This window comes from Camellia sinensis, chromosome 11 (assembly GCF_055761805.1).
Source record: "Camellia sinensis isolate YWXY chromosome 11, ASM5576180v1, whole genome shotgun sequence".
Classification (NCBI taxonomy): Eukaryota; Viridiplantae; Streptophyta; class Magnoliopsida; order Ericales; family Theaceae; genus Camellia; species Camellia sinensis.
The window spans coordinates 34,648,014-34,791,990 of record NC_138971.1 but is presented as its reverse complement, the minus strand read 5'-3'; the positions used below and the strand labels follow the sequence as shown (position 1 = coordinate 34,791,990).

Below are 143,977 nucleotides of genomic sequence, written 5' to 3'. Positions count from 1 at the left end.
TGTTTTCTGCTTCCATAGCCCATTTCGGTGCTCTGCTATCTCTCTCAAGTTTTGTGTTCTGAAGACGGAGTTCAATCAGAAAAGACTATGTGGGCGTTTTGCAGGAAAATACTGGTGAGTGAGCAGAGAATCTTGAAATGGGTTGGTGGTGGTGTCGATCCAAAAAAAAAAAGAAGTGAAGAGAGAGATCTTTCAGAGTGAAGAAGCAGAAGGAGCTAGTGGCTTCTTGATTTTGGTCCAAAAGGAAACATTGAAAGCAGAATTGCAATGCCTGGTAAAGATAAAAGCGAAGACCTTTACACCACCTATTTTATTAAGTTTAATTATTAAAATATATTTTATTTATTAAATTTAAAGTAGATATATAAAAAATATTTAAAATATCTATTTTTATTAAATTTAATAATTAAAATATATTATTTTGATAATTTTATTAAGATTTAAATAAAAAATTAAAAAAGATTTCAAATTTATTTTATTGTAAAGTTCAAACGTTAATTAATTTATTTTTTAAATTTTTCTAAAAGAGAATTTAAAATTTTTTTGAGCTCAGCGAAAGAAAATTTAAACTATTCCTACAAATTTGTTTATGGCACCAACCTCTATCATACGCCTAACTTTGGAGTCAACTGGGCATATGAATGACTTCTTTGTTGCAATCCACTGGGAGTGTTCATACAATTTTTTTTAGAAGCACTATCAATGTCTTGTGAAATGTTTTTATTTGATATCATTTTTGTTTACATCACATCAACATACTAAATTAAGTATTTTGATATTTTTTGTTCCATATATGTAATGAAAAAAATTTATTATAAATTTAAAGAAAAATTAATCTAAGATTCCTTTCCTATTTTTTGTAATAAAAGAGATCCACAATATTATTGTTTGATGTCTAAGTCTTTTAGAGAAATTTGATATATCTCACGCTCTCTATCTCTCTCTCCCGTTGCTATTCTCTCTCTCATCGATCTCAACTACCAATTCAAAACCCTAGATCTTTCTCTCTCTCCTTCCCTAGATCTCTCTTTCATCTTCTTCTCTCTTCTCTATGAAGTCCAGAGAAGAAAAGTGTCTACCAACTCTTCCTTTCTTCTCCAGATCTCTACACTCACTCTGCTCCTCTATCTCTCTCTCTCTCTCTCTCTCTCTCTCTCTCACTCACACACACACAAACAGACTCTGTCTCTAGAACTGACTCTCCTTGTTGGTGATGTCGAGAGAAAGTAGCACAATTAAGAGCAACGATGGCGTAAAGCTGGACACTCGGATCGTCAAACCAAGAAACAGGCAGCCGAAGGAGGAGGAGAGCGAAAAGGGGGGTTGGGGAATTGTGCTAGTCTATCCATACTTTGTACTGGGAGGTAGTCAAGGTCTGATGAGGGGCATAGCTCATGGTCTTGCCGACAGAAGCTTTACAACTGTCACCTTTGACATGAGGGGCGTCAGTTGATCCATCGGCAAGCCTTCTCTTACCGGATCATTTGAAGTCTATGACGTCCTCTCTGTCTACAAATGGGTCTCTCTCAACTTGTCTTCCAATCGTATTCTCTTACTTGGTTCCTCTGTAGGTTCCTTTTTCCTTTTCTATTCTGATGAAAATATAAAGGGCTTGTTTGGTTTGTTTTTGGGAGAGTTGTTTTTGAAAAAAATTTAAAAGAGTTGTTTTAGAAATTTTTTTGGTTTGTTTGGTCGTATATTTTGAAAGTAGTTTTGGAGTTTGGGAGTTTGGGATGATTTGATATTTTGTTGTAATTGAGTAGATGTGTGTGAGAAAAAAAGTGATTGAGAAGGAGAGAGGAGAGAGAAAAAGTGATTGATTGATGTGTAAGAGAGAGAAAGTGATTTTGGAAATTTTTTGAGAAAAATCTCAAACCAAACAATTTTTTGGAAATTTTTTCTAAAACTCAAGCCAAACATACCCAAAGACTTTTGGTCGGTGCCTTTTCTACCCATGGGTTTTGATCAAAGCATCGCGGCGATGTTAGCTACAATCAGTTCCAGAAGGTACTGGATTTATCTGAATGTATGTAACGCCCTTAAAATAATAACATTAAACCCTTCAATATAAACATGCATTTAGATACAAAAGATCTACATTTCCTCACATAATTAGAGTACCTCATTACAAAAGTAGTACTTGTCAACAACAAGAATAAATGCCCTACGGGCTTACAGCTTTCCAAGTTAACACTTGGTTATAAAAGAGAGTATTGACTCGGTTACACATTAAGCCCTTGGCATTGAATTTACATGTAATACATCAAAAAGGAGATAAGAGAACAAGAGTCTGCCCGCCTCTAGCCTCCCAAACTATGTCCTCGGAAGTGGCAAGTACCTGTACCTGAAATGATGTTCCCATATATGGTGAGCCACAGCCCAGCAGAGATATACTAAACCAACTATAAACAATGCTTAAAAGATTAGCAACTGAAAGATGGTCGATACTTACACCTCTACTTACATCTTATTTCAATTCCAAGACAACCAAGTCTATGTTACAATTCACTTTTCATTTCTTATTCAACTATGAGTTTGAAAACAAGGCTCAGTATTCTGGCCAAAACATTTGATGATGTATCAATAATACATGAACTACTTCCATACTTCACAAACGATGATGATATACATTTTGGCGCTATATCAAATCAAACAAACTTTTCAATAGATAAGCATGTGAGCTACATCACTACTACAACAGATAAGCATATGAGCTATATCAACATTTCAACAGACAAGCATGTTACACATCCACAGATAAGCGTATTAGCTGTATCCACACTTCACTAGACAAGGATATTAGTTGTATCTACACTTCACTAGACAAGCATATGAGCTGTGTCTACACTTCACTAGACAAGCATACGAGCTGTATCTACACTTCACTAGACAAGCATATGAGCTGTATCTACGGAGTTCATCCCCCATCTCCTCCCAATCCTATCCGGTTTAGAGGTACATCCCCCATCTTCCCCTAAACCGTGGAGTACATCCCCCATCTCCTCCTCTACACATAATGCATATAAACACATTAGTCATATACGCAATCACTCAATACATACAATTAATGTATTCTACCAACCGTACCAACCGTCTACACATAATGCAATATAAACACATTGGTCATATACGCAATCACTCAATACATACAATTAATGTATTCTACCAACCGTCATACTCTATGACACATCCGATTGATTAGTTTTAATTTGCCTAATCATCATGCATTGTCTACATCAATCAACACTACCCTCCACCGGTAGCCCAAAGCAATTATTTCTAAGCAGGAAATAAATGCACAAATGGATAATATATCAACATTTCAACTAGATGAGCAATAAAAGATTCATCTACACTCTTTAGTCACATACATTCCCAATTTTAACATTCTCAATTCAATTCCTCATTTTCTTCAATTAATCGTATGCATTAATTAATTAATCCAATTGGGGCAAATCACCATAGTTCACAAAACAACCCTAAGGTTCCATTTCCATCAATGTCCCAACATTAATCTCATTTCTCTATGCCTAACATGCATATAGGTTTATATATGTAAAACCCCAACTTTTGTAAAATTACACAAAGGCCCAAACTTTCTCAAAATTACCCAACAACCCCCAACACATCAAAATGCTAAAATTCAAAGACAAAGCTCATAAGATGGAGTAGGCTATCCCTACCTCGAATGATGGGACCCAACGAATAAGATGAAGAAACGGAAATGCTCCAAATCCCAAAATTTTCAGATTAAAAGATAGCCCTCTACGATCAACACAACTTTTGTAAAGGCCCAAGGTGAGAAAACAACTCCTACTAGATCAATTCTAAGAGAGAAGTTAGGGTTTTAGAGTGAGGTGCTCGCCAATGGAGGTTTTGAAAAAGTAAGAGAGAGAAAGGAAATCAAAAAGTGATCAAAAAAGTGATTTCACGGACTAATATAAAAACAAGTCCGCTCGAGCGTACAACACCCCGCTCGAGGGTCAGACACAGGTTCACGCTCGAGCGTCCCAAGATCCGCTCGAGCGCCGGATGCACTCTCCCAGAATTTTCTGCAGATGTCCAAAATACTGAGAGAAGGAAATTCACGCTCGAGCGTCCAAACGTCCGCTCGAGCGGAAAGGCAGCAACAAAATCCCGCTCGAGCGTCAAATATCCGCTCAAGCGGAGAGACCAAAACCTGGGCAAAATTTCTAAGTTTTAAAACACGACCAACTTATTCCCAACTTGCCCAACACAACCCAAAACTCTAATTAAAAGAGTAGGGGATAGAAATGAGGATAAGACAACAACGAATCTACGGAACCGAGTCCGGATTACAGTTAAACAACAACAGGAAATACCGGGATCGCTATAACCTCCCCCCTTAAAGAATTTCGTCCCCGAAATTAAGGGTACGCCAAAACACAAGGCCAACAGATTACAGAGTATTCAACAATCGAGTCCCAAGGAAAGAAATTACTTTCACAACAAACCTCCAACTCACTTTTACCAAGGAAGAGACTAACCAAGGGAACACATTCTAAACGACAATACCTTAGGTACGTAAGCCTCAACAAACCAAACCTCTCCCAAAACAATTCACCAATAACCGACTGGTGCTTCAAGCTAAGTCACTACTCAACAACACGACCAAAGCAAATCTTTAGAGTAGATAATAAGAAAACATTTTCTTGTTCAAGAGGCATTTCTCAAAGATGTTCAAATTCTCAACGTTAACGTTCCGGAATAAATCTTGCATTTTCGTTATAGCGACCCCGGTCTTTTCTCTTTAAATTATTGTATCCGGACTTAGGTTCCGTGGATCCTGTCATTACTTATTGGTTGTTGTTGTCTTTTAATCTCTCTGTATTTGAAGTATAGGTTGGGTTGGGCGGGTCTGTTACAGGTTGGTTGATTTTAGATGCCAATAGGTGATGCCCAGATTTTGGCCTTTACGCTCGAGCGGAAGTTTTAACGCTCGAGCGGTCCCTTCGTTGTTGCTTCTCCGCTCGAGCGGTAATTTTGACGCTCGAGCGTGATTTTCCATCTCCCAGTATTTTGCTCTGCAGTTCTTCCGCTCGAGCGGTAGTTTTTACGCTCGAGCGTGATCCCTTGTTTTTGCTCCTCCGCTCGAGCGGTGAGTTTGACGCTCGAGCGGGTGCCAGCGCCTGCAAAACTTCTGGAAGGGTGCAATCGACGCTCGAGCGGCTTTCTTCACGCTCGAGCATGATTCTGTGTCTTACGCTCGAGCGGAGCTTTCTACGCTCGAGCGTAGAGTCGATTATATCAGTCGGTGATTTCACTTTGTGGATCACTTTTTGACCTACTTTTCCTTCATAACTTTTTAAAAACCGCCCCTGGAGTGTTTTTATCTCTCTCTCCCTCTACACACCTTCTCTCTTTCGATTGATCTACTTAGAGTGAGTTTCTACCTTAGATCCTTTATTAAAAAGTCAGAGTGGGTTGAGGGCTTCGTTTTAATCTGAGAAACTTGGGATTTGGAGCACGTTGGTCTTTGGTCTTCATCTCCATCTTCTCAATACGGGTTATTTTCTTCGAGGTAGGGATTTTCCTACTCCAATTTATATGTTTTGTTCTAAGTTTGGTATTTTGATAGGTTGGGGACACTTTGATAATTTTGGGAACAAAACCTAGTTAAATTGCTAAATTGATTGGAGTAATTAATTTAAGGAAATTGGGGAATTTGGTTAAATCCATGAAATTGGGGAATTTATTGATTAAATGGTGTAGTTGGTTAATATAAATCACTCGCCTATTGAATTGTTGTTATATTTATTTCCAGTCTAGAAATAACTGTTTTGGGCTATCGGTGGAGGATAGTCGTGATTGTTGTAGACATTGCATGTGGATTAGGAATAACTGAAACTAATCACATTGGTTAAGTCATTAATTTTGACTATTGCATTAATACAGAAAATACGTGTATTGATTGAGCATTGCATTTGCATACATTGTTTTGTGTGGGAGGAGATAGGGGATGTACTCCACGGTTTAGGGGAAGATAGGGGATGGACCTCTAAACCGGATTTTTGTTTGGGAGGAGATAGGGGATGGACTCCATTAGCACCATTTTTATGTGTGCTTATTATATTGAAGTGTTTTTACATGATTATTGATACAACACTAAAATGTGTATCAAATGGGAAGTATGAAGTGTTTTGATATGAGCATGAGTCTCATTTGTTTTGTTGATATTGGGAGTAATGTGAATATGATATATAATTCACTGTTGTAAGCTTGGCCAGGTTCTGAGCCATGTTGATAATAATGGAAAGTGAAATGAGTCTTAGACATTAGTGTCATGAGACTGTTTAATGATAAAATTGATTATCTTGGTTAACCATCTATTGATTGCTATAGCTTTATTCAATGCTTATATTTGGTTTAGTATTTTTCTACTGGGCTGTGGCTCACCCTTTATGGGAACATCATTTTCAGGTTCAGGTGATAAGCTACCTCCACGGACTTAGCCTGGAAGGATTTGATGTTTGGGATTTTGAAGACTTGTCTTTAGTTATATGTTTTATTTTGTTATTTTTGAGATTTCATGTAAACATTCAAGCCTAGGGCTTAACTTGTAAATGAGTTAGTACTCATCCTTTTTGTGTCCAAGTGTTAGCTTGGAAAGATGTAAGCCCTTAGGGCATTTATTTTGATGTTGCAGGATGTTACATGTGATGTCTTTCAATAAGAATACTCTGATGAATAACTCAAATGATTCATTTTCTTTTATAAATGCATGTTAATGTTATGGTTATTATGGGTTTATTTTGAGGGCGTGACATTCCATATGAAAACTCAAAAGCTTTGTAAACATTTTTCACAAATATGGTGTTACCCAAAACGCAGAGTTACCCCCGGTTTATTTGCTAAAAAGATTTATCTAGAATTCTTTAAAACCCTTGAATTAAATCAACTATTCAACAACGCATTTAGATGGCTCCAAACACTAGGAATTTTTTTTTTTAAGATAACACTATCAACAACCATCACTCACATAGTGATGCCACAACCAACACGGAACACAACATTTCTATAATGATAGTTAATAGAAATAACAACAGTACTATCAACACATAAGGTATAAGAAATTCATGGTTTTGCAATTTCATCCCGCCTCCCTTTACTTAACCACTTTATAATCATAAACACGGCTTAGAAATACACAAATGATACACATTATAGTGCTGTATCAATATCAAACCAAACATCATACATACATACTGTATAAAAGCCAATCATTCACAATGATCAATCAATACATATATTAGATGTATTATTTCGACCGCCAGATTCAACGACAAATGTTTGATTAGTTTTAGTTTTCCATAATCAACATACCAAGTCTACAACGAACGAGACTAAACTCAAGGTGACCAATGCCAACCCAAAACCCGATACCGGCAAGCTGACTAATCAACTCAATAAACTCTATACTCAGTGATCCACATGCTGATGTGCCACTCAAACCACTCATCCCAACCACGGAAGGCCACTTTGACCAAAGCTATACTCGTTACTTTAGAACATGAACTGCCCTTCCTTCAAAGAATGCTACCAGCATCCACTCACAACCCAAACCCAACAATTGATAACCAATCACAACATGAACACTGCCCCTATGCAACCAATGGGGTTGCCACGGACTCACTACTTAGCAAGGCCCAAAACACGAACCAACATACAGGTACTCTTTCCACTACCCCGAGATACAAATCTCACATTCCCTCGAACATTCTCACATAGTCTTGCCAACACTGCGCAACTCTTGAAACCATCACATCTAACACATTCAACCGTACTAGGCAAAACCTTCTTATCTTTCAAGCCCTCTTACACCGAATCCCCCAGTAACTCATAGGGTCCACTCATTACTCTACATCTTACTTGTCACTCATCTCGAGAGTACCATCTAGAGGCCCGGCCTCCGTGTTAAACTACTAGTCAAAACTACCGCTAGGCAACCATCATGAACCAAACCCCGACACCACTACAAGTCGCCGACAAGGCTTTCAAGGATTCACTCTTCTAACTATCCAGCAAAGTAAAGGTTCTCACCCTCCTCACTATTAATCCACATCTCTATCCGCAAACACCATACCACTGTGACTCCATCCACGGATCACACCCTGACTACGGGCTGTACACCCAATTAACCCTTCTGATAACATCCTCTGACCTGGTCAGTGCTAAGGTATGAACCTACCACATTCGACCCAATTAAAGAAATTTGGAAACTTAGGGAAACACCCATTATACTACTGCCCGACATATAGTACCAGCTACCCACAACACATCGCCCCCGATACAACAATCATGACCTTATATAGGGACTAACATCCCCTCACTTAAAACGACCAATTAGTACACCTGCAATCTCGGCAACGTTACCTACCACGAAGGTACAAGTCTAACCTTAACAAAATTATGCGCTATGCCCCCGTAGGACACCATATCAAATACGTGTTACATCTAGTACTAATCGCACACTTCACATCCTCTCGAGTTCACCCGACAGTAGACCGAAATCTATACCACGCACAAAATTTTAAATGGGTAATACCCATGAAATTCCACACACTCGGCAAGTAAAACAGTTCTCGCCCCAATATTGCCTTGGCTAGAACACGCACCCCTCGGTGGTTCTTTCAAATTTTGAAAACATGGCTCCTCAGCCCTCATCTTTCCCAAATCAAGTCACACGCTTAATACAAAAAAAAAAAAAAAAAAAAAAAAAAAAAAAAAAAATTATGGTTTTACAACAACTTTATACATTAATAAAACTTCAGAGCTACAACATGCTCCAATTCACCCATTCCAAGGAAATTAACAAACAAAGCATATATGTATATATATATATATATATATGGATAAACAAACAGTTTAGATGTTTCAACATTCCCAAAACACATTGGTTACACAACGGAACCCAATGATCACAAAATAATAATCCACTGATTACAAAACGGATTAGTCAAAACAAAACCATCCCATCAGTATTACTACTATTACCGTCCCTTGTTGGACCGCCGAAGTTGGTCATCCCCAAACATAAGATAACCTACGAGCTTACAAGCCACGGACAAGAACTACTGACGTGCCCCTCTGTCCACACCTGGAACAACTACAAACCTCCCCAACTGGGGTCAGGGAACTCGACTCTACTGAGGCCCTCGTAGTCTGGCCTGCTAGTCCCCCAAAACGATACTGTTCTTGCCCGGTCGAATGAAACTAAGCCTGGCTAGGTTGTAAAATCCCCAAAGAAGCCCCCGGCTGTGTAACGCCCTCAAAATTAACCCATTATATATCATTGACATGCATTACTTAAAGAAGACAATTTATTGATTCATTCATCAGAGTATTACTAAATAAAGCATTACATGTAACATCGAATAAAATGCCCTACAGGCTTACATCTTTCTAAGCCAACACTTGGATACAAAAATATGAGTTCTAACTCAATACAAGAAAAGCCCTAGGCTTGAATGTATACATGTACTAATAAATAAAGACAATTAACTAAAGGTAGTCTTCTTCAATCCAGAAGCCAAACCCTCCCAAGCTAAGTCCTTGGAGGTAGTTTATCACCTGAACCTGAAAATGATGTTCCCATAAAGGGTGAGCCACAGCCCAGTAGAAATATACTAAACCACATATAAGCAATGAATAAAGCAATAGCATTCAACAGATGGTTAACCAAGATAATCAATTACTTCATTTTACAGTCTCATGACACTATTGTCTAAGATACGTTTTACTTTCCAATTTTATCAACATGGCTCAAAACCTGGCCAAACTTACAACAGTGAATCACATATATCATATTCACATCCTTCCAATATCAACAAACAAATGAGACTCAAGCTCAAATCAAACACTTCATACTTCCAGATTGATACACATTTCAGTGCTGTATCAATAAAACACTTCTATATAAATAAGCACACATAAAAGTGATGCTAATGGAGTCCATCCCCTATCTCCTCCCAAACAAAATCCGGTTTAGAGGTCCATCCCCTATCTTCCCCTAAACCGTGGAGTACATCCCCTATCTCCTCCCACACACAAAACAATGTATGCAAATGCAATGGTCAATCAATACACGTATTTTCTGTATCAATGCCATAGTCAAAATTAATGACTTAACAAATGTGATTAGTTTCAGTTATTCCTAATCCACATGCAATGTCTACAACAATCACGACTATCCTCCACCGATAGCCCAAAACAGTTATTTCTAAACTGAAAATAACTATGTCAACAATTCAATAGACAAATGATTCCAATTACCCAATTACGCCATTTAATCAATGAATTCCCCAATTCCATGAATTTAACCATCTTTTCCCAATTCCATGAATTACTTATACAAATTAATTCAATAATACAAGTAGGGTTTTTCCCAAAATTTACCAAAGTATCCCCAACATATCAAAATACCAAAACTTAGAACAAAACCTATAAAATGGAGTAGGAAATCCCTACCTCGAAGAAAACAACACAAATGGTGAAGACAAAGATGAGTGCCCAAATACCAAAGTGCTCCAAATCGCCAAATGTTCAGATTAAATGAAAGCCCTCGACTCCCTCTATCTTTCTAATGAAGGATCTAGGGTAGAAACACACCCTAAGTGGATCAAATCTAAGAAAGAAGGTGAGTAGGGAGAGAGAGAAGTCGGACCTAGGGTTTGGAATCAAAAGAAGATGAAAAAGACTGATCAAAACCCGCTGCTGTGTATATAAACTGGACAGGCTCGCTCGAGCGAAGACATGGTCCCTCGAGCGACCAGACACAGAAAAGCAACGCTCGAGCCAAGGAAGCCTTGCTCGAGCCAACAACCCAAAAGCTCGCTCGAGCGAAAGAAAACTCGATCGAGCGAAGAATTCAAACCCTCGGGTCTGTAACCAGACTCACGCTCGAGCGAAGAAACTATCGCTCGAGCGAAGAACGAACTAACTCGCTCGAGCGAAGAAAAGCTCGCTCGAGCCAAGAATGCAAAGCTACAGGTCCATACTGGACGCCACCTCTCGCTCGAGCGAGCAACTCCTCCCTCGAGCGAAGAACCAAAAACCTGGACAGCAACACTTGGTTTCTAAACCCAACCAACCTGAAACAAACCTGCCCAACACATCCTATAATTCCAAATGAGAAAATAAGGGACAACAACAACAATTATACAATGACAGAATCTACGGAACCTAAGTCCGGATACAATAATCAAATAGGAAAAGACCGGGGTCGCTATAGGCTGAGTACAGAAACGTCGAATGTGACCTGGCTGATTACACATCCAACAAGTAGGCGGTGCCTGAGCATGAGACTGGTTCAGAACCTGGGCTGATGAAGACCCCAACAACTGCCTCCCCACCGATCATTTGATCGGCCCAAAACCCGGCTGGTTAGATGATCCTGGTGGTACGACTACTGGTTGAACTGCTAACCTTGCCCCCTTCCTCCGTGGGCAACCCGAAACCTTGTGGCCCAGTAGACCACATCTGAAACAAGTGACACCCCTCTGTTTACGTTCTTCCGAACCCAAATCCGACACTGGAAGGGTAGTTCTAGCCCGGTCTCCCTGTTGCGGGTTTAAACCCCTCTGCCTCTTAAAAGACCTACCAACATCCTGAGTCACCGGAGTTGCCGAGATGGCTCCCTCCTCACTCTGCCTCATTGCTAGCACCGCAACCTCTACATGGGCAGCTGCCTCAATAAGCACACTATACTTCTTATGCCAAGACCCCGCTATCCTTACACGGATGTCATCACGCAGCTTACTCTCAAACTCAAAACAACGTAAGTCCTCCGTCTCCACCAATTCTGGAGCAAACCTTGACAGGTTAGCAAACCACTTTTCGAACCGCACCAAAGGTGTAGTACCTTGGCGTAACTCCACAAACTGTTTCTGCAACTCTTCCCGAGCGGAAGGAGGGAAATCGCAACTTCCTCGCCTAGGCATCCTAGTAAAAGTAACAGAGACACGTTAGCACACTCATACATGTGCCAAAGCTAAACACTCACGTCCTAATACATGGACAACTGTAATTCACTCCACGTAAGCATATAAACACATAAGCATTTACGAATTTCATTTCCGGATAATGATAGTCCCGAGACGTTACTAGAGTTCTGGTTAGAAACAGCATTGATCAAGTGCTTTTCCAACTAGACTCCGAGAAACCCAAGGAACCAATCAACATCCTAGAAACTACGTCCCATACCCACATAGTCACATAAGCATGTTATCAATTTAAACACATAGCATATGACATTACTACTAAGTCTCTATCAAGCGAGACAAACCCATTGTGATCCTAATCACTTCCCACGTACCCAAAGTATTCGAACCCGGTACGCTCTGATACCAAGTTGTAACGCCCTTAAAATAATAACATTAAACCCTTCAATATAAACATGCATTTAGATACAAAAGATCTACATTTCCTCACATAATTAGAGTACCTCATTACAAAAGTAGTACTTGTCAACAACAAGAATAAATGCCCTACGGGCTTACAGCTTTCCAAGTTAACACTTGGTTATAAAAGAGAGTATTGACTCGGTTACACATTAAGCCCTTGGCATTGAATTTACATGTAATATATCAAAAAGGAGATAAGAGAACAAGAGTCTGCCCGCCTCTAGCCTCCCAAACTATGTCCTTGGAAGTGGCAAGTACCTGTACCTGAAATGATGTTCCCATATAGGGTGAGCCACAGCCCAGCAGAGATATACTAAACCAACTATAAACAATGCCTAAAAGATTAGCAACTGAAAGATGGTCGATACTTACACCTCTACTTACATCTTATTTCAATTCCAAGACAACCAAGTCTATGTTACAATTCACTTTTCATTTCTTATTCAACTATGAGTTTGAAAACAAGGCTCAGTATTCTGGCCAAAACATTTGATGATGTATCAATAATACATGAACTACTTCCATACTTCACAAACGATGATGATATACATTTTAGCGCTATATCAAATCAAACAAACTTTTCAATAGATAAGCATGTGAGCTACATCACTACTACAACAGATAAGCATATGAGCTATATCAACATTTCAACAGACAAGCATGTTACACATCCACAGATAAGCGTATTAGCTGTATCCACACTTCACTAGACAAGATATTAGTTGTATCTACACTTCACTAGACAAGCATATGAGCTGTATCTACGGAGTTCATCCCCCATCTCCTCCCAATCCTATCCGGTTTAGAGCTACATCCCCCATCTTCCCCTAAACCGTGGAGTACATCCCCCATCTCCTCCTCTACACATAATGCATATAAACACATTAGTCATATACGCAATCACTCAATACATACAATTAATGTATTCTACCAACCGTACCAACCGTCTACACATAATGCAATATAAACACATTGGTCATATACGCAATCACTCAATACATACAATTAATATATTCTACCAACCGTCATACTCTATGACACATCCGATTGATTAGTTTTAATTTGCCTAATCATCATGCATTGTCTACATCAATCAACACTACCCTCCACCGATAGCCCAAAGCAATTATTTCTAAGCAGGAAATAAATGCACAAATGGATAATATATCAACATTTCAACTAGATGAGCAATAAAAGATTCGTCTACACTCTTTAGTCACATACATTCCCAATTTTAACATTCTCAATTCAATTCCTCATTTTCTTCAATTAATCGTATGCATTAATTAATTAATCCAATTGGGGCAAATCACCATAGTTCACAAAACAACCCTAAGGTTCCATTTCCATCAATGTCCCAACATTAATCTCATTTCTCTATGCCTAACATGCATATAGGTTTATATATTTAAAACCCCAACTTTTGTAAAATTACACAAAGGCCCAAACTTTCTCAAAATTACCCAACAACCCCCAACATATCAAAATGCTAAAATTCAAAGACAGCTCATAAGATGGAGTAGGCTATCCCTACCTCGAATGATGGGACCCAACGAATAAGATGAAGAAACGGAAATGCTCCAAATCCCAAAATTTTCAGATTAAAAGATAGCCCTCTACGATCAACACAACCTTTGTAAAGGCCCAAGGTGAGAAAACAACTCCTACTAGATCAATTCTAAGAGAGAAGTTAGGGTTTTAGAGTGAGGTGCTCTCCAATGGAGGTTTTGAAAAAGTAAGAGAGAGAAAGGAAATCAAAAAGTGATCAAAAAAGTGATTTCACGGACTGATATAAAAACAGGTCCGCTCGAGCGTACAACACCCCGCTCGAGCGTCAGACACAGGTTCACGCTCGAGCGTCCCAAGATCCGCTCAAGCGCCGGATGCACTCTCCGAGAATTTTCTGCAGATGTCCAAAATGCTGAGAGAAGGAAATTCACGCTCGAGCGTCCAAACGTCCGCTCGAGCGGAAAGGCAGCAACAAAATCCCGCTCGAGCGTCAAATATCCGCTCGAGCGGAGAGACCAAAACCTGGGCAAAATTTCTAAGTTTTAAAACACGACTAACTTATTCCCTACTTGCCCAACACAACCCAAAACTCTAATTAAAAGAGTAGGGGATAGAAATGAGGATAAGACAACAATGAATCTACGGAACCGAGTCCGGATTACAGTTAAACAACAACAGGAAATACCGGGATCGCTATAATGTATGTATATATGTATGTATGTGGTTGGGTCTATGTTTATTGTTTGTGAAAATTGGAATTGCAGTAGATCATTCTGTTAAAACATAGATAAATTTGTAAGCAAATCAGATAAATTTGAAAACACAGAGAAAATTGTTGCTGAAGATTCAATAGTGAGTAAAGTCTGACTTTGTGTTCATGAGCTTGATTGGTGTATTTCCATGCCTAAACCAGAGAAATTATCTTATCTGTTTTTTTTGTTTTTTGTTCAATTTTCTTTGGTTTGATCAAAAACATAAATTTCTCTACACAATTTTCTCTGGATAGAGCCACATAAATTTTTCTAACATAATTTTCTCTGGATAGAGCCATACAAAGCCACACAAATTTTCTCTACACAATTTTCTCTAACACAATTTTCTTTGAATAGAGCGAGACAAAGCCATACAAATTTTCTCTACACAATTTTCTCTGGATAAAGCCACACAAAGCCACACAAATTGTCTCTAACACAATTTTCTTTGGATAGAGCCACACAAAGCCACACAAATTTTCTCTACACAATTTTCTCTGGATAAAGCCACACAAATTGTCTCTAACATAATTTTCTCTGGATAGAGCCACACAAAGCCACACAAATTTTCTCTAACACAATTTTCTCTAGATGGAGCGAGACAAAGCCACACAAATTTTCTCTACACAATTTTCTCTAGATAGAGCTACACAAAGCCACGCAAATTGTCTCTAACACAATTTTCTCTACACAATTTTTTTTGGATTTCTTTGGTACTCAGAGAAAATTGGTCAAAATGACGGTTGTTTAATTTTTTCTAGTTTGTTGTTGTCTAAAAGGCTTACAGTCTGGTTTGATAAAAAAACACAGAGAAAATTATGAGCAAACTAGAGAAACTTGGTCTAAAACACAGAGAAATTTTCTGGGAAGTCCAGAGAAATTGGGAATTTCTTTGGAGAGAAAATCTATGGGAGGTCCAAAGAAATTCTCTGGGAAGTGCACAGAAATACCCATTTCTCTGTAGAAAAAATCTCTGGGAGGTCCAAAGAAATTCCAATTTCTCTGGAGAGAATTTCTCTAGGAACTCCAGAGAAATTCTCTGGCTCGAATTTTCTCTGGATCGATATTGAGGGACCTTAGACATTATGAAAAATATTGGGTGTCTTTTATGTAATTAAATCTTAATACTAGGGACCTTAAAAAAAATTTCCCAAAATCTAATGACTATGAAATAAAAATAAAAATTTATAATTATTTTAAATTAAAAAAAAATCTTTTTAATTATTTTTAATTTATATAAAAATATGTTATTTTAAATTTTCATTTCTCATATCGGAGGTAGCAATTCACAACAAATTTTTTTTTTTTGATAGGTGGTGCTAATAGCCCCCACCTTTTTTCTAAGAATTCCGGCTGTTTGATATTTTTTTTAATGACAATTACAATCTCAATTAAAATTACTATAATAGATACAAATTAAAATAAAATACCCATCCTCAAAAAAATAACTCTCAGAATTAAACACCCAACCTTAACAAAACCAAATTGAATGCCTACCTTTGAAAAGTGGGTAATGAAGCCTGATGGAGATAGCGTGGTGGAGGCTTGAAGTGTATCGAAAAGTTTGTTTATCAAAAAGTTCAATTATAATTGACAAAAAAGTAAAACTCAGCAAAAACGTTAGTTAACAGATTTGTATATATTTCCTCATTGGCTTGGAATCCCAAAAACATACTTGAATTTCTCTGAGAAAATTCCATGAAACCAGTTTCTTAGATTCTGTTTGATTGGGAGATTTGAAAAAGAAAAGGGAAAAGGTAGGTGAACACTGGTGGCATGAGCAGGAACAACATTGGTTAGTATCGTTTTAGTATTACAAGTTGAATCTTGTTTTTCTATTTATTTTTTAATCCCAAAACAATTGAGGAATTAATAATCACATGTTATTGTTATGGCCACATGGGCCAAGATCCAGGACAAATCATCTTTGATTGAGGTAAAAAATCTTCAAGAAATGATCAGAGCAAGCTCATTTTGATGTTGAGGGTATCATATGCATTAGCATTAGTAATAATCCAAATATGTTTTTGTTGTATATATTTTTATTTTTGTTTTTGTTTCCAAATATTCACAGCAAGCAGGTTCATGTACATTGCAGTTGCCGGAGTGTTGACAAAAATGAACAATGGCAGCAGCTTAGCAATAAAAAGTACTGTACTCCAATTAACCTCACTGATATCTGGAATGGCTGTCGCACTTTGTATATCCCTTGTTGGATGAATATAAAGCACCTTCTAATATGTGTTTAATAGTTTTAAAGATCAATGTAATCTAAGTTGTGAATCGACTATTATCAGGGTTGATATCAATTTTTTTTTTATTTCCCTAAATTTTATATTGTGTCATGTACTTTTAGTAATAGAAAGATAGAAATTAAAACATTAATTTGTATTCTTCTATAGCCACACAACATGTGTTATTGATAAGAATGAGTACAAAATATAGTTTTACACCTCGTTTGTTCTAGTCAAAATATCTATACCTTATATATATATATTTGATTGCGACTTTGAAACTAATGTATTAGTAGTTGTATTGGTGGTGGTGGTGAGTTAATGGACTAGCGGCAATCTCTTTAAGTGCTAAACTAACTTTACTAACAAACTAACAGATCTAACTACATAGAATGTTGACAAAAAAAAAAAATAAAAAATAAAAAAAAACATTTCACCTGAAGGCATTCCCCCTTTTGACTTTATTTTTCTTTTGTACCAAATGCTCTGTGGTTTTTTATACGCGGTAGAAATTTCACTAACAGAATATTAATGCATTTCATTAACAACTGAAATTTCGTATAATTTTTTTGTATAGCATTATTCATTTTGTTTGCAACCATTTTCTTGTGCAAAAACTATTTTAACTAGTAGAATATCTAAGAGAACATTTCCACATTAATGTCATAATTTTTGCAGGAACTTTGATTGCTCAAATCGCTTTCCATAACCTCAACAAACTGATTTCCTTTGCAGTTCCAACCATAACCTCATAACCTGAACCAACATTATACTCATCTTTTGTTGACGAGTGCCAAGTCCAATATGTTGCATTCATAATTGAGATTGGTATGCTCACAACAATATTAGACAGCTTATAACACGACATTGCAGAAGTGGGTAAAAAGTGTACACAATCGATTCAAGTAACACCTCCTTCCCTACCACAGGTAAAATTTATCTTTCCATTCTGCACACCTCTATTTAACCCTATCTATGACAAATTTAAAGAGCTCCCTCTTTGACCCATCCATATCTAAAAGGTAACTCCAAATATTTACCAAAAGATGCATTGACAGGAATGGATAAAACCGAGCTAATCTTTTGCTATCATTGATTCCTGAAGATTAATAAGCAAACCAGAAAATGGCTTATAGAAGGGCTCCCTCCTCACACCCAAATTTCGAGAATCTCCTTCCTAGTCTCTGCCTTCTTAAACATACTCAACAAACCTTCATCACAAGTTTAAAAATAAATAAATAAATAAATAAAAGAGAGAATGGTGATAACAAATCCCCTCGTCTCAACCCTTGAGATAGAACAATGAGCCCATGTTTGTGCCTGTTAATCAGCAAGGAATGAGATACAATAGAGACAAATTCCATAATCAAACGGATCTACAATGTTCAAGGTTCTGAAAAGCGGTTGCGGTCGCCGTAACGGTGGCGGTGACGCGGTTGCGGTTGCGGGGTGTAAAGGCCGTAGTGTAACGGTTGCGGTAACCGGAACTGTGAATTTTTTTTATTTTTCGCACAATTTGAAAAAAATTTACCGATACGCATATTTTTTTTCCATGATCATATTTATTGGATTAAAAATAAATATTGATCAATTTTTGTAAATTTTTAAGTATGGTCCAATATATTTAATATTTTTAAATCACTATAAACTGAGTTTTTTACATTTTATTTTAATAATTAATGACTTTATATTATATAAAAAATCAATCACTAACTATTATATATAAGATAAACAATGACAAAATTAAGAGAATAAATAAGAGCCTAAATATATATATATACATATTTTAATCAAGCCAAATAGATAATGACTACACTTATTATTATTATTATTTTCAAACAATATATAGATAGACACACACAAACAAAATGGCTTAATAATAGCAGCTGAATAGAATAGCATAGGTCTTACAGTTTCAACAAATCAATAACATGTTCTTCATCTTCCCTCTTCTCTCTCTATCTGTTGCTCCTCCATTTTCTCTCTTTATCTTCCCTCTTCTCTCTATTTCTCTTCCCTCATTTTCAGCTTTTTTTTGTGTGTTTTTTCGAAAGAAATAGTTTGGAACCGTTACGTAATGGTGCGTAACAGGCCGTTACGGCACCGTTACGACCACTACGGCAGCTGCTACGGCAGCTGCTACGGCCGACACACTCGTGAATTTCAATCACACTACAAAAGCGGTCGTAACTGGTGGTGGTAACCGCCAAAATCGTTATGTAACGGCGTTACGTAATGGTTGCGGCCGCTTTTTTGACAATGTTGCATATCCCAACTTGCTCATAATAATCTCGAAAAAACGGCCATTCAACTCTATCATAGGCCTTACTCATGTCGAGTTTCAAAGCCATAGAAATATTTCTACTATACCTCTAATTTATCTGTTTGTATAACATTACTCATTTGTAAATCAAGATCACGGTGATGAAAATTCTATTTTTAAATTGAGATACCACAGTATACCACATCACTATACAAAAAATTTGTACAGTTTTTCTGTCTATATATCACCCCTCAAAACTATTAATGCATGGCAAATAAGTGATGTATCATGTATGCAACCTATATGAAAAATAAAGGATATATTGTTAACTCAAATGCTATGTTCCTCCCAGTTAAAGTGGCTAGCAATACCAAACACCTAAATCTGCTCAAACCATGTAAATTTAGAGTCACAAACTCTACTCTATTTTTATATTTTGACAGTAAACAAGTCATAGAATAATACTCCAACAATTTGCTCACTACAGTAGTTATATATTACATACAAGCACTCATAAACAGTTATTGTCACGCCCTCAAAATTAACCCATTATATATATCATTGACATGCATTATTTAAAGAAGACAATTAATTAATTCATTCATCAGAGTATTATTAAATGAAGCATTACATGCAACATCGAATAAAATGCCCTACAGGCTTACATCCTTCCAAGCCAAAACTTGGATTCAAAAATATGAGTTCTAATCTCAATACAAGAAAAGCCCTAGGCTTGAATGTTTACATGTACTGATAAATAACAACTATTAACTAAAGGTAGTCTTCTTCAATCCAGATGCCAAACCCTCCCAAGCTAAGTCCTTGGAGGTAGTTTATCGCCTGAACCTGAAAATGATGTTCCCATAAAGGGTGAGCCACAGCCCAGTAGAAATATACTAAACCACATATAAGCAATGAATAAAGCCATAGCATTCAACAGATGGTCAACCAAAATAATCAATTACTTCATTTTACAATCTCATGACACTATTGCCAAAGATACGTTTTACTTTCCAATTTTATCAATATGGCTCAGAACCTGGCCAAACTTACAACAGTGAATCACATATATCATATTCACATCCTTCCAATATCAACAACAAATGAGACTCAAGCTCATATCAAACACTTCATACTTCCAGATTGATACACATTTTAGTGCTGTATCAATAAAACACTTCTATATAAATAAGCACACATAAAAGTGATGCTAATGGAGTCCATCCCCTATCTCCTCCCAAACAAAATCCGGTTTAGAGGTCCATCCCCTATCTTCCCCTAAACCGTGGAGTACATCCCCTATCTCCTCCCACACACAAAACAATGTATGCAAATGCAATGCTCAATCAATACACGTATTTTCTGTATCAATGCCATAGTCAAAATTAATGACTTAACCAATGTGATTAGTTTCAGTTATTCCTAATCCACATGCAATGTCTACAACAATCACGACTATCCTCCACCGATAGCCCAAAACAGTTATTTCTAAACTGAAAATAACTATGTCAACAATTCAATAGACAAATGATACCGATTACCCAATTACGCCATTTAATCAATAAATTCCCCAATTCCATGAATTTAACCCTCTTTTCCCAATTCCATGAATTACTTATACAAATTAATTCAATAATACAACTAGGGTTTTTCCCAAAATTTACCAAAGTATCCCCAACATATCAAAATACCAAAACTTAGAACAAAACCTATAAAATGGAGTAGGAAATCCCTACCTCAAAGAAAACAACCCAAATGGAGAAGATAGAGATGAATGCCCAAATTCCAATGTGCTCCAAATCACCAAATGTTCAGATTAGAATGAAGCCCAAGCCGCCCTCTATCTTTCTTACAAAGAACTTAAGATGGATTCACACTAGAAGTAGATGAACACCTAAAGAGAAGATGAGTTTTGAGGGAAAGAAGTCGGACCTAGGGTTTAGAACCAAAAAGAATAAGAAAAGACTGATCAAAACCCGCTGCTGCGTATATGAACTGGACAGGCTCGCTCGAGCGAGGACTTGGTCGCTCGAGCGACCAGACACAGAGAAACTACGCTCGAGCCAAGGAAACCTTGCTCGAGCCAACAACTCAAAAGCTCGCTCGAGCGAAAGAAAGCTCGATCGAGCGAAGAACTCAAACCCTCAGGTCTGCAACAAGACACACGCTCGAGCGAAGGAACTATTGCTCGAGCGAAGGACGAACTAACTCGCTCGAGCGAAGAAAAGCTCGCTCGAGCCAAGAATGCACAGCTACAGGTCCAAAACAGACGCAACCTCTCGCTCGAGCGAACAACTCCTCGCTCGAGCGAAGAACCAAAAACCTGGACAGCAACACATGGTTTCTAAATCCAACCAACCTGAAACAAACCTGCCCAACACATCCTATAATTCCAAATGAGAAAATAAGGGACAACAACAACAATTATACAATGACAGAATCTACGGAACCTAAGTCCGGATACAATAATCAAATGGGAAAAGACCGGGGTCGCTATAGTTATATTACATACAAGCACACTTAACTAACAATTTCTAGCAAAATCAAACACTCAATCTCTAATTGGTAAATTTTCTATAATAGCACCTTCGAAAACACCATTTCTGTTTGATTCAGAACAAGGGAGGGAAGCCATAGCAAGACAATCTTTATCCTGAAACATGTTATCAAACTAGTTTTACATTTTCAACCGAAGGATATACAAGTACTACCGAAAACAATGAAATTCCACTTGAGAAAATTAAAATTCACTGTGAAGTTGCATTCCTCATTAATCTTCCTGTGTGAAATCTTAAAAGAAAAAAAAAAGTTCAAAAAAGAAAAAGAAAAAGAACATGACAAAAAATAGAAACATCACAATAGACATAACATTATAAGATGTTTCAACGCACTAGCTCACAGGTTACTCCAAAGTTTTTCACTAGTTAGATCAAGATCTTTGGCAAATATTTTGAAAACAGGAAACGAAAATTTGTTTGGTGTCTCATTTTTGTTTCCAAAAATGGAAATAATTTTGAACTTTTACTAAATTATACGAGAAAAAAAAGGTATTGTCCTTAATACAAATAGCCAACACAAAATTGATAAATGGGTGCTACTCAATTTTTCAAATATTATATTTTAGCAGATATGTTAGACGAAGAGATTCAGTATGTTGTTTAAACATCAACTTTGCTTGAGCACAGTTACCCCAGCCCTATGCTCACTTGATATACTCAAATCAATATATCTACCAGAGAAGGAAACTTACTGATTACTTCTGCAGATGGTAGGTCATGACCTGAAAATTTGCATTGTATGTACACTTAGGCAAAGCTGGCTCAACTCGTGAAATTGGTGCCCAAGCTCTTCTGTGGCTAAGCTTAGTATTTTTTTTTTCTTGCGGGCCATGCCATGCCAGAGCCAAAAATTTTAGGCTCGAGCCCTAACGAGCTAGCGGAGTGTACTGCCTAACCTACACAATCTTTTTATAAATAAAAAAAAAAACATTTTTCCTATTTTTTGCTTGTGGGTCGAGCCAGTGGGCTAATTGATCACCTTTCAAGGTCCAACTAGTTAGTCTACAACACCAAGACCTAGACCTAGTTATATCATTGTATGAGAATTAAGAGGCAAAGGAGGAGGTAAAATAGGAATAGTAAGACTGATGCTAGGTGGAGAGAAAGAAAGAGGAACAAAGGAAGAAGTAGGAGAGGAGACAAGACATGATCATTAGCAACATAAGGACTAGGATTAGGAGAAATAGAAACAGGACTAGGAGAAGAAACAACAACATTATCTACTCCCTCCTTGAAATTCAAACTTAATAATGTGTGGCATGTTCCACAAATTTTATCTATTTTGCTTTATGTTTAGCAATTCACATCTGATTATGCTTGCACCATTACATTTGATGATAAACCATTTGTTATTTAGGACAATTACAACAAACAAGTCCTATCTAGAGGTCATCATTAGAATGGTCTCTATCAATTTCCTTTCCTCTCATTTTGATCACTGTTCAAAGGCTTTTTCTATTTTTACTAGTTCTCCAGCTACTACTTGGCATAAGAGACTAGGGCGTACTTCTTCAGATGTTTTTCATCATATAGCTAAAACTTGTGGTTTTTCCATTTCTCATAAAGACTGTTCTTCTAATTGCAGTCATTGTTGTATCTCAAAGAGTCACAAACTTCCTTTGGTATTGACTAATACTAATTCCAATGTTCCTCTTGCTTTAATTTACTCTGATGCCATGAAGAAAATAAAGAGAGAGAGAGAACAAAAAGTTTTTTTCTATTATTTCATTATGAACTCAACTACACATTCAAGTCTTTGATCAATGTATACATAGAAACAAAACGAACTATCTCTAGATTAGTTATAGATTCTAACTAACTAAGTTTGTTACTGAGGAGAGTATTGTGTACTGCTATCCTACGTCCTTATGATAGTTTTGTTGGGTGTGTTATAGTTGTCATTGCAGCTCTGTCTTCGGTAGCCTTAGTTGTGGTTATGGTTCCTGAGGTGATAGGTCATAGAATATGTTCGGTATAGATTCTAACAAAGTTTAGTTAGACGTTGATTGTAGGACTGAAAATTGTAAGGGTAATAGGGGGAAGGAAAATAAATAAAAAAATAAAAAGTGTGTCTAGGAAGGGAGCTAAAAAGAGGAGTGAAATGATTTAGAGGTGGAGCTTGATGCGGGTTAGAGATGACTTCATCTTGGATGGCTTGGGAAAAGGGGTCAATGCTACTCTTTCTATAATAAAAAAATAAAAAATAAAAAATAATAATAATAATACATTCTCCAATTTATTTTCGATTTTAACAAATTTTAAATTAATTTTATTATGTAATTGTAAATTAAAAATTTAGTTATGTCATTGGCGAAAATCTGATATAAAGGTATATATATCTTGTATGCCAAATGTAATTTTTATAGTTCACCCTAAAGGCAGAAGGGTTGGCGGACATTTTTATGCATTCAATACCCACTGCTAATCTACCCGCAATATAAATCTCAACGTTTTCAATACCAACAGGATTGCTTCCTCTACTAGGGGCAATTGTGTAAACCACCCTGGTACATTATCAATCCTTTCCACTATGTAATGATCCCCACCATCTACAATAAAAAAACAACCGTAGATCATCCATTCTATTATTGTGCAAAATAAGATATAGTTGAATACCATATTGAACCAATGACACCGTATCGAAATCATCATCACCCAACAACCCATGTAAGTGGAGTGATCTCAACCCCCAATACAGCCGGTGAAATAGTAGCTTAATACAGCTCAAATTCATTGCTCCCACATTCCACTACACTCTGTATGACATCTAACCAGATGACATCTTGTGCTCCATCATTATCGCACCATTATTGGCCAACTCTAAAATATGGTTCTATTACCCTGCACAACCAAAGAATCTCAAAATGTTGATAGGGCACCTTCATCCAAATCCCAAAGCAGATCTGGTAAATAGACATGATCTCTGTACACCACATTCAAATAAAATGTAACCCTAGTGTTCTGAAGGACCCAACCGGCCACGATCGAAAAATCAGTCAATGGAGGACTTCCAAATTCATACACACAATTATTCTCTTGCGTGACTGTGTTGAAAAACTGAATATAAGGAGGCAAAGTATAATTATGAATTGTTTGCATTTAATTAGGCACTTTGTTTCTTGGCTCAAACTCACCCCAAAAAATGAAAAAAAATCATAAATTTATACTCTCTAATATTCCTAAATCATCTTTGGATAATTGTTTACATAATCAATTGCTCAAACTTTTGATATATCTAGTTCATTTGTGTAGGAGCTATGGACACAAATTTTAATTTTTGTGGTTTAACAATGGCGTGTCAGGGACCTTGGTTTTTCCAAGCCAACCGTGCGACCTTAGAAACTTGTCACCCGCCTGGTTTGCACGTGAGTAAGCCTTATTGGAGCTAGGAGAGATTGACAAACTCACAAGGATTTTTAGATAGAGAAACACTTTCTAGAGAGAGAAGCTCTTGCAGAATGTTAGATAGAGAAACACTTTCTAGGGAGAGAAGCTTTTGCAGAATGCTTTGTTTTCTATTCACTTGGATGGTTTGGGAAAATGAGGCCCTCCCTTTTTATAGGCTACAAGGAACATTATAGAGATGTAAGGATGGAGAGGACTCTAGATCCTTCCTATATTTTCTCAAGTGTCCTATTCAGAATATACAAAAAGAGTATACAAGCTTCTAGAATTATGTACAATATTCTGCTATTCTCTCGAGTGTTTAGGGAATTCTAGATTCTTCTATTAGTCTCAAATTTTGTACCATTTCCCTAGGAACTTTTGGTGGGACGTCACAAGCAGCTGAAAAACCCTTAGTTAATCTGAAACGGTTCATTGAAGGGAAGACTCCCGAGCACACAGCTAGAATGTTTTATAGAGGTACCCCTTGTTCCAGGAAAAGAAACTTCGATCCTTTAAAAGACAGGACTTTGCTCTTGTAGTAATTGAACATATTGTTATTAACTCTCACATGACTTTTGATTGTCGTAGTAATTGAACATCTAGTTATTAACTCTCATATGACTTTTGATTGTCGTTTGTGCAGGAGCTGAAGTCTTGTGTTGCAATAGACAAAAAATAAAAAGCTTTGTGAGGCTGCTGGAAGCTTCCAATAGAAGCCCTTCTTGGTTGATTTGAACACCAACAACAATATAGTAGCATGGTTTATTGAACCTATTGATCTGAACACCAACAACGATGTAGTAGCACGGTTTATTGAACCCTATGCAGATTCATGATACAGTGCACTAGTAGCACGGTCCATTTCAACGATACACTCGAGGCAAGAAGCAAGTTCTTCTTGAACACCAGGTTTCCCCATCTGCAATTGGAAATTATGCAAGGACAACGGCATTTTCTATCAGTCTTTCCAATTTTAGGAATAATGCATTCAACACAACCATTACAAATTTTGAGGGTTGAGAAATCGTCAACTGCTTGTTTGACAGTTGAAGGCCAAACCTCTATTCTGTGTTGTTAGACATTGACTTGGAAGTTGAAACAACTTGGTTTCTGAACAAAAGCAGTGGATGAATGCCCAATAGCAAATCTGCAATCACAAAAAGCCAATTCAGATTCACATAATAAATATTTGATGGTCCAGTCCAGTGAGCTAAGTTCAAGAGACAATTGGCTTCAGTGTTTTTCTTTGACAGAAAGTTTTCAATATTATTAGTTTTGATACTTTCCACTTTTTTGGGTCCCAAAAAGTGTTATATGACATTCGTTAATAGTTATAGAATTCACATAACCTACAGCCCAACACAAGAATTTTAACAGATAATTTTTTTTTTTTGGATCGGAAAAAAAAAAGTAGCTTTATTGATGAATAATGAAACTCAGCGTACATCAATAAAAAGGCTGGATGCACAAGCATCAAAGCAAAACAAAATGGTGCCAACTAGGTTGGCACAATAAAGTATGCACGATCATCTACAAGCATCACTTCAAGTTGGTGAGTGACCAACTAAAAACAAAAAGAACAAAACTTAAAAAGGAACAAAACCAATGCAGGCCCCCCAAGCTGCCATTCCTTGTACTAGGTACATTCCATTCATCAGCAAATAAACATAAACACACTCTTTATCAGCAGCCCCTTCAATTCGTTAGTAGCAGCAAATACACACCTCAGCCACGGCAGCAAGAGCCAATAGCAGCCTCTATTTCACCAAAAAATAATCACATACCAGCGGAGCACTCCAAAACTTATCAAACCCTTTTCGCCCAATCCAATCTTTAGCATCATCTAATGCTTCTCCTAACCAAAGTAACGATAAGGACAACATCATCACATCAGCCCCAAACAGAACCACCCTACGCATGCATTCAGAGGCACAATGATAGCTAATCCTGACAATATAACAACTCCGACACTGATGGCATCTTAGCTCTCCCAATTTCAAATTAGCCTAGAAAATTACATGAACTTGATTAGATTGATAAGTTCCTCCCCAATTCGGCTGCGCATTATTGAACAAACATCGGTTCCCCAATTCCCACACTGACCATAACACAGCAAACGGTATTGCCTTCCATACCACTTTCTTTGCTTTCCTAAACTTCCAACTCTGCCACCAAAGCAGAAGACAATTGACTGAACAAGGTACCACCCAGTCCAGACCCCACCAATTCTCAATCACAGACCACACTTTCCAAACAACTCTGCACCAAAGCAGCACATGTTAGGATGACTCTACTTCATCCCCACGGAAACAACACAATCCCTTCTCTTGAGTACTTATAATCCCCTATCTTATCAACCTCTCTGTCGATTTGATTATGCCACACCAAGCCAGCCACCCGAAAAATCTCACTCGATGAGGGGCTACATTTTTCCAGACCAAATTTGTGAGAACCCGAATACAAAAATTAAGTAAATAATTAAATAATAATATTACAATCTCAAATATTTTGGTGATGAATTCTAAGGTGCAAATTAAATATTATTGGAGGATCTTTTAATTAATTTTAAACTTAAAATAAATTTGTGGTGAAAGCATTTAATTTAGAGGCAAGATTTATTATAAAAAAATATATATAGAGAGGAGGGTGTGACTTGAACTCTAGACCACAATGTTAATATATAAGACTCTTACCATTTGAGTTGCATATAACTTATATATATATATTGTATATTTATCTATTTATTTGACCTATGTGTGCTAACCACTAGTATAAAATAAAATAAACACAAACCCTACTCTATTATTTCTTCACCACATAGGGCAACAACACAGTAGCCACGGGAGAGGGTTTGAGAGAAGGAAAAAAAGAAGAAGATGTTGCAATCAAAGAACTTTTGGGTGTGTTGTGTTGTGTGTGATCATCAAAGGTTAGCCCTCCTAGGTTTTCTTCTCTTCTTTCTTTGTTCTATCCTTATTCTATAATTATTTTATTCATTCATGGAGGGGCTGTAGGTTTATGTATTTTGTATAGATATGTATACACTGTGAAGAAATCTGAGGAGCTAAATTTATGTGTAAAGAATGGGTGTAATTCTTAGTTCAAAAATTCTGCACAGAATCGCAAACTTTAAAAATCAAGAAACCATATCAAACGGATGAATTTTAATATGAAATTCTTACAGTAGATCAATTACATATTGAATTGCATATCTGAATTTGTTCATAATTTTTGGGAGTCAAAATCCATATAAATTGAGGTATTCAAATCTGTCCAGGAATCCAGTCCGAAACAGTAAATTCGGGAGTGTTGTTCTCTTTGGGTATAAATTCAAAAATTATCAAATTAGTATCATTAGAACCGGTTACGAGTCTAGTTTCATACGTTTTTGGCCTTGCATTGATTGCTCGTGTATATTAAGAGTACCGTCAATTTCTTTGAAGTGCTGCAGAAAACAACCTGTTTGGATATAATAAATTGTAGATAATTATTTTGATAAGCAAATCAAGTGAAACCAATTGGGTTTGAAACTTAGGATATATTAGTTGATATCTAGAGGGTTTTAGAATTTTTCGAATAGCGTGGAGTGGGTTTTGTAATTTTCAAAGTTAGCGAATAGATTGGGAAAACTTGTTTAAAACACTTTTTTATCTTAAAGTTATTTTTAGTTAAGTTTCGATCGGAACCTATGTCTTGGGTGATTTTAGACCTTTAAGAACATGAACTTAGATAATATTTAAGAGTAACGGTGAGTTGGGTTGAGCCGTGTTAGTGCGCTTTAGTTTGGGGTTACTTAGTTCTTATTCTTTAGTATTTTTAAATTAGTAGTGACGTGTAGTTTTCATATTGGTTCAGGGCACTAGTTGGACTTTCATACTCTATTCGAGGATTATATTATTTCATTTCCAGGTAAGTAGTTTCATGCTACGTATTTTTATAAATGTTCCCCTACCCTGAACTGTTAGAAAATTAAATTGTTGTTTTAAGACTAAACTGTTTTGATAAATTATTATATTATCAATGGAATCAAATTATTTCTGAAACATGTGTGAACTTGGCATAATGTAAACTATTTGTTTTGGTCTCATGTTTATAATGGTGAACTACCATGTTTTGCGAAACTGATGTGTATTGATTATTGGGACCATGTGTGTATTTAGTCCAAGGAAATTATTCCACTGTGTGTGGTGACTCTGGCCACTAGGGAACAGATCCGTGTTGGGCCGTGATGACTCTAGTGCTCAACGATTGTAAGGAAAAGACCTTTAAAAACAACTAGGTGACCTTCAATCGGATCGTCTTTGAGAAAAGGCCCAGGTGCCACCCTGAGGATGACTCTTAGTTCGGCATTGGATCCAACGGGGCTTATAGCCTTGAGAACTGTGTGGCATATTATTTGTTTTTCTTGGTACCCAGAAAATTATCGGTGTTAATGTTATAATCTGTTTTAAGTGGAAAATGTCATTTATCATGTTGTTGCGAGACATGAGTATTTTAAGTGTTGAACTGTGGAACCTTCTTCTTTAAACAGATTCTCTTTACCAAACTGTATGCCAATCTAGTTTCTGTGATATATATCTTATTTTGGAATTGAACCATGTTTTCAAAACTGTATTTACTATCCATGTTGCTACTCACTGAGCTATCAGCTGACTTAGTTGTTTACCATTTCCAGGTGTTAGAAGGACTTAGAGTGGACTCATGGTGTAGCGGGGACTCAATTTCATGGACCTCTAGGGAATTTATTTAATTTGTTTTAGGTTGCTTGTCGAGTTTTGTGCATACATTGTGGTTGAGTTTTATTTAGAATTATTTTATTTTGTGGGCGGTTTGTGTCCCATTTAGTATATATATATTTTCAGGAAGTTGGTTATGACTTGTTTTTCAATTGTGGCATGTCATTGGATTGAGTTTTGATTTATTTATTTCTGGGCTATCATCACATTTACTCTTTATGGTTTTGGATTCATGTTTAGGTTTACGTGTGCCTTGGGCTTAGTCCTTGTGGGCCATGATCGGTCATGCCCGGATTTGGGGTGTGACAAAATTTACTCCCTCCTCCTTTGGTCCCAACGATAACTCGTAGCACTTATACAGTGATGCAACTGAGAACATGCTAACCAGCTGCCCATTTTAAAACATCCAAACACCCTTGCCTAATTAATGGAGCCTCCGGTAATTTCATCTGTAATCTAGACGACTCCTCTTCCCATGAAAATAGGGTTCTCCTAAATGTCATGTTTTGGCCAGCTTCGAAGTTGTTCAAAAAATCTGCTACACACCCTTCCTTGTTCAAACACAGTTGGTACAACCTTGGAAAGCTACATTGAAGTGTATATCCCTTGTTGAATGAATTTAAAGCAGCTTCAAATCTGTGTTTAAATTTGTAGTTTCAAAGATCAATGTAATTTAATTTGTCAATCGACTTTTATCAGGGTCGGTATCAATTTTTGTTATTTTGTGCCGTGTCATGTACTTTTAGTAATAGAAAGATAGAAATTAAAATATTAATTTGCTCATGGCACCAACCTATGCCATGCACCTAACTTTGGAGTAAACTTGGGCCCAAATAAACAATGTACTGTTAGCCACACATCTGTTTTTGACACAAAGGATGGGTACAGAATATAGTTTTATGCCTCTATGGTTTCAGTCAAAATGTCTTTTTAGGTTTTCTTATGTTTGATTGTGACTTTGAAATTAATATGCCAGTAGTTGTATTGGTGGTGGTGATGAGATGGTGGTACTGTGGAAGCATTGGTAAGATTTTATCTACAAAGCTTTTGTTTTTTTATTTCTCAAGTAGAAAGTGTTTTCAGCTTAAATAAGCTCAATGGAAAATATTTTTCATGTTTTAAAACTAAATACTGTTTTCCATCTAAATAAGTTTAACCGAAAACGAAACGTTCACATTACGCTGTTCTATACAGAAAGTTAGTATAATTTTTTCTATTTGTATATTCATTACTCATTTCTTCAATGGCCATTTTCCACATCCGCAAAATCTATCTAAACTAGTTGGATATCAAAGACAACATATCCACAAAAATTTCAGAATATTTACAGGAACTTTGATTGTCGGAATCAGAGCTCAGTGAACGCAGTTAGGCCCGACCGCTTATCTAGGAGTAGATCAGCACCGTTGGCCCCTCCGATCCGGAAGTTCTTGTGAAGAGAATAAGATGCTGCTCCTCCTCCCTCTATCTTTTCCTGATTTGCTAATCTTCTCCTCTAAGGCAGGCAGGTGGTGGCGGAAGCGGAAGCGGAAGGAGGAAACCAATATTATACTCACTTTTCACTGAGAACTGCCAAGTCCAATCGTCTGTTGCATTCATAATTGAGATAGATAGGCTCACAATGATATCAGGTAGTATATTGCACAACATTTTCGTAATTGAGATAGGTATGCCCACAATGATATCAGGTAGTTTATAGCATAACATTGCAAAGTTTGGGTAAAAAGTGTACACAACACTGCTGGAAATCAGGGTTTTAGAGGCGTTTGAAAAACGCCACTATAAGTCCTAAAAACGCCGTCAAATCTTTTTGTGGCGTTTAGCACTAAACGTCGAAGATGCGGCCGTCGCTATAACTCTATGGCGCTTTAGAAACGTCGCTATATTATAAAAACGCCGCTAAAAGTTCTACTAATTGTAACATGACGCCACCATGCTATTTAGCGACGTTTTTAAAACGCCACCATATCTCTTTTTTCCAACTATTTAGCGACGTTTTTAAAAACGCTGTGATAACCCTTTTTTTAAAAAAAAATTGTGCTAATTTTTTTTAAAAATACCTATGATAAAACTAAAATAGTACTAATATAAAATAATAACTCTCATTTATATAGTAAAATCTTATAAAATGATAGTCCACAATCATTGTGCAAAAACAAAACATTCACACAAATCAAACGGTGTATGTTACACAAAAATATTTCATGTTTCTCACACCCTAGAAATCTTCATATGGTCATTGGAGAGTTACTGAGTTAAGAATAAGTCATCAATGCAAATAAACTCTCTATTTCAAATACAAGAACCAACAAAAAAAATTAAAAAATTAAAAAATGTCATAACAACTGATAGTAATATTAGTCCTCGGACTACCAGGTCACCAGCTAAAGTAGCAAACACCAAACTTTCTTGTCCATCAGCATTCTTCTTTAGATCTGCCAATCTGACGGCGCTAACAAAAGCAATCTTGCATACCACCACACATTCTGGATCAGGAGAACCACCAGGGACAAGCTACATTACGCACAAAATGTTAGAATTGTAGAATACAAAATCAATAGGACTCAGCTTCTCAAACAAAATCAATATGTGTCTTACAACTTTGACAATTGCAGGGGTGATGTTTCTAACCGAGATTGGCTGCCGGTTCATGATAGGTCCATTTGATAGGTCCATTTACTGAGATTACAAAGGAAAATGTAAGAATTCCACCCAGAAAATTATTGACAAGTTTTCATCAGTGGCAATGTTGCTAGCTTACCACTAATTTTACCACTGCCTAAATGATATAACTTATAAGCAAAGCCTCTTATTTTTATGGCCTTTCTACAGATGTTCCATGGGGGTAGTATATATATATATATCAAACTTTAAAGAATTTTTCCAGGATACTCTTATTGGAAATAAAGGAAAATTAATTACAATAGAAGAAAAAGAGAGATATCACACACAGCTGTCCAATCTCTACTAATAAAAGAAAATTACATATCACACACAGCTGTCCAAACTCTACTAATAAAAAATAAGGGTATGCCCTTGAAATTAGAAGACACTGACCTAGGAGCAAAGAAGCCCGAAGGGAAGCCAAACAACAAATTCTATCCTACAAAGCCCTGACATTATCTGATTTTCTCTCAAACATTCTAGAATTCCTTTCCAACCAAATCTCCATAGCACCACACAAACTACACATTTTCAAAGAACCCAAGCCATGGTATTAGAACCAGAGTGCCTAAAATCATTACAAAGCAAAAGAACACATGAAGAGGAATTCTATGAATGTTCTACCATTGCCATATGAATGTTCTTTTCCATATTTCAAATAATCCTTTTCTTCTACTACCCATGTATAAAATAATAGTTTTGTGCCAAAAGATTACAAGATCAAGCACTAGAAAAAATCTGAGAGAAAGAAATTCAAAAAGTGGACACCAATAACAGAAAATAAATGTATGTACATACACACACACACAAAGAAAGAGAAAAGTTGATTCACAGTTTTTTGCTATATGCAGTGAAGACCAATAATTGCACCAGTATGAAGGCTTGTCAAGGACAAAGGATGACTAAAAAAGACAGGTGAGGGAATGAGAGAACATCATGTTGTGTTGTGTGATTTAACAATAAGTGTGGGCCCTGATAAGAAACAGGATTTGTGTAGCCAACCTAACTAGCAACATGCATCCCCTGTTAGCATATAATATAAGAAACGGATGATCGATTTAAAAAAAGAAGTGAGGCTAATTAGTAAATGGTTAAAAATTTGTCAATCCATTCATATATATGTATGTATGTATGTATGTATTTTGTGTTCAATTTTAACATCTACAATACACATTATGATCTTCAATCGATCAATAGATCTTCAATCGAAACCTACCATACCTGAATCGAATCAATAGATCTTCAATCTGATCTAAGAATGATAAAGTAAATGAAACCTAGCATACTTGAATCGAATGATTCCGTCAGTAAGAAGATAGAGATGAGACTGATCAACACTTACTATGAAGAAAGAGCTGCGAACGCGAACACGAACTAGAGAAGAGGCTTGAATCGATCTATGAATACTTGAATCGATCTGCAAATACGAAGGGGTTCAGCTATGATTCTACAAATATGAAGGGTTGTCTCTGAAACGAAGGGGTTTGAAGCGAGAGAGAGTGAAATCAAGGGTTTAGAGGGAGAGAGAGCAAGACTGAGAGTGAATAATACTTGAATCGATCTACGAATACATGAATCGATCTGCAAATACATGAATCGATCTGCAAATACAAAGGGGTTCAGCTGCGGTTCTACGAAGGAGTTTGAAGAGAAGAGAGAGAGAGAGAGAGAGTGAAATCAAGGTTTAGTCAGAAAGAGGGAGACTCAGAGAGAGTAAATATGCTACTTTATCTTCTCATATGTTAAAAAAATAAAAAATAAAAAAACACATTCGGAGGCGTTTTTAAAACGACTTCTGATATAAAAACGGTGACGTATTATTAAATAAAAAATACGACGTTTATAAAAACGCCGTTAAATATTAAAAGCAGAGGCATTTTTTTAAATGTCGTTAAATAAACGCCGTTAAATCCCAATATTCTTGTAGTGCAACCGACTCAAGTAACACCTGCCTTGCCAAAGATAAACATTTCTCTGTCTATCCTGCATGTCTCTGTTTAACCCCATCCACGACAAATTAAAGATCCATCTTGGACCCACCCATATGCAAAGGAAACCCCAAGTATCTTTGAACATGGCCGACAAACCTTCAATACAAATCAAAAAGAGAAACGGTGATAACAAATTCCCTTGTCTCAACCCCCTAGATGAACAATGAACCCATGTTTGTGCCCGTTAATCAGCAAGGAATGAAATACAATAGAGACAAATTACATAATCAACTGATCCACAGCGTTGCAAATCCTGACTTGCTCATAATAGCCACCAGATGGCCATTCAACTCTATCATAGGCCCGGCTCATGTCAAGCTTAACAGCCACAGAACAATTTTTACCATAACTCTAACTTTTCAGATAATGCATGATCTCTTGGGATAATAGAACAATTTCAACCATACCTCTCATTTTTCTATTTGTATATCATTACTATTTGCTAATCATGATCACAATGATGAAAATTATGTTTTTAAAGGGACCACACTATGCCACATCATTCTATACAAAAAATTTCTACAATTTTTCTGTCTACATATCAATACTCAACCTATTAATGCATGGTGAATAAGTGATGCATCATGTATGCAAAGTACAAAAAAAATGAATGATATATTGTCAACTCAAATGCCCTGTCCCTCCCAGTTGAAGTGGCTGTCCATACCAAACACCTAAATATGCTTAAACCATGTAAATTTGGAGTAAAAAACACTACTCCTATTTTATATTTTGACGGTAAACAAGTTACGGAATAATACTCCAACAATTTCCTCACAAATAGAAGTTATATATTACAGATAAGCACTCACAAACAGTTATATTACATGCGAGCACACTTAACTAACAATTTCTAGTGCAATCAAACACTCAATCTCTAATTGGTATATTTTCTCTGATAGTACCTTTGAAAACACCATTTTTATTTGATTCAGAACATGAGAGGGAAGCCATAGCAAGACAATCTTCATCCTGAAACATATTATCAAATGGTTTTACATTTTCAGCCAAAGGTAAACAAGCTACTAGCTTAAATTAATAGCTAATTTTTAAAATTTAATATTTTTGCATAATAAAATTACATTGGGGTTTCTCAACATTCTTTAGCTTTTGTGTAACTCATTACTAATAATTTTAAAAATATATATTATTCACAAGCGTATCATAATCGTACACGTATTCTATTTTTTTAGGTTTTCTTGTATTGCCGTATCTATATCGTATCATATCCGTATATCATATCCGTCATATCCATGCTTCCTAGTCTATGAGGAGGGCACCTTTATATAAAAGCAGGCACCCCCATGTGTGAGAGGTTTGTGAATTTATGTGTTAATTTGAGTTAACGTTACTCTGTCGAAATATCTTGAGATATTAGTTTACTGACTTTATCATCGAAGTGTCTGAGCAACCGGGTTAGTTATTCTTCTAATTGTGCAAACATGGATCTAGGCAGTGTGTTCTACGGCTGTGTTTCTAGAATTCCAGGAGAAATATTAGAGTATTGGTTGTGTGATCAAATTTTAGCATACAACCTTAATTTTTTGGGGGAATTACATGCAGATGGGAGAAGAGAATAAAAATTACAAATACATGGAGGGTGCAAGTATGTCTGTGGTGAGGTGAGGTGCAAATGAAAGACTGTGGGGTGCACGTGACACTTGCACACCCCTCCATGTGTTGGTAATTTCTTTCTCCTTCCCCTACCTACATGTAGTGTCTTCTAATTTTTTTTCCATACTTGACCACATGGATATTGTTATCTAATACTTACATATTACATATACCAAAAATGTTTACAAAAATTAAAAAAATAAAATAAAAATGAAAATGAAATATGAAAAAACATAAAATGCTATATGCTGTAAGCTTAATTAAATTAAAAAATAAAAAAATGAAAATGAAGTGAAAGAAACTATTTTTATGTAATTGTAAATTAGAAATTTTAGTTGTTATATTGTTCGAAAAATCTAATATATATTTATCTTGCGTGATAAATGTAATTTTTATAATTCATTCAATTTTTATTTTATTTTATTTTTATCTAAAATGTTACTAATACACGTAATGACACACATATCTATTAGTTAATACTTACAATAAAATATTAATAATAACACAATTCAAACACGACTTTAGTGCAATTCAAATGAAAACAACTCATTCACATAATTTCAACTATTTTTTTCTTTTAAATTTTAAAACTATTATTTTAATTTTTAAGAAAAATTTTTACTATTTATTTAAGGCTGTACAGTTTTATGCTACTTTATATATACACAAGATAGATTTCTTTTATTTGATGTAGGGTTGAATCCAAACTGAGAAATATGACAGAGAAAAGAAAAGATTAAACATCTATCTATCTATCTATCTATACTATTATAAGGTGAACATCCCCTATGGTGTCTTGAAACCTTTGTTTCTTATGCTGCCACGTGTCTACTTTTTTATTTGGAAAAAAAAATTAGATAGATGAGAGGATTTGAACCTTAGACTTATGTCAAATGAATAAGACTCTTACCACTTAACTAGCACACAATATATGATAAATGTTTTATTTTATTTATATTTATATTTATTTGAATTGCACACGCATCGCGTGTGGCAACTGCTAGTAAATATAAAAAAGAACATACTTGGAGAAGTTGTATCATTACACTTTGACTCAAAGGGCTCACGGATGTTTTCTAATCAGCACTTTCAACCAATTATTTCCAATGCTCTCTTGCTCTTCCTTAATTTTCCTGACAGATTCCTCAATAGAGAAATGACAAAAGTTTACCTCAATCAGCTGCAGAGTGAGTATATCCCCCAAACTAGATGGTATTTCCTTGAGATATTGACACCGTTCCAACGATAAGTGTTGAAGGCTTGGAATGTGACTAGAGCAGGTGATCCATTGCTTAACATTGAGGTTCTTCAGTTTCAAGAATTTGAGTCGAGGAAACCCACCATCAGTTGTTGCCCATTGCCATCGCAAGGTAGCATCATCTTCTAATTTGAGAAGCTCAAGGTTGGGTAACAACATCCCAAGGACTGATATCTCCTCCTACTCTATCCCTGTGCGTTTCAAGGTGAGCCTTTTAACATTTGTAGGAAACTTGACCTCTCGGAAATTGGTTGGGTACAATAACTCATTTTGTAGTTTCACAGTCTCAAGGTGTCTCAAACATTCTATATTAGGAAACACAAAATTCCCTAAATCTAACAACTGTCCACAAATTCCCAGCTTTGTAAGAAAAGGAGTTCTTGCCAATAAATCCTGAATAGATCCATAAGGGTTTAATTTTGTGATAGTTCGTAGGTTTTCTAAAATAGAGGGATGGTTGTGATCCATTATTGCTTCTTCAGAACATAAACACAGATCATATTTTGCTCCTCCTTTAGCATAAAGATGCCTCAATTTTGTAATATTCCAAACATCATGTGGCAGAATAACCTCTCCTCGTTGTGTAGAAAAAATAATAAGTGTTTCTAGGTTTGAGAGATTGGATATTGATGGCGGTAATTCATAGATCCATATCCAATTAATTGCCAAATACCTCAAATTAACAAGTTGTGTTAGTTCTCTAGAAAATAAGGCCTTGTTGTACCATAAATCCAACACTCTGAGAAGTTTGAAGGTCCAACAAATAAATGAGCACACATCACCAAACGGATTGTCGTCATAACGAATTATCTTCCCTAACTTACTTCTGAAGCACAAGAATGATTGAACAACTGTTGGGGTACAAGACATAGAGGGAACATAATCACATTTTAGAAATAAGTTAGCACGGATGCACAGGAGGCGTTGGTTATTTGTTTCGTAATTACTTGAAGGAGGAGGAGAAGCGTCTTTATAATTATGAATCCACTGTAGGAAATTAATTTCCTTGGCTTTCTTCAAGCATAAATCAAGCAACAAATCATGCATACGACATGCTTTAATTCGACCATCAAACCTCTTTTGAGCAGCAATTACTAGACTTCTCTGAATTAGATCCATTAAGTAATCCTCTGCTACTTCCTCCAAGCTTTTCTGTCCAAGCTTTTGTATAAACCCCTCAGCTATCCATAACCAAATTAACTTCTGCACCGGGATTTTTCTGGAAATGCTCCTAAATACAGAAAGCATGGTTTCAAGTGACAAGGCAAGTGATTGTAACTCAGTGCTAGTGTGTCCAAGTACTAGTTTGGATCACTAACAATGTATGAGCTCACACTTTGGGCAACTTGTGTCCATGACTCTTGTGTCTTGATGTTCTTTGCAGGAAGTCCTACTATTATAACAATTGCAAGTGGAAGCCCTTCACATTTTTTCATTATATGCTTCCCAATTTTAATCAGTTCTGGTGGGCAACTTTCATTTGGAAACACCTTCTCTTGTAATAACTACCAACTCTTCTTCAGTGAGAAAACACAGACAATGAGGATGGCAATCAGGTGAGGCATACATAGCCAACTCTTTGTGGCGACTAGTGAACATAACTCTACTTCCATTGTTGTCATTGGGGAAATACATTTTAAGATCGACCCAGGCACCAATATCCCATAAATCATCAATGACAATGAGATATCTCTTGCCTTTTAATTGCTTGTACAACTTTTTACCTAGGTTCTCATTGGTCATGTTTTTAATTTCATCAGTAAAGACCACATTAACAGAACATAAAATGTCTAACAACATATCTGTTTGTCTGGATAATTGAGAAGCATAGGTCCATTCACGAATATGAAAGTAGTGTGTGATATAAGGATCATTGTAGAGTTTTGTGGCTAAAGTTGTCTTACCGAGTCCAGGCATCCCAACAATTGATATCATTTGTAGCTGCTTCTTCCCTCCAGCAAATAGCTTTTTTATAGTCAACGCCTCATCATCAAAGCCCACTGTAATTTCTTCATCTCCCATGGTTCTGTTCTCCATTGACATTGACGACGGGACTTCATCATCGAAATCTTGTAGGAGTTGGATCTGATTTATCTGTTCATAAAACTACAACACTTTTTCCTCTATCGTCTTAATCTCTTCCATGATATTTATGCCAATTAAAATATCAAAAACACTATCACCGTTGTTGTTGTTATCCCTCTACCCTGGAACTTCAACATCAGAAGAACGAATGAGTTGTCTTGTCTTGCAGATCACATAATAAATTTGCATCGGCAGGGTTTTAGCTTCATAGTTCAGCTCATGTTGCTTCTGCTGCTTCTCTTCCAAATCTTTGAGAATGGTTGCTAGGAATCTTAGCCGATTGAAAAAGGAGTCGATATGATCTATCTGATCTGCGGTCAAATTGCACACCTTACTGATCATTAGTTTATTCAGTTTCTCCAAGACACAATAATTTTCACACATCTCCCTCCCGAATCCTTCTCTCTGTTTCCATCTCTCTATCTTTCTTTCTCTTTCTCTTTCCCTTTCTTCTCTCGCATACTCAAACATATTTTTGATCAGCAAACAGTCAATTGTTTATGTGGGGATATATTTTCTGAGTACCAACACGTGGCCAAGGTGACGCCGACGTGTTAGCTGAGGTGCCACGTGTCCTGGTTATTATACTGAGGTCATCTCGGATAGGCCGAGGTTGCCTTCGAAGATATCAGAATTCGAGATAAGCGGATGAGGGGCAAGAGTCCTAGAATGAGAGAAGACTTCAGTTTGTATTAAGATAAGACTCTTAGAGAGTTTATCCTAATCTTACTGGGAGTCCAAGATTAGCAGTAATCTTGAGTCCATAGAAGTTAGGCTTCTATTGGGACTAGGTTTATGTTAGCTATAAAAGAGAGGCACCCCCATGGGTCTAAGGTATGCTTTTGATACTCAAGCTTGTGAGTTTAGCACTTGATTTATCTTTGAGAGATATACTGACGTGATCGTCGGAGTGCCCCCGGGTGAACGAACCACCACTGGAATCTTCTCTTTCTATTGCAGGTCAGCTAGGTGCCATCTATTCTGCCGGTGCTTTCCAGCTGGTTACTAAGTGGGCAGTGTGGTCAGAAAATCACTCACACAATTTGGTGCCGTCTGTGGGAAAGAAAGAAGAATAGATGGCCAATGATGGACAGAAGGATCAGATTGGAGACAACGCTCTTGCTGGGAGTGGGAGACCTATCAACCTCGACGTTGAAGGGGACAACCGCAACACAGAAACTCATGACCAGAGTGATGGAGTGAAAGACGCCGGCCAGAAAGGTGACGCACCAAAGACAACAGATCGAAGTAGATACTACAACGAAGATGACCTCCAGGTATGGAAGGATAGATACCTGCGGAGGAACGAAGACCCTTCCAGAAGGGATGCAAAGGCAAGGGGGCATGAGCGCTCCCAAGGAGATAACATTCAAGTGTAGAAGAACTCATCCTAAGTGAGCAGATCCTGGATTCCAGATCCTGGATCCCGGATCCTAGAAGACATGATCTCGGCCTAGATGAGTAGGTCCGAGAAGAGAAGAGCTCAACCTGAATGAGCAGATCCAAGATTCTAGCAGACAAGATCTCGGCACTTATGTCCGAGAAGAGAAGAGCTCAGTGAGCAGATCCCAGATCCCATAAGATAAAAAAAGAAAACACACAAGGTTGAACTGCAGTTAGCCAGGTTGAAGACCTTTATAAGGTTCGCAAAGGAGTATGTGAAAGCCCTGCAGGGGGCAGAGAGAAGAAGAATATGTTTACCACTTGTTAAAATTTGCAGCAATTTACAAGTTGGTTAAACCGATATGATGTTTACCACTTGTTGAAATTTGTGGACAATTTACAAGTTGGTTAAACCGATATACCACTTGTTGAAATTTGTAACAATTTACAAGTTGGTTAAACCGATATGATGTTTACCACTTGTTGAAATTTGTGGACAATTTACAAGTTGGTTAAACCGATATGATGTTTTACCACTTGTTGAAATTTGTAGCAATTTACAAGTTGGTTAAACCGATATGATGTTTACCACTTGTTGAAATTTGTAGCAATTTACAAGTTGGTTAAACCGATATGATGTTTACCACTTGTTGAAATTTGTGGACAATTTACAAGTTGGTTAAACCGATATACCACTTGTTGAAATTTGTAACAATTTACAAGTTGGTTAAACCGATATGATGTTTACCACTTGTTGAAATTCTGTGTGAATTTACAAGTTGAAGTTAAACCGAGGTCATATTTAACACTTGTTGAAATTCTGTGTGAATTTACAAGTTGAAGTTAAACCGAGGTCATATTTAACACTTATTGAAATTTTGTGTGAATTTACAAGTTGAAGTTAAACCGAGATGATATTTAACACTTGTTAAAATTCTGTGTGAATTTACAAGTTAAACCGAGATGATGTTTAACACTTGTTGAAATTCTGTGTGAATTTACAAGTTGAAGTTAAACCAAGGTCATATTTAACACTTGTTGAAATTCTGTGTGAATTTACAAGTTGAAGTTAAACCGATGTGATATTTAACACTTGTTGAAATTCTGTGTGAATTTACAAGTTAAAGTTAAACTAAAATGATATTTAACACTTGTTGAAATTTTGTGTGAATTTACAAGTTGAAGTTAAACCAAGATGATGTTTAACACTTGTTGAATTCTGTGTGAATTTACAAGTTGAAGTTAAACTGATGTGATATTTAACACTTGTTGAAATTGTGTGTGAATTTACAAGTTAAAGTTAAACCGAGATGATGTTTAACACTTGTTGAAATTCTGTGTGAATTTACAAGTTGAAGTTAAACCGATGTGATATTTAACACTTGTTGAAATTCTGTGTGAATTTACAAGTTGAAGTTAAACCGAGGTCGTATCGGAAGAAGATTGGTTTAAACACTTGTTGAAATTTTGTGTGAATTTACAAGTTATAGTTACACCGAGGTCGTATCGAAAGGAAGATGGTTTAACACTTGTTGAAATTTTGAGAAAAATTTACAAGCTGAAGTTAAGCCGAGGTTATGATAAGGGATGATGGTTAAAACACTTGTTGAAATTTTTGAGAAAAATTTACAAGTTAAAGTCAAGCTCAAGCAATATCTGCGTACTTGCCAAGACTACCAGGTTGTCAAAACTTGAAATATGGAAAACTGAAGTCTTGATAGAAGACATTGAGAAAGTGACAAGTCCTAAGCAACACTTGTGAAAATATTTGTTACAATATTTTCAAGTGTTAGGACAAGGCCGAGATGAGCAAAATTAGAAGTTGTGACATAGGTATTTTACCCAAAGAAATTGCACAGTCAAGGTGTACTTTGAAGACATGCAAATTATTCTAAGTGTAGAATCATACAAGAGCAGAAAAAAGAAGACATTCATTCAAAGAAGAAATTAGAGAAATGCATTTAAAGAAGAAAGAAGGCACTTAGGCCTGAATATTGAAAAATAAATTATTCAGACTACAAAAATGGCACGTCGGCCGGATTAAAAGCATACAAAGAAGGACAAAGTACAAGGTACAAGGAATAAAAGAAGGAAACAAAACTACTCGGCATCAATGGAAGGATATAGAAGATAGTTGGAAGGACTTCTCAGTAGCCTTTTCGGCCTCGAGCTCAGCATCGATCTCCCGAAGAGTTTGATCAAAGCTCTTCTCGGCGATTGGCACCTCGGAGCTTGAAGGCAATGATTAAAAGCAAGAATCTGGAAAAAGACACAGAAAACAGAAACAAGAATGTAATTCGTAATCAAGAATGGTGATGAAGCTATCAAGAAATCAAGATTGCACAGGTGTGTCAAGCCAAGAATAGTGGCAGAAATCAATAGATGTGTGAACAGTGTGTATTCAAGAAGATGATTTGGAAACAACGGATAAAATAGCAATGGTGATTAACAATGAAGCAGAGCTTCTTGGAAAGTAACAAGAAATAAAACCAGGAGGAACAGTGGCTTACCAGAAAGAGGGAAGCCGGAATGAGAATTGCCGAAGTCTGACGATAAATGCGAAAATGACAGAATGACGTAAGTTTCACCAGAAGAGAGGAACGAAAACAATTGCAGAGCTTGAAAGCTTGGAACAATGACGGATTTTAGCAAAAGAGCTAGAAAGAGAAAAAACCAGAGGATTGAATGAAAAAAAAGAAAAATCAGAGTCAAGAAGATGACAAAGTTCAAGAATAAAGCCAAGTGTACAGGCACTAAGTAAGTATGTGAAGAACAAGAAAGTAATGACCCAGACACGATGCTAGCAATAGAAAGCGGATATGGCAAGAACAGTGCCAGGCGTTCAAACAATTCAAAACTTGAAAACAGACGAAAATAGAAGACAACAGAGGGAAAGTAAATGGATTCAGAAGAGTTATGAAAGATTGAGCTTAATAAAAGAGTTTATGAACCTACCAAGAGAAATGAACGCCGATATGAAGATCGCCGGAGTCAAATAGATGACTGGAAGTTGGGAACCCACCGAAGAATGTGAGTGGAGCAGTTGCAAAGCTCTTGGAGTTTATGAATTAATGGAACAAGAACCTCGGCTAGGAGGTGTGATCTCGAGCAGCTTGGAAAGCATGAAGCTTGATACTTGAAAGAAGTGGACAGTAAAGTCCAGGGAACTTTAAGGCCAGTGAGTTTGATCTCGGACAGAGGAGCGCAGATGAACGAACAGTGTAGGTTCCAACACCTCAGAATGCCGAGGTAATAGAACCTAGGGGGCAGTTGTGGGGATATATTTTCTAAGTACTAACACGTGGCCAAGGTGACGCCGACGTGTCAGCCGAGGTGCCACGTGTCCTGGTTGTTATGCCGAGGTCATCTCAGATAGGCCGAGGTTACCTTCAAAGATATCAGAATCCGAGATAAGCGGATGAGGGGCAAGAGTCCTAGAATGAGAGAAGACTTCAGTTTGTATTAAGATAAGACTCTTAGAGAGTTTATCCTAATCTTACTGGGAGTCCAAGATTAGCAGTAATCCTGAGTCCATAGAAGTTAGGCTTCTATTGGGACTAGGTTTATGTTGGCTATAAAAGAAAGGCACCCCCATAGGTCTAAGGTATGCTTTTGATACTCAAGCTTGTGAGTTTAGCACTTGATTTATCTTTGAGAGATATACTGACTAGATCGTCGGAGTGCCCCCGGGTGGACAAACCACCGCTGGAATCTTCTCTTTCTGTTGCAGGTCAGCCAGGTGCCATCTATTCTGTCGGTGCTCTCCAGCTGGTTACTAAGTGGGCAGTGTGGTCAGAAAATCACTCACACAGTTTACTGCTTCCATAACCCCATTTCGATGCTCTGCTATCTCTCTCAAGTTTGTGTTCTGAAGACGGAGTTCGATCAGAAAAGACTTTGTAAAATGTTGACTCTGGCTAAAATTTAAAAAAATTACATTTACCTCCTCCAACAATTTGCTTAAATTGCAGCTGGCCTATTAGTTTCACAAAATATAACACCGGCTTCCACCGATGTCCTCAAAAGTTAACTCCGTTAACGAGAGTCATGAAATAACAAAATTACTTTTACTCCCATCACACTTCTACACTTCATCTCCCTATCTTTATGCACCACCACTTTTACAACTATCAGTACTCTTTACCTCATCTCATCTTATCTCACTTCTATTGGTAGCCCTCCTCCTAGTGTCGCCAGAGGTTAAAGTGGAAAAAAACAAACAAAAAAATTAAAAAAAATACCAAGAATCAATAACTTGGTTGTGGTGGTGGAAATTGGTTGCGACAATTCAATAAGGTCTTATTTGATTAGCATAATTAATAGTGAAAAGATTAACAATTCATGTTATTAGTGTAACATTAGTTATTCCGTTAGATTAGTGAGATAAATAATTATCTTTTGTCTATTTTATTTTGCAATAGACATGAAAATATAAAATTGCAATTATATAATTGTTTTGTATATTAGTTGTAGGATTAGGGGTGGCCATTGGTTTAATGGTAAAACCTTGGTCTAATAACCATGAGATTATGAGTTCAAGTCACAGAGCAACTACTTCGTGCACTATGCCAAAGGTTAGTTTTGTACCCAATATTTCTCTCTAAACCACATTTATGAAAATCCTAGTCCTAAACATTAGATTTCATCTATTTTTAGCTAGAATCCATCATTGCTCCTTCATCAAAATTGTTTATCTCACCTAAATCTACATTTTGAACCAATTGGATCTCCTTATTGTGAAGGTTCATCTCTTGGGTTTTTATTTCTCATCTCACAACTCTTGAGGTTGGAATACTTTTAGCCTTGTATATCTATATTTTGGTTTGAATATGTGTTAATTTCATGGTATAGATATGTGATTCGGAGGGGATGATAATATATATATCCGTGGACATAAATGGTGATGGTGGGTTTAGCCTTAAGATTTATGGAAGAATTGATTAATTTTTAATGAAAACTAGTGAACACATCTTGAATTTAGTCAAATGAAAGAAGGAAATGAAAAAGCCTACTTGTCTTGTAAAATCCTAATTAATGTTCATGGGTCTTGATTGGTCATAGAAGGGAAATATCATGGGTAATGTGAAATGTATTGAGATTCTTTGTTTTGGAATAAAATTTGAGTTTTGATGGCTTGTTTATAGTATACTATGGTCTTACTTGCGCGGGAAAAATTGAGGTGCCCACGTGCCCCGATCGTATAAGGACAATAAATGTAGAAAGTTGAGGTGCCCACTGGCTATCTGTGTGAGGATGGAGAAATGTGGAAGTTAGTTAAATAATGTATATTGGATAATTAAATGCTTTTGAGTAAGAGTTGTGATAATGCATATTTAAATCAAATGTTTATATATTTGGTTAAATGTATTCTTAACTAGGCAATTGTTCATTCTTATCTAACAACATTTCAGGACTTGGCGAACCACAACCACATCAATGATGAAGAAGCCAACCAACCCTTTTGTATTAAACTTAAAGATATTTTGAAATTGTAATCTAATAGTCGAACTTTTTCGTTGTTTTCTTTTGGGAAATTATGAGCCCTTTTGTTCTTTGATGCCATATTTGAAACTTGTAAGCCCATGAGGCAATTGTTTTGTTTTCTTTAATTTATTGAATTGTGAACGGTTAATATGTAATTTGTAACTTTGAAATTATAGTTCGATGTGAAAGAGAAAAGTTGAGATTTCTTGTGAATGTGAGTTTATTATTTTTATGTACATCCTTGCTGTGCTAGATAGTTTATCATTTCAAATTTGGGGGCGTTACAGTTCCATGATTGCCGTATAAATCACTATATGATTATTTGGAACAGATAGATTCAGGGACATATTTATCTGAAAAGAGATGTAAATTTTTGGAAAAATATTTGTTGGAACAAGATCTAGTAGAATGGGATGAGATATTTGAAAAATATGATGAAAACTATGATCTTAGTGATATCATGGGTGATGAGGGGGTATGGAATCTAGACAATGCAATAGATTGACAAAACCATGGGCTAAAGATAATCACTTCCATATGACTATACCACCAAGTGTCTCTTATTCATAAATAAATCAGCATGTGACCACACCACCTACTTGTTATTCTTTTGTTTGTATTCTAGTAACAATAAAATATAATATGTAAAATATTTTATGCTTATAGATTAGGTTGAAATTCAGACTTTGAAATCCACAAGGTGCCTATATAAAGGCCTTGAGAGAGAGCAAAAAGAGATAGATTATTTAGAGTATACTTGAGACAAAGAAAGAAGTCTGGTTCTTAGGCCTTCTTAAAGCAAACAATACTCTAACAGTCTACAGAAATCTATTTCTTTGTAAATTTTTGTTCAATAAATACAAAAGTTTTTATTTTTAGAAAAGAGTGTGTTACTACTGTGTGTCAAATTATTAATATTAGGTCTCCTACTTAATCAAAGAAGAAGCTTCTGAAGTTATTGTTTGAGGTAGGAAACGAAATAGATCTGTGTTGAGCCTGATCTGAGGAATGAAATGTTGAGGTTAGCCACCTCCGTAAACTGGAAACTTACCAATGCCAGAGCCCTATGCCAACTACGTTCAGGTAACGGTCAAAATCCTTAGATCCTGTTATTTTGGAAGTATAGTAGGTCTAAAATCAAAACATCTTAAAATTATAATAAGTAATAAGTTGTTTCCTTTTCATGAGAGTTTATCATCATTTCTATATCTAAGATATGTTATTAGATCATAATCAAGTATTAGTACTAATAGCAAACTATCAACAATGATTTATTTTTTTACAAAATCCACTAAATATTGGTGCTACTAAATATATAGAATTTACTATAAAAAGTATTGATAAAATATTTTAATAAATCATATATTATCAATAACAACTAGGTTTAGTATCTTAAAAAAATAAATAAATAAGTAAATAAAAAATTTTAAAAAATAAAAATATAATAATAATAATAATTTAATAATTATTTTTTACATCACCACCACATCATCAAGTCACATCATTTACACCAATTTAAATCATTAAAAAATTAAGCTACCAAGCAACACCCATAAATAAGCACAACAATTAAAAAATAAATCACAATGCAACTCGTAAAACATTGGGATATGCCAAATAGTTATGTAGCAAAAGATTCCAATTACACAAAGTACATTACTTGAACCAATAAGTGCAGTAAATCTTCACAAACATCATCAATATCAATTTCATATAACTCACCAATCAATAATAATAATAAGAAGAAAATTGTAATATACACTTCGTGTTATATATCCTTAATTAAGTCATTTTCCATTTTAATTGTGACATTATTTTAGTCATGACTAATAAGATTTTTAATTATGTCTTATGTTCTTTATGAATTGTTTTAAATTATGACTCAAAAAATATAAAATTAATATATTTTCATAATAATAATAATAAATCAATGTCAATTTATTAAAAGTTTAATTTATTCATGTACGTTCATAACTGAGGAGTGGCATTGGGCGTTTCATAGGTTGATCTTCGTACGGCCGCTCAATCGGATGCTCTATCGGCCAGACGTAAGTGTTGCATTCAACCATTTTGGCACAAATCCATACATCCCCTGTTTCTTGTCTCTCTGCTCTCATCTACTGCCACTGGAATTAGGGTTTCCTTCTTATCCTACTAATTCAGAAACAAAGAATCAAGTTTGAACAAAGTGGTTGTCCTCAAGTTTGAACTGCTGAACCATTTAATGTTGTTCATTTTGCTGAAATCAACTGGACGAATTCCAATTGATCTGTGTATTGTTGAGTAGATCCCATTTCATTTTTGGTGAGCATGGCTTCCCCTATTTGTTTAGCTGTTTACGTTAACGTATTTTTGTGGACTTGAGCAGTTGTTTTTGTTGAATTCATTATTGTCTTGTATTGAAGATGCCTGTCTCTCTCCATATACTAATTATAACTTTTTTGGTTTGTTTCAGTACAAGGAAAACCATCCAAGGCAGTTGTCGACTCATTGGCTTTATTTGGGGTCTGATTCTTCCTGCCTTTTATTTATTTATTTATTTATTTCATGTTCTTTTAAGTTTATGGATTTGAATTGCTACTTTCTTCTATGTTTTTGGCTGTTACATCTGTTAAGTACATGGATTTGTTTTTAAAAATTTTTTATTCAAGAAGCTGTTTGAATTGCTTGATTTTTTTGTCACTTCAATAATTATGATGGTGGATTACTTTCTAATTTATGACTACTACTTGGATTACTGCATGTGCTAAGCTTTGGATATTTAGTATTCAATGTTTTGAGTTGATATCTTTGAGTTGATATGTTGCAATAAAATTTGTCCATTACCTTCTCTCTCTCAGATATCTTTGAGTTGTTGATGTCCTTTACTTTTCGAACTAATGTAATCTTTATTTAGTTACTAGTTGTTGGTTGTTGAGCAAATGGGGGACTAATTCTTTGGGTGAAAATGGCACATCTGTGGGATTTTGTTTCTTCAGTTTCTTTGTTATGAGGCTGCTTACCTTCTAAGAATTTTTGCTATTTGCAGGCGGGAGCTATGCTATGTGATGCTTTTCTTCATCAATTGCCACATGCTTTTGGTATGCAACGGGTCTGATGTCATTCTTTGGTACTTTAATGATGTTTAGCTTGTTTGTTTTTGTTTGTTTTTAATTAAATTTATTTATATTTTTTATTTATGTTTTATATGTACTAGTACTTCTTGAACTTCTATCTATCATTGCCACTAAACAGCTTTGGCTGTTATTATTTCAGAAGAAAATTTTGAAATATGGTTTTAGTTGAAGTGTTAAAGTATGGAAAACTTAGATTAGGGTTAGAGAGAGAGAGAGAAGGAACAAGGAGAGGAAGATTTTTATTTAACGCATGATCTTAGGTTCTTAGAATAAACCTAAAATAAACAGCAAATGTATATATGAAATATAATATGACCATATGATCATAGTACCCTCACTTAACACAAAAAATAACAGATGACTATATATTTTAACACTTCCCCTCCAGCTGGAACATAGAAATCGAACGTGCCCAGCTTGGTAGATAGATGTTGAAACGAAGAGCGAGCAAGGGGTTTGATGAGTATATCACCCAATTGATCATCGGAGTGTACAAACGGTGTTCACAAGTTGCTTGCGCAACAACAAATTTTGAATAAAATGACAATCAACCTCAATATGCTTCGTGCGCTCATGAAACACGGGGTTATTAGCAATGAAATACCAAAATCCTGTAGAAGAGAACAAACCCATAACATCTTAGAGGCGGTATGAGCCATGACACAATACTCAGCCTCAACACTCGAATGAGCAACAACCAATTGTTTCTCGCTACGCCAATTAACAAGATTACCCCCAACAAATGTGCAATATCCAAATGTAGAATGATGGTCAGTCCAACTACCAGCCCAATCAGCATCACTAAAGGCAGTGACAGACAAGGAAGGAGAGGAATGGTAGAGTAGACTGCGATCTGGAGCTCGTTTTAGGTAACGCAAGATATGACAAACAACATCAAAATGGGTTAGCAAGGAGCATGCATAAACTGGCTAACAACGCTCACAGCATAAGTAATATCTAGACAAGTGACAATAAGATAAATTAACTTCCCAACCAAACGACAATACCGACCAATGTCAGGAAACAATGCCCTAGTCTCACCATCGAGTTTAACTAAGGAATCCATAAGAGCATCGCTAGGACGAATGCCCAAGAGACCAGTTTTAGAAAGAAGATCAAGAACATACTTGCGTTGAGAAAGAAATAGACCCCGAGATGAGCGAGCAATCTCAATCCTAAGAAAATACCGACGATGGCCCAAGTCCTTATTCTAAAATTGCTTACCTAAATAAAGCTTCAAAACAGCAATACCGGTAGAGTCATTGCCAAAAATGATGATGTCGTCCACATAGACAATGAGAACAATGACCCCAGTAGATGAGTTGTGAACAAAAACAGAGTGCTCGGAAGTAGAACGGCAAAACCCATATGCAAGCACGACGGTACTGAAGCGATCAAACTAAGCACAAAGAAACTGCTTGAGTCTATACAAAGCCTTCCGTAGTCGACAAACCATATGCTCACTACCAGGAACAATATAGCTAGTGGGTTGATCCATATAGACCTCTTCATGCAAATCGCTATGAAGAAAGGCATTATTTATATTAAGTTGATATAAAGGCCAAGACTAATTAACGACAACAGAAAGTAGAATCCAAATAGAATTAAGCCGAGCCACAAGAGTGAAAGTCTCCAGATAATCAGCACAATAGGTTTGAGTATAACCTTTGGCCACTAGACGGGCTTTGAGCTGCTCAACAGTACCATTAGGATGATACTTGAAAGTATAAATCCAAAGACAACAAATAGTAGGTTTCCCAGAAGGAAGAGGTATATGTTCCCAAGTTTGATTTTGACGAAGAGCACTCATTTCCTCATCCATAGCATGTTTCCAACCCGACATGGACAAAGCCTATTGATAAGAAGACGAAATAGAAGGGCAAGACAAACAATAAACAAAGGAGTGAAAATTAGGAGAAAGACGAGCATAAGAAACAAAATGAGCAATAGGATGCTGAGTGCAAGTACGTTTACCGTGGCATAATGCAATAGGCAAATCATTAGATTTCATTGGTAGAGGAGGGGTAGGAGCCTTTGACAAAGAAGATGAAGTAGCTGGGCCATAAGAAACAATGTGACGAGCTTGGGACTGCTGATAAACCTGTAGAGGAGATGGTGGAGAAGAATCTAAATTGATGGAAATGAAGGGAGAGGATGGGGAGACAAAGGGCATTGGAAGAGTAGGAGTGGGAAAAGATGACTCCCCCTCAGACAAGAGATAAGATCATCAAACAATCGCTGACCAAAAGGGGAAAAAAAAGGACTCAAAAAAGGTAACATCGGCACTAACAAAGGACCGACGAGACTCAAGATGATAACGCCGATAACCTTTCTGAGTACGAGAATAACTTAAAAAAACACATTTGTGAGCATGGGGAGATAACTTATCCAGTCTCGAATTGAGGACATGGACAAAGGCCACACAACTAGAAGCACGAGGAAGAGGAAACGGGGAACAAGTGGGGTATAACTGAGAGATGGAGACCGGTTTTGTAAAATAGCTAATGGCATGCGGTTAATAAGGGAACATGCAGTAAGCACAGCATCACCCCAAAATTGTTTAGGAAGATGTATGTTGAACAACAAGATACGGGCAATATCTAACAAGTGGCGGTGTTTCCGCTCAGAAACACCATTTTGCTGGGGATGTATGAGCACAACTAGTTTGATGTATAATACCATGACCATCACAAAAAGTATTCACAACAGACTGCACATATTCTAAGGCATTATTAGATCGAAAAATTTTAATACGTTTCTTAAACTAAGTAAAAATTTCATTATAAAAATTAGAAATTATTTGAGGCAAGTTAGATCGTTGCCGTAGTAAAAACAATCAAGTCATTCAAGAGTAATCACTCGAAAAAATAACAAAATAAAAAAAATCGTTAACAGTGGGAGTGCGAGAAGAACCCTATATGTCTGTATAGACTACGTCAAAGGACGCAGACACACGACTAATACTACGACTAGAAAAGGAACTATGGTGATGTTTGCCAAGATGACATGCTTTACATTCAAACTGAGACACATGACTTAAACTAGGAATAGCTAACTTAAGCTTGGCCAAGGATGGATGACCCAAACAAAAATGCCATTGTAAGGGAGACGCGATAGCACTCAAAACAGCAGAAGTTAGCTAGAATGACTAAAGAGGGAGAAAACATTACAGAACACATAAAGAGGGAGAAAACGTTACAGAACAGTTAAGAATTTTGGTTAATTGACTAATAGAGAGCAAATTAAATGGAAAAAAGTTAACGTAGAGACTAGAGGGTAAGGAGAGAGATGGAGTGGCTGAAGTGTACCCTGGCCACTGATAGGTCGAGAGGATCCATCAGCTAGTATAATATTATGGGTAACCGGATGAAGAGTATGAAAAGGAGAGGAATTACCGGAGATACGAGAACTAGCTTCAGAGTCTAGAAGCCAAGGTTGAGATTGAACCATACATGCAATATTACCTGAACTAGCCAATGTAGCAGTAGAGGATGAAGGAAGAGTAGTACAAAGAGAATTGACTAGCTCAATAAGCTCGCTAATCTGAGTGGTAAGTGCATCATGAGAATCAGCTGGGGAAGCACCAGGACCAGAGGGAAAGGATGTCGATTGAGAGGATGGAACATCCATAACCTGATTCACATGATCTGGTTTACCATACTTTTGCCAACACTAAGGTTCAGAATGACCCAAGGAATCGCAATGGGTACACTTTCTATCACCACGAGATGCGGAACCAGTACCACGCCCACCACCACCACCACCACCACGAGAACCACGAGAATAATGACCACCACGAGAACCATAGGAACCGGTATGGGATCCACGATGACTAAAATTGCCATGAAAACTATGACGGTTAGTCCCACGATCACCACTGCTTGAGAACAAGGCAGAAGAGGACAATAACTGAGAGAAACTAGATGTGGAAGAACTCTGTCCCAAAGAAGAGCACAACAGCTGAGAATAGGCATTAGCACCCAAAAGTAAGGATGCCATCATAAATTCTTCCCAATATTTCTTTTGTTGAGCCAAATCAGTAGTAAAAGATCGGTGTTGCAATAATTGATCCCACAAGGTCTTAATGCCATTGTAATCCGATTGTTATATTCAGGAAGAGGACGGCCAGACTGTTGGGTAGCAAAGATCTGCTCATATAACTCATAAGCACGAGGGACATTACTCTAATTGGAAAAAGAATCAGCAAGGGAGTCCCAAATGTCCTTAGAGGTGTCACAAAATTCCATTGTAGTAGCAACATGAGGTTCCAAACTATGCCAAAGCCACCCCATAACACGAGTCCTCACTCAACCAATCATCATAACTTGTAGCATCCTTAGCAGGTGGAAGTTTAGTCAGAAAACATGACTTCTTGCCACATAAGAAAATCTTAACAGCATGAACCCAAGCCAAGTAATTCAGACCATTTAATTGTTAATTTTAGAGAATACCCAGATTAGGGAATGATTATGATATCATCCCCTTTTTATATTAATAAAGATTAATAATTACAAGGAAGCCCTAAGGTATAGAATAATTACAATTGAATAAAAAACCCAACTAATAATATTCTAACACTCCCCTTCAAGCTGGTGCGAAGATATACCTCTCATGCCCAGCTTGCTTAGGATGTCATGCAATATCTTACTCCCAACTCCCTTGGTGAGGATGTCAGCGAGTTGTTCACCAGATTGCACAAATGGAGTGCATATTGTGTCACTAGTGAGTTTCTTCTTAATGAAGTGGTGATCAATCTTAGCATGCTTTGTCCTGTCATGTTGAACCGGATTGTGAGCGATGTTGATGGCGGCCTTATTATTGCAGTATAACCTCATGGAGTCTGTTTGATTGATACCTAGATCACGTAACAATAACTTGATCCATAAGAACTCCTACACCCCTTGTGCCATAGCTCTAAACTCAGCTTCTGCGATGGACCTGGCAACCACATTCTGTTTTTTACTCCTCTAAGTAGGAATGGTAACAGGCCGGGCCGGGGCCGGGGATGACACTCCCCGTCCTCGATCCCCGAAGATAAGAAAATTCCCGTCCCCGCCCCAATCTCCGGCTGGGACGCCACCACCTCTCCCACCCCCGCCCCCTAATGGGGATCGGGTTTCCCCGACCCCGGAAAAACCCCAACTTTAAAAAAAAAAAAAAAAATCTTCAACACAAGAACCAAAAAAAAAAAATCTATTTTCAGTATGTTTCAATTCATCATCAACAATCATCAACTTAAAAAAAAAATCTGAGAAAGGAAAAAATCTGAAAAAATCATCAACAACAGATCTGAAAAAATTATCAACAAATTTGAAAAAATTATCATCAAACAACAGTCATGGATTCTCTCTCTAAAACTCTATTTTGATTTGGATCTAGATCTCACAGTCGGCGACGGAGGAGGCCATGGAGGATCGGCAACGGAGGACGCCATGGAGGATCATGAGACAATGAGAGAGAGCTCAGAGAGAGTTCAGTGAGAGAGAGAGAGAGAGAGATAGAGAGAGAGAGAGTGGAGAGTCAGAGAGTGAAAGAGAGAGATCTGAGAATCTGAGATACAACCTATAATATAATAAAGAGAGCCTAACCTAAACATATATATATATATAATATAATAAACCCTAACATATATATATATATATACATCTATATAATAAAAGACTATTCGGGGAGGTTCGGGGCGGGGCCGGGTCTGGAGAAGCTATCGCCGTCCCCGGCCCGAAAATTATCAGGTATTTAATTTTTAATACCATCCCCGGCCCTATGGGGATAATTTTCGGGGAAAACTCGTCGTAATCGGGGTCGGGGGATTGGGTCCCCGTCGGGCAGGGTTTAAATTGCCATCCCCACCTCCAAGTAACTAGGTTGCCTCCAACAAAGGTGCAATACCCTGGAGTCGATCTCCTATCAGTTACTGATCCAGCCCAATCAGCATCTGTAGAGGCTTCCACACGAAGATGATCATGTTTTGAAAAATAAAGACCCTTACCAAGAGTAGACTTTAAGTACCGCAAAATTCTTATGACAGCCTCGAAGTGAATTTGATGAAGAGCATGCATAAACTGGCCAACCACACTGACAGCAACAACAATATCAGGACGGGAGTGAGATAGATAGATGAACTTACCCACTAAACGCAGATAGCTCCCCCTATCAACTGCTACTCCGCCTTCATCATCCCCTAGTTTCTGATTGGGTTCCAATGGAGTGTCACAGGCCTTGCAACCAAGCATCCCAGTTTCCTTCAATAGGTCAAGCATATACTTCCGCTGCGAGATAAATATCCCATCCTTAGAGCAAGCAACTTCAATTCCCAGAAAATACTTCAAGCTCCCTAAGTCTTTGATTTCAAACTCGCTAAAAATTTCTTCAACAGAGATATTTCCTCACTATCATTGCCTGTAAGAACTATGTCATCCACATAAACGATGAACGCTGTAGTTTTACCACGTGAGGAATGTTTCACAAATAAGGTGTGATTTGTCTGACTCTGTTTGAAGCCATATTTAAGCATAGCCTGAGTGAATCTCTCAAACCAAGCCCTTAGAGACTGTTTGAAACCATATAATGACTTCCTAAGAAGACATACTTTACCCTTTATCTGATGATCCTTAAAACCAGGAGGAATGTCCATATATACCTCTTCTTCGAGGTCACCATGGAGAAAGGCATTCTTTACATCAAACTGATGAAGTGGCCAATCTAGATTAGCTGCTAGAGAGAGAAGTACTCTGACTGAACTCATTTTAGCCACAGATGCAAAGGTCTTCTGATAGTCAACGCCATATGTCTGAGTGAACCTTTTTACCACAAGTCTAGCCTTGTAACGCTCAATATAACTATTCATTTTGTGTTTCACAGTATACACCCATTTGCATCCCATAGGCCATTTTCCCTTAGGTAACTTAGTCAATTCCCAAGTGCCATTCTTTCTTCGTTTCCTCAATCATGGCAAGTTTCCACTCAGAGGTAGCAAGAGCATCCTGAAAATGGTTAGGAATGCTAACAGAGGAAATATTTAACACAAAAGCTTTATATGAGGATGACAAATGAGAGTAGGATACAAAATTTGAGATAGGATGTTGAGTACAAGATCTCACACCCTTTCACTTGGCAATAGGAACATCAAGATGAATAGGAGTATCAAGATCAATTGACTCAAGAGATTCAAAGTTACCTGGATGCTCATCAGAAGTTGGAGATGGCAGTGGGTGAGCATAAGTGGTCTCTTGTATCCAGTTTACTTTCTGTCTGTCTTTGTCCTTGACATGAACTTCCCCTTGCCCTTCCATATCCTTGGTGACATTGGGTTCTGTAGTCCTAATAAGAGGTGGTGGTGCAAGAACAATTGGTTCCACCATAGGAATCACAGGAATCACTTCACACCAAGGCTCCCCCTGAAAGGGGGACTGTGACACCAGAGACGATAAGAAATAGTACTGAGACTAAAAAAAGGTGACATTCATGGACACAAACCACTTACGAGAAGAAAGGTGATAACACTTATACCCTTTTTGAGTAGGAGAGTACCCAAGGAAAACACGTTTGAGGGAACAAGGGTCTAACTTACCACGAGTAGGAGAGTGATTGTGGACAAAGTGGACACAACCGAATATTTTTGGAATAGAAAATAAGGACTCAGAACCTAGGAGGACTTGAAAGGGAGCTTGTTTTTGTAAGACTTGGGTAGGGAGACGATTAATAAGATGGGCAGCGGTGAGAATAGCGTCACCCTAGTAGGACCGAGGCACACTCATAGAAAAACACATGCACCGAGCCATGTCAAGAAGATGACGATTTTTGCATTTCGCCACCCCATTTTGTTGAGGGGTATTGGGGCAAGAGGTCTGATGGATAATGCCATGGGCAGAAAAATATTGGCCTAACCTAGAATCTATGTATTCCCCCCCATTATCAGAATGGAAGATTTTTACAGTGGTTCCAAACTGAGTACAAATCATCTTATGAAAATGGCGAAACACAGAGAAAACCTCACTCTTGTCTTTCATGAGATACACCCAAGTAGTTCGAGAGAAATCATCAATAAATGTAACAAACTATCGATGACCTTTCACAGACATAACACGAGATGGATCCCAGACATCAGAATGTATTAATGAAAAAGGAACTAAACTTTTATTAAAATTGGGAGCAAAAGAAGCTCTGTGTTGTTTTCCAAGTTGACAAGACTCACAAAGAAACTCAGACACATTATTGTTTGTAAAAACAAATGGAAATAAATGCTGAAGTAAATAAAAAGAATGATGTCCAAGGCGCCGATGCCATAGCTATAGATCATCTTTGGTAGTAGGACTCGTGGTGGAAGAATGAGCAAGGTGGTTCGGTTGATTCAGGAAGTAGAGACCATTTTCTGCACTATCACTGCCAATCGTCCTCCTCGTGACAAGGTCCTGAAAAAGACAATGATTAGGGAAAAAAGTCATACTACAATTCAAATCCTTTGTAATACGACTCAAGGATAATAGGTTAACAGAAAAATTGCGAATATGGAGAACAGAAGTTAGTGGTATGGTAGGAGTGACATGGACTAAAATTTTTCCAGAAATAGAAGAAACAGTACCATTTGCAATCCTAACTTTGTCTTGACTTGAAAAGGGCTTATGGATAGAGAAAAGGTTAGAGGATCCAGACATATGATCTAAGGCACCAGAATCAATAATCGAAGGTAAAGACTTATGAGAAAGTAAAACACGAGGTGAAGATGCTAAGTTACCTGAGCGGCAAACAATGAGGAAGCTGTATTGAGAGCAGTAGACGACCGGCAGTCTAGCAAGTGACGCAGAACATCCTCAAGCTCATGAGTAGCCATGCTAGAGAGACCATCAGAAGCCTGGCCAACGGAAGCAGAAGTAGAATCAAGTGTATCAATGGTACTAGACTGATGAGCCTGTGAATGAGAGCCATGTCCTCGAGACTGGCCTGACCGACCTCCTCTAGAACCAGGCCGATCACCTCAACCCCCGGATGGAGGCCTATGAAGCTTCTAACATGTCTCACGAGTATGCCGCGGCTTGTCACTGTAATCACAGAATACAGACTCCTTGGCGGCAGACAGAGAGATGGGAGTTAGGCTGAGGCCATCTCTAGGGGTAGACAGTAAGGCGGAATGGTCAGTAGAGATAGGTGACATCATAGTAGACCGGCGATTCTCCTCATTTTGTACATAGGCGAATGCCTCCTGAAGTGAAGGAAGAGTGTCCATACCCAGAACTCGACTCCGAACTGGATCATACTCTACATTGAGACCGACCAGAAACTTGAAGACCCTTTCCTGTGCAATGAACTTCCTTTACCCAACTGAATGAGCGGTGCAAATAGGTTTATAGATTTGCAGGTGATCAAGGCGTTTCCAGTTGTTGGTGAGGAAGATAAAGTACTGAAGAACAGTTTACTCCCCCTGAATAGAGCTCTCAATAGAGCGGCGCAACTTAAATGCCTGTGAGAAATTCCCTTTGCGGGAATAAATATTAGCTACAGCCTCCCAATATCTTGTGCAGTGTCCATAGATAGATAGCCCTCTCCAATCTTTGGGGCCATAGAATGTATCAATCAACCTATAATTATGGAGTTGGTGATCTCCCACTGATCATAACCTGAGTTCGTAGTGTTGGGTGCTTGTATCCTGCCATCAACATATCCTATCTTTCCATTGCTCTTCAAAAAAATAGTCAAACTCTGCGACCACGCTAGATAGTTCTGACCATTGAATAGAGAGGTGGTGATTTTAAGACTAGGGTTGGGGTTATCAGTCATAGTAGTAAGTATAATGGAACTCTCACTCTTAGGTGTTTGAGAAGTAGTGGACCCACTAGTAGAATTGGCCATGGATACTATACTACCTAACTCTCAACAAAAAACTAGTGTTAATCACAAACTCGAAAGATGGTGGAGGAATAGTAAGTACAATGACCACTAAGAATATAAAAGAATTAAACACTCATCAAAAAAAAATTTTCCTTATTTTTATTTTTTATTTTTTAGAAAAAGAACAAAGGTCAAACACTCATCTCAAAGTCACGACAGAAGCAGTCAAAGTAGAAGATCAAACACACACGTAGACGACGCAGTAGAGGGAGACGAAGGAAGCCAGAAGGCCTCGGGGCTGTCGGCAAGCCAAGGCAACACAACCACAGTGGTCGGTGAGGCAAGAAGGCCTGTCAGCAGGGACCAACACAAGTCTGGGCACCTGAGACAATGATCAAAGGGGCCGGCTTAGGCCAGAAGACTTGTCGACAAGAACCACAGTGGTCGACTTAGGCCAGAAGGCTTGTCGGCAGGCACCAACAGGAGACTTGGGCACCTGCGACGACTGAGGGCTGCATCCGACAGGTGCAGTGAAACTTGGTTTAGGGTGGGAGCTTTGTGGTGGCTCTGTGGTGTATGGATTTAGGGTTTAGGGTTGTGGCTTTTATACCATGTTAATTTTAGAGAATACCCATATTAGGGAATGATTGTGATATCATCCCCTTTTTATATTAATAAAGATTAATAATTACAAGGAAGCCCAAAGGCATAGAATAATTACAATTGAATAAAAAACCCAACTAATAATATTCTAACATTAATTTCTTAGTGGTAACAGACTTAGTTAACTCATCATCCTTAGCTACTGAAGATTTCACATCAGGCTTTGGCTCAGCCATGATAAGGAAAACAAAGACCAGCAGCAAACACAAGATTCAAAGGAGGGAAGGGGGGGTGGGTTGGAATGCACACGGGAAAGCAGTCCACGGGAACAGAGTTTGGGAAAGAAATTATCTAATCACTAGCATCAGCAAGCAGCAAAGATGAGCATAAATTATCTAGAATGACCAAACCAGGCAAAACAGGGTTGCCGAACCAGGGAAAACGCCAAAAACTATTAACAAATCAACCCAGGAGCAGTAGCGAACCAGGAAAACACAAAAAATACCAGAAAATCAACTCAACAGCAGCACCGAAGAAAAACAAAGTCAAAAAGAGCCTCCTAGGGCTATTTCGGATCCCAAGGAACGTATTTCAACAATCAAAAAATTATGGATAAGGAGCTTTAGCACATATCAAAATATTACCACCAAGAACTCGAAAAAAACTTTCAAAAATAGAAAACACACACTAGATGTTACCCCAAAGGCAATCCAAGAGGGGGGGGTGAGTAGGATTTCTATAAATAAAAATTAACAATTACCCAATAAAATTAACAACTAGTACAACAAATAATTAACTGATGATAGATGGATGAATAACAGTTAATGATCAAGCACAATGATGAACTTAACAGTGAAGTAGCTCTCAGTTAATGCAGTGAATGATTTTTCACTTAACATATTATGATTTAGAAAAATTAGCAATGGATTTAACTAAATTAGGTTAGTAAAGATATTTGTAGATTTAGCATAGTAATAGCAAATACTGTAATAGTTATAGCAGAGACAGAAATGTAAAGAGATTAGGGAAGAGGAGGCAAACAAATTTATAGTAGTTCAGCTTCAACCAAGCCTACATCCACTCAAGTTTCACTTGAGATTTTCTATTGTCTTCTAGCTTCACAGGGTTGTAGTAACCTCTTCACAAACAGAGCAATCCTCCATAGATTTTACATAGACTTTACCAGTCTTCAAAACCTTGCAAACCTTAGGTGATTTACAATCACTTTAAAGGAATCAAGAACACTGAGTGTACTACACTTATAAGATTGAAATGAAGGTGTTTTTGCTTTCAAAGAAAGCTACAAGGATAATCTCTCAAAGATAAATACACAATATTGAAGCTCATAAAGAATAGAAACTCTTAGAAGCATATAAGAATACATCTTAAGCTTAGTGTATATGTTCTGGAGGAAAATGAAAACTCAGTTTAGGAATTCTTCAGAAACTCAGAGAGATGGAGACTATGTGATTGATGAAAGATGGAAAAATACTCAGCACGTTGTATCTGTTGTTGTCTGTCTCTCTACTATGTCTGTATCTTTGTATATAACAGAGATGGTGCTCTGTTATGTCTGACAGAGCCCATTATCTTCTTCCCATTGAAGAGATGGAATGGTGATGGGTTGGAAGGTTGTATAAATCATTGCTCAGATATTCCCTGACATCCATGTGTTTTTTTCCTATTGAATGATGGGTCATTTGATGCAAAAACATTTTTTTTTTCTCTTTTCAACATTTGTTAGATTCAGTGAGCATTGCATAGAGAGGACGTCCCTGGGAGGTCCTGCGTGAAACTTTGCTCTTGGTGGTCGTCCACCCAATCGTCCACCCAGATGTCCCTCGGACGTCCCTGGTGAAGCTTTTCACTTGGTGATCATCCACTTGATTGTCCACCCGGATGTCCCTAGGATGTCCCGTCAAGTCCTGGTTGAGAGGTATGATGACCACTATCGTCGAACATATTGTCAGTGTGACAGCCAGAGCAAAGCTTGGTGGTCATCTACCCAGACGTCCCTCAAACGTCCCTACAGCTAGAATTCCTGCTTTGCAGCTCTCTATTGCTGCTGCTGCTGCTTGCTGTTGCCTTGTGTTATACCTGTTTAATCTTCATTTTGACCTTCAAATAACATAATTAACACAAAGAGAAGATATTTTATCAAATAATGTGTTTCCAATGATAATCTACTCTTCAAAATAAATCAAAACAAAGAATTAAAAATCATCAAAATATATTATTTCTAACACTAGATGATCCCAAAAAATTCCAGAAAAATCACTATTAACATCAGGAGAGAGACGACCTCAAGTGGCTTGACTCGTCCATACGGACTGTGACGCCACGCTGATGAGATCCTACAGAAGATGACGTCAGACGTCATTGTCACCTCAGCGGGATCTCAAGAGTCTGATTAACACTTAACAAAGTCGAATCGATGCTTGATACCAAGTCGAAGTGTAAAAGTATGGAAAACTTAGATTAGGGTTAGAGAGAGAGAAAAGGAACAAGGAGAGGAAGATTTTTATTTAACGTATGTTCTTAGGTTCTTAATTAAACCTAAAACAAACAGCAAATATTTATATGAAATATAATACGACCATATGACCATAGTGCCCTCACTTAGATTAGGGTTAGAGTGAGAGAGAAGGAACAAGGAGAGGAAGATTTTTATTTTACGTATGTTCTTAGGTTCTTAAATAAACCTAAAACAAACAACAAATATTTATATGAAATATAATATGACCATATGACCATGGTACCCTAACTTAAGTTAACATAAAAAATAACAGATGACTATATATTCTAACAGTTTCTATTGGGATAAGATTGATTTCATTGATGAAGGAACCATGCTTTCCCTCCTTTGGGAGTGGTGTTTTTGTTTTAACCCCTTGCCTAGTGTCAATTTCTAAGAGATGATTCACTTGGGGTTAGGGATAAACCTATTATACCTGGTGAGAATCTTAAAGGCCATTACTCCTTGTTTTTCAAAGTCTTGACACTTCGGTAGTATGTTGTAAATTGAATGTTTCATAAGGTAAATTGTCCCGATCATGGGAGGGGGTTAAGTCTTCCAGGGGTAGGAAACTTCGGGGTGGTTTGGGATGTTCTAAATAAGTGCACTTTTTGACTTTTTGGTGAAAAAGTAGATAAAAAAAAGATGTGCGTTTGGGGTAACTTTTTGACTTTTTACGAAAAAATATGTAATAAAATATTGTAGGAACTACCAAAATTACTATTTTACCCTTCTTGCCTAACACAGCAGCAGGAAGAGCGGTTCTGTTCATGTTGTTTACCGGGTGATGGGTTTTCGTGGCTCCCATTGTGCCATGTAATTGCACAATGGGAATGCAGTGGAACAATTGTAGTGTTGTGTTTTGTTTTTCTTTTTCTTTTTTTAAATTTTTGTTGTGAACGATAGCAAATTCGTGCAATTATTGATCAGAATACATGAAAAAAAAATCAAAAACCAATAAACCTGTACAAAAAAAAAAAAGAAAAAGAAAAATAGGTTGCTTGAACAAGTTCAATTTTTTTTTCGTATTTTTTTTGTATTTATTTTGAACAAATTTTTAAAATTTTTAGACATACCTAACATAAATATACATAAACAGTATAAAGTTAAGAATTCACTAACTATGAAAAATACTGAAAAAAAATATTAGACACATGTCATTATATTTTTTGTTTTTTTATGTAATTATTAAGTTTGTACAATATTTTCCACAAATATTTTTCTTTGTAGAAGGTGCATGTAAAAAAATAAGAAATATGCTTAAAATTATAAATTTATTGCACATACTTCCTTCGTATTTTCTATGTTAATTATTGGACATACTTCCTTAAAAAGTAAAATTTTTGCAGAATCTATTTTACAAAACACATCATAATGTTAAGATAGCGTTTGGTAACGTTTACGTTTTTTGTTTATGTTTACAAAAATATTAGAAATTGGTTTTTGTTTATTTTTAAAAAAAAATAAATTACAAACTCGTTTGGTTTGAACAAAATGTTTTAAAAATTTTAAAAACATAAAGTAAAAAATATGTATGTTCAAGGCTAAAATATTTAGATTTATTTTTTTATTAGTTATGACAATGGGATCATACACATTATAATTGGAAAAAAAAAAGTAATTACAAAAAAATAATTGACAAAAAAACATAATTGGAAAAAAAATGAATTGAAAAAAAATATAATTGGAAAAAAAATTATTTGAAAAAAAAATTAATTGAAAAAAAAAAATTGATAGTCAAATTTTTAAATTTGTGTTTAAAAACAAACTTAAAATTATTTTTTGAGTTTACATTTTTTCCTCAAATTTACAAACTGAGATAACCATTTATAAACCAAAAAAATTATCAAACAAGTTTATAGGACAACTTTTAAAAATTTTGTAAATATACACTAAAAACTGAAAACGAAATGGTTACCAAAACAGGCCCTAAAAAACTCTCGTGTTTACAAATGTATCATAATATAATTGGTCAAATTTACTTGAAATATACATGGTATATAATCTGAATTCTCAGTTACACATTTGAATAAAAACTAACAATATAGGTTAAAAAATTTGCCCCTACCCATGCGCTTGCCGTCGGAGTTGGTACGTTATGTTTGCTCTTACAGCAGCCATTGTCGGGTCTGAGTCCCCTTCCTCCATCACATTGGCAACCTGTGTATATTCGTCGTGGTCAGGCATTTCCGGCGCCACGTAATCGTCGCTGTCTGGGATATGCAGCTTGACCTCATTAATTTCACTATGCCTGCGTATGAAGCTATTTAATGCCATCGACACACATACAAAGGTAACCTGATCAGAAAAACGCAACTTCGGCATATTCCGCAATGCCCCCCACCTAGACTTCCAGGCATCGAATGTCCGTTCGATACAACTACATAATGACGAATGTGCCTTGTTGAACCGTTCGAACTCGTTTTGTGGTATTCGATTCCGATGGGCATTTTGGTGATATCTATACCCATTATACAGGACTAGGTAGCCTGTCTTGTTGCTATAGCTGCTATTCGCCAAATAGTATTTTCCTGCAAGGAACACAAATATGTTTTCACTTTTAAACTAACACAAAAAGATGGATAGAAATTTTGACCTATTCACTGTTGTTACTTCCAATATGATGATGAATAATGCTCAGTGTCACTTACCGTCGATGCATGCAACCAATATACATGGCCACTAACTAAAGCCAATTATTTCAGAATAAACGGTTACATTGCACTATCATCAGTAGACTAAAATTGTATAGCAAAAGTACTTTATTCACTTAAGAATTTTATGTGAAACAGTTTTCAAATGTTATTCATTGTATGGAATATTATACATGAAATCCATGTGCAACTTAAAAAAATATGTAACATATACTTTAAAATGATGTTAATATGATATTTTATTTATTTATTTTTATGAATGAATATGCAATTACTACTTTGTCATAATATCTTAATTACTTTCGAATCAGCAAATGGAAAGAGTAATTTCATCATTTTTTGTACGAGAGAAAGTACGATTTCGTAATTTGTCAGCTAATTTTGTTAAATAAAAAATTTTGACAGTTGAACAACAAAATTTTTTACCAGGCGCGGGGTGGGGAAATCGATGTTTAGGCTCGGTTGTCACATAGTGCAACACCCTGCTGTCGTGCATGCTCCCGTCCCAATCGGCGGACACAAACGTCAAGCACAAATTGAAGTCACAGACGACAATAATATTCTGCGTTGGCACGCCTTTCCGGCCATAATGCGAAGTGGCGTACTCTTGAGAGACACGTGCCATCACGTGTGTGTCGTCCAGTGCACCGATGCGATCCTACGCAACACAAATATTTTACAAAATGTAAATTAAAAACTCAGGCTGTAGTTCGGAACTTTACGAACCAAAATTTATGCAACCTATCACCTTGAATGGCCGGTACCGCCGTTGCGACCGTAAATGTGGATCGCCCCCTTGTTGAACTTGCTCCGGCGTAAGACTCCTACTATGAACCGATGTGAAGGGTATCATAGCTTGCAGAACCTTGTGGAAATTGTGTGACAATGTCTCCTTTGAGTGTTGGAACCGTTCTTGCAAATTTCTTCAAAACATTCCCTGCAACGCACAAATGAAAATGGCTACCTTCTCTTCCAGGGGGACCCCATGCTCCTGCTGCAGCACTGTCAACCCAAAACCATGAAGAGCGTCGCATAATAACAAGAAGACTGGTTTGGACATACTCACGGCATCTTCAAACTGGCCCTGGTAGCCGTTAAACAACTCGTATATCCATAAACCTCCCGAAAGTATTGATGTATTTTGAGGGACTTTGTGATAATGGTTGTAAAAATATCTTGCCGCATTGTTCCACGCCTCTATGAAGTTGTGATCAGTTTCGACCACCATTTCCCTCGCAATTTCATCGATTGCTTCTCGTAATCCTGAATTTGGCACGATGTTACTAAGGTCGGCGTCGTCCGGCGTATGAAAAAAATGAGAGGCAAAAATTGATTTTTCTAATACGAAAGGCAAACCTCGTCTGATCAGCAGGACGAACCTGTCATTGTGAAGAGTACGACGACCTCTCCGAGTTTGATTTACAAGTTTTTTCCAAAATCTCACTGTAAACACTCCCACTCTAAGCTCAAACCTTCAGCAACTATGGAGGAAATGAAAAGAGTTGAAGGTAGACAGACAGAGAGGGAGAAACACACTGTGATAAAGCAAGAACACAAAAGAAAGAAAAGGGAAAGGAGAGATGTGACAAAGAGGAGGGGGGTCGTACAAGCCACGTGGGTTGTACATTGCAAAATAGAAGAGATGGGGCAAGGAGGGGGGCTACACGTAAATGATTCCTTTTATTTGTTCACCCAAAAAAATATATACAGCTTGTTTGGTTATGATTTTCTGAAAACGGTACGTGAAAATTAGAGTTTCATGTTTTCCTTTTCTTTTTCTTTTTTTTCTAGTCCCATTTTCTTAATAGTTTAAGTTAATTTTTTAATTTGTACAGACACCAAACATAAATATAAAAAAAAAATCAAATTTTATAAATAAAAACTCTTTTCCAAATTCACAAACAATACAAATAAAAGACGAAAATCTATATATTTATTTTATTGGGCAGTGTAAAATTTTTAAAAAATATTTTCACAAATATTTTACTATCTAACAAAATTTTGTAAATGCTTACATTTTAAAAAATATTCACTACAAACAAAAAACACACGAAAACCCAAAAACTCAATTTTGAAAAACTTTATCTAAAAAACTCAAACCAAACACACAGATAATAATTATAACAAATCTTAAACTAGTCACTACCAATGACATAATTAAAAGGACCAAACAAGCAAACATGAGCAATAAAAAATCTTCAATTATTGATTTAAAGGAATGGGTCTTCAATTTGCCACTAATAAGCAATAGGTGTTAAAATTGCCACTTAATTGAAAACATGTTCTGCGACAAAGCTAGTGGGTACGAACAATTGCAACTGTTGACTGAAAAAGTTGTAAAAAAGGTCCACATTCCCATAATCCATATTTGAAACACTACAACTGAAAAGAGGGCAATGAACTGTTCAACATCTCTACTCAAGCATACAAATGAAGATTGGAATCTCCGTCCACTATAGGACAAACTCAAGATCATTAAAAAAGTGACAACGCGTTAAAAAAAAAAAAAAAAAGTCACAGTATTTCGAAAGGGAAAGAAAAAATTAAAAAAACAAAAAGTAACAACATAGAAAAGAAATGCAATACAAGTTGTTTCATTCGCAACCAACTAATGACCGCCTCGTCCGTGGGAATCTGCAACATATGGCTTGATTGGCCGGGTTGTCCATTAGCGTCATACCAAAAACAATTAGCTGGTCTTGCTGATCCAGCCCTTGCAGTGATTACAACCTTGCGAGACACTTGCCAACGTGCTCTTGCGTCGAATCTCCGTAATCATGATGCACTCGAATGTCTCGTTGTTATAATTTAACTGAAGACACTAGGTTTTCCATGTTACTCGCCAACTTCGAAGCTCCCTCACTCAGTCCTTTTTTTCGCTGTCTGTGTGCTGTGCGACAGACTTTACGTTTGCTCCCACCACTTGTAGGTGTGTCATCAACGTGAATTACCGACGATGCAGTGCGTATGGTCACTGGCGTCTCCTTCTCTGTCGTGGAAGTGTGGTGGACAGTGTGTGCAGGCTGCTGGGCAGGCTGGAAAGGGGGCGAACTGCTGCTGTCCTCGCAGTCTTCATCATCCACAGGAAAAGGACCGTCATCCATTGCTACCAGTTCGAAAGCTGCGCTGGGTGTCCATGCATATTTTCCAGTTGCCGTAACACCCTTGTACACCCTTTGCATGAGCTCCATGTGCTCCAACGGTTTTGTTTTGAACTTTATAGCATTCTTGTCAATCTGGGGAAAAAAAACAAAACAAACAAACAAACAAGGAAGACAGCAAACACAACAGCCATAAACAACAATATGAAATCAGACATGTAGGACAAGATGAAATGAAACATTGATTCAAGGAAATAGTATTAGGGACTCAAAATTCGAATTATTTTTGACATTTTTATTAACAGTTTCAATCATTTTGTAATATAATCAAATAAAGTTTGTCATATATTTTAGGGCCAATTACACTAACATAAGCAATCACGAACATCTACAATTTGCATAGGGCCAATTAACATTTGTTTTTCGTGTGACGAATTTATATTTATATCTAACTGTGTACATGATATAAATTTTTTGTAAACATGTAAATGCACAAGTTAACAAAATCTATATAGAGCAACGATACAATGAATTGGAATACAATATATGAAGGAAATTGATTGTGTGCTTGAAGTTGAACCATGTTAAGAATATGGCTTGTTTGTACCTACTTTTTGTATATTTGAATTTCGCTTCGTTGTAACTTATGCTGGTTGGCCCATGCCTTGTGTCCATAAGGCATAACCACGACTGCCAATCCTTTTAAGCAGCGCGTACTTGTTTTGTAGTTGCTTCAAATCATGGACCTTATTTGTACGCTCTTGGAAGGCCTTGCAGATAGCCCTGTATCCATGCATTGTCATAGTATGGAAGCTGCCCTTGAAACCAGATTCCAACTCTTTGATAACAAGTTACCAGAAAATCCGCACTGTGTCGGAGTCCCAAGCTGCTGAGTCTGTTTACTACCCCGCTTACACAAATTTTTGGAGGGCGTGGACTGCGTTTGGAAGTGCTCAATTTGGCTACTACAGTGTAGCAATAATTGTGGTATACGTGGAAAAACATGATGTCAAACGTAAAATGGGCATTCATAACATGGCAACATAATGGACAAAAATATAACAAATAATCGAAAATAACATATTGCTTAACCATTTCAAGTACGCATTGGAGACAGTGTACGAAAAGGAAAAACAAATATCCACGTGGGTAGGACATAGAAGCTAACAACCAAAGCACATCAAGTACGCAACAACAACAACATTACAACAACAGACAAGATGAACGTCACAAATTGCAGGAGACGCAAAGCATGCTGCAGGTTGAGGATGTCATCCTTCAACTGGAATACCATGTCAAACACTGAGTTGTGAATGTCATGCACAGATGTTTGGCCATGGTCGTCACATTAGCCAATCCAAGAACGACATGACTGAATAGACATATGTATTAGTGTAGTTCGAAAGCATTTAAATGCACAACTGTTGAATACTCACCACTGCACGAGGTCATTGGTAGTAGGCATGACTCGGATTTCTCAAAGATCTTGAAATCTTCACAACACACAGGCCAAAGTCACAGGCACAGAAGGGTGCTGTCCGCATAGAAGTAGCAGACGACACAAACGAAGCCATGGTTTGTTTTTTGAACAACCATAGATGAAACATGTAAAGTGGGATAACATGGACATGGAGCAGGGTATGACGAAGGAACAAGAGTCTAATGTCAGATCATAGGTTTGTTTCCATGTCAGGTAAAATGAAAAATTTCATAGGATTGTTGTAAGGCATGGCATGTCATGTTCATGTTGTTTTGCTGTTGTATGATGATCAGTTAAGGAACATGTAAAAAAGTGGGTGTAGCGAAAATAAGAATCGACTGCTTAGCTATTTTCTTGTTAACACTTAAGATCTAGTAAACAAGATGATATTGAAATAGAGTTCAAATTGTTGCTCATTTTACCTACCTTTATAGGCCTATACACACATGCAAACTGTGTATATGTACTAATTGTTTTGCCTATTTATTGGTCAAAAGTATCTTTCCTTACCCACATTGTGATGTATGATTTTTTGGTTCTCTTGGATAAATTTGGTGACACTATTTGTGTGCTTTATTAAGGTCAAGATGAAGTATAAGTTTGGGGCATGCATCAAAAGAAATTTGTATGAAACAATACCATTGTAGCCACAAAAATCGAATAACCGAAGCCCTGCTTGAGAGCAACAATTTTCAAATCTATCACCAAAAAAAATCTGAAATGTTACAGTAAAAAAAATCCACAGTTGTATACGAAAAAAATAAACAACAGGGGTTGATGAACTTAGTAACCAAATTTGAACAACTAGATTCAATCAAACATTTTTAGAAGCACTTGGAATGCATCTTACAAACCCAGATTTCAATTACAACGTACAACCCAAAATGCAATTACAGCATGCAAGACTATCTATTTTCAGTACTACATCATTACTTATATGAATAAAAAATACATATTGTTATTTGTTTTATAAAGTTCATGTGTTTTTATTATTTATATTGATATTTTCTTACTATTTATTTTTTGTTATTCAAAAATATACTAGATTTTTTTTCAAAGCTCGGGAGAGGTTACTGTAATTTACGTAACAATTTATTGATTGGTTTATTTTCAATTTATTTTCATAATAATAATTTATCCCTTTACACATCAAAGTTTTTGTATCGCATAATACCAATGATCTATTTTTCTGTTCCTAGTCCATTTAAGGGGAATGGCCAGTAGTATTGGGACTTTCGAACATTCCACAACTTGGCAACTTCACAAGCCTACAACAACGGCAAGAAAATAGATGCAATATGGAAAAATTGATCATAGCCTCCCATGTCTCACCCCAACCCAGTATACTAAAGATGCAAATTAGGCATTGATTTTTCACTGAAGAAAGGAAAAATAAAAAAGGGCATGTCAACAACAAAACCAAAATAGCTTGTGCTCCATGTATCAGTATGATGCTACTGTACAATTGTTATGTACATCACATATAGGGAAAGAAAAAAAGAAAAGGAGAGAGAAACATAAAGGCAGTTAACACCACCGGCGTGTACTGTGGATTACTTAACAAAAAGTCGAACATGGAGCAGAAGAAGCTACCAATTTGTGGAAAAGGGGGTTTTTTACGGATTGGTTGACATGCGCAAAATTATTAGATTGGAAGAGATGTTACCTTCTAGTTTGGGGGATACGGGTTGAAGTGGTGTAGATCTAGTCAGCAGTGATGCAGATCTGTACGACGGATGGTCCTTCCCGTTGTGTACTGTTCTGATGCAATCGCGTCGAGCTTTGACTTTGGCATGGTTGTTGCGGTGCTGCTAGGGGAAAGGTGTGACGGATCTCTAGCAGTCGGCGGTGTGAGGGTGACAAACTGTCCTGTCTGTGCAACTGAGGGACTGTCGGCGCGTTTCGACGAGTGCAGCTTGGAGAAGGAAAGGGGAACTTTGGGGTGAGAGATGGTGTATGTCATATATCATCTCAGAGGCACCACCCAAAAGCAAGGGCAAAAATGTCTTTTTTCCCTCTAAAGAGGAAGACAAAATTTTCCCACCCAAACCATGTAAATGGGGTAACTTTTTGACTTTTTTGACAACTTTTTGGCTTTTTATCTTATTTAAGCTATGCCAAACCAGCCCTTAATGAAAATGTGAAATGGTTGATTGAGTTAAAGAGGAATACACCTTCTCCTCTTGGTGAGGTGAGGTTGGAGGAGGGGGGTTAAGTCAGGTACTAGACATAAAGGGTTTGTCCTTGATAAAGTTAAGTGAAGAAGGTGAGAGGATGGATCAAAAGGGGATATGTGTTAGAAAGGGAATTAAGAATTGAGGAATTTGACTTCTTGAATTAATATGATGGTCCAGCAAATGAGATCATGGGTAGAAGTGGTTTTAAAATGAAGATTATAAGTTGGAATGTGAGTGGAGAACTATCCAAGAAAAGCAGAAGCGTGGTAAAGGAGGTTTTGATTAGGAATAATATAGACATTGTAATTTTTCAAGAAACAGAAATAGAAAAATTCATGGGAAGTTGATTAAGAGCATTGTTGGGGGGGGGAATGTTTAGGTATAGGCTATGAAGCACGGACACCTCTCCAAGGGTTGCGTATCAGTGTTGGACACGGACACGGACACGCGGTGGGCGTGTGTCCAACACGCTAAAGAGTGTTTTTTTTTTTTTGTGTGTGCAGACAGACACGTAAGGGGCACGATTGGACACCTTCAGGACACTGCAGGGTCAGAAATATAATTTCTGAACTTCGAGTGGGGGTCAATTTGTAAAAAAACAAAAATTAAAAATCAATTGCTGACCTAGTTTCGAATTGAGAGAAGAGAAGAGACTGAGAGAAAGGCTCGTCGGTGGTCGGTCATTGCCAGTCAATGCTTGCTGGTCTCTGCTTGCTGCTCGCTGGTCATTGCTTTCACTATTATCGAAGGTATGTTGCTCGATTCTCTTCTTCTTTCGATCTTCTTCTTCTTCTATTTTGATCTTCTTCTTCTTTGATCTCTCTCTCAATCAGTCTCTTTCTTCTATTCTGTCCTCACCTCTCTGACTTTCCTTCTTTTTTTTTTCTTTTTTCTTTTATGCTGATTCTAACCCCTCTCTCTTCTATTTTATTTTTTATTTTTCTTCAATTTTTTTTGTGGCTTTTCTCTCAGTCAGTTTGTCTTATATATATATATGTATTGCTGATTAGTTTATAAGAACAATTTTTTTTTAATTTTAATGATATGTATTTATTAATTTTATAATTTTATGACATATAATAAATAAATTTAATCATATATATAAAACATGTCCCCAACGTGTTGTGTCCCCTATTTTTTGAAAATTTGCTTGTCCGTGTGTCCGTCACGTGTCCGTGTCCGTGCTTCATAGGGTATAGGATTTGGGCTTGTGGAGGATCTGCTTCAGGAGAGGACTTGATAATTTGGGATGAGAGAGTGATTAGTGAATATGAAGTAGTTGTTGGGGAGTTTTTGGTGCCTAGTTGGTTTAGGATTTAGGAATAATGATAATAGAGAGTGGTGGCTTACGGGAGTCTATGGATCCAATAGCCCAATGTAACGCCCTCAAAATTAACCCATTATATATCATTGACATGCATTATTTAAAGAAGACAATATATATTAATTCATTCATCAGAGTATTACTAAATAAAGCATTACATGTAACATCAAATAAAATGCCCTACAGGCTTACATCTTTCCAAGCCAACACTTGGATACAAAAATATGAGTTCTAACTCAATACAAGAAAAGCCCTAGGCTTGAATGTTTACATGTAATAATAATTAAAGACAATTAACTAAAGGTAGTCTTCTCCAATCCAGAAGCCAAACCCTCCCAAGCTAAGTCCTTGGAGGTAGTTTATCACCTGAACCTGAAAATGATGTTCCCATATAGGGTGAGCCACAGCCCAGTAGAAATATACTAAACCACATATAAGCAATGAATAAAGCAATAGCATTCAACAGATGGTTAACCAAAATAATCAATTACTTCATTTTACAGACTCATGACAGTATTGCCAAAGATACGTTTTACTTTCCAGTTTTATCAACATGGCTCAGAACCTGGCCAAACTTATAACAGTGAAATCACATATATCATATTCACATCCTTCCAATATTAACAACAAATGAGACTCAAGCTCAAATCAAACACTTCATACTTCCAGATTGATACACATTTTAGTGCTGTATCAATAAAACACTTCTATATAAATAAGCACACATAAAAGTGATGCTAATGGAGTCCATCCCCTATCTCCTCCCAAACAAAATCCGGTTTAGAGGTCCATCCCCTATCTTCCCCTAAACCGTGGAGTACATCCCCTATCTCCTCCCACACACAAACAATGTATGCAAATGCAATGCTCAATCAATACACGTATTATCTGTATCAATGCCACAGTCAAAAGTAATGACTTAACCAATGTGATTAGTTTCAGTTATTCCTAATTCACATGCACTGTCTACAACAATCACGACTATCCTCCACCGATAGCCCAAAACAGTTATTTCTAAACTGAAAATAACCATGTCAACAATTCAATGGACAAATGATACCAATTACCCAATTATGCCATTTAATCAATAAATTCCCCAATTCCGTGAATTTAACCCTCTTTTCCCAATTTCATGAATTACTTATACAAATTAATTCAATAATACAACTAGGGTTTTTCCCAAAATTTACCCAAGTATTCCCAACATATCAAATTACCAAAACTTAGAACAAAACCTATAAGATGGAGTAGGAAATCCCTACCTCAAAGAAAACAACCCAAAAGGTGAAGAAAGAGATGAGTGCCCAAATACCAAAGTGCTCCAAATCGCCAAATGCTCAGATTAAATGGTAGCCCTTGCCTCACTCTATCTTTTACTGAAGGATATAGGGTAGAAACACACCCTAAGTGGATCAAATCTAAGAAAGAAGGTGAGTAGGGAGAGAGAGAAGTCGGACCTAGGGTTTGGAATCAAAAGAAAATGAAAAAAAACTGATCAAATCCCACTGCTGTGTATATAAACTGGACAGGCTCGCTCGAGCGAAGACTTGGTCGCTCGAGCTACCAGACACAGAGAAACTACGCTCGAGCCAAGGAAGCCTTGCTCGAGCCAACAACTCAAATGCTCGCTCGAGCGAAAGAAAGCTCGGTCGAGCGAAGAACTCAAACCCTCAGGTCTGAACCCAGACACACGCTCGAGCGAAGGAACTATAGCTCGAGCGAAGGATGAACTAACTCGCTCTAGCGAAGAAAAGCTCGCTCGAGCCAAGAATGCACAGCTACAGGTCCAAATCAAACACTACCTCTCGCTCGAGCGAACAACTCCTCGCTCGAGCGAAGAACCAAAAACCTGGACAGCAACTCTTGGTTTCTAAACCCAACCAACCTGAAACAAACCTGCCCAACACATTCTATAATTCCAAATGAGAAAATAAGGAATAACAACAACAACCATTATACAATGACAGAATCTACGGAACAGTCCGGATACAATAATTAAATGGGAAAAGACCGGGGTCGCTATACCCAAAGCTTAGGGGATCATTTTGGGAGTTTCCTGGATTGTTTAGGCTTTGGTCTCCAAATTGGTGTGTTGGTAGCAACTTTAATGTAATCAAAGTAATTTCCAGAATGCTAAAGGGGGGTGAAGTCACTAGGAGCATGAGGAACTTTGATACATTTATGAGAGTACGAATTGGTTGATCCTCCATTGTCAAATGCTAGGTTCACTTGGTCAAACCTATAGGTGAATTTTGTGCATAATAGTCTGGATAGATTTTTGTATTCTTTAGGTTGGGAAGAGAGATTCCTTAGTGTTAGACAAAAGGTGCTTCCTAGAGCAATGTTTGATCATTATCCAGGGGTCTTAGAAAGTCATTTATCAATTGGGATCCCACTCCTTTTAGGTCTGAGAATATGTTAGAGCGTCACTTGTTTAAGAAATGTGTAACAACCCCGATCCGTAATTAAGGATGTTAATTAAGTGGTTAAAAAAAGTTATGTTTTTATTATGTATTTTGTATGTTATTAGGGCCTTCAATCTGCTACTCGTAGTAATATCTATTATGATTTATGCTTTGATATGAATTTGATAGCCTAAACGGTCTCAGAAACTGAAATTGAGCACATGGATTGACTAATTAGAATTTTTAGAACCATCTGAGAAGTTTTGTTAAAAACTGATTCAGTTTAGTAAAATTGCATGTGATTAAATTAAGCTTTAATTGGAACTATTTTTGAATAATTGAATTTTGTGCTAACCTTGACTAATTAAGGTTACTTGTGTTTGATTTAGATGATGCATGTTTGGTGCCTAATCTAATCCTATTAATGATCCAAGATGTGATTAAGTGTATGATGTGCTAAGACATTTTGTGGTGTTGAGTGTAGGGGATTAAAACCCTTGTGTGTGTGTGTGTTGGAATTTTGCATGTGTGTGCACGTGTATTGTGCTCAAAGTGAGGTGTGTGTTGTGTTTATTCAGCTGAGTGAGGGAGTGTTGTATCATTCCTTTGCTCATGTGGCCCGTTGTGTAGAGAGAGAGAGAGAGAGAGAGAGAGAGAGAGTGCTCAAAAGTTTGAAGAAGAAGAAGAAAACTAGGGAGATTCAACTCACATTTATGAAATTAAAGCTTTGGATAAGGATTCTATGTCTAATTTCTGTAGCTATTCCTCCATGCATCATGTATTAAGAAAATTATTGAATCATCTAATGGAATTTGAAATGAAGATGGGTTTTGAGCAAGAAAGTGGCTTGTATGCATGTTTATGGAAGATTATACCTTGGATGTGAATTTTACTTGTCATCTTCAAGAGAGTATCATGTTTAATGTTTCAGAAATTCATGAGTTTCTTGATCACCATTTGCATGTTATGAAAAACCATGAAAGGAGTTGAAATATTGCATGAAGGAATTTTGATTCAAATCTTTCAAGAATTGATGAGTTTTTGAATAAAAGATGTTTCAAGGGTCTTGTATTGAAGTTTCCTAAAGCTATTTTATGTGTTTGATCAAACCATGCAAGACCCCAAGGTTTGAAGGTGGTTGGAAGCCATTTTTGTTAAGCTTGGTGCCCAGAAATTTACAGTTGGCTCGAGCGAAGAAGTGGTGGCTCGAGCCAACATTACGAGTCTCAGAATTTTGAACTCTACAGAAGCTGGCTCGAGCAAAGGAGTTCTAGCTCGAGCGAGCTCTGTTTTTGCCTTCTGCTGGATCTAGCCAAGAAAAGCTAGCTCTAGCCACTAACTTATTTTCAGCATGTTTTCAAAAGATGTTTTAAGTACATATTTTCACTCCCATCTCTTTATGGGCATTCTTAGGCATGATTTATGAGCCGTTCAAGATTAATAAGCTAAGAAACAATATAAGTAAGTGAATTAGGAAATATGTGTTGAATTCAAGTATATGAGCAATATGAGCAAGTTATGTAGCATGGAATGAATGGGAAATTAAAGTGAAAAAGCTAAGCCATGTATGGCCACATGAATGAGTAATAATGAGACATGTTTTGTGCTATGTACATTTATGTTTGTAGGTCAAGACTCAAAGACTGACCAACCGTTTCTGGAAGCCCACTGTGAGTAACATTTCTGTAAAGATATGTTGATATGAATTATGTTCCAAATGAGTCATGATATGTTATGATTTCTGAAATGATATTGTTTACGTGAACGAATGTCCCATGTTTGAATTCTACTATGGCATCCATAGATAGTCCCAAGTCATGGGGGACGGCATGTAAATGCGGGTCCATGACATAAATGTGAATATGAGATATCGTTAGCCACTTCATTGTGGTGATATGTGCTTAATCGGTATCCGGAACCGATTACTCTAGTTGGAAGGCGATATGTAATATGTTCTATGAGATGTACCATTATGTTATGTTCTGATATGAGACTGATATGAATGATTGTATCATGATTTGTTTTACGGATATGATATATTTGGAATTCGTTCACTAACCCCTTTACTTTAATGTTATTCACTGGGCTCCAGCTCACTGCTTTTATATATATATTTATAGGTGAGCGTTCTAGAGGGCAAGTGTAGGAGGGTTTTTACCGAGCCACTGTTTTGAAGCCTACCAAGTATTTTGGGTGCCTCCGAGTTGGGGCTAGGCCTGGAAGGCCGTTCGCAAGCTTTCGGTTATGTTATACATTTTTGTCCCGTACATCTGTTTTTTTGTATAAGATATTGTGTTATATGTTATGTAATGTAAGTGGGTAAATTAACGCTTTTGCATGTGATTATTTGTTCATGTAGATGCACAGCTCGTTGGACTATTGGAGTTTTGTTTATTGCTTCCGCAAGCTCTGATTATTTTCATTATACAAGAAGGCCTTCGGTAATCCAAGGATTACTGGCCGGTTATGATGCTGAACCTATAGGGGCGGGTTTGGGTCGTGACAAAATGTTACTAGGAATGGTGGGAAAGTTGTAGACCTCACGAGAAGCGGAAGTTTTAAATTCATGAAGAAACTAAAGTTTATTAAATAGTTCTTGGAAATTTGGAACAAAGGTTATTGGAGACTTGAAAGAGACTACAAAGTAAAATTCTAATTAGGATCAATGAGTTGGATAGTCTTGAGATGAGTGGTGGTCTTGTTGAATCTCTTAGAAAGGGGAGAGAGGTTTTCAAAAGTAAATTTGAGAAGGTGGTCTTTAGGTGAAGAAATTTCTTTGTCTAAAAAATCTAAAGCTTAATAAGTGGCTTGAGAAATGGGATAATAATTTCAAATTATTTCCTACGGTTGCAAATGGAGATCAAATCATTAATGAGGTTTTTCCATTTATTATTCTTTTGAGGGAGGGGTGAGTAGGTCGAGATTAGAAGGGTTGGAATGGTCCCCCATTGATTCTGAGAAGGCTAATTGGTTGAAAGGCTTCTTGATGGATTGGAAATAGGAAGGTGATTTTCAAGTGTAAAAAGGTATGGGTCCCTAGGGCTTAATGGCTTTCTTACGACCACTTTTTATGTTTGTTAGGATATTGTTAATTTTGATTTGTTGAAAGTTTTTAATGAATTTTTTGAGAATGGAATTGTTGATACTTGCGCAAATGCTACATTTATATGTTTGATTCCAAATAAAGATATTTCTTTAAGAATATGTGACTTTCGACCTATCTGTTTAGTTACTTATTTGTATAATATGTCGTTGAGATTTGGTTTTGGGGGATTTCATTCCTCTTCTCAAGGTGCCTTTGTTGAGGGGTGTTAAATTTTTATGTTATTTTGGTAGCCAATGAGGTGGTTGAGGAGTATAGATAACTTAAGAAGCACGAACACGTACACAAGCCCGGGACACATGTTAAGGTGATTTCAGAAAAATGGGGACACAGACACAAACATGGATACGGTGGGGACACGACAATAAAATATTTTTTCATATATTTTTGTTTATTATGTAGGCTAGTATTGCATCCACAAACAATCAAAACTAACAAAAACTAAAACTAAATTGATATTAAAAAAATAAAAAAAATCACTTTTATATTAACACTTATTGTTTATACTTTTTTATGGATGATTTATTAAGTATTTAAATCTAATCAAAAATGAATAAACATTCAACATCTAACATCCATTAAATGCACTAAAGAAAGGGGGTGGGGGTAACTATTTGGCGTTTCCCTTGAAAAAAATTAATTAAATGGTGTGTCCTTGTCATGTCGCCATGTCCCCATGTCTGACATGGGTATGGCACTTATTTTGAGCTGTCGGTGCTTCATAGCAGATTACAAACAAGGAGAGGGTTATCTTTAAGACAGATTTTGAAAAAGTATATGATCATGTGTATTGTTTTTTTTTTTTATTTCTTTTTAGATTCTGTCATGCAAAAGAAATGATTTGGTGAGAGATGGAGGAAATGGATCAAGGTTTGTTTGTCCACTAGTAATTTTGTAGTAATATTAAATAGTAAAGCATGTGATACTTTTTAAGACTACGAGGGGTCTGAGGCATAATTCTTTTTTATCTCTATTTTTATTTACTGTAGAGAGTTGATGTTTTGGGGAGGTTGGTTGATTGGTTGATTGGTCTTAGTGTAAATTTTAGAGAAGAAAAGAGATTAGAGTATGATTGTGATATCATCCCCTTTTATATTAATGAAGATTAATAATTACAAGGGAGCCCTAAGGTATAGAATAATTACAATAGAATAATAACTCAACTAATAATAATAGTAACCCAACTAATAATATATTATTCTAACACTCCCCGTCAAGCTGGTGCGAAGATATATTTCTCATGCCCAGCTCGCCTAGGATGTCATGTAATGGCTTACTCCTAACTCCCTTGGTGAGGATGTCAGCGAGTTGTTCACTAGACTGCACAAATAGAGTGCATATTGTGCCACTAGTGAGTTTCTCCTTAATGAAATGGCGATCAATCTCAACGTGCTTTGTCATGTCACGTTGAGCCGGATTGTGAGCAATGTTGATGGCGGCCTTATTATCGTAGAATAACGACATGGAGTCCATCTAATCAATACCTAGATCACGCAAAAATAACTTGATCCATAAGAGCTCACACACCCCTTGTGCCATAGCTCTAAGTTCAGCTTCTGCACTTGATCGGGCAACCACATTCTGCTTCTTACTCCTCTAAGTAACTAGGTTGCCTCCAACAAAGGTGCAATACCTTGAAGTTGACCTCCTATCAGTTACTGATCTAGCCCAGTCCCCATTTGTATAGGCTTCCACATGAAGATCATTCTTTGAAAAATAAAGATCCTTACCAGGAGCAGACTTCAAGCACCGCAAAATTCTTATGACAACCTCGAAGTGAATCTGATAAGGAGCATGCATAAACTGACTAACCACACTGACAGCAACAAAAATATTAGGATGGGAGTAAGATAGGTAGATCAGCTTACCCACTAAACACTGATAGCTCCCCCTATCAACAGTTGTTTCTCCTTCATCATCAACTAGTTTCTGATTGGGTTCTAGTAGAGTATCACAGGCCTTGCAACCAAGCATCTCAGTTTCCTTCAATAGGTCAAGCACATACATCCTCTGTGAGATAAATATCCCTTCTTTGGAGCGAGCAACTTCAATTCCCAAAAAATACTTAAAGCTTCCCAAGTCTTTGTGCTAAATATTTCTTCAACAGAGGTATTTCCTCACTATCATCACTTATAAGAACTATGTCATCCACATAAACAATGAGTGTTGCAGTCTCACCACGTGAGGAATGTTTCACAAACAAAGTGTGATATGCCTGACTCTATTTGAAGCCATATTTAAGAATAGCCTGAGTGAATCTCTCAAAGCAAGCCCTTGGAGATTGTTTGAGACCATATAATGACTTTCGAAGCCGACATACTTTACTCTCTATCTGATGATCCTCAAAACAGGAGGAATGTCCATATATACCTCTTCTTTGAGGTCACTATGGAGAAAGGAATTCTTTACATCAAACTGATGAAGTGGCCAATCTAGATTAGCTGTTAAAGAGAGAAGTGCTCTGACTGAATTCATCTTAGTCACGGGTGCAAAGGTCTCCTGATAGTCAACGATATATGTTTGAGTGAACCCTTTTGCCACAAGTCTAGCCTTGTAACGCTCAATAGAACCATCCGCTTTGTGTTTCACAGTATACACCCATTTGCATCTCACAGGTCGTTTGCCCTTAGGTAACTCAGTCAATTCCCAAGTGTCATTCTTTCTAAGTGCTTTCATATTCTCAATCATGGCAAGTTTCCACTCAGAGGTAGCAAGAGCATCTTGAAAATGATTAGGAATGCTAACAGAGGAAATATTTGACACAAAAGCTCTATATGAGGACGACAAATAAGAGTAGGACACAAAATTTGAGATAGGATGTTGAGTACAAGATCTCACACCGTTTCTGGCAATAAGAACATCAAGATCAATAGGAGTGTCAAGATCAGTGGACCCAAGAGATTCAAAGTTACCTGGATTCTCGTCAGAGGAAGGAGATGGCAGTGGGTGAGCAGAAGTGGTCTCTTATATCCAATTAACTTTTTGTCTGTCTTTCTCCTTGACATAAACTTGCCCTTGCCCTTCTCTATCCTTGGTGACATTGGGTTCTGTAGTCCCAGTAAGAGGTGGTGGTGCAAGAACAACTGGTTCTACCATAGGAATTACAGGAATCACTTCACACCAAGGCTCCTCTTGAAAAGAGGACTGTGACACCAGAGAAGACAAGAAATAGGATTGGGACTCAAAAAAAGTGACATCCATGGATACAAACCACTTATGAGAAAGAGGGTGATAACACTTATATCCCTTTTGAGTAGGAGAGTACCAAAGGAAAACACATTTGAAGAAGCGAGCATCCAACTTACCATGAGTAGAATAGTGATTGTGGACAAAACACACACAACCAAATATTTTTGGAGGAATAGAAAACAAGGACTCAGAACCTAGGAGGACTTGAAGGGGAGCTTGTTTTTGCAAGACCTAGGTAGGAAGACAATTAATAAGATAGGCAGCGGTGAGGACAGCGTCGCCCCAGTGGGACCGAGGCACACTCATAGAAAAACACATGCACCGAGCCATGTCAAGAAAATAACGATTCTTGCGTTCTACCACCCCATTTTTTTGAGGGGTATTGGTGCAAGAGATCTGATGGACAATACCATGGGCAGAAAAATATTGCCCTAACCCAGAATCTATGTATTTCCCTCCATTATCAAAATGGAGGATTTTGACAGTGGCTCCAAACTGAGTACAAATCATCTTATGAAAATTGCGGAACACAGAGAAAACCTCACTCGTGTCTTTCATGAGATGCACCCAAGTAGTACGAGAAAAATCATCAATAAATGTAACAAACCATCAATGACCTTTCACAGACATAACATGAGATGGACCCCAGACATCAGAATGTATTAATGAAAAGGGAACTAAACTTTTATTAAAACTGGAAGCAAAAGAAGCTCTATGTTGTTTTCCAAGTTGACAAGACTCACAAAGAAACTCAAACACATTATTGTGTGCAAAAACAGATGGAAATTAAATGCTGAAGTAAATAAAAAGAAGGATAGCCCAAGACGCTGATGCCACAGCCATAGATCATCTTTGGTAGTAAGACTCGTAGTGGAAGAATGAGCAAGCTGGTTCGGTTGATTCAGAAGTAGGGACTATTTTCTGCACTACCACTGCTAATCGTCCTCCTCATGATAAGGTCCTGAAAAAGACAATGATCAAGGAAAAAAGTTACACTACAATTCAAGTCCTTTGTAATATGACTCAAGGATAACAGGTTAACAGAAAAATTGGGAATATGAAGAACATAAGAGAGAGGTATGGTAGGAGTGACATGCACTAAACCTTTCCCAGAAATAGTACTATATGCAATCATAACTTTGTCCTGACCTGAAAAGGGCTTATAGGTAGAGAAAATGTCAAAGGATCTAGACATATGATTTGAGGCACCAGAATCAATAATTCAAGGCAAAGACATATCTGAAAGGAAAACACGAGGAGAAGAGGCCAAGTTACCTGAGCTACCAAATGACGAGGAAGATGTACTGAGAGCAGTAGACGACCAGCGGTCCAGCAAGTGACGCAGAACATCCTCAAGCTCATGAGTAGCCATACCAGAGAGACCATCAGAAGCCTGGCCAACAGAAGCGGAAGTATAATCAAGTGTATCAACGACACTAGACTGATGAGCTCGTGGATGAGAGCCTCGTCCGCGAGACTGACCTGACCAACCTTCTCTAGAACCAGACTGATCACCTCGACCCCCGGATGAAGTCCCATGAAGCTTCCAACACGTCTCACAAGTATGGTGCTGCTTGCGATAGTAATCACAGAATATAGACTCCTTGGTTGCAGGGGGAGGGATGGGAGTCAAGAAGAGGCCATCTCTAAGGGTAGACAGTGATGCAGAGCGGTCAGTAGAGACAGGTGACATCATAGCAGACCAACGACTCTCTTCATTCTGTATATAGGCGAATGCCTTCTAAGGTGAAGGAAGAGTGTCCATGCGCAGAATTCGACTTCGAACCAGGTCATACTCCATATTAAGACCTGTCAGAAACTTGAAGACCCGTTCCTGTGCAATGAACTCCTTGTATCCAACTGAATCAGCAGGACAAATTGGCTTATAATCCTGCAAGTGATCAAGGCGTTTCCAGCCGTTGGTAAGGAAGGTGAAGTACTGGAGAACAGTCTGCTCCTCCTGAATAGACCTCTCAATAGAGCGACACAACTCAATTGCCTGTGAGAAATTCCCTTTGTGAGAATAGGTGGCAGCCATAGCATCCCAAATATCTTGGGCAGTCTCCATAGACAAGTAGCTCTGACCAATTTCTGGTACCATCGAATGAATAAGCCAACTCATAATCAAAGAGTTGGTAATCTCCTATTGGTCATAACCTGGGTCAGTGGTGCTAGGTGCCTATATCCTGCCATCAACATATCCCATCGTCTCTCTACTCTTCAAAAACATAGTCAAACTCTGCGACCACACTAGATAGTTTTGACCATTAGATAGAGAAGTGATGATTTTAAGGCTAGGGTTGGGATTATCAGTCATAGTAGTAGGTATAATGGAACTCTCGCTCCAAGGCGTCTGAGAAGTAGTGGACACACTTGTGGAATTTGCCATAAATACTGTATGACCGAACCCTCAACAAAACTAGTGCCAATCACAAACCCGGAAGGTGGAGGAATACAAGCACAATAGTATCTAGACAAACATAGAAAATTAAGAATCTAGTTTTCCTTTTATTTATTTATTTTTTATTTTTTATTTTTAGGTCAAAACAGTTGAAAAAGGTCTTTAAGAACCAAACATTACAGATTTTTTTTTTTTTGGTCAAAGCTATTAAAAAGAGATCTTTAAGAACCAAACATTACAGACGGAAGACGAAAGGCCAACTGAGGCTAATTACAGACGGGAGAGAGCCATGGAGGAGTTGCTGACAGGGGCCAAGGAGGCCAAAGGGGCTGCCAACAAACCCCTAGAAGAGCTGAGATACTGTCGTTCAAGCCTAATAGGTTGTTGGGGAGCCCAGGAGGAGGGCCGAAGACTTGGGCAAGGAGGTCGGAGCTCTGGGTCGACTGAGACGAAGACGAAGATGAAGCTGGTCCAACTGTAGGTGGCTGGAGAGAGGCCAACTGGACCGTGGAAGTGGGTGAGAGGCCAATTGGACTTGTAGGAGAGAAAGGGACTACTGGCAGAGGAGATCGACTGCAACGATGGCCTAGGTTTTTTGCTCTGACACCATGTAAATTTTAGAGAAGAAAAGAGATTAGAGTATGATTGTGATATCATCCCCTTTTATAGTAATGAAGATTAATAATTACAATGAGCCCAAAGGCATAGAATAATTACAATAGAATAATAACCCAACAAATAATAATAATAACCCAACTAATAATATATTATTCTAACACTTAGGAGGTGGGTTTAATGGAGGGTTTTGTGATACGTTGGGGGTAGGATTTCAGTTTTTCACCTACAGTTTGCAAATGATACTATATTTTTCACTTTTTAGGTTTTCACCTACGCTTTGTAGCATTTTTTAATTGTCGGTGGTCATAATATGTTTTTCTATGATTGTGTTATATTTCTAGGTGGTGAACACTCCCATTCACACGATCATGACGTGGACCATGCTCATTCTCATGTTCATTTTGGACATGAGCATTCACATCCTCTTAAACATGCACTTCCTTAAAAGATATTTTTGTTGGTTTGTCCGTTTTAGGTAAGTTGAGAAACATGAAACGTGCATATGTTATTTGTTAATCTCAGTCACATGCTTTCTTGTTTTACAATATATATGTATGCATTATGCACATGCAACAATTATCTCTATTTTATATATTCTTGTAATTTTGCCTCTAATAATGTATAGAAAAAAAGTTACTTCTAATAATGTATAGAAAAACGTTACTTTCTATCTGCCACATTTGAAAATTAATAATTCTGAATAATAAATAATTATTAATGGTTAGCAAAGTAATAAACACATTATAAATGCACATTTATTGATAATCCAAATGTGTCACTGGAGTACATTGGACCACATGAATAGTTCCAAAGCCTTGAACACACTGTTGATGGTTAAAAGAGCACAATTTCATTGATTGAGGTAATGGTAGTCACTCTTTAGGAAGGAATATCACCTTAAGAATATGAAAAGGTTGACAGAGTAAATACACAAAGTGAAATTGAGAAAAAAGTGGCCCTAGTTGATATACGGGACTCAAGAACAGTGACACAGTCTGCATTACGGGTAATGCTAGGGGACGAGGAAGACCAAACTAAACATGAGTTAAGATAGTAAGTGTTAAGCAAGTATTTGTTTAGCATTAAGGGTAGTTTAGTCATTGTTAGCCTCTAGGGTTTTACTTAGTTTTCTTATGTATATTTCTCTTGTAATCTTTAATTAATTAATTCAATAATACCATCGTTTAGTTTAAACCTAGTTTTCATGGTATCAAAGCCAAGTTTCGATCCTGGGACACAAGTTAATAGCTTGTTGTTCAACTAAAATTATGGATGTTAATCAAATATGCAAACTAGGACTCATCTAGCCAACCCAAAGTAGTTGGTAAAGATTTGTGTAGTTGAATTGATTTAATATATTTTTTCAGTTTGTATGTTTCTTTAACCTTAAGGTAGTAATATACTTAGAAAGTGGTTGTACATAAATCACTTGTTGAAGTCGTTGTGCATGAACCACTTGATGTTAAGGTGATTGCTTGTAAGCATCTTCTCAACTACTTGTCACTAGAGTGGCTGTACTTGGCACTTGTTTGTCATTAAATGATTGCATGTAAGGCAGTTGTCACTTGCTTGTTATTGAAAGGCTCTGTGTAGCCACTTTTCACGTACTTGTATTGAGCTTGTTGGCTGTAAGCCACTTTTAAACTAATTTCCAGTCGTAGCCTTCTTCTCTATCATCATCATAAAAACAATAAAAAGTTGAAGGATGGCAATGACGATGATGACAAGATTCAGCAGCAGTCTCTCAATGAAAAGAATGAAAGTGTATTAGAAATGTCATCTCAAGGGAAGGTTTTAGAAGAAGGGTCTGAAAAGCAAAATCAGCCTGAATCTCTTCGGAAAGTAAGATGATTGTGATTTTTCCTGGCAGGTTATGATCAACTTTGAACTAGGTTGGTTTCTGGGCATTTCTTCATAGGTGGACCTAGAATTATAGTTAGGCAGCAGCGGGGCTAGACTAGAATTGTTGTTGTTGTTTTTTTAAAGAGTTGCCTCTAGCCACAAATGTATACAAACACATGCGACATATATCGATCTCTGATCTGTATCTGTTACATGCAAAAGAGATTGTTTCTTCTTCATTCAGAATAATTTCTCCACAGTTCCTAATATCCTTGTGATAGAATATTCTAATAGCATGCAATGAAATATGGTTTGTTGCTTTTCTTATTCTTAATTTTAGTTTCCTGTTTGTTCAAGATCAAAAATAATGATTCAGACCTCAATAAGTTACAAAGTTTTGTGGCAAAGAAAGTCAAAAACATAACACACTGAGAAACAAATGTATATATCTAGTGGGATTGTTCTGCTAGTGCACAACAATTTCATATCAAATATGTTTTGTTGACTGAAATGTTATTACATTTGATGAAGTATCTTATTTCATGGAAACATAATCCATTATCGAATCTTACCTTTTTGGTTTGAGGAACCTGAATGGGAACATGATGTCACATGGTTCTGATGCGTTGGGTAATTCAAATCACGAGGGTGGTTCTCTTTTGACCAGGATATAACAATGTATCGATATTATCAAACCAAACAAGCCCCTTATATTACTACCTTAACAATGTATCGAGGGTGGTTCTCTTATGCCCCCTTTTATTTATTTATTTATTTATTATTATTAAATCATTACTGCAACTTGTTTGTTATTGAAACTTACGTTTGATCCTCACTTTTGCAGAGAAAAACTGGCAGTGGTGCTGGAAAAGATAACATTTCAGATGCTCCAAAGGGCTCCACTCACCATATAAAATCAGTGGTCAAAAAAGAACTTTCTCAGTCTCCATCAAATCTTGTGTTTGGTTACCTTAACCTCTTCTACGATGTAGTATGTTTTTTTTAATTTTTTATTTATATTATTATTTTTTAATTTAAATTTCAATGGTAATGTTGTTTCTTTATGATTGGTGTTACTGTCCATGAATATAGATTTAATGGACACACACATGTAAAGGTTTTACAATTCTATAGGGAATTTTTTTTCATTTTTAATTGATGTATTTGACTGAAAACTGAAGCATTTCAACGTGACGTGTAACATTTCATCACAATTTTACCGATGGGATGGCTTTGGGAAGTGCTTTCCTCCTTTATGGATAAGTTGGTGGGGTGGTCAAGAACTCTGGTTCTGCTTGCACATGAGCTTCCTCAAGAGGTTCGCTTCTTCCTCTTGTTCCTTCATTTTCTGTGGAGCTTTTAATAAAGAATAATGACTACTGAATTTTATGTCATTATATTGATATCAATTTCTGATAATAAGTTCTTTGGCTAGTTAATTCTAAAGATTCGGAATGGATCTTCATACAGTACATTGTTGTATTTGCATATTATAAGTGCATATATATCGGTAATTTTGTGTCGTCACTAAATTGTCTTTCCTGCTAAAATTCTTTTCACTCTTGGCCTGGCTTAAGGATGCAAGCATGCAAAGTGTCTTGTTTCCTATAAAAACATGTGAGTTGATGGGTTATTTTATTCCATAACTAACTGCATGTATTCTACTAGGCTTGCTACTGACTCATATGTATTACAGCATCTTCTAAAATTATATAGTATGGGTAGAAGTGCAAAATTAATTAGATTTATTAGATGAACGTTGTTTCTTGTTCTTTTCTTATGATAAATACGTTTGTTTACCCTTTGTCATTTTGGTCTCTGTAATTTCAATTAACTCGATTTTGTCACTTAATTTTAAATTGTGTCAATTAAGTCCAATTGAAAACAATCGTTACAATTTCTTATGGAAATTTCAGGGCCATAATGGTCCATTCAGCTGTCTCTCTCTCTACCCTCCACAATGATTGTTTCTTTCTCCCCAATAACCCAGCACAAACCATCCCCACCTTCCATCATCAACGTCAGCTATCTACACCATGCACACCACCTTATTCCATCATTGCTGGCAATCACCACCATCTTCCACCCTCCCAAACCACCACTTCTGCCACCAAAAGGAAAGTGTAAAGAAAGATCTTTTCAGAGTGAAGAAGCAGAAGGAGCAAGTGGCTTCTTGAGTTTGGATCCAAAAGGAAACATTGTAAGCAAATTGCAATGTCAAAAGTGAAGGTAAAGGTGAAACAAAGATAAAATTTTGCCTCTTAAACTTTTACGGATTTTTTAATTTGACTCATTTCGATTAATATTAATTTTATATTTAAATTTTTAAATTTTTGTCAATTTAACTCTAGTCATCATATTTTGTCTATAATTAGACGGAATATACTGACGTAATATCAAAAATTATTTAGAATTTCATTTTACTCTCAAAATGATATCTTAAAAATCAATTTGCCTCCAAATATAAAAAAAAAATAAAAAAATAAATATTTTTTTATCTCAATAATGAAAAAAATAAATTTTAAATAATATATGCTTTATAAAAAAATAATAAAAAATATAAAAATTCTCATTTAGAATTATCTTGAGATTATGAAATATGGAAAACAAACATGTCATGCCCATACCGGGTACTTATTGGTATTTCTGCATACATACCGGGTACACAAAACACATACTCAAATTTTTTTTCTTCTTAATTTTTTACGTATCCAGACATATCTAATATACATCCAATTCATGTCGTACCTCAATCAAAATAATATTTTCTTCTATTATAAAGATAAAATTCATTTTACTAGATTTCTTTTTCATTTTTAGTTTTGTGTTTATGGTTTGTAAATATAATGATATTTAATTTTGGTTTATTTTATACCTGTACTTTTGGCAATAAATGTCAATTGTATGTTGGATTTAACAAATTAAATTATTTAATTAGTTTGTGTTATTCCAAATAAAAAACATATATATTTTTTTACAAACTTATTAAGTCGTACCCGTACCTTACTTTTTTTTTGAATTTTATCGTGTCAACATACCCGTATCATACCAATACCAATACTCAAACCCATACCTGCGCTTCATAGGTCTCAAATATTATCGAGTCGATCCTGGAGAAATTTATTGAGCCAAAAAATTCTTGGCTACTCTATGTATGTATGCGAGCGCAATTATAACAAGTTTATTACCCAAATTAATTTTAATAGAATTGATCGACTAATAGTAATTTCAAAATTGAGTAGGAAAAAAATTTCAAAATTCGATCAATACTGGTACAAGTACGACTACCCATGTTTCGTAATCTCAAGATAATTCTAAATAAGGATTTATTATTATTATTATTATTTTTGGAAAGTATATATTTAAAATTTAATTTTTTCATTATTGAGATAAAAAATTATTTATTAAATATTTAAATTTAATTTTTTTTATATTTGGAGGGCAAATTAATTCTTAAGATATAGTTTGGGGGTAAAATAAAATTTCAAATGAATTTTGGTGCCACGTCAGTACATTTTATCCAATTGTAGACGGAATGCGACAGTAGGGGTTAAATTGATCAAAATTTTGAAAGTTTGGATGTAAAATTAATATTAATCAAAGTCTGGGGATCAAATTAAAAAATGCATGAAAGTTTGTGGGGCAAAATGATATTTCCTCGCTTGTATAAAAGTGAATCACCAACTTCTAGTCTTTGTGCTTTAAATAAACAAAGGAAAATGATATAGTGACATACTAGTTACTTATTTTTTAAACTTAATAATGTGTAAATGATATGATTAGTTGATAATTATAGAATATATGAAAGAGAGTACTACTTTTAATATTTTAATTGATTATCAAATTACTAAATTTAAAAATTAAGTCTAATTTTTTATTTTGAATAACAATACACATATATAAATGTAATTATAAAGATCAATAATGTAATCTAATTTAAGTTCTCAATTCAACGACTATTTATTGTATGTCAGTATAAATTTTTAAACTATATCATGTAGAGAAAGAGAATTAGGAAATTACAAATATATATATATATGTATATACTTATTTTTATTAAGTAAAATCGTTGAAAAAAAATATATTTTACTCATTAAATTCAATGTAGGTGTATAGAAAATATCTAAAATACATATTTTTATTAAGTTTAATGATTAACATATATATTCTGATAGTTTTACTATGATTTAGATTAAAAACAAATAAAAATTAAAAAATTTTAAATTTATTTTGTTATAAAGTTGAAACATTAATTTATTTATTTTTTTAATTTTCCTAAAAGAGAATGTAAAAAAAAAAAATTAGATGGGCAAAAGAGAATTTAAACTATTCCTATAAATTTGTTTAAGGCACCAACCTGTATCATGCGCCTAACTTCGACTGGGCCATATGAATGACTTTTTTGTTGCAATCCACTGGGAGTGTTCATACAATTTTTTATTTTTTTTTTTTTTTTTTTTTTTTTTTTTTTTTTTTTTTTTAAGCCCTATCAATGCCTTCGGAAATTTTTATTTTTATTTTTTTGTAGGCACCAACCTGTATCATGCGCCTAACTTTTTTTGTTGCAATCCACTGGGATTGTTCATATCTAATTTCATATTTCTTTTCTAAATTCTTTTTAAAATTTTCCAACCAAATACAGCTTTAGTATTAAAAAAAAATAGAGAATTTAAACCAAAAATGTTATGAATCATAAAAATTATTTTAAATTTTACTTTGAAAGTATGTGTGGTATAAATTTAAAGTTAATGGGATGCAAGTCATCATCATAACAAATGTAAATTATTGATTCCTTTTTTTAAAAAATGATTTTCTCAAGTATTTTTTTTCTAAATTTCAAACATTACTGAAATTAAAATATAAATGTGGTTATGACGCTACCTATGGAGTATTATTGTTTTTGGTATGATTTATCAGTTGTCTTTTTTTTGTTTACTATGAAAAGATGTATAGAAAAATAGAGAGATGATGTGACCTAGATAAACCAATAAATCAATAAGCAGCTTGTTTATTAAGCAGTATCCACTACAAGAAAATCAGGCAAATAACACGGAGGTTTTTGCGACGGGGTGACTGCCGTCGCAAAAAATGGTTTTTTGCGACGGGGTGTGTTTGCTGTCGCCAAAGAAGTTTTTTGAGACGGGGTGTGTTTGCCGTAGATAAAAAATTGGCTTTTTGCGACGGGGATGATTCCGTCGCTAAAGATTGTAAAAAGAAAATTCCAAAAACATTGGCGACGCACGGTATACCGTCGCAAACGTGTTATTTAGCGACGGTAAGAAGTTACCGTCGCAAATGGTGGACCATTTGTGACGGCAGAAGCCCATCGCCAAAAACGAAGGACAAAACGACGTCGTTTCATTCATTAATCATGATCATTTGCGACGGTTAAAATATACCGTCGCAAATAAATGAATATTTCGCTTATCCCGCTATTTCTATCCCATTTGCGGTTGAAGTCCCTAAAATCCCCAAATTCCTCAAATCAAAATCCCTGAAACCGAAATCCCTAAAATCCCCCAACTCCCAATCGACTGATCCCCGAAATCCTCAAATCAAAATCATTGAACGGCAGCCTTCGCCGGAGTGACGAGCAGCCGCGACGGTGAACAACGACTGACGAGCGGCTGTGAGCGACTGTGAACGGCCATTCTAGGTTCGTCTTCTTCCTTTCGAAAATGATTCCTCGTTGTGTTGTGTTTTTGTCCTCGGTCGAAAATCATTCTTCAACGAAATTTTGAATTTTGAGTTGGGAAATGGAGTTGAATTTTGAATTTATAGAAGGTGATGCATCTAAGACATTGTTTGTTGCTTATTCTGTTAATTGAATTTTGTTCTTCAACTTGGTGGATGTCAAGAATGTTGTAGGACCTTAGAATAACTTATTTAAATGAATTTTGTTCTTCAACTTGTTAATTGAATTTTGTTCTTCAACCTGTCTAAAATCTATTTATATAATAGTTTGTCTGCTGTTATCATCCCTACGTTGATATGTACAAAGATGTTTCTTTTTACATTTAGATGGCATGTGCATTGAAATTTTTTTGATGATTTTCTCATGCAGAAAAAGTATTATTGGAGAATGTAGAACTAATTCCTGAAGCTTTTGATTATCTCCAGCAGCCGTTTGCCCTAAAGCAAGGTGTTGTAAACTAATCACTATATGTGCACAGTTATTGTTCTTTGTTTTTTGAACCACTAGTGTTTTTATTCCAGTAACATCTTTGCATATTTTCTTCATGTGTGCCTTTTATTTTTCACTTTGCTTCATCTAAATTCCTTATGGGTATGATTTAACTGGGATTTCATCATAATTACTCATTGTATTTTGCTTGAAGTACATGAAGCTAAGTAAGGAGTTATTACGATGTCTTATTAAAAATAGAAAAAGAAGATAACTGGGTAGATAGTGCACAGCTGGACATAGTTTCTGACTTTGTTCATTATAATTTGCTTTTGTGGGTACAATAACTCATCTTTGCTATATTAGGACATCCAACACAACTGGACTCAATTTTTATTTATTTATTTATGTGTGGTTTGTTCCATAACTTTTCCTTCTTATGATGGTTTTGGGCTTAGTAAACAGTGAGTTGTATGTAGAAAATGACCACAAATATTCCATCCACCATCGACAAATTGGTGTGGTTTCTAACTTCAAATATCATCACTACTGCCTAGCAAGAAATTAAAATTAGTAGTACCCAATTCTAAGTTTTTACTATTTTCACATTTACTATTGCTCCCCAATAAAAAAAAAAGCATAAGGAAAACAGGAGAAGTAAAAGTTGCTATGTGAAGATATATAATGATATAGCTAGATCATCTATTTTTGTATTCCCTTGTAGCATTGTCCTTGTGATGGCGAGTGCCTGATGTGGCCAAGGTGGTTTGGATTTACCCCCTCTCTGTGAAGATGCTTTTTATTGATTTCAAGGATTTTGGTTATAATTCAAAGGCCCATGTCAAGAATTTTGTTCAAGGATTTTGTTCTTCAACTTGGTGGATATAGCTAGATCATCTATTTCAAGGATTTTGTTCTTCAACTTGGTGGATGTCAAGAATGTTGTAGGACCTTAGAATAAAAGTTAATAATCAAGAAATTAAGTGAGAAAGTAATGGAAGTTTGTTGATTAAAATAACAAAATTAATGAATTACAGAAGATTAAAAAACACTAGGCATATCTAACTTTGACAGCAACTCAAATGTAATAGAATTTGAAGATTGGACACTTAAAATATGTAAATTTTCACATAAATTTTAAGTGCCTATTCTGTGATTTTAGCACCTTAAAAAATAAAAATTTTAAAAAGCAGTTACATATACAAATCTACTAAAAACAGAAGTATAATGGTTGTAACAATACTAAAACACCACTTAAATTGTCCATACAACTTTTAAGTGTCGTAACAATCATAATGACGTTATGTAAGGATTGCAACGTATTTTTAAAATTATGATTATATTCTATTTTTAAGTATTTGACTGGCCTACCAAGAACTTGCCGGCTGCTCTACCGCGGGCTTGGCGGGGCAGAACACTGGTGATCCCGACTTTTCTCTCTGTTGGGGCCCATTATCTCTAACCCTACAATCTAATGGAGAGACAGGCCCTGAAGTTCAAGCTTTCTTTCTCCTCTTATCTGGACTTGCAACAAAATTTCTCATTCTTCTCCTATTTGATGTTGTTGGTCATTTTTGGCTTTTTGTAGGATACTGATAGTCCACTGTAACATTACCTTTCCTTAAGGTAATGTACTTCCAACATTACCTTTTATTAAGGGAATGTGTGCATAATGTTTTTGACCTGTGGAAAAATAACTTATTCTGTTAATTGAATTTTGTTCTTCAACTTGGTGGATGCATCTTTAAACTGTTTCATTAAATGACTCAAATGTTTGACATTTTGGTACATCTTGGGACCGATGTGCATATCATTTGAAGTTTATATCAACTGAGTTAGTCAAAGTTTATTTCACATTCCGATAAGAAAAAAGGCACCAAATAAGGTAAATTATGAAATACTAAACTCCATTTCCCATTTAGCGTGGTATGCAAATCATGAAATACTAAACTCCATTTCCCATTTAGCGTGGTATGCAAATTATGAAATACTAAACTCCATTTCCCATCACCTTATTTGGTTTTAGAAATTGAATCAATTTTCTGTATTGAATCAATTTTTCAAAAAATTGAGTTATTTGGTTTTAGAAAATTGAATCAATTTTCTGAATTTACGGTTATATCTGTGCGTTTGTTTGGACGGTTATTCTTGGTTGGTGCCTAAGTTAAAGCTATTAATTGTTTAGCTACCAATCCCCTCTTCCCTTAGGATAATTAATATGTGATATTATGTCTTGTAATTATATTTTTACCCTTACATCTCATTATGACTTACATTTGTTGTAATTATATTTTTTTCTAGGGCATATTTGTTTTGTATGTGAGATGTATATCTCCCAGTAAGTTTGCCTGAAGCAAATTAATAGTGGGAAACACATATAAGGGAAGTACGATGATGGATAAGAGTTGGATTGATTTGCCAAATAGGATGTCGAGGGAATACATTAATGGGATTGATCAATTCCTTGTGTTTGCCTACACCAATAGGGTTGAAGGTTCGATGATTAGTTGTCCGTGTAGAAAATGTGAGAATCGATATCATCTTGTGCGAGAGGGTGTACGGAACCATCTGATTTTGAATGGTTTTTTTAAAAAGTACAAACATTGGATTAATCATGGGGAATCTTACGTATCTCTGCATGCTAATCGAGCGAATGAAACAGTGGCTAATTTAGACATTGGCGACGATGTAGTTGGAATGATACAAGGGGCTGTGGGAAATCCACATGTCGGTACAAGTGTTGACGGTAATGAAGCACAGAGCACTGATCCCCATGCATCTGAACCCCAGCTCGGTCCAAATGCAGAGACTGCAAACTATTTCAAACTTCTTCAAGATGCACAAAGTGAATTGTATCCGGGTTGTCAAAAGTTCACTGCTTTGTCATTCATTGTTCGGCTTCTACATTTGAAGGTGCTTAATCAGTGGACAGACAAGTCTGTTGACATGTTGCTTGAGTTATTGAATGAGGCGTTCCCGTTAGGTGTGAAACTCCCGGACTCATATTATAAAGCTCAAAAGGTCACAACAGATTTGGGCTTCATATATGAGACATGGGATGCATGTCCCAACAGTTGCATGTTGTTTCGAAACGAGGACGCAAATCTTGATAAATGTGTCATATGCAACAGTTCAAGATGGAAATCAAATGGTAATGGTGGTTCAAATGGTCCTCACAACGGTGGCAAACAAATAGCTGCAAAACAAATGAGGTATTTTCCTTTAAAGCCAAGGTTGCAGAGGCTGTTTATGTCATCCAAGATGGCTAAGTTAATGAGATGGCATGCAGAGGAACGAACTAATGACGGTGTCTTTAGGCATCCTGCAGACTCCCTTGCATGGAAAGATTTTGATCGTCGGAATATTGACTTTAGTAATGATTACCGAAGTGTAAGGCTTGGCTTAGCATCTGATGGTTTTAACCCATTCAGGACGATGAACATAGTTCATAGCACTTGGCCTGTTGTACTCATTCCATACAACTTGCCGCCATGGATGTGCATGAAACAACCATTTCTAATTTTATCTGTGCTTATTGACGGCCCGAAAGGACCTGGTGACAAGATTGATGTGTATATGCAACCGTTGATTGAGGAGTTGAAAGAACTATGGAATGACGGTGTCTCCACATTTGATGCATCAACAAATCAAATGTTTCAAATGCATGCAGCTTTACTGTGGACAATTAGTGATTTTCCTGCATATGCAAACTTGTCAGGATGGAGTACTAAAGGCGAATATGCATGTCCTTGTTGCAATAGAGAAACTACATCGTGTTGGTTGAAGCATAGTAGGAAACAATCATACTTGGGTCATCGCAGATTTTTACCTAATGGCCATAAATTCCGAAAGGATAAAGTATCATTTGATGGTAGTCGGGAAGTCAGATTCAAACCCAAATTGTTGTCTGGAACTGAGATGCTGCTACAATTAGAATCTGAGGGTATTTTAACCCAATACAAGAGGGATGACCTTAAGGAGAGGCATAGGAGACAAGTAGAGAAAGAGAAAGTTGGACATCGCACCCATAGCTGGAAGAAAAAGAGTATCTTCTATGAACTGCCATATTGGGAGCACAATCTAATTAGACACAACCTTGATGTGATGCATATAGAGAAGAATGTTTGTGATAATGTGTTGTGGACAATATTAGGGGTTGCAGGAAAATCGAAGGATGGTGTTAATGCTCGGCGTGATTTACAAGAAATGAATATTAGAAAACCCCTACATTTGCAATTAAGAGGGTCGAATAAAGCTTATTTACCACCGGCACAATTCACGATGACCAAGGATGAGAAAGATTTGTTCTTGAAAGTATTGAAGGAAGTTAGAGTTCCCGACGGGTATTCATCCAATATATCGCGTCGTGTACGCTTACATGATAGAAGTATTGGGGGTCTTAAGAGCCACGATAGTCATATTCTGATGCAACAACTAATTCCATTGGCCATTCGAAGATCGTTACCGAAGAATGTAATTGAACCTTTGATTGAATTGAGCAATTTCTTTAGACAATTGTGTTCCAAAGTCAATCGTGCAACAGATTTGCAATATATTCAAGATCGTATCGCCGTAACACTTTGTCATCTAGAGAAAATATTTCCTCCTGCTTTTTTTGATATAATGGAGCACTTGCCTATACATCTAGTTGACGAAGCATTATTGGGTGGAGCGATTCAATTTCGATGGATGTATCCAATTGAAAGGTATCTTCTTACTTTGAAGCAATATGTGCGTAATAGAGCTCGTCCAGAAGGTTCAATTGCTAAAGGATATCTTATGGAAGAATGCATGAATTTTTGTGCACAATATCTCAATGATGTGGAAACTAAATCTAATCGACCCACGAGAAACTACAGTGGTGATGATAATCTAGGTCGTGCTGTTGGTGAAATCACAAGCTTTTATCTTGATAACACTTCTTTGGTACAAACTCATCGGTATGTCTTATTCAATACAGCCGCGGTTCAACCATTCATAAAGTAAGTTATGTTAGTCACTCAATATTTTATTATATTCCATTGAATTTTGAACCAAATTTTGTTTTTATATAAAAATTCAATTTACACAGCAAACACCTTGAAGAACTTAAGGTCAAAATGCCTCGTGTTGACGATCATCAGCTTCGGCGTGAACATTTTGAAACTTTTCACATTTGGTTCAAGGAACATGTATGTATTTAAATCTACATATTCTATTTACCTAAGTCGAACTATATTTTAAATTTTACAATTTTTATTATTTAAAATAGGTTCAAACTTTGCGAAGGACTAGTGATGTCACATTTTCTGAAGAGATTACTGTATTGGCAAATGGTCCTCATAACCTGGCAAGGAGGTTCAACGGGTATATAATGAATGGGTTTCGGTATCGAGTAAAGGCCATGGATGACCGTCGAGCCACACACGACCGCCTAGGCACGAGAGACTTGTGGGAGAAGACGGGACTCCAATCGGTTTCCCGGTTTGGGAGTTAGAGCCATATTTCGGTTTAGGCAAACTAGTTCTTTAAGAAACTTAAATTCGAGGTGTTGACACCCCAAAATTACCAAATGGGGTCGGATTAGCACGAAACTTGGCACACACAACCGCCTAGGCACGAGAGACTTGTGGGAGAAGACGGGAATCCAATCGGTTTCCCGGTTTGGGAGTTAGAGCCATATTTCGGTTTAGGCAAACTAGTTCTTTAAGAAACTTAAATTCGAGGTGTTGATGCTCGAAAATCACCAAATGGGGTCGGATTAGCACGAAACTTGGCACACACGACCGCCTAGGCACGAGAGACTTGTGGGAGAAGACGGGACTCCAATCGGTTTCCCGGTTTGGGAGTTAGAGCCATATTTCGGTTTAGGCAAATTAGTTCCTTAAGAAACTTAAATTCGAGATGTTGACGCTCCAAAATCACCAAAAGGGGTCGGTTTAGCACGAAACTTAGCACACATGATCGCCTAGGCACGAGAGAGTTGTGGGAGAAGATGAGACTTGAATCGGGTTTCTGGTTTGGGAGTTAGAGTCGGATTTCTATCTAGCCAAAATTATTTACTTAACTATCTTTGTAATTATATAATAAATAATTTTTTATGTTTTTTTTTTAATTAAAATATTAATACATAATTATATTGTCACTAATTATTTTTATTTTTTATTTTCAGATATTTCCTGAGTAGCAGTTTGCTTCTTGTGGAATGCAGCTGTGTGAAGATTGCGACGGACTTTTGTTTATGAAGAAAACTTTTATTTTTGATTTACATTATTTAGATTTGTGAACAACATTATGTATGTATTTTGTAAAATTATGTGGTTGGATAATTTTGATGATATGTTGTTATGAATGGAAGAGTACTTTAATTAAGGATGAAATTTTATTTATATACAGGAATTTTTATATTATTATATAGTTATCGATTTTTTTTAGTTATTTTTATTTAATACAGGTAATTTGCATATTTTTAATAATTTTAAAATTGCATTTTTTGTTAGAAACAGGTTTTTGCGACGGTAGCATAGCCGTCGCCAATGATATTGGCCATATGAACAAAGGCCTTTAGCGACGGTACTATCACCGTCGCAAATAATATTTTAAGAGACGGCTTACTTTTCTGTCACAAATAATAGTATTAACGACGGTAATAAACCCGTCGCAAATAACCATTTTTAGCGACGGTATTTTTTACCGTCTCAATAAACCCTTTTGCGACGGTATTTTCCCGTCGCAAATAACCATATTAGCGACGGTATTTTACTGCCGTCTCAAAAACTTCAGTTTTTTACACCTTTACTGCGACAGCATTTTGCCGTCGCTAAAAGGCATCTTTGCCGTCGCCAATGTTTTTGCGACGGCGTTTACCGTCGCTAAAGACCTTTAGCTACCCCGTCTTTTGCGACCCCCCTACTACCGTCGCTAAAGGCAATTTACCGTCGCAAAAAAACATTTGAGACGGCTTCTTTGGTATTGGCGACGGTAAAATACCGTCGCAAAAAAATGAATTTTTTGTAGTGATCTCAGCTTTTTCTTTTTTGAATTTTCACTTCTTATTCACATATACTAGCAATAAACCTGTGCTATGCACAAAGTGAAATTTTGCATTTTTTTAAATATAAAATATTATAAAATAAAATAATTCATCGTATTTATTTGAAAACTAGAAAAAATTTCTATTGAAACAAAAATAGTTTAATAATTTTAAACTAACTAATAAAATTTAATTGTCTAAAGAATGTCAAATTTCGTTAAGGATCTATATTGATTAGATGAATTGTAACGTTAACTAACTTTTAATATCTCTAACAAAAAAGAAAAGAGGGAAGATAGATAGGATGGAGGGGGAAGAGAAGAGAGAGGAAGGAGATTGATTGAGATTGCCTTTGATATCGTCATTCAAGATCTTCGCGTCTGCCAGAAGGAGTGATTGCCGCCTCTTCGTCGCAGCGTGCTTCTCCTTTGTTGCGCCCATCCTCAACCCCTTGTTCTCTATTGCTTGAAGCCCTTTTCCTTCCTTAACCCCACCAGCTGCCTCCTCTCTCTCTCTCTCTCTCTCTCTCTATATATATATATATATATAATATTAGTTTTGAATTAGTTAAGTAAGGGTGTGTTTGATTGGGGATTAGGGGGGGATTATTTACTGTACGGATTGCTTTTCCCATGGAGGGGGATGTCCATCGTTTGATTGAATTTTTAGTCCGCCAGACATAGAGTTCGGCTGGACTCCATATCCCTCATATGAGGGACTAAAACAATCCTAGGAGGGGTGGGACAATTTGCATCAGACTATTTACTGTTGGGATTAGGTGGTGAAATGATCATTTTGACCTTCTACTATTTAATTATGTATTATATTTAGTAAAATTCAACAAAATTTAAATGTCTCAATTTAAAAATAAAATAATTTTATTTAACTTTTTATTGATGTTTTATTTATTTAATTTTTTTAAATAATTTTTTATAAATATTTTATTGATGTTTTATTTTAAAATTTTGTTTAATTTCATTATTTAAATTTTAATAGATATTTTATTTTATTTAATTATTTAATTATTATTATTTTTAAAAATAAATTTATATAAAAATTTAATTTAAAAAATAACATATATTTTTATTGATATTTTATTTATTTTATTTTTAAAAAATAAATTTATTTAATTGTGTAAAAAATAAAATAAAATAAAATTTTATTTAATCTAGCTAAAAATAATTAAAATATTAAAAATATGTTTAATATTGCTATTACTTAGTAAACAATTAAAAAAGGGTAAAATAATCTTTTGCTCATTTATCCTATCCAGTCCGTCCAACCAAACAATGGATTCACTAAAAATAGTAATTTCCAGACATCTAATCCCATGAGAAAACAAACACGGGATACATATCCAATCCAACCAAATAGTCCGGGGGATTCACAATCACAGGATTCAAGTCCAACGGATTCTAATTCCCCCTTATCCAGTCCGTCCAATCAAATAATGGGTGCCTCCAAATGCACCCCATTATACCCCTAAATGAAATTACCAAATGGCCCTAAACCTTACCACCATCTTCTACCCTGGCTAGTTGGCACCACTAGCAGCTCTAACAACCACCGCACCCTCTTATCACCCTCTCCAACTCTCACCCTGCAACCCCTCCCTACCCTACTATGGCGATCCCCTATCCCTTTTTCTCTCACCCAGACCTCCACCCCCCCCTCCCCACTTTTCTTACCCAAATGTTACTGTCCCTGTCACCAACCACACTCACCCCAAAACCCTCCCTTAGCCTTGCTCTCTTCCCCCTCATTTGAAACCGTAGCTTATGATTATGAGGAGACCTTTGCCCCTGTTGCCAAAATGACTACTGTCCGTACTTTGATATCTGTCGCTGCTGTTCGTCATTGGCCTCTTTATTAGATGGATGTTAAGAATACTTTTCTTACTAGTCATCTTGCTTAGGAGGTTTACATGCGTCCTCCCCCTGACCTTCACCATTCCTCTAGATAGGTTTATCGTCTTCGGCGTGCTCTGTGTAGTCTGAAGCAATCTCCTTGTACTTGGTATGATCGCTTTCAGACTATTGTTATTGAGCTTGGGTTTCATCCTTCTGCCCAGGAATTTGTTTTGTTTCTTCTCCACACCTCTACTAGTTTTGTTGGCTTATTATTGTATGTGGATGATATGATTATTATTGGTTCTGATTTTTTTGCTATCTCTGAGGTCAAGCAGCATTTCTTCCGCACATTCGAAATGAAGGATTTGAGCCCATTGTGGTACTTTCTTAGTATTGAGGTGCCTTCTTCTCCGAAGGGTTACTTTCTGTCTCAGGCCAAGTATGCTAATGAAATTATTCACCGTGCTGGTCTTACTGACACTAAGATTGCTTATACCCCCATTGAGTTTAATGTGAAACTTAACACTACTAATGGTGTTCCTTTGCCTGATCCTACTTTATATCGAGAGCTCGTGGGTTGCTTAGTCTATCTGACGGTTGCTCGTCCTGACCTTGCCTATGTTGTTCATGTGGTTAGCTAGTTTGTTTATGCTCCTTGCTTCATGCACTGGGCTGCATTGGTTCGGATTTTTCACTATCTTCGAGGTACTATATTTCAGGGTTTACTATTGTCATCTACTTCCTCTCTGGAGTTAGTGACCTATGCTAATTCTCATTAGGCTGTTGATGTTACTGATCGCAAGTCTACGTCTGGTTTCTGTATGTTTCTTGGCGATTCCTTGATCTCTTGGAAAAGCAAGAAACAAACTGTTGTTACTTGCTCTACTGCCGAAGCTGAGTAACTTGCTATGGCTGATGCTACTATTGAAATTGTTTGGCTTCGTTGTCTCTTATCTGATTTGGGTATCCCTCAGTCTTCTTTGACCTCCCTCTACTGTGACAACCGCAGTGCTATTCAAATTGCCCATAACACCGTCTTCCATGAGCGGACGAAGCACATTGAGATTGATTGCCATTTTGTCCGTCAACATTTGCAATTTGGCTCTATCTCGCTTCCTTTCGTTTCTTCGACTCTACAACTCACTGACTTCTTTACCAAAACTTACACCACTACTCGGTTTCAGGTTCTTCTTGGCAAACTCTCAATGTTTTTTACTAAAACACTTTGAGTTTGAGCGGGGGTGTGAGAATATTAGGTTTATGTATATATGATAGTATATATATTCTGTATATATTAGGGATTGAGCATATAATTTTGTTTCCTTTTTTCAGTTCTAGGGTTTGGATTGTTATATATACTGATGTATTCTTGTATCTAAAACTTAATTGAATATACAGAAATCTTACAACTTCTAAATGCACCTCATTATACCCCCTAAATGAAATTTCCTAAACCTTAAACCATCTTATACCCTAGCTAGCTGGTGCCACTAGCAGCTCTGATAGCCACCTGAGCCCTCTCCCTCTCCAACTTCCCTCTCTGCTCTCATCAACTCCACCCGCCACCCCCCCAGTCACTCCCCATGCTCTATGCCCCCTCTCCACCCCACTCCAGCGATCGCCCATCCCTTTTTCCTCACCCAGATGCCATTGTCGCCAGCCACACCCACCCTAGAGCTCTCCCCTATCCGTGCTTCCTTCCCCTTCATTAGAAATTGTAGCCCTAGTTCAAACTATTGTCGAAGAAACTATGGTGGTACAAATGTAGACCACAATCACTGAACAAATGATGGTGGTTCAAACGTATTCCACCGAATAAATAATGGTGGTTAGGACACAGATCTCCAAACCAAATTTGTAGAGATCGCATGGGGTAGCGGCGGTCACGATAGCTAGTGGAAAAGGAAATTGAGAGGGGAGGTGGGGAAAGAGAAATCGAGGGGAGATCACGATTGGGGAGGTGGGGGTTTAGGGTTACGTTTGATGGGTAACAAAGGGAGCTTGCGTCGGGCTATAGGGAGGGAAGGGGAGGTCGCTGCGCACTGTGGGAAGGGAAGAAGAGATGATGTCGGAGATGATGGGGCGGCAGTGGTGGTGGTGTTGAAGGTGAGGGGTTGGGATGGATGGAGGTAAATTTGGTGTTAACTAGGGTGCTCAAAGAAAGAGAACAAAATTTGAATTTAGGAATTAGGATGCTCAAAGAAATGGGATGCCCAACAACAAATTTGAGGTGCATTTAGAGGCACCCAGGTGTAACTCACCAAGTTGGATGGGTTATGGGCAAAAGGACTATTTTACCCTTGAAAACCTGACGTATGCTGTTTACGTGTGAAATTTCATTCAAATCATAATGGCCATTTTCAATTGGACTTAATTGACAAAAAACTTGAAAGTAAGGTGCAAAATTGAGCGAATTGAAATTACGTAACCAAAATGACACAAGGGGTAAAGTATATGAACTATTGGTGCAATTTTCCGTTATTTTTATGTTTACATCAAAAGTGCAGAATGATCTTTACCCATAAGGACATTCATAGTGTGATTAGCATGATATTAGATACTTCATATTATTGGACTTGGTACATGTGTGTAGTTCATGATCTTTACCCATAACGACATTCATAGTGTGATTAGCATGATATTAGAGACTTCATATTATTAGTCCACATGTTAACATAATTTATCTTAAAGGAAATATTTGATCTAAATTTTGTTGAAATATTTTTGTTGCAAGTCATTAAGAATTTGCCATGTTGGCATAGTTATGTTTTGTCATTATCAGCGCCACATTAGAATATAATCATACTTTAGGCAACACTAAATCTTATATTTCATCTTTAAAAACTTTCCATATTTTAATTATAAATGTAATTTCCTTTCGGTGCTATATCTTTTGTTAAACCCTGCAGATAGGTGATTTTGGAATCTTGGTAAGATCCGGTTTCAGTGTCTCGAAAGCTCTCTTTATCAATTTCCTATCAGCACTGGTGGCACTAGCAGGAACAACATTGGTTAGTACTGTCTCAGTATGGCAAGTTGAATCCTCTTTTATTTATTTATTTTCTAACCCCAAAACAATTGAAGAATTAATAATCATATTTTGCTGGTATTGCCGCACAAACTTTATTCATAGGCCAAGATCCAGGACAATCATCTTTGATTGAGGTAAAAAATCTTCAAGAAATGATCCGAGCAAGCTCATTTTGACGCTGAGGGTATCATATGCTTTAGCATTAGTAATAATCCAAATGTGTTTTTTTTGTTTTTATTTTTATTTTTGTTTTCAGGGATTCACCGCAGGCGGGTTTGTGTACATTGCAGTTGCCGGAGTGCTGGCAGAAATGAACAATGGCAGCAGCTCAGCAATAAAAAGTGCTGCACTCCAATTAACCTCATTGATATCTAGAATGGCTGTCGCGCTTTGTATATCCCTTATTGAATGAATATAATGCACCTAATCTGTGTTTAAATTTGTAGTTTTAAAGATCAATGTAATTTAAGTTGTCAATCGACTATTATCAAGGCCGATATCAATTTTTATTTTCCTAAATTTTATACTGTGTCATGTACTTTTAGTAATAGAAAGATAGAAATTAAAATAATAATTTTGGATTTTTATATAGCCACATAACATTTGTTTTAGTCAAAATGTCTTTACGTTTTTTGATATTTTGTTGCAACTTTGAAACTAATGTATTAGTAGTTGTATTGGTGCTGTTGGTGGTGGTGAGATGACTATCATAGTGTGATAGTATTGATAAATTTTTTGTTTGCAAAACTTGTCTTTTTTCAAAAGTAGAAAGTATTGTTGGAAATGGTTATAAAATTCTGGATAAAACCATAATTTTTTTCCTAAGTTCGGTCTATTTTTAGGTGGGCCCCGAGTGTCAATTTACTCGGGTCAAAGTGGTAACGCGTTCTATGCCGCGTTGTGATTCACGTGGTATATTTGGTTGCTCAAAACCATTACCGAGTGAATGGAAAATTGAAGCCAAAGTGTGCTCCATAGAAATGGAGTTTTGGTGGAAATTCCTTAAGGTTGTAAATTGGCTTGTCCCACATTGATTTGGTGGGAAGTTTTGAAAGGGTTTATAAAGCTTAGGGTGAGATACTTGGGGTGTGCCCCAAGGGGTACCCAAGTGTTTTAGAGGGAGAGGTTATAGGCAAAATGGGCTAGACCCATTAGACCCAAAAATCACCACACGCGCGCGCCGCCGTCCGTCCGTCCGATCGAGGTTGGGCTTCTAATCTTTTTGGGCCAAAAACATTTGAATTTAATTTTATTTTTTGGTAAAATAAAATCCAGAATTCAAATTAAACTGATTTGGATTTTCTGTACATCAAAACAAGGCCCTTCCCGTTTTCAAACAGAAATAAACTGTTTTGGAATTAGTGCACACCCAAACAGGGCCCTTCCCGTAATTGCTATCTGTTTGAATTGTTGAATCTGTTTGAAATTCAAAACCCAACAGGTATCATACCTGTTCAATTCAAAACCAAGAGCCAGCAGTACTCGAAGGTTATTGTGATGCCAATTGGATATCGGATACTAAAGATTCAAAATCCACAAGTGGATATGTCTTTACTCTAGGAGGCGCTGCTGTTTCTTGGAAGTCCACAAAACAAACTTGCATCGCACGATCCACAATGGAATCCGAGTTCATTGCTTTAGACAAAGCATGTGAAGAAGCAGAATGGCTTCGTCACTTCTTAGAAGACATTCCAATGTGGCCAAAACCTGTGCCAGCTATTTGCATTCATTGTGATAGTCAATCTGCAATAGGCAGGGCACAGAATCACATGTATAACGGTAAGTCACGACATATACGTCGTCGACATAATACCGTAAGGCAATTGTTGTCAAACGGAATAATCTCAATAGATTATATAAAATCTAAAGAGAATATTGCGGATCCGTTAACAAAAGGTTTGACAAAAGAGCTAGTGTATAGTTCATCGAAGGGGATGGGATTAAAGCCTATTACATAAGAGTCGTCATAATGGTAACCCTACTTATATAACTGGAGATCCCAAGAACTAAGTTCAAAGGGACAACTAAGTTATGTATGGCTCGCCAGAAATCACCAAGGGATTAAAATTCCTACCCATTCCTATGGTGAGAGTGATATCTACAACATATGTTGTCTGCAGGGGTATAAGGATAAGCTTTGCTTTTAATGATTACTTATATCTTGATTAAGGCATAAAATCAAGACGAGTATAAAGAGATACTCACAATAAGAATCACCTATATGAGTGTTGAACTGGGGCCGGTTCTATGAGAATGAAGTGGCTAAATTCTCTAGAAACACTTATGAAAACCAGGTGCGTTCAAGGCCAAAATGAACACAACAGTGAGAACCACGATGTGTTAGAAGATATTTTGTGTGAAATCTATTGTCTTGGCTTACACAAACGGCTGAACAATTCAAGGCATCGCGTCCATTGGTTAACCAGTAAGTCCGATAGGTTATCACTAGGGAATGTTCAAAGCCGAAAACTACCTATCCTGATGCAAGATATTTTCGACTTATACTCTTTCGTTAAAGTCTGCATATTGTTGCATTTCCGTTGTCATCAAATTCCATTCATGTGGGGGATTGTTGGAAATGGTTATAAAATTCTGGATAAAACCAGAATTTTTTCCTAAGTTCGGTCTATTTTTTAGGTGGGCCCCGAGTGTCAATTTACTCGGGTCAAAGTGGTAACGCGTTCTATACCGCGTTGTGATTCACGTGGTATATTTGGTTGCTTAAAACCATTACCGAGTGAATGGGAAATTGAAGCCAAAGTGTGCTCCATAGAAATGGAGTTTTGGTGGAAATTCCTTAAGGTTGTAAATTGGCTTGTCCCACATTGATTTGGTGGGAAGTTTTGAAAGGGTTTATAAGGCTTAGGGTGAGATACTTGGGGTGTGCCCCAAGGGGTACCCAAGTGTTTTAGAGGGAGAGGTTATGGGCAAAATGTGCTAGACCCATTAGACCCAAAAATCACCACACACGCGCGCCGCCGCCGTCCGGTCGGGCGGGTGCGTGGTTGGGTTGGGCTTCTAATCTTTTTGGGCAAAAAACATTTGAATTTAATTTTATTTTTTGGTAAAATAAAATCCAGAATTCAACCAAACAAGGCCCTTCCCGTTTTCAAACAGAAATAAACTGTTTTGGAATTAGTGCACACCCAAACAGGGCCCTTCCCGTAATTGTTATCTGTTTGAATTGTTGAATACCACCCTCATTTGATGTTTTCCATTCAGAAATTTCGTATTTCACCTCTGTTAATTCTATTCTTCATCTTGCTGCGTTTTATTTCCGAAAAAAAGAGTGTAAACACTTAGTGTGTTCGTAAGACAAACAATTAGTAGTGCTGCTATTGTTTGTGGTAGATCATTTCATCCTGGGAGATAGACGTCCGAATTCTGAAAGCACCGTGGAGAGGACGAATCTGTCTTAAGGACACAGTGTTAAACACTAGACTTGATCAGATAAATAATTCGAAGAAATTAAATCAAGTAAGTTATTTAATTTACTTTCAGTGTTGTTTTTATTTGTTTATTTATTCAGATTTTAATTTTGTTTTTGTAACAAAATAAAATCTGTTTTTTATTTATTTATTTTTATTTCAAGTTTGTTTTTTGTAATCAAACAAATTCTCTCCTTTTCTCTATTTCTTTTATTCTTGTTGTTGTTTTGTACACAACAGAATTAAATCTTTTTAAATACAGTGAAGATTGTCCAACAAGTATGATATACTTTTTAGTAATAGAAAGATAGAAAATTAAAATATTAATTTGGATTTTTCTATAGCCACACAACATGTGTTTTTGACAATTACGGGTACAAAATATAGTTTTACGCCCCGTTTGTGTCAATCAAAATGTCTTTCTACATTTTTTAATTTTTAATTTTTATTTTTATGTTTGATTGTAACTTTGAAACTAATGTGTTAGTTTTATTTTTTATTTTTATTTTTTGAGGAATGAAATGTATTAGTAGTTGCATTGGTGGTGGTGGTGAGATGACGATGTGTGGTAGCATTAGTAAGATTTTTTGTCAACATTCTCCCTTTTGACTTTATTTTTCTTTTTTACCGAAATGCTATGTTTTTTTGGTAGGTGTTAAAAATTTTATTAACATAACATTAATGCATTTCATTAACAACTTAAATTTCGTATAATTTTTTATACAGAAATTTCATATAATTTTTTTGTATAGCATTATTCATTGTCTGCAGCCATTTTCTTGTGCAAAATCTGTCTTTAACTGGTAGAATTGTTAAGAGAACATTTCCACATCAATATCAGAATTTTTGCAGGAACTTTGATTGCTCAAATTGCCTTCCATAACCTCAACAACTGTTTTCCTCTATGGTTCCAACCGTAACCTCATAACCCAAACCAACATTATACTCACCTTTTGCTATGACAAACCAAGTCCAATCCGCTGCATTCATAATTGAGATAAGTATGCTCACAGTGATATTAGACAGTTGAGATAGGTATGCTCACAATGATATCAGACAGTTTATAGCACGACATTGTAAAAGTGGGTAAAAAGTGTACACAGTCGACCCAAGTAACACCTCCTTCCCCACAAAAGGTAAAAATTTATCTTTCTATTCTGGACACCTCTGTTTAACCCTATCTATGACAAATTTAAAGAGCTCGCTCTTTTTGATCAGCTAAAAAGCTCCCTCCTAAGCTAATCTTTTGCCATCATTGATTTTTGAACATTAATTAGCAGACCTGAAGATGTCTTATAGAAGGGCTCCCTCTACACACCCAGATCCCATGAATCTCCTTCCTAGTCTCTGCCTTCTTGCACATAGTCAACAAACCTTCATCACAAGTACAAAATAAAAAAAAAAAGAAAAAAAGAAACGAAGATAACAAATCCCCTTTGTCACAACCCTTGAGATGGAACAATGAACCCATGATCAGCAAGGAGTGCGATACAATGGAAACAAATTCCATAATCAACTAGATCTACAACGTTGCAAATCCCAACTTGCTCATAATAGTCTTCAGGCCATTCAACTCTATCACAGGCCTTACTTATGTCTAGTTTCAAAGCCATAGAAATATTTCTACTGTACCTCTAATTTATCTGTTTGTATAACATTACTCATTCGTAAATCAAGATCACAAATGATGACAATTCTGTTTTTAAATTGAGAGACCACGATATGCTACATCACTCTATGCAAAAAAATTGTAAATATTTTCTGTGTGTATATCACCATTCAAAACTACTAATGCATGGTGTGTATATCACCGTACAATTTTTCATGTATGCAACCTATATTTTTTTTTTTTTGGTTACATCGGAAAGAAAGAAACAGAGGGAAGGCTAAGCCCTTTCCCTTTAGACCCCTATCATGTGTGCCATAAGGCAACTTCTCAGTTCAGCTGGTGGTTCATTCACCACCAGCATGTCCTCCGGTTGGTCTGCACCCAGTTTGGCTAAGGCAGTCGCACAGAAGTTCTCTTGTTTCATGATATGTTGAATGATGCACTCACAATCACTTAAGAGTATTTTGGCATCCTCCACCAAGTCTCTGAAAGGGCAGTTGCTCTCAATTGGTTCCTCCATCAGCTTCACCACCTCGGCCGCATCAGTTTCGATGAGCACATTGTTTATGCCTTTTTGAAGAATAAAAGTCAGTCCTTTATATAAGGCCCATAACTCAGCTTCTAGACTAGTTACCATCTGCATTTTGCCGTAGAATCCACACACCCAAGCTCCTCTCTCATCCCTAAGCAGTCCACCAAAGCCTCCTCCTCCAGCTGTCCTGCAACCATCAATATTCATCTTGATTCCCCCTGCAGGTGGTAAATACCACTGAATCAGTCTATAAGCTTGTCTAGGCATAATAATTAAATTAAGAAAAGCTTGGTTGATTTCTCCAGAGTAGTCTAAAATGAATTTGAGGCTCTCTTGGTTACTAGAATTCTTATTTGCAACCTATATGAAGAATAAAAGATATATTGTTAACTCAAATGCTCTGTTCCTCCCAGTTGAAGTGGCTGGCCATACCAAACACGTAAATCTGCTTAAACCATGTGAATTGAGAGTCACAAACTTTACTCCATTTTTATATTTTGATAGTAAACAAGTCATAGAATAATACTCCAACAATTTCCTCACAACAGTAGTTACATATTACAGACAAGCACTCACAAACAGTTACATTACATACAAGCACACTTAACTAACAATTTCTAGCACAATCAAACAATCAATCTCTAATTGGTACATTTTCTCTGATAGCACCTTTGAAAACACCATTTCTGTTTGATTCAGAACATGGGGGGAGGGGGAGGGGGAGCCACAGAATCAGAAGTTCAAGCTTAGGCTTGAGCTTGAAACATATTATCAAAAGTGGTTTTACATTTTCAGCCAAATGATATACGAGTACTACCAAAAACAATGAAATTTAACTCGAGGAAAATAAAATTCATTGTGAAGTTGCATTCCTCATTAATCTACCTGTGTGAAATGTTAGAAGGGGGGAAAAATGTTAAGAAAAGAAAAAGAAAAAAAAAAACATGACAAAAAATAGAAACAGCAAAATAGACATAACATTATAAGATGTTTCAATGCACGAGCTCACAGGTTAGTCCACAGTTTTCCACTACTTAGATCAAGGTCTTTGGAGAGTTGTTGCCCATACAAAATACCTAATCAGGATGGGTAAGACATGAAAATAGAAAGGAACAAAATAGGAATTATAAATCATACGGACACACAAAAACACAAGATTGAAGGTGGTTCATCCCAAAATTAGGCATACATCCATGATCACTGCGGTTTTGCAATGATTAGGGGAAAAAAATACAACCAAGATACAGAGAACTATGTATTTATAGTTGGATCCTGGTCAAGTGGTTAATATTCAATACTTAACAGGATCTATGGTCGAGTGGTTAATATTCAATACTTACCAGGATCAACACTTCTCAACAAAGATTGGGTAACAAGCCAAGGATCAACATCCCCTCCCACTCTTTCCTGATTTTTTTAAGGTTAAGCTCTTAAACTCCCATTTGGTAATGTTTATGTTTATAATCTTTTGTCTATGTTTTACAAATATTTTGAAAACAGGAAACAAAAAAATTGTTTGGTGTCTCATTTTTGTTTCCAAAAAATTGAAACAATTTTGAAAATTTACTAAATTATATGGGGGAAAAAAAAGAAAAAGAAAAAAAAAATGTATTGTTTTTTATACAAATAGCCAATACAATATTGATAAAGGGGTACTACTCATTTTTCCGAATATTATATTTAGCAGATGCATTAGAAGAAAAGATTCAGTAAGTTGTTTAAACATCAACTTCGTTTGAGCATAGTTATCCCAGCCCTGTGCTCACTTGATATACTCAAATCAATATATCCATCACAGGAGGAAACTTACTCATTAGTTTTGAGGATGGTAGGTCATAACAAGACAAGTTGCATTATGAGTACACTCAGGCCAGGCTGGCTCAACTCGCAAAATTGGTGCTCAAACTCTTATGTGGCTAAGCTCAATAGGTTTTTTCTAGTGGGCCGTGCCATGCCAGAGCCAAAAATCCTAGGCCGATGAGCTAGCGGGGTGGACCACGGGCTAACCCCAACAAATCAAGATTGGGCTTTCTTTTTTTTCTTTTTTTTTTTAAATAAAGTTTTTTCCTATTTTTTGCTTGTGGGTTGAGCCAGCAGGCTGCTTGACCACCTCTGAAGGGCCAACTAGCTAGGCTATAACATCTAGACCTAGTCCCAACCCAAGCCATTTCACGCTTTTTCTAGTATTAGTTCTCCAGCAGCTACTTGGCATAAGAGACTAGGGCTCCTTCTTTAGATGTTTTTCATCATATAGCTAAAACTTATGGTTTTTCCCTTTCTCATAAAGACTGTTCTTCTTTTTGCAGTCATTGTTGTGTCTCAAAGAGTCACAACCTTCCTTCTGTATTGTCTAATACTAATTCCAATGTTCCTCTTGTTTTAATTCAATTTGATACCATGAAGAAAATAGAGAGAGACAGAAAGAAAAAAAAAATATTTTCTATTATTTCATTATGAACTCAACTACACATACATGTCTTTGATCAATGTAGATATAGAAACAAAACAAACTATCTCTAGATTAGTTATAGATTCTAACTAAGTTTGTTATAGAGGAGAGGATTGTGTACTGCTAGTATGCTATCCTACATCCTTATGATAGTTTTGTACGTGTGTTATAGTTGTCATAACAACTCTATCTTCAGTAGCCTTAGTTGTGGTTACTGAGGTGATAGGATCTAGGAGCCAGTTGTGGAGACATGATTTTCGACATGTCCACGTGGCATGACCTTGGCCTGAAGTGCCACACGGAGGAATGTGATTGGCCGAGGTATTTAGTGAAAGACAAGAGTCATAGTGAATGAATGACTCCTAGGTTTGGTGTATTTAGGATTCTTTTCAGAGGTTAACCCTAACCCAACTAGGAGAAATGAATCCTGATGTTGTATTATTCCAAAAGGGAATAAGTGTTTAATTTGATCACTACTTCTAAGAGGAGGAAACCTCTAGGCAGGCACCCCTATGTGTGAGAGGTATGTGAATTTATGTGTGTTAATTTGAGTAACCGTTACTTTATTGAAATATTATTGAGACATTAGTTTATTGACTTATCATCGGAGTGTCCTCCCGATTGACGAGCAACCAACTTAGTTATTCTTCTAATTGTGCAAACGTGGATCTAGATTGCCTGTTCTACAGCTGTGTTCCTAGAATTCCAAGAGGAAGATCAGAGTATTGGTCATGCGGTCAAATTTAAGCACACACATACTCCATACACTTTATTTTTTGATAATTTTTTGAATTACCTTTTCAAGATCATTAATTTTTTTTTTCCATACTTATTGCTATTCAATACTTATATTTTACAGATTCCAAAAATGTCTACAAAAAATAAAAAATAAAAAATGAAAATGAAATGACAAAACATAAAATGCTATATGCTTAGTTAAATTAAAATTTTAAAAATAAAAAATAAAAAAAAAAAGTGAAAGAAACTATTTTTTGTTTTGGTTGGGTTAAGAATATGAAATAAATGAATTAGATGATAGTAAAAATACATATATATATATATATATATATATCTATATATTAATTTATTTTATTTTATTTTTCCTATAATCATTATCCAAATGTAGCATAATTATTATTCAAATAATGTCAAGTATCTTATGCAATTATCTTAAATATATGTATATAAAATATAAAACTTATAGGGACAAATTACAGTCACCTCCCTTGAGGTTTCTCACAATTACACTGACATCCCCTCCTTTTTCTGAAATTACACTGACCAATGATATTAAGGTCAAATTAGAGTTTTTATCTTCTTGTATATGTATATATCCATGAGATAGGCATTAATTGGTTAACAAAATGATTTATGTCAAAATATTTCTTTATACATTCAGACAATATTTATAGATTTATATTTTTAATTATGTATAGATTGATTTCTCCAATATATATATAATTATAGCTAGAATATTTAAATTAATTAATTTTCAAACTAAAAAGTAAAAAATGTTTGTTTAGAGTGCTGGATCGGGCAAAGAAAAGGTATTAAATGGAATTCGGTCAAGATAAGTTGGTACAAATGTCGTAATATTTAGTTTGTGAATAACTAAAATTACATCTGATCTTGGGTTTATATTTTAAGAGAATTGCATATCAGTGGGGCAACTAAAAAGATTTGCACTATATATTCAAATCGTTTGGATGAAAGTTTGACACACATAAAAAACTTGCATCAAACTCAAGAAATGACTTGTACAAAACATAAGACAAACTCGAACCCCATGGAAATGAGATTTTTTTTATTCACATTTTCTAATTGATTTAAGATTTTTCATCATATTTTTAATATTTGATCTAATTTTAACTTTGCACCACATGTCTAACCATCGCATGCTTTTATAAATTACATAAAAGACAATCCATTCGATGAGATTATATACAAGGGGTTAGTTTAGTTAACAAGGATAAAGACTATAGAATATAGTTGGTATAGATTCTGACAAAGTTCACATAGAGGTTGATTGAAGGATTGAAAATTGTAAGGGTTATTGGGGGCAGGGGAATAAAAGAGTGTGTCTAGGGAACGGAACTAGATATAGGAGTTGGAAGTGGTTAACAAGAGGAGTCAAATGATTAGAGGTGGAGCTTGATGCACGTTAGAGAGGACTTCATTTTGGATTGGCTTGGGGAAAGGCGTCAATGCTACTCTTTCTAAAAAAAAAATTATTTCATTCTCCGATTTATTTTCGATTTTAACCAATTTTAAATGAATTTTATTATGTAATTGTAAATTAAAAATTTTAGTCGTAATGTCATTCGAGAAAATCTAATATAAAAGTATATATTATACAACTCATTCACATAATCTCAACTATATTTTTCTTTTAAATTTTAACTATTTTTTTAAGGAAAAATTAGTGAAACATCCCTCTTCAACTTTTGGTTGTAGGAGAGGTCCAATATATTATTTTTTTTATTAGTTAATGTCCCCCAATAATATTATTAGAAAAATTTCAGCTCATTACAGAGAAATTTTGTGACAAATTTCTAAGACGAGTTGAAATTTCTATCTAAAAGTTTTGAAATTTCTCTGTGAAGTTGAAATTTTTCTGTGAAATTTCTTGGTAAATCTGAAATTTCTCTGCAATGAAATTTCTTTGTGCCGAAATTTCTCTATGAAAATGTTAATGGACCCCAACTATTATGAAAATATTGCATGTCCTTTATCTTACAAAATCTTAATATCAGGAATCTTAAACTTAAAACCTCTTTGTTTAAGGCCGTGCAGTTTTATGCTAGTTTATACATATACACAAGATAGATTCTTTTATTTGATGTAGGGTTGAATCTAAAATGAGAAATATCATAGAGAAAAGAAAAGATTAAACATAAATATAAAAAGAACACACCTCTTAGACATAACATTATCCTTGGATTCAGGTTCAACGTAGATTCCCTAATCAGCACTTTCAGCCAATTATTTCCAATGCTGTCCTGCTCTTCCTTAATTTTCCTGACAGATTCCACAACAGAGAAACCACAAAAGTTTACCTCAATCAACTGCAGAGTGAGTATATCCCCCAAACTAGATGGTATTTCCTTGAGATTTACACAATCTTCCAACGATAAGTGTTGAAGGCTTGGAAAGTGACTAGAGCAGGTGATCCATTGCTTAACATTGAGCTGCTTCAGTTTCAAGAATTTGAGTTGAGGAAACCCACCATCAATTGTTGCCCATTGTTCTCCCCAGCCAGCATCCTGTTTTAATTTGAGAAGCTCAAGGTTGGGTAACAACATCCCAAGGATTGTTATCTCCTCCCACTCTATCCCCGTAAGTTTCAAGGTTAGCCTTTTAACATTTGTAGGAAACTTGACCTGTCGGAAATTGGTTGGGTACAATAACTCATTCTGTAGCTTCAAAGTCTCAAGGTGTGTTAAACATTCTAGATTAGGAAATTTTCCTGAATCTAACAACAGATGTCCACAAATTCCGAGCTTTGTAAGAAAAGGAGTTCTTGCCAATAAATCCTGAACATATCCACAAGGGTTTAAGTTTGTGATAGTTCGTAGGTTTTCTAATATAGAGGGATGGTTGTGATCAGTTACTTCTACTTTAGAACATAAAGACACATCATATTTGGCTCCTCCTTTAGCATAAAGATGCCTCAACTTTGGAATCCTCCAAATGTTACATGGCAGAATAACCACACTCCATTCTGCAGCAATAATCATAAGTGTTTCAAGGTTTGAGAGATAGGATATTGATGGCGGTAATTCACAGGAATCTTTCAAATTAATTGCCAAATACCTCAAATTAACAAGTTGTGTTAATTCTCTTGAAAAGGCATTGATGTACCATATGTCCAACACTCTAAGAAGTGTGAAGGTCCGACAAATAAACGAGCACACATCACCAAACAAATTGTTGTTGTAACTAATTCTTTTCTCAAACTTATTTCTGAAGCACGATAATGATTGAACAACTACTGGGGAATAAGACTCTAAGAGAACATGACCACATATTTCCGAGAAGGAAGAATGGATGCACAAGCGGCGTTGGTAATTTGTTTCGTAGTTACTTGAAGAAGAAGAAGCGTCTTTATAATTGTGAATCCACTGTAGGAAATTAATTTCACTGGCTTTCTTCAAGCATAAATCACGCAACAAATCATGCACACGGCATGCTTTAATTCGACCATCAAACCTTTTTTGAGCAACAATTACCAGACTTCTCTGAATTAGATCCATTAAGTAATCCTCTGCTACTTCCTCCAAGCTTTTCTGCCCAATTTTTTGTATAAACCCCTCAGCTATCCATAACCAAATTAACTTCTGCACCGGGATTTCTTCGTCTTCTGGAAATGCTCCTAAATACAGAAAGCATGGTTTCAAGTGACGAGGCAAGTGATTGTAACTCAGTGCTAGTGTGTCCAAGTACTTATTTGGATCACTAACAATATATGAGCTTACACTTTGGGCAACTTGTTTCCACGACTCTTGTGCCTTGTTGTCCCTTGCAAGAAGTCCTGCTATTACAACAATTGCAAGTGGAAGACCTTCACATTTTTTCATTATTTGCTTCCCAATTTCAATCAGTTCTGGTGGAGGGCAACTTTCATTTTGAAACACCTTCCATTGTAATAACTCCCAACTCTCTTCTTCAGTGAGAAAACGCAGACAATGACGATGGCAATCAGGTGAGGCATACATAGCCAACTCTTTGAGGCGACTAGTGAACATAACTCTACTTCCATTGTTGTCATTGGGGAAATACATTTTAAGATCGACCCAGGCACCAATATCCCATATGTCATCAATGATAATGAGATATCTCTTGCCTTTTAATTGTTTGTACAACGTTTCGCCTAGCTCCTCATTGCTCATGTTTTCAATTTTCTTTTCGCGTAGCTTCTCATTGCTCGTGTTTTTAATTTTATTGGTAAAGACAACATTAACAGAACGTAAAATGTCCAACAACATATCTGTTTTTCTGGGTAATTGAGAAGCATAGGTCCATGCACGAATATAAAAGTAGTGTGTGATGTAAGGATCATTGTACAGTTTTCTGGCTAAAGTTGTCTTACCGAGTCCGGGCATCCCAACAATTGATATCATTTGTAGCTGCTTCTTCCCTCCAACAAGTAGCTCTTTTATAGTCAACGCCTCATCATCAAAGCCAACAGTAATTTCTTCCTCTACCATGGTTCTGTTCTCCATTGATATTGACGAGTGGACTCCATGATGGAAAGACTTTTCATCATCATGTAGGAGGAGTTGGATCTGATATATCTGGTCATAAAACTGCACCACTTTTGCCTCGATCGTCTTAATCTCTTCCATGATATTTGTGCCAATTAAAATATCAAAAAAACTGTCACCGTTGTTGTTGATGTTCCTCTGCCCTGGAAAATGAACATCAAAAAAAGGATGAGTCGTCTTGTCTTGCAGATCACATAATAAATTTGCATCGGCAGGTTTTTAGCTTCATGGTTCAGCTCATGCTGCTGCTGCTGCTGCTTCTCGTTCATATCCTTGAGAATGATTGCTAGGAATCTTAGCCGATTGTAAAAGGAGTCGATATGATCTATCTGATCTGCTGTCAAATTGCACGCCTTACTGATCATTAGATACTTCAGTTTATCCAAGACAGAATAATTTTCACCCATCTCCCTCCCGAATCCCTCTGTCTGTTTCCATCTCTTTATCTTTCTTTCTCTCTCTTCCTCTTTCTCTTTCTCTGCCTTTCTCTTTCGCATCTCTCAAATTTTGTGTTCTGAAGACGGAGTTCAATCAGGAAAGACTTTGTGGGAGTTTTGCAGGAGAATCTTGAAATGGGTTGGTGGTGGTGTCGATCCAAAAAAAAAAATTGAAAAGAAAGATCTTTCAGAGTGAAGTAGCAGAAGGAGCAAGTGGCTTCTTGAGTTTGGATCCAAAAGGAAACATTGAAGGCAGAATTGCAATGCCAAAAGTAAAGGTAAAGATGAAACAAAGAGGAAATTCAATTTTGGCTTAGGCTGGTTTGGGAGGTGGATTAGTTTTTTTTTTTTTTTTTTTTTTTTTTTTGACTTTTTAGTTGGTTTTGGTTTTTTTTTTTTCTTTTTTTTTTTATTATTTTAGTTTTGGATTAAAAAGTTGTGTTTGGGGTAAATTTTTTGGTTTTTTTAATTTTTATGAGAAAAAAATCAAATGATCATGGTTTGAATGTTACATTTTGTTTCATTGGGCTAAAAAATTTATTTTGTCTTTTTGTGACTATTTTAGTCATAAAAAATCTCATTTTAACTTATGTCAAACGAAGGCTAAATTTTCACGTATTTTTTAATTTGGCTTTCAAATTTTTATTACTATTAATTTTATATTTAAATTTTTTAAATTTTAATTAATTTGATTTTTGTTGTCACATTTTGTCTATAATTATGCCGAATGTATTGATGTGATACCAAAATTTATTTAAAATTTTATTTTATCCTCAAAATTATAATTTAAAAATCAATTTGTCTCCCAAATATAAAAAATTTTAAATTTAAATATTTAATAAATAATTTTTTATCTCAATAATAAAAAAAATTAAATTTAAAATAATATATACTTTGAAAAAAAAATAATAAAAAATATAAAAATTCTCATTTAGAACTATCTTGAGACCATAAAATATGGATAATTTGACAAACATGTCAATCCGTACCGGATACTTACCGATGTATGATATTTCTTTATACGTACTGGGTACACAAAAGACATACTCAAATTTTTACTTCTTAATTTTTGGCATACCAAGACATATCTAGTATATATTCAATTCGTGTCGTATCTTAGTCAAAACAACATTTTCTTCTACTATAAAGATAAAATTTCTTTTACTAAATTTCTTTTTCATTTTTAGTTTTGTGTTTATCTTTTGTAAATATAATGATATTTAATTTTGGTCTATTTTATACCTGTATTTTTGGTAATAAATGTCAATTGTATGTTAGATTTAACAAATTAAATTATTCAATCAATTTTTGTGTTATTTCAAATTAAAAACAAATATTTTTTTATAAACGTATTAAGTCGTACCTGTACCTTACTCTTTTTTTTTGAATTTTACCGTATCGATATACCCGTATCGTATAATACCAATACCCACATCCATACCTACACTTCATAGGTCTCAAATTATTTCGAGTCAATCCCGAAGCAACTTATTGAACCAAAAATTTATTGGCTACTCTATGCGTGTGTGAGAGAGCAATTGTAGCTAGTTTATTACAAATTAATTTTAATAGAATTGATCAATTAAAAGTAATTTCAAAATTGAGTTGGAAAAAAATTCAAAATTCGGTCAGTACCTGGTACAAGTACAACATGTTTGTCGAGCTACCCATGCTTCGTAGTTTCAAGATAATTCTAAATGAGAATTTTTATTATTCTTTTGTAAAGTATATATTATTTAAAATTTAATTTTTTTCATTATTGAGATAAATAAAATTATTTATTAAATATTTAAATTTAATTTTTTTATATTTGGAGGGCAAATTGATTCTTAAGGTATAATTTGTGGGGTAAAATAAAATTCCAAATGAATTTTGGTGGCACGTCAGTACATTTTATCCAATTGTAGACGGAATGTGACAGTAGGAGTCAAATTGATCAAAATTTTAAAAATTTAAGTGTAAAATTAATATTAATTGAAGTCTGAAAATCAAATTAAAGGACACATGAAAATTTGTGGGTCAAAATGATATTTCCTCGAAAACAAAAGCAAAGAGCTATACTTGTATAAAAGTGAATCACCAGCTTCTAGTCTTTGTGCTTTATATAAATAAAGGAAAATGATATAGACACCCATTAGTTACTTATTTTCTAAAGTTAATAATGTGGAAGTGATATGATTAATTGATGATCAGAGAATATATGAAAGAGAGTGTTACTTTTAATATTTTAATTGATTACCACATTACAGAATTTAAAAATTAAGTCTAATTTTTAATTTTGAATAACAATACTCATAAATAAATGTAATTATAAAGATCAATAATGTAATCTAATTTAAGTTCTCAATTCACCAGCTATTTATTCGGTGTCGGTATAAAATTTTATTATTTCTACAAATTTTTAAACTGTATCATGTAGAGAAAGAGAATTATGAAATTACAAATATATATATATATATATATATGAAATTACAAATATATATATATATATATATTTACTTATTTTTATTAAGTAAAATTTTTAAAATATATATATATATATATATATATTTTACCCATTAAATTCAATGTAAGTATATAGAAAATATCTAAAATATATATTTTTATTAATTTTAATGACTAAAATATATTATTCTGAAAGTTTTACTATGATAGATTAAAAATAAATAAAAATTTAAAATTTATTTTGTTATAAAATTCAAATATTAATTAATTTATTTTTTTAATTTTTCTAATTTTTTTTTAACATTAAAGTATTCCAATAAATTTGTATAAGCCACCAACCTGTACCATACACCAAACTTTGACTGGGCCATATGAAGACCTTTATTTTTATTTTTATTTTTTTTATTTTTTTGCAATCCACTGGGAGTCTTCTGAAATATTTTTGCTTACATCACATCAACTAAATCAAGTATTTTGATCCTAGAGTAATGATTCATCCCCCTTTTTCTCCCCACCCCCTTTGACCCCCTCTCTCTCTCATTAGTTACCTTTTCTTTTTCTTTTTCTTTTTCTTTTTCTTTTTTTTCTTGCTCCACCAATCACCTCCTGCCACGTGGCAAAGGGGGGGTGAGGGGGTGACCCCCAAAAGGGGGTCCCAAGCATTATTCTTTAATCCTATCCATATATGGAAAATTTTCATTACAAATTTAAGTTATGTTTGGTTTTGATTTTTTAGTTAAAAAAATACAAAAGATAAAATTGATTACATAAGTCAATAAAATAGAGAATGAAGATTGAGAGTTCTAATTTTGAAATTTTAAAAAGAATTTTAGTGATGTGGTAATGAGTGGGGCCCACATGTGATGTGATGTGTGTGTCTATATTTTTTATTTTATTTTTTCTCTTGCCACATCACTAGAACTCTCTTTAGAGTTCTAAAATTAAAACTCTCTATCATTGTTGATAAGACAAAATGTCGCATTCAAACCATAATCATTATAGTTTTTCTCTTATAAAAGTTAAAAAAGTCAAAAACAAAAATCAAACGAAGCTAAAAAAAAACCAGGCTAAAATAGCCAAAAAACCAAGTTATTTTAGCTCTTCCCAAACGAGGGCTTAATGACTATGAAATAAAAATGTAAATTTATAATTATTTTAAATTAAAAAAGATCATTACAGTTCCCATTAAATAATAAAACCTCTCTATTATAAATATATAACGAAGAAAATCACAATTCTTAAATTAATAACCAATCCCTACAATTGCGCTTATAATTTTTGCTGGAATCTATATAATATTCATTTCATTTCAAATTATTTGTTCAGCATAGAAAACGAGAATTTTCTCATATCGACTTTTTAAATTTTTTTCACTAATTAAAAAATCTTTTTAATTATTTTCACTTTATGAAAAAAAATTAAAATTTTAATATAAATATATCATTTTTAAATTTTCATTTTTCATGTTCGAGATAGTAAATCACAACATGTCTTTTTGAAGGGTCACGCTAATAGTCCCTGCCTTTTTCTTAAAGACTCACGCCATTTGGTATTTTTTAAGGACACTTGGGCCAAAAATTTAATTTTAAATTTTGTTTAGTGAAATGTCCAATGCTAAATTAACTTGTCCACAAGCTCTTACAAAATGATCAAACTACCCTCTATTTCCTCTCATGCGTTTCTCTCTTGATTGACGTGAATCTTTGATTATTGTTTGTTCTGCACATGTTGCTCAATTCAGGGAAGTTGGACCTTTTATGTTTTTTGGGAATTAAATCAAATTTGGATACAAACAAAAATCCACAACATATATAGGCCCCGTTTGGTAGAGTTGTAGGAAAGTGATTATAGATTATAACTTAACAGATTATAACTTATAACTGTGAGTATAAGCTGGTAACATGATTGGTGTAGCTGTGGGATTATAAATTCAAGCAGCAAAGTAGTGTTTGGTAAATAAGCTGTGAAATAGCTTTTTGTTGTATAATTGTCATTTTTGCCCTTAGAAACATTATGAGTTTCTGGTGATGCCTATTGGACTAACCAATGCACCGACTATGTTTATGGACTTGATGAACTGGATCTTCCCAGAGTTCTTAGATTATTTTGTGGTCGTCTTTGTGGATGACATTCTGATTTACTCACCCTCTAAGGAGGAGCACGAGGAACACTTGCGAGTGGTGCTTGAGTTTCTTAGAGCCCATAAGCTATATGCTAAATTCGAGAAATGTGAGTTTTTGCTAAAGGAAGTTAAGTTCGTAGGCCATGTGGTATCGGGGGAAAGGTTGATTGTAGATTCATCCAAAATTGAGGCAGTGCAGGATTGGGCACAACCTAAGAATGCTTTCGTGATTCGTAGTTTCTTGGGGTTGGCCTGGTATTATCGTCAGTTTGTAAAGGATTTCTCCAGATTAGCTTCGCCTTTGACTAGATTGACGAGGAAAGGGGTTAAATTTGTGTGAAGTGAGACTTGTGAAAAGTCATTCCAAGAGCTTAAAGATAGACTTACCACCGCTCCAGTCTTTATTATTCCAGAGAGGGGTTTGGACTATTCAGCGTATTGTGATACCTCACGAGAAGGTTTGGGTTGTGTGTTGATGCAAGAGGGGAAGGTAGTAGCCTATGGTTCGCGGCAGTTGAAAACCCACGAAAGGAATTATCCTACTCACGACTTAGAGTTAGCAGTAGTGATTTTTGCCTTGAAGATTTGGAGGCATTATTTGTATGGTGAGAGATTTGAAGTGTTTTCTGATCATAAGAGTCTGAAGTACCTATTTACACAGAAGGACTTGAATTTGAGGTAGAGAAGGTGGATGGAGTTCATAGAAGATTATGACTTCGAGTTACATCACCATCCGAGAAAGGCCAATGTTGTGGCCGACTGTGATGCCCCGATTCTACACTATTGGTTGCAGTCAATAGAGAGCCACTAATGAGTCCTATGGTCAATAACCAAGTAAGATTCCAAATCGCCGGAGGAGTCAAATTAGCCTCCCTTCTAAGTCCAGCTTTCTTAGGCAGCGCACTGCCTTTTGACAGATCTTAAAAGGCATTGACACAAGGTCTCATAAGCAACGATAAGGTTCATACATAGAATATAAATACATCACAGCCATAATATACTTAATTCAAAAGGTAGTTCCATTACATTACATCCCAAAAGAAGCTTAAATCTTCACATGAGTTTTACAAAATAACAAAAGGAAATTTCTAGCCTTCTTAAGATAGCCAAAAGTCTTCGAAGGTTTCCGGCTCGTTGTCTCCCGCTATAAGTTCCGCTTCGTCACCTGGCATGATACGTCGTGAGCTTTGAATACCCAGTAAACACACACACACTCCGTCCCTTTTTCCCAGTCCAATACACAATCACAATTATAACATCAAGTAGTAAAGCATGATACTCAAATAAATAATTAAAGGGTTAAGTTAGATGTTAGTAAACTAGAAATCCCCCAAAGAGATTTCGTCCTCCTAACCACAAGAATCGGACGCGGATTATTTGGTATGCCCCCTCTTTTGCTGCTTTGTTGCAGAACTAACCTCGGATGTCTACCAATGGTTATGTACCGCGTAGCGCCAACCGTAGGGCCTCAAAAGAGACGGTAAAATAGGACCTTACCCGAATCCCTCCTCACACCAAACCATCTAGGGTCCGAATATAACCTCTTCGTTCAAAGGGTTCCGAAAACCACTTGCGCAAGACTTAAACTTCCAAATAGAGAACGCATCCTAACAATCCATACATCACATATTCTCATCCTTTCATTACTCAAGTGTTCGAAAACCCAATACCCTCCCAATTAGGTTTCCCGTTGAATTAAATGTTTTAAATCAAGGTTAGTCCAACTTATAAGACAATAATATCCATATAAGCATGCATTCTTAAGATGAGAAAGGTAAATAACATAACCACAACACATATAATATCATGCCAAGATATGATCATAAGCTAATAATCAATCCCATGAACTCAAGGGTATAAAACATCCACACATAACAAAATTTCTAGATTTAGTATCGCATAACGATTAAAATGAAAGGTCTATTTTAGATCCTTCACCGGACTTGGTCTTCCTATGGTTCGTAAGGAATTTGATCTAGTTTCTAGAACATTTTTCGGAAATGGGACTGCTTTTCTAGATTCTAAGTTATTTAGAAAATATTCCAGCGCTGTCCAGATTCTATCCAGATCCGTTGACCGTTACGAAAATTTGATTTTCTTGCAAACCGCTTAATGTTTTTCAATGAAACCAATTTTAGTTGAAAGCTAACTCCTCAAGGAAGATTTTGACATGAAATAGAGGTCCAGAATAATTTTCTACATTTTTCTAGAATTTCTGGAAGTGGGCTGCAAAACAGATTCTAAGGTACTATGCCCAAAACAAGAAGTTTTATGAGGAAAGGGTTCCACCAAGGAAAAGTTTTCATTTCTTTTGTGAATAAAACATGCTAACTAACATATATTTAACTCAGAAAATTTGCTTGAAAGAGTGCCCTTGGAAAGTTGAGAGATTGGTATAGAAAAAGATGGTTTGATGCCAAAATGGAGAAAATACAAGAGAGATGGAATCAATACTCAACCCTTAGCATTTTTAACATAAGAAATCAGTAATAACAGATCTGAAAACATTGTTTAGATCCCATAGAAACATGTATTGAAAAAAAGGAAAATGAAAGAGAAGGTTGTGTTTGTGGCTTACTTGCTACTTTGCACAAGAAGGCTCCTTTCTTCCTCCTTCTTCTCCTCTAGACTTCTCTTTCTTGCTCTCCTCCCTCTCTCTAGCCGAATGTGTGTGTGTGTGGGTGTGGTGTTTGTGCTTTGCCAAGCTAGGGGAGGTTGGTATATATAGGCAATTTTTGATGTAAAATGTCCTAAAAGCCTACTAGTTGGAAATGGATGGAAAGGTTAGGATTTGTTTGAAGTTTAAAGGAATAGAAGTGATTTGGGAGGCTTACTCTTAGGTTTAGGCAACTTTTGGTTGTAATGAAACTAGTTTTGGGAATTAGCATCCTAGGCCTAGGGTATTAGGTTGTGTTTTTTCTAGGATTTCATAATCATAAATCTTGAAAATTGGCTCCTCTCTTCTCCTTAGGGTGGCCGGCCTTGGGGAAGTGTGATGGGGTTATTATTTTAATCTTTTTAGGTACTAGGGAACACTCCTCAAGGTGTATATATATATATATATATATCTTACCTAATTGATGGTACTATAAGGTACAAGGTACAAGTACTAGTTTTTGGGTAAGTTTTGAATTTAAATAAAGAGTGAGGGCTTGGGGTTAAATATATGTAACTTATGTAGAATTAAATTAGGTTAGGGAACCTAATCCGGCTAGCGTAATTCCTGTTTTGATAAAAATAAAAACAAAAGTAATGCTAACTGACAAGATTCGAATTAATTCAAGTAACCGAGGGCTTTTAAGAAAATAATTCAAACATTAGGGTTTTTAAAGTGAATACATATTTCAAGGGTTTCACACCGACGCTCTGAGTAGGAAATCTATCAGTAGTGTAGCTTGTATTGCCATCCGGGAATGGGAGATGTTGGGTGCCCTTGGCGAATTTGACTTGCATCTGGGCGAGTCTGTTGAGTCTGTAGTCATGTTTTTTGTAGTTGCACAACCTACACTTGTGAACCGAGTGTTAGAAGCACAAAAGGGTGACTTTGAAGTAGAATCCCTTCGGGAGAAGATCTCCAGTAGGAAGGTAGAGTAGGGTTTGACTGTGTATCCCGACCTGAGTGTGAGATACCATGATCGCTTGTTTGTGCCAGAGACCTACCGAGAGGAAGTACTCCGAGAGTTTCATCATTCACGCCTTGCGGTGCATCCGGGAGGCACAAAGATGTATCATGATTTGAGTCGCCAGTTTTAGTGGAGGGGTATGAAGAAGGATGTGGCAGTGTTTGTATCGAAGTGCCTTACTTGTCAGCAAGTGAAGGCCAAGCATTAGAGGCTAGCAGGTTTGTTGTAACCCTTGCCTATAGCTGAGTAGAAATGGGAGCATGTCACAATGGATGTTGTTGTGGGCCTTCCGAGGACTCAACGGGGTAGTGATGCCATTTGGGTGGTGGTTGATCGACCGACTAAGTCGATGCATTTTATCCCTATGTGCGTAAGTGATTCGGTAGACTATCTTGCCGACTTGTCTATTAGGAACATAGTGAGGTTGCACGGGGTCCTAGTGACGATTGTTTCGGATAGAGATCCGCGTTTCACCGCTCAATTATAACAGAGTTTGCAGAGTGCCTTGGGCACTAAGCTGACTTTTAGTACTGCGTACCATCCTCAGACTGACGGGCAGTCCAAGTGTACTATCCAGATTCCTGAGGATATGCTTCGAGGCTGTGTCCTTGACTTTAAGGGGTCATGGGAGAGACACTTACCCTTAGTGGAGTTTGCTTACAATAACAGTTTCCAATTGAGTATTGGCATGGCACCGTTTGAGGCCTTGTATGGCCGACTGTGTAGATCTCCAGTGTGTTGGGCCGAGGTGGGTGATGCACCTTTGTTCGGTCCAGAGTTAGTTGGGGAAACGTCTGAGAAAGTGACACTTATCCGTAAAAGGTTGGTTACAGCCTAGAGTCGCCAAAAGAGTTATGACGACCGTAGGAGGAGACCTTTGTCATTCGAGGTGGGTGATCATGTCTTTTTGAAAATATCACCTAGACGGGGTTTGATAAGATTTGGGAAGAGTGAGAAGTTATCCCCTCGGATTATTGGCCCTTTTGAGATCCTTGAGCGGATTGAGGAGGTTGCATACCGTTTGGCTTTGCCACCACAACTTTCCGGGGTGTATGACATGTTTCATATTAGCATGCTTTGGAAGTATGAGCCGGATCCATCGCATGTATTGGATTGGACCAACCTAGAGATAGACAAGGATGCCTCGTATGAGGAGAGACCGGTGAGAGTCTTGGATCGACGGGACTAAGTCTTGCGAGGCAAGACAGTCCCCTTGGTCAAAGTATTATGAAAACGTCACGGGGTTGAGGAAGCGACTTGGGAGCGTGAATTGGAAGTCCGAGAAAAATATCCGGACTTATTTGTGATGTTTGAGTGAATGTTGAGAATTTAGTTTTGTTTATGAACTATGAAAACATTGTATATGTTTTGAATTATGAAAGCATTGTATATGTTGAATATGTTTCAGAAACGCAAGTTGATTCAAACATTGTATGTGTTTTGAAAATACAAGTTTATCATAAACATTGACTATGTTTTAGAAAAAAAAAAAAAAAAAAGAAGAGTTATATGTATTGAAATTGGTTAAATTTCAGAAGATACATATTGAAAATATATGTTGAGTTATATTGTGGAATTGTTCTCTTGTGAAGGGATAGAATGACCGGTAGATGGGTCATAGTAATGAGAATTGGATTGTAATCTCTTGAAGATTGGATAATCATGGTTTTGAAACTTGTACTAAAATTTTGGGGACGAAATTCTTTAAGGGGGGGAGGTTATAGCGATCCCGATTTTGCCCCGACCTTCATCGTGTCCTGGACTCTGGTTCCGTGGTTGTATGTTCTTGTCCATGTCTTGTTTTCCTCCTTTAATTCCTTGAATTTGAGTTTTGGAACTTGTTAGGCGAATTTGGAACAGGTTGGTTGTTAGTTGGTTTAGATTGTTGTTACCCAGATTTTGGCTTCTTCGCTCGACCGAGCCTTGTGTTATTTGCTTCTTCGCTCGAAAGAGGTTTCTTGCGCTCAAGCAAGTTTTGAGGGTTTTCAGGTTTCTCTCCCAGACGCAGCTTTTCTGGGAAGGTGAAGTTCTTCGCTCGAGCGAGGCTTCTTGCATTCGAGCGAGTCTTGTGAATTTGCTTCTTCGCTCGAGCGAGTGTGTACGTCTGTGGCAGACCTGAAGCTTTGCATTCTGCGCTCGAGTGAGGTCACTTATTGTGTCTGGTCGCTCGAGCGACAACTCCTTTGCTCAAGCGAGGACTACGTATATCAGTTCGCAGCTGGGTCTTTTTACATCACTTTTGGATTTCATGTCTTCCCAAAACCATAATCCGGCACATTCTCTCTCTAAAGTTCTCTCTCTCTCTACAAATACATCAAGATCCAAGCATCTCTCAACCCTAGTTCCTTTGTTAAAGAGTTAGAGCATCTTGTGGGCTTCCTCTTGATGCGAACAAAACCGAATTTGGAGTAACTTTTGATGTTCTTCATCATCTCCTTTGAGCTTCTACTCTTGAGGTAGGGATATTGTAGACACCCCATTTTTGACCGACCTTGAGACTCAGACGTCAACAGTTAAGCACTTGGTGATATTGCATAATGTGCTCGTTCAAAAGTTTCAGAGTCTTGGCTTCGAGCCCTGCCTCCGGACTTCCGAACCCTCTTCTGTGCCTTGCCTCGGTTTGCAAACCAGACTCGGTTTTCTCTGTTTCTTTTCCTGAGGGGAGGGAGAGGTCCTGTAGACCATCTCTTAGTGGCCGTGGGCTACATTTTGTGGCCATAGGCCATTTTGCCCATTTCGGAGCCCGGTTTCCGGTTTTTCGGGACCGTTGGCCGTGTGCCTCGGTTCGGGACCGCTTAACCATCTCCTATTGCTCCGGTTTTGGCATACATCTTATTTTCTCCCTTTTAAGGGACACTGGGGTCTGAGAAACTCACTTCGTGGCCGAACGCCACTTTCGGTGCTTAACAGGCAATTTTCGGGACCCCGAACTGCGTGTTTTGGCCCCCGAGCATTCGTTTTGCATCGGTTTTCGTTCATTTTTAGTAGGTGCCTCTGTTTTATCACCAGGAAGGTCACTGGAGGGTGGGAGGCCAGCAATTATCTTAGCAACCAGTTATATTCCATTTTCGCCCTCCGACACCCGTTTTTTCGCACTTCCGAGCCAATGTTGAACACCTTGGAGCCACTTTCTTCAACCCCAAACCACATATTTGTGTTGTACACACATGGGAGGACCCTAAAAGTTTATGGCCGGCCATTAATTCCATTTGAACCTTTTGAACCCCTCCTCAAAATGGCTTGTTCTCTCTCCTGTTTTAGAGTTTCCAAATTCGAACCACAGGGTTGTGAAGAGGAGACCTGGGAGGCCACCTTTTTGTGGTGGCCGGCAACTATTCCAACTTGGCCTTTTTGACCCCTAGCCGGCCGGCTAGGGTAGGTGGCCGGCCGGCCACATGGAGCTTTGAAAATGGGCCGGCCATGTTCCTCTCTCTGCACACTTTACAGCTGTATGGCTGTTTCCCCCAGAAAATATCTCAATCCGAGGGATATTTTGTGGGGGAAAGCTTGCCTCCTTTTCCCCCCACCTTTACACCCTCTTTTTGTTCCTTATAGCCAGCTGCCAACACTTGTATGAGGGGTTGGAACAAAATTGCTTTGAAGCTTTACATACAATTCTCCCTCTATCTCTCTTTTTTTCTCAAAAATATCCAAGTTCTACACCTCATTTCTTCATCGTCATCAAGCTCTACCACCACCCCTCCATTCCAGCAGCAAGGGGAGGAATTCCAGCAGCTTAAAGTCATCAAAGTTGGTCCAAGAAGCAACAAAAGCATTGGTCTTCAAGGGTGAGTAGCATTTCCCCCTTTTTGGTCCATTTCTTGCACCTTTTGTAAGCCATACATGCTTATTGATTTGAGCTCCGACCAAAACTGAAAAGGTCATTTTTTTGAGCTCATTTTCTTGTTTCATTAAGGGCTCAACCCGGTTTGAGCCCTCCATATTGCACTTGCTTCAATATCCTCCTAGAATGCCATTTTCTTGCATGCTTTGGCAGCCTATCATGCTTCTGTTTTTGGTCTTTTTACAGGCCTAGAAATAGTCTTATTTTGACCTTCTTAACATGTTTCATTAAGGGTCTTTGGCTGTTTGGTGAATATTTTGTAGACTTTGTGTTATAGCCTCTTTTGAGCCTTATTTTGCATTGCATTTCTAGTATGTTTGTATACTGTTTTGAGGTTTTTACAGTTCTGTAAATATGCTTATTTTCGGTCCCTCTTCAATGTTGTAGAAGGAAATTTTTCAGTTTGGGCTTTGCATATACCACTTGCCTCTTTGGCCACCTTTTGGCCCCTTTTCTTGCATAAGAGCTTAGCCATATCTATGTTTGTTTTTAGGGGCATATATCTTAGTTCATTCTATGCGCCTAATTTGTATTTCGGGAGAGATTTCATGCATCGGGTGTGTTTTCGCCTCATTTCGGGGCTGTTTTCCCCCACTTTTCATTGTTGAAAATCCATTAACATGTTTGCATGCCATTTTAGCCATATTGCATTACATATGCCGTCGCCTCGGTTTGTGTGCCCGTGTGCACGCATTTCGAGGTACTTCATTTTCATTTACTGGCCTCTTATGTGAGTGTGGCCGAGGCTCTCTCATGTTAGGATAAGTCCATGTTGCATTCTATATGCCATTTTAGCCATATTGCATTACATATGCCGTTGCCTCAGTTTGCGTGCCCGTGTGCACGCATTTCAAGGCACTTCATTTTCATCCATCGGCCTCTTATGTGAGTGTGGCTGAGGCTCTCTCATGTTAGTGTAAGTCCGTAGTACATTTCCATGTCATTTGCATTGCATATGTCATTTTCTCGGTTTGCGTGCCCGTGTGCACGCATTTCGAGACATCTCATTTTCATAGCATTGTGCATGCTAGGCTGTATCTTAGTTGCATTCATGCATATCATGCATATTGCATCGTGTTCGGGATAGGAGTTAGCCCGGGCACGGGAAACGAGGTGCGTTTCGTACTCCGAGTGACGAAACGTGTCTCCATCCCCAGTCACCGACACTCCGGATTACCCATGATGGAGTTAGGTTCTTGTTGTGTTTACACGTGCATTCATTCTATATTAAGTTGCACATTTCGACTCCTCTGCCATCATGCATCGATATGCGTGATTGGTGGCACGAGGATCGAGGCATGCATATATCTGTGAAAATACATTGCCATGCCCCTTTCCTGCTCTCTGTTGCAGCAAAATGAAGAATCAGCAACTTTTTGGAGTTTGGCACGCATTTCAAGAAAAGGTGTAAACAGAGGCTAATTGGGGCATCCCAGTGGATTTCCGCGCAAGGCAGCCCAGACATGCATCATTCATCAGGAGCAAGGCAGTCCCTGGCTTGCACGCCAGTTTTACAGATTTCTTAGTTAATTTGATTAATTAATTAGGAATTTGTATATTATTCAGACTGTAATATTTGGACTGTAATATTCTTTTATTCGGGACTGTATTATTTATTTGGACCCTCTATGCGAGGGCATAACTGTAATAAGTGTGCGTGTGTGTGTTGTATGTCTTCCAACCCCACGTCTTTCTCCCTTTTATTTATCCGCTTATGATGGTTAGATTAGGGCATATTTCAATTAGCATACAGTATGATAGCATGTTTGCATTCATTCATCTGTTTTGCATGCACCGGGCTCGGCGCATCATACTAACTGCATTGTATTTTCAATTCCAAATTGAATACATGTTAGCTGTAGCATTCCATATGCCATATGTAGAATAGCCGAGCCTGCTATAGTTGCATTTTTGCATGTGTTGCATTAGGCATTTCTGTATACTTAGGATTCATGCATGATTTCTAATGTAGTCTCCGTTTTTGGCTTGGAGTACTCGGTGAGCTTTATGCTTTAGCATCCTTGCATGCGTGTGAGTGCTGCCATGAATAGCATGCTTACCATGAGGCTAATTGCTTATGTGATATAACTGCCTGAATGCCTGTGGGTGAAGGTTGGGTTATTTGAATTGGAATGAATCATCAACTGTGAGTTTTAAGCCCACTAGATAGTGGCAAAGCCATCCTTTCTTAAGCCCACCCGAGGGTGGCAAAATCTGCTTTTTTAAGCCTACCTGCGGGTAGCACCATCAAACCATTTTCAAACAAACAAACATGAAATGTTTTGTTCCAATTCAGGCGACTCAGTCTATACTTGTATGCTGTGCGCATCACATAGTAACCTAGGCTAATAACCGGAATAAGGATACACAAAGTTTTCAAAAATAGATATCATGGTCAGTAGAGGCCGATCTTTGATCGGGCGAGCGGGGGTGCTCACGAAGTGACCTTCCCCAGTCGTACCCAAGTTCCCGAGCCGAGGCAACTTTGGTGATCACGGACACGTGGCCTTTGGCACCGAGTCAGGGTTTCTTAAATTTCCCATTAAAAAAACATTTAGGTGGCGACTCTGTATCTGGCAAAGCAGTCCATGTTTGGCACTTCTTTTCAAAAATCAGTTTTCTCAAAACGATTTGCCGGATTTGGACTCTTTAGTTCAGATTTAGAACCGTGACAAATTTGAGAGTCCTGAGCTGTAGTGACCCCAAAAATGAACTGAACGGGAGCTCGTTCCTCCCGGGGCGTTCAGGGACGTCTACAGTTTCTGGCGACTCTGCTAGGGATTTAGAGAACTTGACTCGAACTCTTGATATCTGTTTTTGACTACACTTGTGTGATTCTTTGCATTGCATTTGCATTGGTGTGCCTAGGACACCGTGTTTGCCATCTGCTATTCCTGAACGGTTTGCCGGAGGCTTGTCTTGTCAAGGCATGACCATAAGGCTGACCGGTTGTGGGCTCTGCCAGAATGGGAACACAAACCCCGGTTTTACCGGGGCACCCTCTTTGACCATTCGACCTAGTGCATATTCGGATCCATAGTGACCATTCCAAACTAGGACAGGTTGCTTACCCGTTTATAGGTTGTTTGAAGCCACTGCGTGCGTAGTAAAACCCTAGCTCCTGACAAAATAGGACAGGGAAACCCTACTCCTTCATAGGGGTGTTTTGGCTCTCACTTATCTGTTATGTGCTTTAGAGTGCGTCTCTACAGGAATGCATGTATCAGTGTATGAGTTTGGGCATCAGGCCTGCGGGCACCAGTTTGCGAATTTGAGCATCAGGCCTGCGGGCATTACTATCAGTATTTGGGAGTCAGCTTTACCTGTGGGTATCAGACTCAGATTTGGGGCAGAATTTTGGGGCAGAATTCAGTAGAGGGCACACTCATTCAACTATGCTCGTATCTGTTCAGATGGAATCAAGCTTAGATGCTGTCTGTTTTCTCTTTTGCTAGGTAGTCTGGGAACCATAGCTGCAGAAGGCTCCGATATCCCCTGAGGTTCATCAAACTTGCGCTGATAGACTTTGTCAGGTCAGAGATTCAGTTCAAGGATAATCAGTGTTCCTTTGCTAGAGGCAGGGTAAAAGGGTTAGCCGGACACAGATCATCGGTTCAGCAGTTACCAGATCAGTGGCCCTTATCCACTCCACCAGTGAACAGTCAAGCTGAGGTCTCAGTTTCTACTGCAGGGATAGATACCAATCAGTCAGATGGAACAGCAAAACACGTCAGGGATGGAGGCCATGATGCGCCAGATGCAAGAAAGTATGAAACTCATGCAGCAGGATGCTGTCCGTCAGGAGGAATTTTCCAAACAGCAGGCTGCGATCATGGCTCAGCAGGCCGAGCTCATCACCAAGCTGCAACAGCAAAGCGGCGCGTCCGCTTCACAACAAGTTCCTCCCCCAGTAGGAGCTCCAGCACCTGGGGAGACGCCAAATGTCCAGGGAGATACAGACATTCCGGTAGGGCCGGCTCCGCCCCCAATTTTACCTCAACTATCCAAAACACCTACCAATCTACCGGACTCTCCCTTCGAGTTCGAGGTTGACCCCACAGAGTTGAAGTTGAGCAGGCTTGAAAAGTTGTTCAAGAAATCCCAGGGGGTAAAGTCCATCCCGGGCATTGAGGACGGGTACACCGACGCAGCTGTAACTCTGCCGGACAGGTTCAAGATGCCTCACATCGACCGTTTTGATGGGTCAAGAGATCCCATAGTCCACTTGAGCTTGTTTTCAGATGTTTTGTGCCCGATGGGCTTGACAAGATTACAAAAGCTCTCCCTTTTTGGCAGGACCCTGTCGGGTATTGTAGTCACCTGGTATGCCAAACTGGAGGATTTAGTAAAACGAAGCTGGGAGGAGATGGCCGAGGCCTTCGTCGCACAATATTCATACAATACCCAAATCGAGATTACGACCCGTGATCTTGAGACGATGAGGCAGGAGTCGAAGGAGAGCTTCTCAGAGTTTGTAGCCCGCTGGAGGGCCAAGGCTTCAATGATGACCCTTAGACCCACTGACAAAGATCAAATTCGGATGATTGTGCGCAATCTCCAGCCCAAGCTAATGCAAAAAATGATCGTGATCCCCTTCCCTACCTTTCTAGACTTGCATGAGATGGGAGTGCAGATCGAGGATGCTATGAAGCAGGGCCTTTTTGACCAGGAGAAGGAGCAGCCCAGGAGGGCGTTTTCCCGTAGTTCGAATGCGACCACCAGTGGTGATGCAGCTGCAAGATCTTCTGATGTGGGCATGGTGACTACCACCGTATCAAAAACAGCTACCCCATTCACCGGTGCGTCCGGAAGTAGCTCACAAGGAACCAAATATCCACCCCGAGTCAAGAGGGTTTTCACCCCGCTTTATATGCCTTTGTCAAAAGCTCTAGAGGCCTTAATCCGAAAAGGACATCTGAAGCCATTGGAACAACGGCCTTTACCTGATCCTCTCCCTCCAAAACATGACCATACCAAGTACTGCGCCTACCATCAACAAACCGGTCATGACACTGACAGTTGCTTTCGTCTGCGCCATGATGTACAAGATCTGTTTGACAACAGGGTCATCCCTGCGCCAGTCCAGCAAAGTTTATCGCCACCGGATCAGTGAACTTGGGGGATAATGTGATGTGATCCAGGGATGAACCACCTGCGGGCGGCGCTCAGTTTACTCCTGATGTGGCGTATGGCACGCACTGTTTCGAGCATTTGTGAATGCTAGTTTTGTACTTTCTGACTTGGGTATTGGGTCAGTCTGTTGTTTTGAATTTAGTCAGTCTTTTGTACTGAGTCAGTTGGGTCTGTCTTGTTGTATCGAGTCAGTCCTGCTAGAGTCGGGTAATTTCGGGGGTGTTACCTCGGGCATCACTTACTTGTTTTCTATTTGTCTTTTTGTTTTCTTTTGAGTCTGTTTCTGCCAGGGAGCCAGTAACACCAAATGATTTGAATAAAACAGCAGTAATTTTTGCACTTCTGTGTTTGCTTCTGCCATGTGCTAGTTGTGACGGAATCTGAATGAAACGGCAGTGCGTTCCACCTGCTCTCCTGTGCCTTGAATTCATTGCATCGACCTAAGTTTTTTTTAAAACTTTTCGAATACTGCGGTGAAAACGAAGAGGAAGGAATTCCTCAAGATTTGCAAAACTTTGATCATTTGACAGAAAGAAAGGCGTGCTAAGCCCTTAATGAATGGAATCATGCTTGTTAGCATGAGTACTGGGAAGGATCCTGGCTTGATCTAGATTGGTTCTACACTATCTTCAGCGCGAGCGATTTGTCGCTTTCTTAAAAATCTTCAAAAACAAAATGTTTTGCGTGGCCTTGCGAAGACCTGTGTGGAATCACTCCTAAGATTGTGCAGCCTAGGATTGCTCTCAGCCTCGAGACTCAACCCCTTCGCTTCCAAACCTTGAACTTGAATTCAGAAGGTTCAACGATCAACTACGATGTGAGGCCTGCGTGGTCGGATTCAAAGCAGCCCTCGAACAAGAGGCAGGAAAGTCAGGTCAAGAAGATCAGATCTCATCAGAAGAAGCTTACAAAGCAAAACAACAGCCATTCTCCTGGATTCAGATGACTTCAGGATCTCAAAACCATTTGACATGGACAAAGCTACACTTTTACCCTTGAGAGGCTCGCTGGGCCGAAAACCCGGAAGGGCGACCCAGGCAAAAGTTAGAGCAAGAGAAAAATACAAAAAAGAAGCAAAAAAATGCAAAAGAAAAGAAAAAAAGAGAACAAAAAAGAAAGATGCAAAGAAAAGAAAATAAAAAAAAAAGAAATGAAATGAAAAAAATTGAAAAAAGAAGAACAAAGCTCGCAAGGTCGAAAACCCGCAACGGGCGCCTTGGCAAAAGTTAGAGCCTAAAAAGGAGAGGTTAATACCCGAGTGTACCTTAACCCCGAACTACGTGAGGCTTGATTCCCATCTTTGGGATACGTAGGCAACTTCATTCTGAAGTCCAGCCGTAAAACAATTCGATTATGTCCATGTGATGGTTTTGGTCATCTTTGTCTTTTCTGTATCCGGGGGTTCGGTTGCAATCATCACTCTGAGGGCTGATTACAATACACTACGGTGCCATTCAGACAAGGGGCAACTTTCCGTTGCCATTCAACGCACCGCGGTGTCATTCAAACAAGGGGCAACTTTCCATTGCCATTCAATGCGCTGCGGTGCTATTCAAACAAGGGGTAACTTTCCGTTGCCATTCAATGCGCCGCGGTGCCGTTCAAACAAGGGACAACTTTCCGTTGCCATGCAGTTCCCCTCAAGCAAGGGGCAATTTTCCTTTGAATCCGAGGTTGTGCATCTCAAGAGTAGGTTCCGTGCTCATTGAGCTGTGGTTGTTTGCAAAAATAGTTTTTGAGAATTTTTACTGAGGTTGACTAATCTTCTCAAAAAGTACTCCATTTTTCAAAACTGGACCATTTCTCGGACCCAAAAAAGGAAAACTCTCAGTGCTCATAGCCCAACTTGCATGATTTTAAATCAAAAAATCGAACAAGCGCGTTAATCTAACTCTCATGTTGGTCAAAACTGTTTTAGTAGAAAGCAAAAATAAAAAATGGTCAAAATGATGAACTAGGGGCACAGTTGAGTCAGGTGTTCTGTCTTTTCCCCTTTGTCAAAATACTTGCTAGAAAAGGCACTCTATTTGTCGGAAAGGACACCGTATTCGCCAGAAAAGGGCACAACAAATGGCTGAAAGCTCTCACATCCTCCAAGCAACGAGGTATCAGCCAAAGTGTGAAGCACGAACTAGAATGGGGCAAGATATTCCACTCCATCATCTAGACAGATCTTATCACGTCCAAACTCCCCAGCAAAGCATCATCAACTGATGTTAGCTGCAGACTTGCTACACACCCAGTTGTAGCGCAACCTTTCCGTGGGAGGAATTCACTAGCTGTGAGTGGAAGAAAGAGAATCTAGCAAAATGCTAGGGGCACGAGCCCATAATTTGCTGTTTATCCATCAACCACCCAGGGGAGGGATGAAAAATGAGAGATTGAAGAATAGAGAGACGTGCGATGAGAGGAAAAGTGAGAAGAGGGCTTTTTCAGAAAAACAGAGCTTGAGGGCCGAGTGATGTGAGAACCACAAATGAGAAAGGGTGGGAAACACTACTCGGTGAAACAGGCTCCCTGTGCACGTCTGAGTGTCGTGTCTTTTTGTTTTATCTCGATTCTTGTTTTGAGTCGTTTCGAGTGTTACTCGATGTGTCTAGGTTGTGTGCTTTTTATTGCCGTTCTCCACATCTGTGCAAAATAAGATTCGTTCTTTCATAAAACCGCAGGGTTCAACCCAGGTCATGTCAGAACAATAAAATCAGGACCTATCTGAAGCTATATGGGTTCCAGACTGCAAAGCAAAAGAAAAGAGGAAATGTCGAGCATCTGAGTTTGTTTCAACTTCAGTAAGTTCCGAGACTACATTCCGTGATGTACCTCTTCAAGTCTTGCCAAAGCTCCGAAGTATGAGTATGCCTCTACCTCAAGCTCGAGATCAAGTCTTCTTCAAGCCAAAATGGCGATCAAAAGTGCTCTCCCTGAGTACCATTCCCTGCCAGAGGCATCTTGGCTGTGTTCGCAATGAGTTCCTAGGAGACCAACTGCGACGGTGGAAACTAGAGTTCGAATGGCTGATGCCTAGAACGTAAAGGTTCGGGATTTTCGGGACTAAAGTCTGGTTTAAATACCCAGAGGCGCGTCCTCGGCTTGAAATCTGTATGGAAGCCCCATAGGTTGAGATAGCGTGTATGCACCTCAATTCTGGATACTGAACCAACCTAGTCTGTCACCCCGTTGGAGAATAGGGAAAGTTGTGAATATGATCAGGAAGAAAGACAACATCCAAAGTGTTCTACATGAAGAATCCTTGTCAGTATTTCAGAGCCTTTGTACTGTGAGTTGAAGGTAAGTGTTCGAAGAGCACGGGGGGAGATCCCCGTCAGAGTAGAGCGGTTCATCGCCACTCACCCCATGAGGTGCTTTCTAAAGCACCGCTACACTTGTTTATTGCATTCCGTACACATCATGCATTGTATTGCATTGTACCTATCAAGTTTCTTTCTCATTCATGCACGATATTGTATGTACGGTTCGTTCAAAGAAGTTTGGTTTAAGATCATTTCTTTAGTGTATCTATCACACTTTTCTTCATTCACTTTTGTGTATCTATCACACTTTTCTTCATTCTCATTTTGTGTATCAATCACACTTCTTTCATTTTGTGTATCTATCACACACATTCTCATTTTGTGTATCTATCACACTTTTCTTCATTCACTTTTGTGTATCTATCACACACATTCTCATTTTCTGTATCTATCACACACATCCTCATTTTGTGTATCCATCACATACATTCTCATTTTGTGTATCAATCACACTTCTTTCATTTTGTGTATCTATCACACACATCCTCATTTTGTGTATCTATCACACACATCCTCATTTTGTGTATCTATCACATACATTCTCATTTTCTGTATCTATCACATACATTCTTGTTTAGTGTATCGATCACACTTCAATCATACTCTATTCACTAAGTGCATCTATCACACTTTGTGTTAATTTTCAGTATATCAATCATACTCTATTCACTATAGTGCATCTATCACACTTTGTGTTCGCTTTTAGTATATCCATCATACTTGCTCACATAGTGCATCTATCACACTTTGTGTTCGCTTTTAGTATATCAATCATACTCTGCTCACATAGTGCATCTATCACACTTTGTGTTCATTTTCAGTATATCAATCATACTCTGCACACATAGTGCATCTATCACACTTTGTGTTCACTTTCTAGTATATCAATCATACTCTGCTCACATAGTGCATCTATCACACTTTGTGTTCACTTTCAGTATATCAATCATACTCTCTGCATCTATCACACTTCGTGTTCACATTTAGTATATCAATCATACTTTGATTCATTAAGTGCATCTATCACACTTTGTGTTCACCTTTTTGTGTATCAATCACATGTTCGCTCTGTGTATCTATCACACATGCACACTGTATTTGCAGTGAGAATTCCATAATTTTCTTACATCCTTTCTGCACGAGGTGTAGTTTGGCTCGAGTTTACTTGCTTGCCTAGCATTCGCTTAAAATGTTGCATTTATTTCGCATAATTGCTTCATTACGGCTCTCTTTGCATGATCATGAGTGATAACCGGCTTCGCGTAGCGTATAAGTCCAACTTTCAAAACCGGCTTCGCGTAGCGTATAAGTCCAATCTTCAAAATCTTCTTGCATATCATTTGCATTTTGCCCTTGCCTGCGGGCATGCCTGCGGGCACATCTTTGTCTATCTTGTCTGCTTTGTCTAAGTCTTCGGCCTTGTCAAAAATGGGTCGCCTCTGGGCTTTGACATTCACTCCCGTCATTCTTATGACTTCCGAGTTCTGTCAAAGAGGGGCAACTGTAGACACCTCATTTTTGACCGACCTTGAGACTCAGACGTCACCAGTTGAGCACTTGGTGATATTGCATAATGTGCTCGATCAGAAGTTTCAGAGTCTTGGCTGCGAGCCCTGCCTCCGGACTTCCGAACCCTCTTCTGTGCCTTGCCTCGGTTTGCGAACCAGACTCAGTTTTCTCTGTTTCTTTTCCTGAGTGGAGGGAGAGGTCCTGTAGACCATCTCTTAGTGGCCGTGGGCTACATTTTGTGGCCATAGGCCATTTTGCCCATTTCGGAGCCCGGTTTCCGATTTTTCGGGACCGTTGGCCGTGTGCCTCGGTTCGGGACCGCTTAACCATCTCCTATTGCTCCGATTTTTGGCATACATCTTATTTTCTCCATTTTAAGGGACACTGGGGTCTGAGAAACCCACTTCGTGGTCGAACGCCACTTTCGGTGCTTAACAGGCAATTTTCGGGACCCCGAACTGCGTGTTTTGGCCCCCGAGCATTCGTTTTGCATCGGTTTTCGTTCATTTTTAGTAGGTGCCTCTGTTTTATAACCAGGAAGGTCACTAGAGGGTGGAAGGCCAGCAATTATCTTAGCAACCAGTTATATTCCATTTTCGCCCTCCGACACCCGTTTTTTCGCACTTCCGAGCCAATGTTGAACACCTTGGAGCCACTTTCTTCAACCCCAAATCACATATTTGTGTTGTACACACATGGGAGGACCCTAAAAGTTTATGGCCGGCCATTAATTCCATTTGAACCTTTTGAACCCCTCCTCAAAATGGCTTGTTCTCTCTCATGTTTTAGAGTTTCCAAATTCGAACCACAGGGTTGTGAAGAGGAGACCTGGGAGGCCACCTTTTTGTGGTGGCCGGCCACTATTCCAACTTGGCCTTTTTGACCCCTAGCCGGCCGGCTAGGGTAGGTGGCCGGCCGGCCACATGGAGCTTTGAAAATGGTCCGGCCATGTTCCTCTCTCTGCACACTTTACAGCTGTATGGCTGTTTCCCCCAGAAAATATCTCAATCCGAGGGATATTTTGTGGGGGAAAGCTTGCCTCCTTTTTCCCCCACCTTTACACCCTCTTTCTGTTCCTTATAGCTGTAACAAGCCCGCGGGGGACCTCGCCACAGCTCGGACTCGACTTTCGTTAGTCACGGTTCTAAGTCTGAACCAAAGAGTCCAAATCCGGCAAATCGTTTTGAGAAACAGATTTTTGAAAGAAGTGCCAAACAAGGACTGCTTTGCCAGATACAGAGTCGCCACCTAAATATTTTATTTTGGGAAATTTAGGAAACCCTGACTCGGTGCCAAAAGGCCACGTGTCCGTCATCACCAAAGTTGCCTCGGCTCGGGAACTTGGGTACGATTGGGGAAGGTCACTTCGTGAGCACCCCCGCTCGCCCGATCAAAGATCGGCCTCTACTAACCATGATATCTATTTTTGAAAACATTGTGAGTTCTTATTCCGGTTTATTAGCCTAGGTTACTATGTGATGCGCACATCATACAAATATAGACCGAGTCGCCCGAATTGGAACGAAACATTTCATGCTTGTTTTTGAAAGTGGTTTGCTACCCGCAGGTAGGCTTTAAAACATTTGATGATTTATTCCAATTTAAGTAACCCAACCTTCACCCACAGGCATTCAGGCAGTTATATCAGATAAGCACATAGCCTCATGGTAAGCATGCTATTCATGGCAGTCACTCACACGCGTGCAAGGATGCTAAAGCATAAAGCTTACCGAGTACTCCAAGCCAAAATAGGAATTCATTAGAAATCATGCATGATCCTAACTATACAGAAATGCCTAATGCAACACATGCAAAATGCAATTATAGCAGGCTCGGCTATTCTAAGATGGCATATGAAATGTTACAACTATCATGTATTCAACTTTGAAATTGAAAGTACAATGCAGTTAGTATGATGCGCCGAGCCCGGTGCATGTAATACAGATGAATGAATGCAAACATGCTGTCATACTGTATGCTAATTTAAATATGCCCTAATCTAACCATCATAAGCGGATAAACAAAAGGGAGAAAGATGTGGGGTTGGAAGACATACATCACACTCACGCACACTTATTACAGTTGTGCCCTCACTCGGAGGGTCCGAATAAATATACAGTCCCGAATAAAAGAATATTACAGTCCAAAATATTACAGAATCCTAATTAATTACTGAATTAACTAAGAAAGCAAGTAAAACTGGCGTGCAAGCCAGGGACTGCCTTGCTTCTGATGGATGATGCATGTCTGGGTTGTCTTGCGCGGAAATCCACCGGAATGCCCCAATTAGCCTCTGTTTACACCTGTTCTTGAAATGCGTGCCAAGCCCCAAAAAAGTTGCTGATTCTTCGTTTTGCTGCAACAGAGAGCAGGAAAGGGGCATAGCAATGTATTTGCACAGATATATGCATGTCTCAATCCTCGTGCCACCAATCACGCATATCGAGGCATGATGGCCGAGGAGTCGAAATGCACAACTCAATATAGAATGAATGCACATGAAACTACAGCTAAAACCTAACTCCATCATGGGTAATCCGGAGTGTCGTTGACTGGGGAATTGAGACACATTCCGTCACTCGGAGTACGAAATGCACCTCGTTTCCCGTGCCCGGGCTAACTCCTATTCCGGACACGATGCAATATGCATGATATGCATGAAATGCGACTAAGATACAATCCTAACATACATAATGCTATGGAATGACATGCCTCGAAATACGTGCACACGGGCACGCAAAACGAGAAATGACATAATGCAATCTAAGATACAACCTGGTATGCACAATGCTATGAAAATGATATGCCTCGAAATGCGTGCACAGGGGCACGCAAACCGAGAAAATGACAGAATACAATGAAAATGAGATGTCTCGAAATGCGTGCACACGGGCATGCAAACCGAGAAAATGATAGAATACAAACTAAGATACAACCTAGTATGTACTATGCTATGAAAATGAGATGCCTCGAAGTGCGTGCATACGGGCACGCAAACCGAGAAAATGACATACACAATGCGAATGACATGAAAATGTGATATGGGCTTATACCAACATGAGTGAGCCTCAGCCACACTCATATAAGAAGCCGGTGGCTGAAAAATGAAGTGCCTCGAAATGCGTGCACACGGGCACACAAACCGAGGCGATGGCGGAATGCGATGTAAATGATTTGGAAATGTGATATGGGCTTATATCGACATGAGTGAGCCTCAGCCACACTCACATAGGATGCCGGCGGGTAAAAATGAGGTGCCTCGAAATGCGTGCACACGGGCACGCAAACCGAGGCAATGATGGAATGTGATGTAATGACATGAAATGATGATACGGGCTTATACCAACATGAGTGAGCCTCAGCCACACTCACATAAGATGCCGGCGGGTAAAAATGAGGTGCCTCGAAATGCGTGCACACGGGCATGCAAACCGAGGCAATGATGGAATGTGATGTAATGACATGAAATGATGATACGGGCTTATACCAACATGAGTGAGCCTCAGCCACACTCACATAAGATGCCGGAGGATGAAAATGAGGTGCCTCGAAATGCGTGCA

General features: G+C 37.2%; 3 protein-coding genes, 1 long non-coding RNA gene and 1 pseudogene across 4 annotated transcripts; 2 read left to right on the top strand and 3 right to left on the bottom strand.

Annotated features, from left to right (window-relative positions):
• Positions 1 to 37,568: 37,568 nt before the first annotated feature.
• Positions 37,569 to 38,636, bottom strand: LOC145802249 (putative late blight resistance protein homolog R1B-23). The gene has a single exon (XM_082894933.1). The coding sequence runs from the start codon at positions 38,634 to 38,636 to the stop codon at positions 37,569 to 37,571; it is 1,068 nt and encodes a 355-aa protein (XP_082751059.1).
• A 228-nt stretch (positions 38,637 to 38,864) lies between these two features.
• LOC145802248 (disease resistance protein RPP13-like) lies at positions 38,865 to 39,431 on the bottom strand. The gene has a single exon (XM_082894932.1). The coding sequence runs from the start codon at positions 39,429 to 39,431 to the stop codon at positions 38,865 to 38,867; it is 567 nt and encodes a 188-aa protein (XP_082751058.1).
• A 5,921-nt stretch (positions 39,432 to 45,352) lies between these two features.
• Positions 45,353 to 105,281, top strand: LOC145802247 (IAA-alanine resistance protein 1-like; annotated as a pseudogene).
• LOC145803099 (uncharacterized) lies at positions 97,744 to 98,210 on the top strand. The gene is made up of 3 exons (XR_014345205.1): positions 97,744 to 97,799; positions 97,889 to 97,988; positions 98,069 to 98,210. It is a non-coding gene; the product is annotated as an uncharacterized LOC145803099 (long non-coding RNA).
• A 4,477-nt stretch (positions 105,282 to 109,758) lies between the features above and the next one.
• Positions 109,759 to 118,609, bottom strand: LOC145801905 (putative late blight resistance protein homolog R1A-3). The gene is made up of 2 exons (XM_082893725.1): positions 115,643 to 118,609; positions 109,759 to 110,497 (listed from the first exon to the last, which is right to left on the bottom strand). The coding sequence occupies exons 1-2, from the start codon at positions 118,071 to 118,073 to the stop codon at positions 110,040 to 110,042; spliced, it is 2,889 nt and encodes a 962-aa protein (XP_082749851.1). The 5' UTR covers positions 118,074 to 118,609; the 3' UTR covers positions 109,759 to 110,039.
• Positions 118,610 to 143,977: the final 25,368 nt, after the last annotated feature.

Excerpts from the sequence above, each read along its gene's own strand:
- LOC145802249 (XM_082894933.1), bottom strand. The coding sequence starts at position 38,636 with ATGCTTTCTGTATTTAGGAGCATTTCCAGAAAAATCCCGGTGCAGAAG.
- LOC145802248 (XM_082894932.1), bottom strand. The coding sequence starts at position 39,431 with ATGTCAATGGAGAACAGAACCATGGGAGATGAAGAAATTACAGTGGGC.
- LOC145801905 (XM_082893725.1), bottom strand. The coding sequence starts at position 118,073 with ATGGAAGAGATTAAGACGATCGAGGCAAAAGTGGTGCAGTTTTATGAC. Across the intron at positions 110,498-115,642 it reads GATAATGTTATGTCTAAGAG|GGGGAATCAAGATGAATATT; the intron begins GTGTGTTCTTTT and ends TACCACCTGCAG.